Genomic DNA, 144,179 nt, shown 5'->3' on the forward strand with positions numbered 1-144,179 from the left:
CTCGGCTGCTTCACCCCCCCATGCCCCAGTCCACCATTGATGGCCAGGCTTTCATTCTTTCTGCCCCCATCCCGGAACCCCTCCACCTCTCTCTCTCTCTCCCTCCCTCACTCATTCAAGGCACTTCTCAAAACTTACCTTCTTCCGTTTTTCCTTACTCCACACCTCTGTTTACCTACCAATAAGTAGGAACCCGGTTGGTAGTTGATTGGCGGATCGCTTTCCAGGGATAATAATCCCTTGCAAAAAAATAACAATAATTTGGTCACTCAATCCACAACGGCTTGTAGGACACTGCTGTGCACTGCTGTGCACAATTGACTGCTGCCATTTTGCCCACAAAATACATAGTCAATCCACTATATCCTGTGAAGCGTATTAAGACGTTTCGATGATGTGATAAGGTGCTATATCGAATGCAAGGATTATTTTAAGAGCTGCAGCCTGTCCAATCTTTTTTGAAAGCACTTGCTTTCAAAGTCATATTTGAAACCACAATTACTGTGAAACTATTACCCTTTTGACACATCGGTTGAATATCTCTTTGGCGGAGATGGGGGAACTCTAAACATAAGCAAACAGCAAGCAAACTTTTATCATAAAAATTGAAAGCGATTTCTAAAATCCAACAACACGCTGGAACAGGCTGACATAGCGTGAGTGATTGTATGCAAAACAATGAAATTTGCCGTGTACAATTTTCGGAGCGCTCACATTTTGCTGCTCTTATTGAGCTGCGAGGTTGATTAAAGTCATAGCCCAGCAAGGCAGAACACAACACTTTATAACTGGTAATCACTTTGAAGAGCAAAAGTTAATATCTGTTGCCTTTACTTGCCTATGTTTAGGAAAGAATGATAATAATATGTGCAATTGATATAGTGCCTTATCACATTGTCAAGATGTGTCAAAGCGCTACTCAGCATTTTGACTGGGAAGTGCAGTGACTGTGTGTTTACTTTGTTGGCAAATGTGGCAGCCAATTTGCGCATGGCCTAATAGAAACAGGTTGTTCTGTGTAGCCTAATGTTTGGTGCACTTGCCTCGCAAGCAAGAGGACCCGGGTTCAATTCCCGGGCGGGGTGAAACCTTAGAAAATTTTCCTTACTCCACATTTACCGATCCGTCAAACGACTAACAACCGGGTTCCTACTTACTGCTATACACAGTCACTATCAAGTGATAAGGTGCTGTATCCAAATACATTAACTATTTTTATTATAATATGTACTTAGCCATTTTGTTCGAATGGCAAGATCTCCCTGATGTCACAGTCTCACAGTCTCATCGTTGCCCATCAGTTTACCAACTCTACAGCTGGAGATTTTTTTTATCCAAGGGATAATTCCCTGCGTCTCTTTGCTGCAAAATGTGACCCATTTAACCAGTCAATATAGAGCATTAGAAAGTTAATGGTTTGTGCAGAGCTACTTTGCTTTGCATTGATCAAAACGTCACCTCTGATATCAAAACCTGCTTGTGAGGAAAGGGGAGGCGACTGAACTGAACAGGCTCATGTGTCACTTAACATCCTGTGCACAGATAGCACAACAAGCAACCTGCTCTGCCTCACGTTGCTCTGTTGATGAAAACATTTATCGTGCTTTCCTTTGACAAGACTGGAAAAAAATATATCCGCAATTCATGTAAAATGCCACCGATAATAAGCTCAGCTATTAACTGTAACAAAGCCAGATTTCCAAGATTGCCGGTGCGAGGCCTACAACAGCCAAGTTGGCAGCCTGGCTCAGTCAGTGGCACTCTCGCCTGAGTCAGAAAGGTAGGGGGGTTCAAGCCCCTTGTTAGGATTTTGGGCTCACAGTGTACTCCAGTGGAGTGCTGCATTGTCAGAGGTGCCGTCTTTTGGATGAGAAGTTAAGATAAGGTCCTGTCTGTACCTGTTGAGGTGGACATTAAAGATCTTGGGGCTCTCATCAACCTCCACTTACCCACCACTCTCACCATTGCTGTAAGTTGGAATTGATGATTCATGGTATTATAATAATAATCCTTGCATTTGTTACAGGGCCTTATCACATCTTTGAGACATCTCAAAGCCCTTCACGGGATACACTGTAAAGTGGAGTGACTGTATTATTTGAAAGGGGTGAGCAAGTGAGTGAAATTAAGTGAGAATTAAAAAAAACACGAGAAGAAAGCTCACTTTCTGCCCTTCATTTAGTATCTTGGGTCCCACTTAATGAAAAGGACTTGAACGTTTTGTGTGTGTTCAGGTTTGGACGCAGATCCCAATAAACATCTCACACTGGCAGCCATCACTGTAATAGCCCTTTAATCTCAACCCTCCACAACACCCACCCTCCCCGCCACAGCATTAAGCTATTTTTTTTATGAATCCCAGGGTCCTGGCTTCAACCACCCTTTCCTGACACCCTGTTCCAGTTGTTGATTCCTGACATCCGAGCCAACTTTTCAATTTTGTTTGAATTAGTAGCAAATCGTCCCGAGAAGAAAACTGACGCCAAAGAGGGTGTCAGCCGCCACCGGAGGCTTGGAGCTAAGATGGAATTTCCATTTATGCTATTGATTTTCAAAGCAACTTCCAAGTAAAATTCAAGGCTTGATAATATGATTAAGCTGAACCAGGCTTCCCAAGTAAAACTAATGCCCTGGTCTAAGAATCTTTTAGTGGAGCAAGGAACAAAAAAAATCTAAATGTAAGTATTCAATTATATTCAATGTTGCATTATTGATATCATTTTTCACATCACCACCCAGTCTAATCTCTAAAGAGAACATGCTGTGTTAATTATGGTTCTGTTAGCCAATAAGCTATTCATCCCTGTGGGAATGTTCCTGCACATGTTAAATTTGGATCCAATTGTGCTTGCTAAGTTTTAGTGATAGCACACAAAGATAATAATAATAAATAATATAATAAATATTATCATAAAGAACCAAATAGATTGTATGTGTAGTATTATTAAAATAACTATCATCCCAAGTGATTATAATGTAAGAAATAAGGAACTAGAGAAGATCAGGAAATATATCAATCTACAAATTGAATGCAGATGTTTGTGGCAATATAAAACAAACATAGTTCCTATAATCATCGGTGCAACTGGGACTGTTACTAAGACTGTTCAGAAATGGCTTGACAAAATACCTAGTGAACAAAATATGAACCTGCAAAAAGTAGCTGTTTTAGGAAGCTCAAATATATTATGAAAAGTAACATCCATTCATATGTAACATGGCAGTGTTATTGGTCTGGCTGAACCATCATTGAAAAAACACTTAGAAATTGCCTTGACAGATGATTTAAACTATAATACCATAATAATAATAATATTATCTTTGCAAACATAGTCCAAAATAACCATTATTTTATGCACCAAGAATTAGGTCAAATCATAATCGACTTTATAATAGTATTCCTTGCATTTGGATTATTATAATAATCCTTGCACATGTCCCTTTCGCGTTGCGAGGTCATCTCAAAGTGCTTCACTGGATTTACTGTAAAGTGTAGTGACTATGTATTTTAGTAGTCAAACGAATGGCTAGTTTGCACCCAGCAACAGCCTACAAACAGCTGTGAAGCTAATTGCTGATTTAACTGGGAGTAACACCCTCTTTACAAATGCATTTGCATATGGTTATTATTATTATTATTATAAGAAGCAGTTTTGCATTGCCATTTCCAGGTCCTTTAAAATGATACCCTTTAATAGTAATAATAATCCTTACAATTACAATTACAACGCCTTTTTATTTCGTTGAGTTGTCTCAAAGCGCTTCACATGATTTTGTGTGCTGCATAGTGGCTGTGTATTTGTTCACGAATGCAGCACATCCTACAAATTAGACCCCAACATATATATCTTAGCAATAAAGAGCATGCTCCTCCAGTGAAGCATATCTCACTGGCATTGCTGTTCCTCTTCATGTCGGTCACTTGTAAACCTTTTTATCTGCAGAGCTGTTTAAAGATATCCCAATGGAATATCCCAGCAAACCTGGGTTAGGAGCCAGAGGGGCTGAGTTTTAAATAACACTGTCTCCTGAATTTTATTCAAGAGCCTAGCCTCCTGTGAAGGAGTTTCATTTATATGCTGATTTATCTGACCATTGGTACGTGGGTAGTTCCTGCCAACACAACAGCATACAAATCAATGTTTTTAATATCTAATGATGGCCCTAGAAAGTAGTACCCCTTTTATTCCATAGCACTATTCAAAAAGAGAAGGGAGTTTCTCTCTCCTGGTGTCCTATCCAACAATTCCCCAAATAAAATTGGCCACTCAATCCATGGCTGTTGATGGGATTCTGTTGTGCACAACTGGCTGCCATGTTCGACTCACAAAATACACGTTACAGTATATCCTGTGAAGCACTTTGAGAGCCCCTCAACGATATGAAAGGCACTATATCGAATACAAAGATTATTATTATTATTATTATAAGAAGCAGTTTTGCATTGCCATTTCCAGGTCCTTTAAAATGATACCCTTTAATAGTAATAATAATCCTTACAATTACAATTACAACGCCTTTTTATTTCGTTGAGTTGTCTCAAAGAGCTTCACATGATTTTGTGTGCCGCATAGTGGCTGTGTATTTGTTCACGAATGCAGCAGGCAGTGTAAAATGCAGAATCCATCTAAAATGCGATTGTAACAAAAGGGATTCAATAGCAATCAAATGCTTTGCATTTTAATCATCTGTCTACCTTGCAGAGAATAACTTTTAATTTCTTGTTACTTTATGAAGCCTCAGATAATTATGTCATTGCGTGTAAGAAAGGTAGTGTAGAAATGTCTATCTTTATAGAAATAGAAATTTGTGGGGGGAGGGAGAGCGGGAGTGAAATGCATCACCCTTTAATGAGAAGTGATACCAGAGGCAGGAGTTGGAGTCGGATACTTTGTATGTAGGGCAATGGGAGTTGCCCTATTTTTTTTAATAAAAACTTTTATTGCTTTTCTTCTCGACCTTTTTATTTCTATTTTCTTTTGATCATGTTTTCATTTAACTCGTTGTCTACTCACTCTCTTTGTGATACAATAAATACCAAATTACATTTGTGAAGCGCCTTTCACGTTGGTAGGACGTCCCAAGGCGCTTCGATGCATGTTAAAGATCACCGATAGTACTCTGCGCCAAGCTTTGCATTTGGACTTAGAACTGCACATCCCAGATTCAGCCGCTATTGACCCCCATTGTTTTATATAGGTAAAGGACTCGGTCACCAACACAACAAGAGGGTGCAAGTTCACGGTTGCAAAGGGGACAATTTGAGGACAGACATCAAGAAATATTTCTTTACCCAGAAGATAATTAATGACTGGAATGGGTTTACTAGGAAGGGTGGTTGAGGCCAGGATCCTGGATTCATTTAAAAATACAGGTGTGATGGGAGAGTGGGAGGGTCGGATTCTGGAAGGATGAGGTCAAATTGGCCAAAGGGTCCTTATTCATCCGAATCCACTGAGAAATCAAAAAAGAGAAGAGCCTTCACTGTTGACAATATCCATCAAATCATTGACCAAGACAAGGGATGGACTGAAACCAAGTGCACATTGCAGAGCATGCTTGCCTCACAAGCTAGAGGACCCGGGGTCGATTCCCGGGCAGGGTGAAACCTTAGGCAAGTTACCTTAATCCACATGCCTCTGTTTACCTAGCAATAAGTAGGAACCCAGTTGTTACTCAATTGGCAGATCACTTAGGGGGTGATAAACCCTAAAAAAAAATTTGGTCACTCAATCCACGATTGTTTGTGGGACACTGCTGTGTGCAATTGGCTGCCGCATTTTACCCACAAAATACACAGACAATCCACATTACAGTGAAGTGCTTTGATATTTTTCAATGACATAATAAGGCCCTATATCAAATATATGGATTATTATTATTAACCATGTAAGACAGCAATGAAACTATTGACCAGGTCACAGTGTTCCTGTCTTCTGAAAACATTAGACGTGTCCAGTGAGCACAGAACTGTGAACCTCTCACTTGGCACTGGTACTGAGCTAACAAACAAATGCAAATCTTCACATTTTACATGAAGACACTCAAGAAAACATCATCTGAATGCTGATGCAGATTAAATACTCCGAACTATTAAATGGACAGGGAAAGAGTCTAAGCTAAGGCAGAAATAACAATCTTTCACAACTGTACAAGTGTGGTAAAGAATTACAATAGCTCTTAAGACTCCCAAAGAGGTTTGAATGTCACCTGCTGTTATAATATTTGGAAAGACTGCGTGTTGTACATTTAATTCCTCTCCAAAGCCTTGAACCAGCCTTTTATAAAGACTTCAGGCAATTAAAGCCTCCACTGAAGGAGGACGGTTCCTCGAGAGTTTTCCTTTTTAAATTAAAACTACTCATTTTCAAAAAGATGAAATTATAATAATAACCTTTGCATTTGATACAGCACCTTTCATGATGGGAGGACGCCTCATAGCGCTTCGCAAGATTCTCTTGAAGAGCAGTGACTGTGCAAGCAAATTATTGCAAATAGATGGGATTTGATATATTTAATGCTATAAGTTATAAACAGTACCTTATGTTATTTTAAACCCTTCAGATTACCAAATAAATGCAAGTGCATTAATACAAACCATCTTGGGTACCCAGACAGCTGTGGGAAGCTCTTTGAAATATCCTCACAATGTAAAGCACATTAGAAAAAATTGTATGCAAACCCTTCAGTTTATTACAGCTCACTCGCCTCACAAGTGAGAGGACCCGGATTCAATTCCCGAGCGGGACGATATCTTAGGCAAGTTTCCTTACACCACACGCCTCTGTTTATCTACCAGTAAGTAGGAACCCACCTGTCATTTATATATAGCGTCCTTTACAAGGGCAGCGTATTTCCGGGGGAAATAATACTTAAAAAAAAATATTGGCCACTCAATCCACGACTATTTGTGGGAAACTGCTGTGCCCGATGTGTGTTTTGCCCACAAAATACAGTCAATTCACTTTACAGTAAATCCTGTGAAGCGCTTTGAGACGTCTCAACAACGTGATAAGCCATAATATCAAATGCAAGGATTATTATTATTAAAGATTAAAACATGAAAGATCATGCTGGAGAAAACATTACAATATGTGTAACATTTCAAATGTTTGATTTAGAAAACAGATTGTTCAGGTGAAAGTTACAGACAACACAGTTCTTTAGTATCTTACCTGTGGCTGCTTCTCAATTTCCTGCTACAGTCTGATCTCTGGAAAACGATCAGGACAGAATTTACATGATCATTAAACCATACTCTCTGGATAGCTCAACAAACAGGTTTCGTGATGAGATCCGTTGTCTGAGGATGGCAGAACACCATCAGTATTCCTTACAGACTTCAGGAGCTCATTTGTCTCTTATCTCACCTCATTTGACTTGTGGGGAGTCGGGGGTTAATTTGATCCTTTTTTTTACCCCTATACTATGTATATATTATATATAATACATATAATTACTGTGCATAATCGCCCACCCATTTTACAATATATTCCGTGAAGCGCTTTGAGACGTCTCAATGATGTGATAATTCTCTCAAAGCTTGTATCAAGCGTTCCGGGACGCTGCCCATGTAAAGGGTGCTATATGTAAATGCAAGTTGTGGTCATTGTGGATAAGGCACTATATCAAATGCAAGGATTAATATTATTTTTATTAACACACAACCAGAGGTGTCAGGGAGAAAAACATAATAATAATAATTGTTGGATTTGGTATAACGTCTTTCATGTCAGGAAGATGTCCCAAAGTGCTTCATGGGATTTACTGTGAAATAGAGTGACTGTGTATTTGTAGGTGAACGTGGCAGCCCAATTGCGAGCAGCAATGTCCCATAAACAGCCATGAAAGGCACTGTATCAAATGGGTACAAATCATTACTACTGGAAACTGGTTACCACGCTATGATTAAGTGCACTTGTAAATTTCAGTCAAGATTGAGACTCACGTTGATTTCTTAGCTGGAAATTGTTCTAGCTATTAGACTACACAACTGGTTGATGTTCATTGCTCCCCTATCAAACAGGCAGGAGAATAGCTCTCATCCATCAGTGTCAGGTTTAATAGATTTCATTCACAGTTTTTTATACATGCAGTTTGGTGGGTCTACTTTTGTGGAATTCTTAATGGCTTGGCTTATCTTTTCCAAAACGGGAAATTTCTCTCAAAGCTTGCCTCATCAAAAAGGCAGTGTGAGAGAAGGACATCAGATCATTTCAGGAACAATGTGACTGCTTTTGTTGTCATGTTCAATATATTCTTACATCTGTAACCAGAGAAGCTTCAGACAATCTTATTTTCTCAGAATAAAACAGCGAATGGTTTTGATGGGATAAGGGCAGCTTATTTTTATTGAATTTTTGTATCTGCAATATTTACAACACTATTCTCATAAATTGTCATCCTGGCAGGTCTACAAAATATTATAAACTATTCACTTGGGATAAACCAAGACTATTCATGTACCTCACAACCAGATCTGATGAAGTACTTGGACGGAGCACTGCATTGTCAGAGGTGCCGAACTTCAGATGAGACATCAAACCGAGCTCCTTGTTTTTCTGTTGAGGTGGACGTTAAAGACCGTGAGGTGCTTTTCAAAAGGAGAAATGAGTTTCCCCCCCATGCCAACAATTCCCCCCCTCCCCTCCTCCCAAAAAAAAGATTGGTCATTCACATCATGGCTGTTTGCTGGATGTCGCTGTGCACAAATTAGCTGCGAGTTTGCATCTTTCTGACTTGAAGGGCGCTACACAGCTGTAATTTGTTGTTGTTGTTTGCCTAAAAAATACACAGTCACTCCACTTCATACTATATCTTGTGGTGCGCTTTGAGCCGTCCTTGCAGTGTGAAAAGCTTTGTATCAACAGCAAAAACAACAACAAATTACATTTGTACAGCGCCTTTCACATCAGGAGGATGTCCCAAGGCACTGAACAGTGAGGGGTTTGGACCCGAGCTGGTGGTTGGGATCAGGAGGGGTGGAGGGTAGGGGTAGTAGGGTGACTGAAAGCACAGTCAAAGAGGAGGGTCTTGAGCTGTGCCTTGAAGGACACAAGGGATAAAAGGAGGTGAAGGGACTGTGGGATGGAATTCCATTGGGTGAGGGCGGAAAAGCTGAAGGCTGGACCGCCGATGGTTAATAGGTCACAGAGGTAGGGAGGAGCAAGGCAGTGGAGGGCTTTGAAGTCAAGGACGTTGGTTTCATCCATGTTGGTTTGGCCACTGATGGTGGCAGGCAGTGGGCAGGGTCGCACAGCAGGTCTGTGTTAGCTGAGCTCAGGGACAGCAGTATAATCAGTTACAATACAATATAAAATTACATTTGTACAGCACCTTTCACATCGGGAGGATGTCCCAAGGCGCTGCACAGTCAGGGATTTAGACCCGAGCTGGGGAGGGTGGAGAGCAGGGAGGATAGGAGGGTGCACAAAGGCGCAGTCGAAGAGTAGGGTTTTGAGACCCGGCTTGAAGGAGGCAAGGGAGGGAGCAAGGCAAAGGGAATGTGGGATGGAGTCCCATAGGGTAGGGGCAGAAAGGCTAAATTGGGAAGGCCAACAATCAGGGATTTGGCGTAGTCGAGCCTAGGTGTGACACAGAGTCATATATGTGATAGTTCAGAGAGATACGGAGGCGCCAGGGAATGAAGGGATTCGGATGTGATAACTGGCCTAAGCTTGTAGCAGGGTTTTAATAAAGCTTCTATAAAGAAATACGAGTTTGCAATATTTGAGTCTGATCTCACTTAATCCTTGATCTCATCCTTGGAGGATGTCTAAAATAATGTTTTGTGGATTAACGCCTGACCTGTTACAAATTGTCAGTGTATTAAAGGGTATCCGTGTGCTACACTGAGAGAATTCAATGTGTTGAACTGTCAATGCCACCCATTGAGGAACATTTTATTATTCCATTGGGATCAAACACTATATTTAACTATTACACATGGATCAGAGATTCCAAATAATCTGAAAACAGGAGTCAATATATTGCTGTTTGGAGATAGCTGTGTTAATTATCATTATCATTTTCTTGTGTCATTCAGATACAATCCAAGCCCTGAAAACCTCAAATAAAGCAAAAATCCACAGCCGCTCCCTCTGCTCAGTGAGCACCAGCCTGCTTCATGTGTTCTCTCCCCATCCCCGCCTGCCCGATCTACTCCACAATCAGTGGGCCAGCTCTCTGGAACTCCATCCCAGAATCCCCCCCGTCTCTCCCCCTCCCTCCCCACTTTAAAAGCCAGCCTCAAGACCTATCCATGCCTCAATATCTCCGCTTCGCCCCCTCTTTGCTCATCTTCAAATCACACCTGAAGACTTTGCTTTTCAATGGCGCCTTTGGTCACCTCCCCTCTCTTTCCAGCTCGTTAAGATATTAAATGCTCTGAGACGCTACCCATGTGAAGCTCACTGTATAAATACAAGTTGTTGTAACTCTTTGACTGTGCTTTCAGTTCATCTTTCACACCCACCCCCACCCTCAACAGGCTCACTTGCCCAGTCAGCTGTGTGAAGCACTTTGGGACGACCTCCCACAGTGAAACACGGCGTATAGATGTAAATTGCTGTTCAAATACTGTAGGAAGAAGAATTGAAACCAGTTGGGTGCCACATCATGTAGCTCATCCTTTGCGAAATGACAACTTGTGAGACCGCAAGGCTCCTCAGAACCCAAAAGACCTTTCAAAATACAAGTAATTGAACGTAAATGTTCATGTCACAAGTGTGGAGACAGAGAAAACAATATTTAACCAGAGCTCCTTGTGCAGAAACAATGTGTGATACCATAAGGAAATCACATTGAGATAAAGCTCGAGGACAGGATGTTGACAAGAAACATGCACTGAATAGATATATCATCCACCATTCTGAACTGTGGTGTTGCATCGTGGAGTTTTGTACGATATTGGTTAGAGCACTCGCCTCGCAAGCAAGAGGATCCAGGTTTGATTCCCGGGAAGGGGGAAATGTTAGGCAAGTTTCCTTACTCCACATGTCTCTCTTTAGCAAGCAGTAAGTAGGAACCCAGTTGTTAGTCGAATTGGCGAATCTCTTTTCCGGGGGTAATAATCCTAAACTGCTTTTTAAATGAGTCCTTATATCCTGGCCTCAACCACCCTTCCTGACAACCTGTTCCCATTGTTGATTTCCCTCTGCATAAAGCATAACTTCCTGGTGTTCGTCCTGAAATTGCTCCTTTACAATTCTAAATCTGTGTCCTCTTGTTCTAATGTCATGATAGTTTACTGGAGTTTAGGGCACACAGGACACTGGAACAGCAAATGAAGTTCATTGATACTTACAGGTTGACACGAGGAGATTTTTTCTAGTCCAAGTAATGATTGCAACAGTGAAGATCATAACCAAAATATGTATTTCCATGTGATGAGGTCAGCCACCAGCAGGCCTGCCAATGTCAGTACAAATCATTATCTTGTTATTGTAATTTAAATAATCCCTGAATAATCAATGAAATAATCCTTTGAGAAAAAACAATAATAATTTGGTCACTCAATCCACAACTGTTTGTGGGACGCTGCTGTGTGCAATAGGCTGCCGCATTTCACCCTCAAATATACAGTCAATTCACTTTACAGTATATGCTGTGAAGCGCTTTGAGACATCTAGAAGACATGAAAAGCACTATATCAAATGCAAGGATTATTATGATTAAATTCAGGCCAGTTTGGTGAGCTGAATTTCTAAGTGTACCGCACATTATTCTGCATCAGAGACTGGTTCATCTGCACTGAAAGGTTCCTGCTTTTTACAGATGATCAGAATAGATATTTCATGCAACGTATTTACAATTCTCTTAATGTCTAAAAGTACCCAACAGGTTTAGACTAGAGCTTGCATAATCTAATTATCACAAATGAATTCAATTTATCACTGAACAGACTGGTCCTTCTCTCACTCCCCTCTTTCTAGGAACAAAGGAACAGGAATAGGCCATTCAGCCCTTTGAGCCTGTTCCGCCATTCTATTAGATCATGACTGATCTGTACATCACCTAATCCTGTCAATTCCAATTTCCTGCTTTTTCCCCATATCCCTTGATACCCTGACCTATCAAAAATCTATCGACCTCACTCTCCCCTGTGCTCCTTTACACATTACATTTGCCGCCATCTCTCTTGGGAAGTTCCAACTTCCAACTAACTAAGTTCCAGCCCTCAAACCAACATGTGGGCTGGGAATCATATGAATCATAGAAATTTACAGTGCAGAAGGAAGTCAAGTCTGCCCTGGATCTCAGAGCAAGTTGTCCATTCAAGCCCATTGCTCTGCCCTATCCCCAATAGCCCCTTCAATCCTTTATCTTTCAGCTTAGCTCAGTGGTAGCAATTGTGGGTTCAAATCTCACGTCAGGGCTTGAACTCTCATAATCTAAAGTGGACACTCCAATGTAGTGCTGGGGAGAGCTGCATTGTCAGAGTGCCGTCCTTCAGATGAAATGTTAAACTGAGATCTTGCCTGCCTGATCAAGTGGACATTAAAGATCCCAGTTTCCTGGCCAACAATCCCCCAAATAAAATTGATCACCAACTCCATGGCGGTTTGTGGGACACTGCTGTGCACAACTGGCTGCCACATTTTGCCCACAAGATACACAGTCAATCCACTATACAGTATATCCTGTAAAGAGCCCTGAGACATCTCAACAATGTGATAAGGCGCTATAACAAATGTAAGGATTATTATTATTATTAGAATCTAGCCAGATAAACTTAGGTTATTAAAAAAAACCTGCTCACTTCATCTTGTATAGAAGATACGACCAGCCTCTCCAAAGATGATCCCTGGTCAGCGCATTCTCATGACCTCTAAATGCTTTTGGATCCAATCTTTGACCAATGACAAAACCTATAAATGTGGCCAGTTTCCAGGGAGCTTCTTCCCAGGCTTATCAGCCGTCAGCTCCAATTTAGGATGCAAGCCACGTATTCCAACACCAATTGCATGTGTGAATACATTGTGCAGCAGAGGAGCACAGATCAGCAGCAAATCTCTCTAGAGACTAAGCTTTTCTGCTGTGCACGGACTCCTTTCCCCTGCTTTCCTTCTCCCGCTGAGATAAAGGAGCCAAACTCAGTTTTTAATCCAGTTTTGCTTGCGTGTCAAGATGTAAATTTGGCCGGCTATTCTCAAAGCACATTCATTGCATTGCCACAGTAATGGGTTCTTTCCCTCTGAAGGTAGACAGCGCTGTGTAGTTTGCACTAGAGTAACAAGTCAGTAAATAATCCCAGTACAACAGAAGAGGTTTTTCTTCTGCTGATAGGAACTTCTTATTGCCTTCTCTGATACATTTGTTGCATTCTTTGTCTGACAAGGTTAGGGATAGAAAAAGACTTTTTTTTTGCAGGTATCTTAACGCTTACAATACCGTAAGCTAATGACTTCTCCGTAAATGGTTAGAATTAGGTTCCAGGCACCGCTGATGCATTAATCTTTGTGAGAGTCCTTATAATAATAATCCTTGCATTTGATATAAGGCCTTATCACATCTTTGAGATATCTCAAAGTGCTTCACAGAATATACTGTGAAGTAAATTGATTGTATACTTTGCGGACGAAAGGCGGCAGCCAATTACACACAGCAGTGTCTCACAAACAGTCATGGATTTAGTAAACCATACTTTTTTTCAGGGATTATTACCCCCAGAAAAAGCAATCCGCTAATTGACCAATAGCCAGGTTCTTACTTACTTCTAGGTAAACAGAGACTTGTGGAGTAAGAAAACTTGTGTAAGGTTCACCCTGTCTGGGAATTGAACTCGGGTCCTCTGGCTTCTGAGATGAGTGCTCTATGGGGTTTAATGCCATTTGGTACGTCATGGGGATTGTGTGAAATAATCAGGATAATCTTTACGCTGGCCTTTTTTTTAAATAGGCTTCAAAGCAAACTTCCAACCAGTGAAAAAAAAGACACAATTTGCAAATTGTTGGCAGTCTAAAGAGTTAATACATTTCAACTAAAAACCTACTGTACAATAATGATAGGAAATAATCCTTGCATTTGATATAGTTTCTTATCACATTGCCTGCCCTACTTTAAACACAGCAGCCAATTTGTGTATAGTAATGTCCCTCAAACAGCTATGAAGTGAGTGATCGATTTTGTCTGGGGATTGTTGGCCAGGACACCAGAAGAGAGAATGTCCATTGTCTTTTTCAGTAGTGCTGCGGGATTTTTAACATCCACCTGACGGTTGCAAGCTAACCTATTGCCCAATCAGTCTCCTTGCTCTTGTTATGCCGTCTTCATTTTGTTCCCACAAACGGCTTTTCCTCCGGCCCCTGCACTGTCTCGTGTGGTGTCCCTCAGGGCTCTGTCCTCGGTCCCCTCCTCTTCACCCTCTATATGCTCCCCCTGTGGTGACATCATTCGCAGACATGGGGTTAACGTCCACATGTATGCGGATGACACCCAACTCTACCTTTCCTCCTCTACTCTCAACTCCACGACCACCGATGTCCTGACAGCTGCCTGTCCGACATCGAGTCCTGGACGAGAGACAACTTTCTTCAGCTCAACGTGCGCAAAACTGAGGCCCTCCTGATTGGCTCACGTCAGCGCCTCCGCACCTCAGGCGCTGACAGCATCAGCATCCAAGGCTGCACTCTCCACCTCTCAAAGCCAGTCAGGAACCTCGGGGTTCTGTTCGACTCTGAGCTGTCCTTTCTCCCTCATCCGCGCCACAACTGGCACCGCCTTCCATCACCTCCGAAACATCGCCAGACTACGGCACTACCTCACCCCTCACGCTGCTGAAACTCTGGTCCACGCCTTTATCACCTCAAGGCTGGACTATGGGAACTCTCTCCTCGCCGGCCTTCCCGGCACCTCCCTCCACAAGCTGCAGGTCATTCAGAACCCTGCAGCTCGTGTACTGTCCCGCACCAGGCTTCGCGACCACATCACTCCCACCCTCGCTCGCCTCCACTGGCTCCCCATCCCCCAGAGGATCGAATTCAAGATCCTCATCCTCACCTACAAGGCCATTCACGGCCTCGCTCCCTCCTACCTCTCTGACCTACTATCCCCCTACCTACCTGCCCGTACCCTCCGTTCCTCCGGCTCTGGTCTGCTCCACATCCCCCGCCCCAACCGCCTTACCATCGGTGGCCGGGCCTTCAGCCTCTCAGCCCCGAGGCTCTGGAACTCCATCCCCCGGTGCCTTCGCCGCCTTCTCCCTTTCCTCCTTCAAGGCCGGTCTCAAGACCTTTCTCTTTGACCGTGCCTTCAGCTCCCCTCTCAACTCTCTACCCCCTCCTCGCTCCCTCCCTTCCCTCCCCTCACCCTGACCATTTCCCCCTTGTTCGGGTCCTGACCCAACTGTCCAGCCCCTTGGGACGTCCTCCCGACGTGAAAGGCGCTCTATAAATGCAATCTTGTTGTTGTTGTTGTTGTTATTCCTTCCTTCACTTAAGGATCAATATTCCTCTTTGCCCTGAAAATGGAAGCATACTATTTTTAACTCGGCCACGATATCAAAACGGCTGATAGACCTGCCCGCGAGTGCAGCATTCCTAAATGCTGGAGATTGAGAAGTACAATTTCCTTTGAGGTAACAGAAAAGTAGCTCCAATAACAATGCAACAACAAATTACATTTGCACAGCAATCCTGGTTAGGGATTTGGAACTGAGCTGGGGGTTGGGATCGGAAGGGGTGGAGGGCAAAGGTAGGAAGGTGACCAAAGTCACGGTCAACTAGGAGGGTTTTAAGATGAACCTTGAAGGAGGCAAGGTAGGGAATGAGACAAAGGGAATGTGGGATGGAATTCTAAAGAGTGGTGGCAAGGCAACAACAACTTGCGTTTATATAATGCGCTTCATGTAGGTAGCGTCCCAGAGCGCTTAAATGCACCTGTTTCATTGAACATATTCCATGTAATAAGCCATTTGATCCAAACCAGCTGGTAGAACTTCCTGGCAAAAATTCCAATTTGTAAAAAAGTCCCGGCTAATTCAATGATTCAGTGACATCAGGACAAGTATGGTATGTGAAGGCTGTCCAACAACACTTATGCATTAGTGAAGTTTCAGGTTCCTCAGAGATTTAAAGAAAAGTTGTTAAAAATGTTGGTGAGACTAACCTACAACAAATAACATTATGTAGCGTCTTTCAGCAATACTTGGCTGAAAATTATTATTAATTAATAATCATAATCCTTGCATTGATTTCATGCCTTATCACATTGTTGTGCTGTCTCAAAGTGCTTCGCAGGATGTACTATAAAGTGTAGTGACTGTGCTTTTGCAGGTGAACACAGCAGCCAATTTGCAGACAGCGACGTCCCACATTTGGGACTGAAAGGATTGCACTTAAAAGAGCCAACACAGATACGATGGGCCAAATGGCCTTGCCCTGCGCTGTAAATTTTTACGATTCTGAACAGGCATGAAGTGACTGACCAATTTGACTAAATTAGGAACTGAATCTTAATCCAAATTGTCAGAAATGAATCACATGGCAATCAACTGAACAGGCAGACAGAAGCTCACTCCAATACTTAGTGAATATTACGAGTCAAGGCTCCAATGGACAAGAGCATAATTCTGGCCAGAAAGAACAGGGGTTAGTGATCCCCACAGCTCATCTTATTTATTTCATCTTAAAACTCTGCTCAGAGACGTTCGCTCCAAATCATTCTAATTTTAAACCAGAAAAGATTAACTCAAACCATCACACCCACCAACAGTGAAAATCAGTGTGCTCATTTCAGCACCAAAGAAAACCCATACTCATTCATTAGAGCCGGCTTAGATGGTAGTACTCTCCATTTAAGCCAGTTATAAGGTTGTGGGTTTAAGTCCTATGTTATAAGGTTATAAGGTTGTGGACTTAAGTCCTATTTTTCGGACTTGGAAAGGCTGCAACATTTTCAGATTGTATAGAATGGTTTCAAATTCCTACTTTCAAGAATCTTAAAGGACCATTTAGGAGTGAAATCAGGAGGCCCTTTTTTAGACAATGGGTAGTGGAAATCTGGAACTCTCCCCCAAAAGTCTCCGGCTGCTTGATCAAATGACATTTTCAAGACTGAGGTGGATAGATTTTTGTTAGGTAAAGGGTTCAAGGGATATGCAGCAAAGGTAGGTAAATGTCCGTCACAAGGCACCAGGTCACAGCAGAAAGCTTGTTACAGTGTGCAAGTGAGAGCGCTGTTAAAGCACGCTCCCCTAACTGCACCTAAACATGCATTTCAAAGGCATTGCGAGCAGTTGTTTCAATCTGCAGCATTTTTACAACTGGATTCCCGTGGGCAGGCAGGTAACTGACGTTCAGGCGAAGAAGAAAAACAGCAACATTGCAGAGTGCTTTCCCCACATGGCAGGTTTCCCAGCAAGCCAGCCACAAAGATGATAAAGACTTCTCTGGCACAGGGAGAGACAGGGTATCAATCACCCTGAGTCTCTCTTGCACAGAATCATTAAGGCATCAGCTTGGCTCAGTCGGTAGCATTCTCAGCCCGAGTCAGAATGTTGTAAGTTCTAAGCCCCACATCCGTAGTTTGAACCCACATACTTCAGGCTGACTCCAATGCAGTGCTGGGTGGGTGTGTTGGTGGGTGTGTGCGGGGGTGCTGTATTGTTAGAGGTGCTGTCTTTCGAATGAGACATTAACCATCAGTCTGATCTGTGCTTGTTCAGGTGTACATTAAAGATCGAAAAGAAAAGGGAGTTTCTCTCTTCCGGTGTCCTGCCCAACAATTCTCCCCGGATAAAATATGGTCATTCACTTCATATAATAAGCCTTGCAGCTGATGCCAGCGTCTTTCATGCCAGGGAGGACATCTCAAAGCGCTTCCCAGGATTTACAGTAAAGTGATATCAATCGTTTCATCTTTACTCCCAAGTGAAAAGAGTTAAAGTTCCTCCATAAGAACATAAGATTTGCTAGACAAAAGAAGACCAAGGTAAATGGAGTTGAGGTACAGATCAGCCATGATCTAATATAGAATGGCAGAACAGGCTCCAGGGGCTAAATGGCCTACTCCTGTTCCTATATTCTGCTCATCCCACACAATAAGAGATGGATTTATTTTACACACAATGTCCCTGTTTCCGTGCTTCTAAGCTGCAGCGGGGTGAAACGCAAGTTTCATCCAGTTCGCTTTCCACTATCCTGGCAGTCGCATGACATGCTGTGTCCCAAATTATATAATGTATCCCGAGAAAGAATCAACACCTTCTGCTTCCGCCATCTCCCTAGGGAGCCTGTCCCATAAGTTTACCACTCGCTCACTGAAGCTGTGTTTCCGCAGATTTGTTCTGAATTTAACCCCTTCAATCGCAGGCCGTGTCCTCTGGTTCTAGTGTTCAGTCCAAGATAAAATGGCTTATCATGGTCTACATTATCTCCGGTACTTTGACATTAGTTTCGAGGAAGGAGAGTGGAGAGTCTCCTTGCTCTCAGGGTTCTGCCAATGTTGCTCTTGATCCAGTCGCTATGAGATGGACAAGAATATCCCAGGTCCCTCACCTGCTTGTCAGGAAGGAGATGTTCTTCATGTCTCTGTCTGTCAGAAGACCAGCTGGGGTCTTGCAGCTTTGAACTCTCCATTGTGTCGCATCACTGTCTCGTTCTTTCAAAAATGAAAACGATCAGTGTGGGGGTGGGAATGACAGCTTTCTGGCTGATTGAGAATAAGGAGAAAATTCACTTACACAGCATTCTCGCACAAAACACACAGTTGCTATACTTTACAATAAATCCTGTGAAGCATGTTGAGACATCTTGAAGGTGTGATAAGGCGCTTTTCTGTTAAATGCAAGGATTAGCAATATTATTAATATTATTATTTTTGGCTTCTTTCACATCAAAGCGCTTCACAGGATATACTGTACAGTGACTATGTGACTATGCAAATGCAGCAGCCTATTTGCACACAGCAATGCCCCCAAATTAGTCAAAAATGTGGATAAATTGCTTTCTTGTCTATATGATTATTGTCTTCACACGTTTATTTCTCCCCCACCCCTCCCAGAGAACTCAGAAGAGATGTCCAAAAGAAAATGATGAGATAAGGAGGCAACATCAAAGACTGAGCACAGTGTAGAATTGGATTAGAGGATGAATGCATCACGGCATCACGTTCACAATTGAATCCGTCACTGCAAGCCTATCTTCTCTTTTATCTTTTGCTGACATGAAGAACGAGTTGCTACAGACAAACTCTCTTACTGCTGTTCCTAAACACTCCAATTACACAAATTTCACAGCTTAATAATAATAAGCGCTCCGGGACGCTATCCCGCGTGAAGGGCACTATATAAATGCAAGTTATTGTTGTAATAATAATAAATAATCCTTGCATTTGATATAGCATCTGATCACATCGTCGAGACGTCTCAAAGCATTCCACAAAATATATTGTAAAGTGCATTTACTTTGTATGTTGTGGGCGAAAGCAGCAGCCATTGCGCACAGCTGTGTCCCACAAATTGTCATATATTGAGTAATCATTTTTTTTTGAGAGATTATTATCCCCAGAAAGCAATCCACCAATCCTACTTGGGTTCCTGCTTACTGCCAGGGAGGATATCAAGGCCTTGGAGAGGGTGCAGAGGAGATTTACCAGGATGGTGCCAGGGATGAGGGACTTTAGTTATGTGGCGAGACTTGTTCTCTTTAGAACAGAGAAGGTTAAGGGGAGATTTAATTGCATTGTTCAAAATTATGAGGGTTTTGATAGAGTAGATAAAGAGAAACTGTTTTCACTGGGTCAGTAACCAGGGCACATAGATTTAAAATAATTGGCAAAAGAACCAGAGGGGAGATGAGGAGACAATTTTTTTTCACAGAGAGAGTTGTTAAGGTCTGGAATACACTTGCCTGAAAGGTTGGTGGAAACAGATTCAATAGCAACTTTCAAAAGAGAAGTAGATAGGTACTTGACAAGGTAAAATTTGCAAGGCTATGGGGAGAGAGAGAGAGAGTGGGACTGATTGGGTATCTCTTCCAAAGAGCCGGCACAAGCACAATGGGCCGAATGGCTTCCTTCTGTGCTGTAATGTTCTACGATTCTATAATTCTAGGTAAACAGAGGAGTAATGAAACTTGCCTAAGGTTCTGCCACGCCTGGGAATTAAACCCAGGCCCTCTCGCTTGCGAGCCAAGTGCTCTAATCACTACGCTATGGGACATTCGGGCTTTTGTGTAAAGTTACACCCATGGAAACGAGCTGACCTGAGCAGAATGGAGAGACTTTCATTTGGAAAAACCAATTTGATGCTGTGATGGGAGCATGGGAAGGTAGGTATTCAGGAGGAATAAGATTAGCTACGATCAGCTGAATCAATCTTGTGCTCAGAGCCAGAACCAGGAAACAGGAGAGATAAATGGACAGATGAAATAGATGTAGTTTGAGGAGCAGATTCCATCACCAAACCTGAGGATCAGTGCTGCAGCATCACGATTCTAAACCAAAGTTCAACATCAAAGTAGAAAGAAGCTTTTATTTTGGAATAGAGGCTGTCTAAGATTGCCTGGATTACTCCCAGCAATTGTGCTGAGAGCGGGTTTTTAATCCTCACATTGTTTTGACAATTTGCAGTTTGATGTTTGTGCTGCATGGCTGTGTAGTTTGGGTAGTTAAACTCTCCTGGTTAAATGGAACAGGGTGTTCCCACAGGTTCCCTGTGGAGCTAATAGCTTTCTAATGGTTATTAAAGTGTACTGTAGCATTAGGACTATTCAATGTTTGTTTATATGGATCTTTAACCATTCAAATAAATCTCGTTAATAAGAGGGGTCGGGTCCAATACTCTAATCTATTTTTGATGTTGTTTTGATGGGATTATAGGAGGAACGGAGGGTGTTTTTTTAAGAAGCAAGCCCCATTTAAGTACATGTTGACAAGGATTGCATGAATGGACCAGGGCACAATGGAAAGAGAAAAGCAGTAAAGGGAGCTGTAAATTTACAGTCAATTTTATTAGGAACGATGATGGATAATGTCTAAAAACAGGATAAAACATAATCCCGCCTGACATTATCTAAGGCTGTTTATTGTTAATCCTAAAGTTTACGAGTTATGGAGAGGCACAATGGGGAGAAAATCAGGCTCCAAGTGGAATGCTCTCTGCAGGATGAAGGGTCAACAACATTCACAAGCCATTTGAGACCTCATGAGGAAGGGAAACAAGACAAAGTTATAATAATAATAATAATCAGCCTTGCATTTGATACAGTGCCTTATGTCATTGAGCGGTCTCAAAGCTTTGCAGGGACAGTGTATTTGTAATCAAACGCGGTGGCCAATTTGTACACAGCAACAGCCCGCAAACAACCGTGAAGTGAGCCACCGATTTTTCTCTGGGGGAAATGTTGAGAAACTCCTTTCTCTTTTAGAAACATGACTGGGATCTTTAGCGTGCAGCGAAACAGGCAGATGGGTGCATCTTCAGCAGTTTTTAATACCTGATTTGAAGGACGGCACCTCTGACCCTGCATGGGAGTGCCAGGGGAGTCTGTGTGAATTACATTCCCCAACCTGGGGCATGAACCTACAACCTTCCATCTCAACGATAAGAGTGCCACCAACTGAGCCAAATCGATGCTTCATGCTTCCAAACAATGATTTCAACTCACCTCTCCATAGGATGCTTCATCCATTCCGGACATGCACAGACATATACACTGCAGTGGGGGCTTACACAGGTGAGGCTAAATACCACTCAGGACTCTTTCAATTGAAGCTGATATATTAGGTTTGCGTACAGCTGCCTGATCACATATCTGCACTGTCCAATGGGATTGCAATGTGAGTCAATATACATTGCTTTCTGGTCTTTAAATCAGTGAGCTATTGCTGAAGGTGTTTACAAACCGTCTGATTAATGCTCTAAAACGTCCAAAGGGAACCACAATAATCTGTGTAAATGATAGAGTCTATATCATGCAGTGCAGATTTCAGTGTTCCAATGGGACTCATAAGAACATAAAAAATATAAGAAAAGATGGAATAGGAAAGGTTCATTCCTCCAGTACACTAGCCTTAAATACTTAAAGAAAATGTCATGTTTCTACTGGAGTTGTCTTTTATTGCTTTTGTCCCTTGGATCTTGAGGGCCCCTTATATATTGTTGTTCTAGTCTCATGCAGGAGAATGCATTAATCAAATGCACTTTATTAAAATGCATTTGTAAGTCAGGATCATTACAGTGCTGACGCACGCAACACTGAGATTTACCGATCGTAGGTGAGATAGATTAAAGCGCTCCTTGGATCCCTAGTGAGGTGAAGTGTGCTATTTTGTCAACCTATAATTATAATCTTTGCATTTGATATATTTGAGGAGTCCTGTAGCTTAGTGGTTAGAGCACTCGCCTCACAAACGAGAAGACCTGGGTTCAATCACTGGGTAGGGCAAGTTTCCTTACTCCATACACCTCTTTTACCTACCAGTATGTAGGTACCTGGTTGTTAGTCAATTGGCGGATCGGTTTTCTGGGGGTAATAACCCCTTCAAATTTTTTTCAAAAAAAACTTATAATTTGTTGACTCAATCCATGACAACCAATTGCACACAGCAGTGTCCCACAAACAGCTGTGGATTGAGTGACCCCATTTTTTTTGCGGGATCATTACCCCCAGAAAGCGATCTGACAATTGACTAACTAATGGGTTCCTATTTGCTGCTAGGTAAATAACAACAACAAGATTACATTTTATAACGCCTTTCACGTCGGGAGGACATCCCAAGGCGCTGGACAGAGTATAGCATTTCAGACCCGATCTGGGGTTGAGGGGGAGAAAGGAGGGGAGGTGGCCGATGGCATGGTCGAAGAGGAGGGTCTTGAGGGGAGACTTGAAGGAGGCTAAAGAAGGGTGAGGTGGAGTGATTGGAATTCCATGGGGGAGGGGGGAGCAGAGTGGGTGAAGGCTCTCCCGCCAATAGTGGGGTGGGTAGGTCGGGGGACATGGAGCAGGCCGGAGCCAGCTGAGCGGAGGGAATGGGCAGGTTGGTAGGGGGTTACAAAGGTAGGGTGGGGCGAGGCCATGGAGGGCTTTGTAGGTGAGGATCAGGATCTTGAACTGGATTCTCTGAAGGATATGGAGCCAATGGAGTCGGGCGAGAATGTGGAAGATGGGGTCACGGAGTTTAGTGCGGGAGAGGACACGGGCTGCAGAGTTCTGGATTATCTGCAGCCTGTGGAGGGAGGAGTTGGGAAGCAGGGCATTTGCATAGTCGAGTCTGGAGGTGATGAAGGCATGAACAAGAGTTTCAGCGGCCTGAGGGGTGAGGTAGTGGCGGAGTCGGGCGTTGTTACGGAGGTGAGGGAAGGCAGAGCAGGTCATGGCAGAGGTGTGTGGAACAAGGAAACTTGTTTAAGGTTTCGCCCTGCCCGGGAATCGAACCCGGATCCTCTCGCTCTCAAATTCATTCATAATAAGCAAAATGCCTATTCATGTTCCATCCTTTCTGTTGTTCCAAAACTGTGTCCAGCAAATTTGTTTGTCATTATGACTCAGGATTTTCTTTTGAGCATATTTAAGCATCCCACTCATGTTATTCATTTCTTTCTGTTATGGCAGGCATGAAACATATTAACAACTAACTGTGGAATTTAAACATTATTTTAAAAATACTTTGGGATTTTACTTAAAATGCTGGGGGAGATTTAACTCGTGGATCAATCTTTACTTTATTATTTTTTTCTTTTCTAATTGCCTTACTTAATTCATTGAAAATATCACCTGAACCGGGATCAGCAAATGGCCTGAGAGAAGCAGTTGAATAACATTATTGATCGTTTCTTTGCTGCAGGATAATTTGGGTGAATGTCTACGTAACTGAGGGAAGAGCACATGACATTTATCCGGAGAGAATTCTACACAAATCTCCAGTGAAAGCCATTTGCTGATCGTGAGGCCAAAGAGCAGGACTCTAATACACACGTACTGGTTATCAAATAGGCCTTTTTAAGCAATGTTGAATGTCACACTACATCTCGCTCGGTGAGGTATAAATTAATTCCTTACTCCACAGCCCTGTGTTTACCTAGCAGTAAGTAGGAACCCGGTTGTTAGTCATTTGGCATCATTTTCCGGTGGTAATAATCCCTTCAAAAATAATAATAAATAAATATTTGGTTACTCAATCCACGACTGTTGGCGGGACACTGCGCAATTGGCTTGTGTGAGTTTTATTGTACTGTCCAGAAATTGGTCCTTTGCATCTCTAAACCTGTGTCCTCTTGTTTTACTGTCTCTGTCCGACAATAAGCATAAAGGGGTTTGAAGGATTTTTCAGGTTGTCTTAGTCTTTCAGTTAAAGAAAGAGAGAAATTGTAGCGGACCTCAAAGGACAACAACAACTTGCATTTATATAGCGTCCTTAATGGGGGGTAGCGTCTCAGATGCTTGAGGACATCAGACTTGAAACTTCAACACACCGAAACTTTTTGCTGGATGCAATTTATAGCCGTCTCCCAACTGTTTTTTCACAGCAAAACTCTGAGTCAATTGAAAAATTCTCATTTCAACCTAATTTTATGCAATTTTGATGTAATCACCATAGAATTCAATATGAAGCTCATTTAATTAGCTGCAGGATCAAGGGATCGATTTATTGCCTCTAATTGCAAAATGCAGCTATTATATAAACAATCTTCTGTTTATGAGAAAACCTCTTAAAAAGTGAGAACATGGCAGCAAAACTGTAATATAACATTTGGAAGAGGGCATTTTATAGCTATCGGGGCTGTCTTAAGTTTCTCAGGTGCAAATCACGCTGATTTGAATAGACATTTATAACGCTCCACTCTATCCAATTCTTAAGTATTTGGCATGAGCAGTGGTGGTGTTGTGGAGCACTGAGACATTTCATCCTAATGCCTAGCACCAGCACACCAACAACAATAACAACAAAATTACATTTGTATAGTGCCTTTCATGTTGGGAGGACGTCCCAATAGACCAAAACTGGTTCATGTGCCTTTTCAGCTGTGCAGTGGCTCCTGTGTTCTTGCTTTCTGGCTTCCTTTAACAAGACCTTAACAAGCTCAAATGCTTTACATTATCTTTTGGCTAAACTTTTTAAGTTCAGTTTCTGACAGGTAATTGGTTTCATATTCCACATCCTGATTGTACTGTATTGGAGCATCAGCTTAGACTACACAAGTTCAAGTTCCTTTTAAAGTGGGGCTTGAACCTAAAGCCTTCTGACGGGAGTACCACCGACTGAGCCAGGCTGACATGCAATTATTATTTCAACGTCATGAGGTTTAAACACAGTATGAAGAAAGTGAAGGGTTAAATTATACAAGAAATTATCAAAAGCAAGATGGTATGTGCCATGTACTGTAGTAACTCAATACAAAAAGGAAAAAAGTCATCAGTAAGATTGATGACATCAATTTATTATTAATGACACGTGGAAATGAACCCCAGAAGGCAATCTGAAACACTTTCGATCAAAAGTGCACAATACAATTTTGGCTAATGCGTTGGTAAACTTTTGGAGTCTTCTCTGTGCAAACTGATAAACAGCTGACAGTGAATGGAAATGGATTTCTGTCCCCCGTTAATCGTGGATGATGTTCCACTGGTTAAAGTCTTTCCTGTGAATGACAGCAACGAGCAATGAGCCTGCCGTACTTGTAAACTGTAAATGAAAATAATGAACAAGTCATGAATTAGGGATTGATTAATTCATGTAAGAACTAATTTGTGCGGCAGACAGATCATGCGCTGCAATAATGTGTATTCATCGCAAATTATTATCCACAATGTGTGACCAAATAATCATTCAAGCTGGTGATTACTGAACAAACTAGAAAGCTTTATTTTCATTTAAAGATTTTTTTAACAACATAGGGCATAGTAATTATTAATTGCCTCTTAATGATCTCTCTCAGTAAATCAACATTCAGAGTAATCTTCTCCGCAATGACTTATTCTGCAGTTTTATCTGAAAGACAAATAGAAACCCATCTGAAATTATGACTACTGATCAACTGTGGTCAGACAGCATCTGATGTATGTGGAAATTCATCCTTCTTGGTGAGAGTCTACAAATCAGACTGGGAGCTTCGCATGGGCTATGCTTGGAAATCTCCCTGTGGCTGGAATGGAGTGTGTACAACAAAAACAACAACTTGCATTTATATATATCGCCCTTCCCATGGGGTAGCATTTCAGAGCACTTATCAATCCCATGGTCACCATCCCCTTGCCCGTTTCCTTCCCTTTACAGCCACTACGCCCCAAAACACTGGAACACTTTGCCTCAATCCCTCCGTCTTGCCCCCTTCTTCCCTATCTTCAGGTCATGCTTAAAGATCTTGCTCTTTGACCGTGATTACGGCTACCTCCCCCGGCTCCGTTTCGTGCTCCGCTATTATCAAGCGCTCTGGGATGCTACCCAGCATGTGGGGCGCTATATAAATGCAACTAGTTGTTGTTGCTGCTGCTCGGTGCCCGTCCCTGTGCAGCTCTCCAAGACGTATTGCATGTGAAGGGCGCTGTGTTAGTGTATAAGCGCAGGTTGTTGTTGCCTTGTGCTTTTCAAATATTGGCCGAGGGAGATGCACATCTTTATGAAGTCAGTGAGTGCAGTTACGAAATGTAAACAGAGTGCTTGAAGGATGGAGCTGGGTAGAGATCTGTGGTGAACACATTGTCAGTGGCTTCAAAATAAAAGACGTCAGAACATAATTTAAATGCCTTGCCACTGTGATTGTAATCATCAATAGTAGATTTTCATCATTCCCCAGAGGCTGTCTGGAGGCCTGTCATTAAGTGAGACAGTTAGTGACTTTACAGTGGTTTGGAAATTTTAAAAGCGTTCATTTTTGGAGCTCTTACTCGGAAAAATATTGCTTTCCGCACGTTTCAACCAGTATAAAAATAGAAACTGCATATCGCAAGCAAATTAAGGACAGTTAAAATGCCATCAATTACAGTTGCTAAGTGCTGCACAGATAGCACTATTATTGCAGGCAAGTATGATTGTGATGGCAACCATCACATTCTCTTCTTCCTGTCTTGCTTTGACTACATTTGAAAACAGAAGTTGTGAAGCCATTCCTGATTGCTCACTAGTTCACCTACAAAACACAAACTTCACAGTACGAACGTCATGCTCCACCACGGTCAAGTGCTCTGGGACACTATCCTGCATGAGGGGCTCTATATAAATGCAAGTTGTTATTGTTTGAGACATCCTCCCAGCATGAAAGGCACTGTATCAAATGCAAGGATTAATAACATTATTATTTTTATTGTATTTATTGTATTATTGTATTTATTGTATTATTGTATTTAATATTACTAATATTACTAATTACTAAATCAAAAAGGGATGCTGCAATGAAACATTAACATGACCAAATTTCACCATATCCAGACTTGCACCTTCTAAAATTATTATTATTATTAAGGCGATGAGCTAAAAAGTTGCAGAATCAGTCACCCCACCCCACACCCACCCAGAGCGACACTGTCTATTCTGTCTATCCACTTCTGCTTTTTCCCCCAATAATAATAGATCACCTAGGCTGCTTATAAGCCAAAATCTTCTGCTGGACTTACCCTCCCATGATATCAATGCCATTGATACCCTGCAGTGCACACAGCACCATTTGTACACGTGTGAAAGCACACTTGTAAGCAAGGACGGCCTGACAGTGTGTGAGGACAACAGCCATATCTCTCTATTCAGTATCTTCTGCCCACAACTGAGCAATTTTTGCCTACGCTTTTTGGCCTCAAGGTGAGAATGAGCAAGCAGCCAAGCAGTGAAAGTGCAGAGGCATATTATATGGGAAAAGAGCTGGGAAGTGGGATTGACTTAAAAATAAGTTGCCTTAGAAAAACAGGTAGCAGTGATTCAGATAGGATGCTCACCTTCTGGGTTGAAAATTTTGATGGTTGAACATAAATGAGATTAGAGTCAAGAAGCAACAAGCAATGCTGCTCACCAGTGTTCTTTTCCTAAGGTATAATGCAGAGTATTTCTTAACATCAGTGGGACGGAGCATTTGCTTTTAAGAGGGAACTAGATTGATATGTACAAAGGGATAATTAGCAGGGGATGGGGGGGGGGATTCATATCAACACGACTGAATTACAAAGAGCCAGCATAGACATATTTAGTGTCCAACCATCCTGATCGCCCCATTCCCCTCTACCCCCTTCTCATTCATGCATTGAGATTCCTCTGAAATCCTTTGATGCTTTCTGCATCAACCACACCTTCAGGCAGCGAATTCCACTATCCTCTGTGTAAAGTTCCTTCCAAACTGACCCTCTTTTAGATCTGTTTGTGTGTCTCATATTTATGACTCCCTTGTTATGGATTAGCAAACAAATGGGAAAAGTCTATTCATGTTCACCTTATTGAACCCCTTCTCAACTTGAAACACCTTGATCAGGTCCTTTCTCAATCATCTCATTCTCGGGGAAATTCCCATCATTCTAAGCTGGAATCCAATTGCGTACAGAAGTGACCTTTACCCCTTTCAAACATGTGCAAAACTATGGAGACATTTGCTAAACTTTCACTGGCAAGTCTGACCATTTCTGCAGTTACCTTTTCTGTAATTGCATTAGGCCTGGCAAATCCATTCTGTTAACATTTTTTCACAGCAGTAGACAAAGGTTACATCCGTTGGAAATCAGTAAGGTACTTGTATGAGGCACCTCAGGAGGTCTGTCTTCTCAAGACTTGGCTTAGTCAGTAAGCAGATGATCTTGCTGGCAAATACATTTGTCGAGCATCAACCAAATGGAAGTGCTGACATTGTGCCAAGCAAATTGCTGCTTTAAACTCACGCAGACAGATCACTTGGCTGAGTATATAAAAACTGATGACATTCGTAGTGGATTTGTCTTGAAAATAGTTTCAAAATGCAACCTGAGAAACCCAATGAATTTTGCCATTATATTTTTGCCATTATAAGCAGCTTGAATTGTCCTCACCATACTCTACACTGAAGAGTTGAATCATTAGTTAAAGACTGTCCTGAAAACATTTAAGTGATAAGCGCATTGACTTATTATCCTAACTATTATGAAGGGCGATATCTGAACTGTTACTGATGGCTTTCAATTGCTTCTTACTTACAATGTTTTATACTCAGAGCTGCTGATTACTGGAATTCTGGGAGCAGACATGTTATATAGATATCTAAATCTCTCAGGTTCTACTGCAGTGACAATGGATTAAAAACTCTAGGCCTTGGGACTCTCCATTAGTAAAGCCGCAGGCAGAACGTTACAGAGAGGGGAGGTGAAACGTCTTTGTACCTGTTCAGTTTGCCTTGAACCAGCTTTTCAACTTGGTGACAAAGACCATCTGTAAAGTACCAGTAAGTAAACCAAAATAATTACTTTTAATAATACTTGCATTTGATATAGCGCCTTATCATGACGTTGAAATGTCTCAAATCACTTCACAGGATATTATTGTAAAGTGGATTGACTATATATTTAGACGAAATGCGGCAGCCACTTATGCAAATCAATGTCCCACAAGCAGCCATGGAGTGAGTGACCAATTTTTTTTATTTTGGGGGATTGTTGGCCAGGAAACCAGGAGATAAACTCCCTTCTCTACTCGAATAACGCAATGTTCACAGAACGCTTCCTTACAAATATTTAAGTGTCAGAACGACTGAAATCTGCAACTTAGGCCATTGTTCTTTAATATTATAATGAAAATGTATACAAAATATCACTGCAATAAGAGGCATTATTATTATGTTTGTATAATCACAGAAGCAATGTATTGGATTGAGATTTGTGTCACCCTCACCTCCAATACTCCAGGATTTGGCAAGCAGAGTGCAATCCCTCCAGAGTGTGTGCACTCCATTCCAGATATGGGGTAATTTCCTTGTGTCGATGGCAGTGAGATGTTTCTGCATTGCCTCAGACACCCGGCTGACTAAAAAAATCAGTGAAAATACAAAAGATGCGAAATGTGAGAAAGTTCAAATATAGTCATATGTTTAATGGGGTAAATTCCTTACTTTCACACCATTCATGGTCTTCTAGATCGTATGCAAGTGGGTATAATGCCTTATAAGAGCAAAGAAACTATCAAACCTTATCAGCACTACATCAGATACACTGTCAGCTCCATTGCACAAATGTAGAATGACACATTAAAGAGCCTGTCTCATCAGCAAGACCCAGTTTGAGATTGCACTGCTTACTGAAAACTGTTATCTATATAAACAGCCTTTTGTTTTGTTCCATTCATTTCTGGTATAATTTTGTGTAATTGGTGAGTACGGATAATAGTGTCGAGAAGAAAGCTTAATTATCTATTGTAGAGATGCAGCCAACGAGACAGGGAAGCTTTAGTATCTACTGAGTGTGAGTGTATTCATTTAGCATACTCCACGAAGTTAGGCTAAGAGTAACATTTCTGTTTGATAATCCCAATGATTTCCTTAAAGTTTGGTTTATTAAAAAAATCAAAAAGGTTGAATTGATATGTATAGAACAAAGGAACGTTAAAAGCAATTATTTTGGAAATGTTTGTTTCAAAGAGATCTTGAAGCTAAGTGCTGGCATTTCACAGGAATTCTAATAATGCAACAGCCAATTGCTATTGCCATTCCTGTTGAAAAGTAGAGACTCAACTGATACAAGACATATATACAAATTACATTTGGATAGCGCCTTCCACATCAATAGTTCATCCCAAGGTGCTGGACAGTCAGGGATCCACACCCAAGCTGATGGTTGGGATCAGGAGGCGTGGAGGGCAGGGGTAGGAGGGTGACCGAAGGCACAGTCAAAGAGGGTCTTGAAGGAGGCAAAGGAAGGGGCGAGGCGGAGGGACTGTGTGGTGGAGTTCCAGAGTGGTGGCTGTAGGCCTGCCTGTCAGCAGAGGGAGTGGACAGGTTGGTAGGGGGTTAGGACCTACACCTTTGTTACTTTTTTCGTCAGGCCAGAGTGTGAATGAACACTTGTTTATTTATGTGCAAGTACAGCAGCCAATTTATGCACAACGTCCCACAAGCAGCCGCAAAGTGAATAAATAAGTTTTTTTTTTAAATCACACTAAAGAGTTTGAAAATGAGGATGATGTTTTTTCACCTACAATATAGTCAATCCACTTCACAACATATACTGTGAACCATTTTGAGACATCTCAACGACATAAGCACTGTATCAAATGGCAGGTTTATTTATTATTATAAATACACCGACTCCCAGAAAGCCACAGACACAGAAGCAATTTGAGGTGTTTTAATCGGCAGATAGATAGGTACCTTGAATATAAGTGTATTAAGGGAGAAGTGCCACAAATTGATAATATAGAACTAACCCAGTGGACTAAATGGCCAACTGTGGTTCCTACACTTCCACCAATTTGCTGCCTTTATGTACTTATACAAATTCTTATGGGGGTAAAAACAGTTGAATAAATGTTTGTCTTCAGTGGGATTCATATGCATAATGTATTGAAATGAATTTTCGAACACTGATTAATTTCCTCTCGTCAGTTCCCAGACCTGTCTCAATTAATGTGTCGAAGAGAATATTTTAATATTTTTCTCACTCGGTCTAAATTTCAGTCTCCATGATAATACATTTCATAATCAGCACTTTAAAAAGCAACCGAGATGGGAAGAGATACCAGTGGGTAGCAGTAATGCCACCTGTTAGCGAAAAAAAAGTCAGGGAGCTTGACATTTAAATCTGCATGAAACGTTATTGAAATGCCTGGTTGGTGAGTTTCTCTTCAATGTGAGCTAATCAGATTTTCAAAATGGAAACGAACACCATCTGAGCAGAGATGAACATAAATATTCCTTGCAATTGTTATAGCACCTTATCATATCAGCAAACGTCTCTAAGAGCTTCACAGGATTTACTGCAGAGTGTGGTGACTGTAGGCGCGTAAAAAGGTTGCTTGCGTTTCAGACCTTCAATAAGAAAATCTCACTAGAAAGGGCATGTAAATGGAACTGTAGGGTTGCTCTCGAGAGATCTAGCAGACACAAATGTGTATGGTGGTACTGCAAGTGTGCCACCAGGTTTGATTCCATCTCCAGCTTCCCCAAACCAGTTAAAAATGTGTAGTTTCCATCCTCCTTTTGTGATGAGAAAAACATGGTGAACATTCAGGGAAATCACAAGGATCAAATCATATGCTGCCAGTTGCTGGAAGATTCTCGCTCATGCACTCTCTCTCTCGCTCTCCCCTGAGCTTTGTATCAACTTGAGACCAGCTACAAATCATGCAGAAGCATGTCATGTCAAGAGAAACGTTTTCTTGTGCAAAGTCCTTTAACATAGCTCTCCACTCTCGGTGCTGGTGTCCGTCGTTTTACAGGACTACAAGATTCTGTTGCCAATGGCTAGAAATATTGGGAGTGCAATTGGTCATGATGCCCTGATGTCTAACTTGTTGATAGACAAGGTGACTTTTCAAGACAATATGGCATGGGGTGATACTTACCCTCCAGATAAGCTCCCCAGACATTGGAGGAGCCAGCAAATTCATTTCCAGCTATTGCCCAGTTTTATCCAGCATTGAAAAAAACACCAGATCATGTCCTGACATGAGACTGAATGCTTACATTATCACCAAGCTGCAGAGGTCTTGTAAACAGCTTTGTAACCTTCAAAAGGTAGTCATCAGTGCTAAATCTTGTCAGAAGACTTAACCTGAGGACTCGGTTATCTGAATCTTTTGAGATGAATTTGATGCCTTCCAACTGTTCGAGTCAGAGCATTGGGAATTCAACAAATCTATAGCACAGCAAAACACCCAGAACCAGAAAATTTCCCTCACCGAGGAATCTTAAATTTAATAACCTCTAAACCCAGATTATTAGGTTCTCGTACCATTCCCCTGCATCTTGCTCTACCTCTAAATACAAGGGGAGGGAGGATTTCACGACTGAGGGTTTGAAAGGTGCAATCCAGTTAACCATTAACTTCAAAAACTTGATTTATATAGCGCCCTTCACGCTGGACAGCGACTTGGAGTTTAAACTTCAATAGAACTGTTCTACAATTTGCAGTCCTAATTACTCTATCTAATGGTTGTCTAAACCTTCCCCAAAGTACATTGAGCTTTGGATCTTGCTAAAGAATAAGTAAAAGACAAGATACTGCGAGCTAAACTTCAAATAAATACAGAATTAATAGGTTCACCTTGTAAAAACATCACTAAGAGTGTAAAATGGGTATGGCAGCACCACACTACAGTCTATTCTGTGAAGCACTTTGAGACGTCTAGAAGACGTGAAAAGCGCTATATCAAATGCAAGGATTATTATTATTACCTACTGTGATAATGCTCCCTCAATCTAGTAACAAGTGGAACAAATCGCACGTGTGCATCATATTCAAGATGCAGCATTTTATGATGGTCTAGCTCCTCTGTTGTAGGGCTTTGACTTACTTCATTGATTGGGCCCAGCGAACAAAAGGTGAAGTGATCTTCCCATTTCTGTAAATGTAGAATTTAAAAAAGTCAAGTCTCGTCCCCTCATCCTGAACTGATGAATTTAGTCAATTTGTATTGAAATAAAATGGCAGAGAAGACGTTTCACAAAAAGTAGCACGTCTGATATCACCTTTTATGCCGTCATGAATCATTCATTATAAGGCCCATTAATAATAGGGATATAGCAAGTTCACAATGTTTTAATCAATAATGTACATTTCAATATAATCACACACTATGGATATCTCTACCCCTATAAATGCAGCAAAATCTAGATCCTCAGCATAACACACTGCTCAAAGTTTGCCTTGCGCTCAAAAGAGGTACAACTTCCATTTTGTGTTGCAGTATTCTGAATCGAAAAATTGATGCACTTCACTTATGACTGGAGTATAAAGCTGCCTGAAGCGAGTCTGTGAAAACAGCAACTTTATTCAAGAGTTATAGCCAGTACAGAGATAAATTTATGCTTCAACAAGTATTTGAATCAGGATAATGATCTTAAAAAAACAGAGCCCTCAGTGCGATACAGGAGCTCTCTACAGAGACTAGTTTAGGATTGTCTTTCAATGATTATCATACCTATGGCATTTTACTTTTACGCATAGCATGATTGCATAGTACAAGAAGAGTTTGAATATTTCTTTAAGCTGCAACCAGGAAGCATGTTAACTGCAAGAAATGTGTAAACAGATGAGATTTTTTGGTTTAGAGAGAGCAAGAACAGAAAGGGAAAAAAGGTTTCTGGATTGGGAAAATTGAAAAATAGATTCAAACCAAAATAAGTATTTTCTTAAGATAATCAAACTACAAGACCAATGCCTCTTCACAAAGTCAGTGACAAACAGTTCAAAGCCTTTCACTATCAAACAATGCGTAATTTCATTGAAAAAATTATTTAAATTTAGTTTATTGCACAGTTTCTTCAATTGCGGAATAGTTGGCAGTTTCATTTTATTTTAAGTTGAAAGAACTTCAGGATCTAGAGGTGAACACTTGGAGGGATCTGCACATTCCTCCACAATACTACTGCAATTCTTGCTTGTTACATTATAGATCTAATACTACCAGCCTATCATCACAATGCTGAACATTTTTAATTCAAACTAATCTGTGTTGCATTCCATCTTCCCACCACTGACTAGGAATGGAGATTAAAGTTACTTAATCTTTCGTGAAAGACAAATCTGCAAGTCCCCATTACCGCCATTTATAGAGCAAATAAAAGCAAAAATTTCATTAAAAATATTGAGCAAGATATAGAAAAAAGTTCTTGAATAAGCCACTCGGATATATTTTACCAGTAGTATTAAGATGTATAAATGCCGTTCGTTTTAAATGCTATCCATAGCCTTGAACTCGCTGAGAGCCTGTACTGGTGAGACATGCTTTTTCTGAGATGCTCTTTTGACTTTGTGAGTCTCGTCATTCTTTTCTCTCTTTACTAAGGGTTTCTTTTCTGGTGCCCTCATCTTCCATGACACAGCAGGCATGTTCAGTGCTGCCATGCCTTGAGACCTTTGATATTTAGTGGACGCCACGTAAGAAGCCTTTACGGTTTGCACCACAGCATTCATCAAGTTCTTTGCGGCTTGGATCAGGGACATTGCACTGTCCACCTGGAAATCAAGAAAACAGAAACAGGATTGAGTCAGGGCTGCAGCAGAGCTTTGCGTGGAATTAAACAGTTCAACTATTTTAGCCTGTTCAACTCAATATCACAAAATCCTGTATCATTCAGTGATCCTGGTGGCACAAAGTGTTGACACAAACTCCATGAGCGATTGAAACAGCAATGGCAAAATAGAGTTCTGGGTGAGGGGCCCCAGGAGCTATAAAACGTAATATATGGAGAGAGAAAGTTGTATTTTAAAATTTACTGCAAGATGATATGGAGTAATGCCATCTTATGACCTTCCTACCTGTCCCTACAGTCCCAGGTGCTTCCCCAGAGGAAAAATTGAGGCACATTTACCTGCAGGTCCAAGAGCCTACTTTTAAAGCAGTTTTGGAACAGTCTGCACAGGCAGCAAAGTAAAAAGGGAGTACATTTTGTTCTCAAAAGTAATTAAATATTTGCAAATGAAATACATATTGTGGGTAAAATTAAGCCTTTAGTCAAAAGATGGAACATTTTCATTTGACAGTTGGAATACTTTAACATATCAGCAACTGACACTGTGAACCAGCAATGGAAACACCAAAATCAAGATAGTTTACCTTCTTGGAACCCTACCCTGTTTTAAAAAACTGTGCCCTCCTTAACCATAATAGACTATCAACTTCAGTTATAGGTTAATTACAGTAATAAAGATTTTCCAGTTTCAACAGTTTTAATAAGGTAATATTAATATTGCTTTCAGTATCATTCTGGCCAAGCTGAAATTGGCCAGGAAGTCGGAGGTGGGGTGAGGAGAAATGATAACTCTAAGGGTTAAAGCAGTAGACTTGCCCAGAGCAAGAGAGAAGAATAGGCTTGTCAGTTTCAAGGCAGGTCATCAGTAGGATAAAGGCAAACTGGCTGAGAGATACAGTGAGGAATGGCATTGGCAATATCTGTAGAGATGCCTGTGGGCTGAAATGACATCTCCTCATCTAAAGACATCATGAATGTAATGGAGAATGAAAAGCTCAAGTCCGAGGAATATTAAGGGCTAATTATCAGTATAAATTATTTATTCTCATGCAAACAAGCTACTGGAGAACCTAGTCCAGCACCTACCCCCACCTCCCACTATTTTAATACCTAATTTTTAAGCTATGCGGTCCTATGGACCTGCAATAGCCCATGGTTTCCATCACTGACGAGCCAGCTTCTGCTTAAATATAGCAGACAATAAGGTCGTTAGGTCAATGCTGACAACACTTTCTGTGCATTATATGTATGTACGATTTGTGCAGAAAACACAGCTAATTTTAGTTTACACATTGCCCATACAATGCTGAATTCCCTTCCCAGAAGGGCTTCAGTGATCCTTCTTGTGTACAACGGGCAAGAAGCGACATCAGCAGCAGCCCAATGACCCAGAAGTCAACATTTTAAAATCAGTTTGCTTATAATTTGGCTATTGAGTCCAGAGGATCACAACAGGTTGAGGTTCCTCAGTACGAGCAAATTTATACAAAAGACAGGTTAGGGTTTAAATTCAGATTTGAGACTGAGTATCCATTAAGATGCTCCAAGAGTCAGAGACAACCTTCAGGCTATGTAAACTATACAGTCAAAAGCAGAATTGCCTGCAACAGCAATCATCTTAAGCTTTTCAAATCTTTAGCGGACACCAATTTTTTTAAAACTTTTTTTTAAGTCACTCTGTAACATGGAGAAGCCACATTGACATGAAATTTCAAATATGTCTCAGTATATCACCACCTGGATAAAATCTAACACAATACACCCTGGGGCAGGGAGTGAGGTGTAGTAACAATAATAATCATCCTTGCATTTGATATAGCCCTTTTCACGTCTTCTAGACGTCTCAAAGTGCTTCATAGAATATACTGTAAAGTGAAGTTACTGTATATTTGTGGGTGAAACGCGGCAGCCAATTGTGCACAGCAGTGTCCCACAAAACAGTTGTGGATTGAAGTGACCAATTTTATGATTTTTTTTTCTTGAAGGATTATTATTAGGCATGTGGAGTAAGGAAACTTGCCCAAGGTTTCACCCTGCCAGGAATTGAACCCAGGTCTCTCTCTTGCGAGGCAAGTGCTCTAACCACTGAATACAGGACTCCTGTAGTTAGTTGAGTCTAAGCCATTCTCACTTCCCCTCAATGAAACTAGAAACAAATAGTTAGGGATTCTTTCTATTCCTAACATTTATGATGCTCTGTAGTTAGCTGAACAAGAGATATATCCATGGAGCAATCTAAAGTCTCTGCCTTGTTTCCCCCTTCCATCCAAGATCTCAGGATGGATGGGTGACTAAATCCAGAAGTGCAATTACACTTCCTGCCCCAGAGTTCACAAAGAGTAATCTTAACTATTACATAAGATATTTGAAATTCTAAGCAAGTTGATCGTTAATGAGATTATGTAATTTACTCAACATGGCTCTAGGTGATGCGCATTAAATATCCAAACAAGTTAGAAGGCTGAACTGATGATTAACCAGGAGCATTGCAGTTTCATTTGGCCGGGTCAATAGAATACTGGATTCTTTAACTATAAAAAACATATATAAAAACTAATATGTAATTAGTTTAAACAAAACGTGCTAGGAAATTACATGGCGCTATTTGAATTCGCCAAAACAAAATACAACAAAACTTGCGAGTTTCTTTTTCATGAACTTCAAAAACCCATAATCACAATAAATATTTCTAGATAACTGAAGCCTTCTAGCAAACTATTATCCTACATGTGAAACAATTGTAATTTTATAAAGAACCTCAGTGCATCAAAACAACAGTTACAAATTGATTTTCACTGAAACTGGGTTGAAACTTATGCAATGAGAAAGATCTGTGACAAGATACCATTTCCATATGGCATACATATCCAGTCTCTGTTACCAAATAGATGAGAGTATGAAATGCTATTCATTAACTAGTAATGGTTTACTTACCCCAGAGACAATGAGCTCTCCACCCAAGTTCTGGACTTCAGCTTTGACTTTACTGCAGATGTTCAGCTGATGACAGTACAAAGCAATACGCTGCAGATAGGCCAGCAAGTCTTGCTTACAGCTGGAGTCTGGGCACTGCACAAACAAATTCAACATTGCAGTTTTAAACAAAGTGAAAGTTAGGTCACGACCAAGATATTACGAAAATATGATGCATATTGGTTATACTTTTCTACAGTATTAATCACAGTATATCAGGCTCAGCAGAAATTTGTGTAAACATAAGGAAGCATAAAATCAGAACTTGTACAGTGCACAACTGCAGAGCATGAGGTGTTTCATTGCAAATATAATTTAATGTTAAAGCAATGAACCTGCTGAGAAGGGGAACAGAGCTGCCACATCCGAATTCAACATGAATGATCCAGCAAGCGATCTCAGTGACACAGTTTTACATGGCATTTATGAGCAAGGCTGAATGTAATGAGATGCCAGTGGATTTTTTTTTGGTCAGCCAGCTGTCTGACACATACAGAATCCCATCATCATGCTTAAGATTATCCGAACCAAACTGAAAATTCCATGCATCCCACCCACACATGGAAATCCCAGATAGATTATTGGAATGCGCACTCTCTTCCTGGAGAGACGCACCCTGCTTACCTAAATCCGAAAAATATTAGGTGCAGGTTGGCAAGAGCTTCTTAGAGACCCAAGAGTGTGCGTAGGGGATACTACTTGAGTCTAACGTGCCAAAACCAGATAGCTTGCCATTGATACCGCTGTCTGGCAAGTTTTCCTACTGCTGTCCCAACAGGTAGGGCGTTAGGGTCAGAGTTTTGCAGTATATAAATAATGATCCAACCTAGAGTGTTCAAATTCTGGTTATGCAATATTAATAATCAGTCAAAAAGTTTAAAGGAATTTTTAAACTGACTCATCTGCAGACATTACATTGGAGATGTGCAACGAGTTTCAGTAAGTATGCAGCACATTGCTAGAGCATTCCCACAATGTTGAATGAAACAAGCAGGGAGCAAGTTCAGGCCTCCATCTGTTTGCTCTCGTGTGATTTACCAAATCACGGTTCGATTTTGAATTTTGAATAGTACAATTTACAGCAATTATGCAGGGGAAGAACTACTGCAGTTGGTTGCCAAGGTTCATAGGTTACTGAGACACAATTCTAGGTTTAGAACTGTCATGGCTTTCAAAATTATTAAGCTTCCTACCAAAGCACATTTAATCACAAGATGTGGCATCCAAGTGGTTACCAAGTAACCGGACCTTATTTAAAATAAAACTTCTAGCCAGCTCCGTGCAAGTTTCAATAGAAATAGTGGTTTCAAGTGGCACTTCTACACCTGTAAATGTTTCTACTTATCCCAATTTCATATTGAATTTGATGTAGGATAGCTCAAAGTAACATTATGACAAATAGCAATTCCAAGGCAGAGTTATGTGGGAAATATTCATGTCACAGCAGGCTGAGTACTGCACTACTCAAGATGGAATATTTCTGAAACTAGTAATTTCACTACAGAATTCAGCTATCAAGAAACATGCAAACTCACATGCTGAATGACCAAAATCATTACAATGTCCTCAACATGTCGAATATGATTAATCTTTGCGTATAAGAAGCATTTCTCAAAGACTAAACTTAAAAAAAATCAGATGCTATTCTTGGTTACTCAAGCTTCACATACTCGCTATAATTTTGAATCATTGTTTAACGAGTGCCATTTTCCATCATTGGCCAATCGCTGAGACTGGTATCCCAGATAAATTTCCCTTGTGGGATAAAGGTAATATTGTATTTATAATGTAGGTTGAAGAAAAAATAATAATAATCCTTGCATTTGATATAGTGCCTCATCATGTCATTGAGACATCTCAAAGAGCTTCACAGAATACACTGTAAATTGAATTGACTGTATATTTTGTGGGTGAAACACGAAGACTAATTGCTTCCAGCAGTATCCCACAAACAGTCATTGATTGAGTGATCAAATTATTAAGTATCATAGTACAGTTGTCAAGGCAGTTATTTGTGGAATTCAGTGATACATAATGCCCCATTATTGGTTATTAAAAAAGTTTGTTCAAGGTTAGGTATCAGGGCTTCAATTCAACTTCTGGCACTTCCTATTACAACAATGTGATTCTTCTCTCCACCTCCCCCACTCCATCCATCCCTATGGGCTCAGCAACATACCACAGATTACGTACAATATTGTGTTACTGCTCATATTCACCAGGGAATGGGTTGTTCTTACCCAAATTCATTTCACTTGGGATCCTTAGTGCTCAGAGATATAAAGCCAACTTAATCCACTAGGGAACCCAATCCCTTATCTAAGTAAATTAAATATGATTTAATACTACATATAATGGGAACCAGATTAGTTTCAACAATATCAATTTTGCACCACACAATGCTATTCATTGGAATCCATTCTCGAGATAGATATTTCAGTTCAACTATTTAGACCAGAATTTTAGCTCATCATTGCTGATTAATTCCCAGTCAACATCCTTTGTCATACCGACCCCAATGACCCACATTTCTGATCATGTTTATGTATTAGGAGAATGAAGACCAAATACTTCCCACAAAGAGATTAAAGCAGAGGCCATGTCAACTTGAACTTTACATCTCTTAGTGAATAATGGAATACAGACACATTTCCAGACACGTAGGCACAGTCCTTCTTCCTGTCCCTTCATTTTCACTCAATCATGTTGATTGTTTTAACTTTAATTAGAAGCTGTACAACTCTGGCATGCTATTTCTAGGTTATGCAGACCTTCTAACTGCATTTAATGTATAGATCAAACGCCTGCAGGTTGGATTTTACATTAAATGTTGTATGATATATGCATTAAATGCTGGACATCTATGTGGTAGAAAATTCATAGTTTGCTGCTCTATTTGCAGAATTTAGGATGGAACAAAAACAGCAGCAAATTAGATTTGTAAAGCGCCTTTCACGACAGGAGGATGTCCCAAGGCGCTGAACATTCAGGGATTTGGACCCGAGCAGTGGGAGTGAAGGGCAAGGAGAAGGAGGGTGGCCAACTGCACGCTCAAAGAGGAGGGTTCTGAGACACGCTTTGAAGGAGGAACGGGAGGGAGCAAGACCAAGGGATTGTGGGATGGAGTTCCAAAGGGTAGGGGCAGAGAAGCTGAAGGCCCAACTGTCAATGTTGGGGCAGGCCGGTTGGGGGATGTGGAGCAGGTCATAACCTGCTGAGGTGGAGGGAGCAGACAGGTTGATATGGGTTAGCAGGTCACAGATGTAGCAGGGAGCAAGGCTGTGGAGGGCCTTGAAGGCAAGGATTTTGAATTCTATCCACTGGGGGATGTGAAGCCAGTGGAGCCAGGCGAGGGTGGGGGTGATAGGGTCACAAAGCCTGGCGAGGAAGAGGACACGAGCTGCAGAGATGATCTGCAGCTTGTGGAGGGAAGAGTTGGGAAGGCTGACAAGCAGGGAGTTAGCATAGTTGAGCCTCGATGTACATCCATTTCAAACAATTTTCTTTGTCAAAACGGAACTGATCTTACAAACTATTCAATGCATGGCACACAGCTGGTGCCATCTGTTTCCCACTGCAATTTGTTTTAAGGCTAACATTTATTAAGGTGCCCTCATTTGAATATTCTCTGGAGTTGCTTTGTACCATGACAGCCATCACAAACCTCACATCCACGCCTTTAAATGAAATATCGATAGCAATTGTAACAAGACAGCTTGCTAACCTAGAATTTTTCCAGCTACTTCGCATAAAATTAATATTAAGCCATTCCAGAAATAGACTTTCCTGGAACCCAAAAGGCAAAGGTTTCCTTTTAACTAGCCATGGAAGGATAAGGTGCATTAGCTGTCCTAGTCATTGGTGTCAGTTGTATTTAAAATCACACGCTGCTGGTATGTCGGGTCTCACTGCACTGACAGAATTAAAGCAATTAATCAAACATTTGTGGAACAAATGCAGAACAGCAACACAATTACCTTTAAACTTTGCACCAAGTTATCTTTCCTCTGTGAATGGGTGACAATATGCATTACACATTAAAAGTAAAAATAAACTGGACAAAAGCAAAACTGGCCTCAGCCAAACAAAGTGACCTGAGCAGCTCCAATTCCTCTTCCCAAGCAGGAGGTGATGGAGACTTTGTGATAAAGCATACACTGAACAATGGAACCGAAACCAGTTGAATTTGATAATAACGACAACAAGATTTCATTTTCATTCGTCTTGAGACCGGCCTTGAAGGAGGAAAGGGTGGAAGCAAGGCGAAGGCACTGGGGGATGGAGTTCCAGAGCCTTGGGGCTGAGAGCCCGGCCACCGATGGTAGGCCGGTTGGGGCGGGGGATATGAAGTAGTCCGAAGCCAGAGGAACAGAGGGTACGGGCAGGTAAGTAGGGGGATAGTAGGTCGGAGAGAGCAAGGCCGTGAATGGCTTCGTAGGTGAGGATGAGGATCTTGAATTCGATCCTCTGGGGGATGGGGAGCCAGTGGAGGCGAGCGAGGGTGGGAGTGATGTGGTCGCGAAGCCTGGTGCGGGACAGTACACGAGCTGCAGAGTTCTGAATGACCTGCAGTGTGGAGGGAGGGCCGGGAAGGCCGACGAGGAGAGAGTTCCCATAGTCCAGCCTTGAGGTGATAAAGGCGTGGACCAGAGTTTCAGCAGCGTGAGGAAGTGCCGTAGTCTGGCGATGTTTCGGAGGTGATGGAAGGCGGTGCCAGTTGTGGCGCAGATATGAGAAAGAAAGGACAGCTCAGGGTCGAACAGAACCCCAAGGTTCCTGACTGGCTTTGAGAGGTGGAGAGTGCAGCCTTGGATGCTGATGCTGTCAGCGCCTGAGGTGCGGAGGCGCTGACGTGAGCCAATCAGGAGGGCCTCAGTTTTACGCACGTTGAGCTGAAGAAAGTTGTCTCTCGTCCAGGACTCGATGTCGGACAGGCAGCTGTCAGGACATCGGTGGTCGTGGAGTTGAGGGTACAGGAGGAAAGGTAGAGTTGGGTGTCATCCGCATACATGTGGAAGTTAACCCCATGTCTGCGGATGATGTCACCAAGGTGGAGCACGAGGCAGTGCTGGGGCTGGAGGAAAAGCCGTTTGTGGAAACAAAATGAAGACGGTGGGAGAGATACGACCTAAACCACTCAAGGACAGGGCCTTTAAGGCTGAGGTGGGAGGACAAGCGGTGGAGGAGGATCGAGTGGTCGACCGTATCGAATGCTGCCGATAGGTCGAGGAGGCGGAGGTTGCCCTGGTCGCAGATGGTCAAGATGTCATTGGTGACCTTGACCAGGGCGGTTTCTGTGCTATCGGCAGCACGGAAACCTGACTGAAGGGGTTTGAATAATGAATGGGTGGAGAGGAAAGAACGCAGCTGGGAGGCGGCGACTCTTTCAAGGACCTTGGATAGGAAGGGGAGGTTGGAGATGGGCCGGTAGCTTGATAGCTGCGATGCAAAAAGGGAGGGTTTTTTCAAAGTGAGAGTGATGGTGGCAGTTTTTAGGGGAATGGGAACAGAGCCAGAGGAGAGGGACAGGTTGATGATGTCTGTGAGAAGTGGGGCAAGGAGGTGGAGCTGGGGGATAAGGAGTGGAGTGGGGATGGGGTCAAGGGAGCAGGTGGTGGGTTTCAAGGACAGGATGAGGTTGGTGACAGAGGGTGGGGAAACGGGTTCGAAGGTGTGTAGGGGAGGATGGGTAGGAGTCGGAGTGTGGGAGAGAAGGGGTGGAGGGTGGGTAGAAGTTGGAGGGGCAGTGACCACGGAGCGGATTCCCTTGATCTTGGATTCAAGGAAATCCAGCATCTCCTCGCAGTGATGGTTGGAGGAGATGACCTGCACGGGGTGGCGGGGGGGATGGAAGAGTTGGGATGTGGTAGAGAACAGAAGCCTGGGGTTATTCTTCACCTCCAGGATTATCCCGGAGTAGAAGGACGACTTGGCCGAGACTAGAGTGGAGCGGTAGCTTTTGAATAACTTGAAGAGAAGGGGCTTTCTTGCCAATTGTTACTGCTTATTTTGAATGAGTCCAGTAGGCAAGAGAGAGACATATACAAGATTATTCCTAATATTTTCAAAAGGGCATTTATTAAAAATCTGGTTTATTATATATCTAGAAATGCAAATCTTCCATTTTTAACACCTCATTGAGCATCTAACGGCGTTAAAAAAAATAGAATTTACCAAGCCTCCCATTCTGTCAGACTAGATGAAATATCAGTTCTATGTATCAAGCTTCACTGCCTTTAATATCCCAAACGGCCACAAAATAACTTTTATGGGAGGATGGTTTTCCTGTAAAAGTAGAATACATCTAAAATGTATTAGATTAAGTCCAAAATTAATTCTATTAAGACATCTGTAACTGCCAACCCCAAAAGAATAATGTGCATCAACTTATATTAGAATACCCAAGCATCCAGTTTCACAAACATGCTTTTTGATACTACTGGCTCTACATAATGTGAATAGTTTTTTTTAAATGCAGTTTCACTCTAAATAAATGAAAAATGTAAAGGCCATACTCACTTTTCATATTATTATTAGCAATCACAACAGTCTTGTAAACACTCACAACAGGCCTCAACTCATAAAATGTGTCAGCTTATTGCAGATGTTAAGTGTCTCACTGAAGTGTTTAGACAGCCGTTTATTTCAATGAAAAGAAGTGTACAATTTGCAGCTTTTCCATAAATTAGCTATATTTTAACCTCTTTGGAAACAAACATTTTTTATCCATTAATTATTGTAAAGCTATTTAGAGACAGAATAAATACCCATTGAAAATGGACTATTGTTTAGACTCTAAAAAATAAATGTTAATATTTTAGTACATCCTTAGATGTCCAGCAACACTGAGATCATAGTGGCATCTTTTTAAAAAAATGCCATTGCGTTTATGTAAACTAGAATTAGTCCTTTTTGCAGTTTAACATTCACAGGTACGAGCCAACAAGTACTTAGTTGTAACACTGATCAGAGTTCAAGTTTGTCTTTTGTGTTTAACTGTCGCCTAGTTATGTGAATATGATCTTCAAAATTTATAGTAAAAAAAACCTTAAAATGTTACATCAGAAAATATTTTCCCCAAAAATCCCTCCCAGAATGACTATAGCAATTGTATTGGCAAATTTCAGCAGATAAGAATCTCAAACAATTATTTTCTACTTCAAATGATACACCATAGGTGCAGAATCTGTCCTTTCAAAGTTCTATATATTACACAGCAATAAATAAATGTCAGATGCCAACACAACATATTGTGATTTTAGAACAGTGATCAGAACAGTATTTTCATTATGATCTGCAGCAAAAACTCACGTGATCAGCAATTGTACGTCCAAGTTTATCCATCCTTGAACCCGCTTCAGCAATCTTCTTGGCTGCACTGATTACGTCAGATGTATTCTTGAGTGGGCCTTTTCCTCTGCAATAAGAACCACCAAGGTTAGCATTTACTCCTAATGTATAAATCAACAAACAGAGACAATCCTTCCACTCGAGCACAATTCAAGCTTCCACAATAAACATTACTTGCATTTTCGACCCCAGCTATGAACAAAGCCTAACGTACCGAGACTAAAAACAAGCATAGGTAACTAGCTGCCTGTTCAAATTTGTTAAGTTGATTAAATAAAAGCTGGAAATAAAGCCTCCAGTGATTTAGTCCTTTCTCGATTGTCAAAACACTATTTATGGTCACTTTATTTAGCAATCTAAACATTTAAACAGTAATTTAATATCTTGCAGTACAGTAAAGTGCAAATTCTTAGTCTTGACTAACATTGAGCCTGGTGATGAGATCCTATGACAGTCCACACTACTTTTTTGCTGCACAATTAACCTGAATTGCTTGGGAGTCTTTGCTTGGAATGGAAATTTTCAAAATGCCCGCTGTTCCTCGTCAGAATGCTCCAAATGAATTTTTCTGGATTTAAAAACATGAAATCCTATAATGATACCAAAATATTGGGACAAATGCCTACCATCTTTCAGCCAATACATTCATGGTACTCTTGTGCTGTAATACTATGGTTAGGCTACTAAATTACACTGGTTCAGTGCACACAATCTCCCAGCAAGTCAAGAGCAAAATTCCAAAATTTCATTTTCATCTGATAGGAATGTATTGAGCCGCAGCCATAGCCAGATACTTAACTTTCGACATCTGGATAAGACACATCTTTTGGATTTACATAAAAGCACACAGGTGATTTAGATAAATACTGAAGTGCCAACCTGGTGAAATCTGTCATTTCCATCATGATCATACACATCTGCTTGGCCAGGACAATGATATCATTTCCACTGTCATCCCATTTAGACACTTCAGCATCCAGTTTGATCTTCTCCTCTTCAAAGCTTGCTACCTGCTCAGCAATCTTTGCCTTCTGTTCCTGGGGAAGCTGAGCCATAATGGCCTAAAAAGAGACATTTCAGCTGAATCAGGCTTACAGAAAAATGCACAGAAACATAAGGAACCTAGCTGCAACAAGATCTGAATGAAGATACATTTAAGCAAAGAAACAGCAATGAAGACTGATTCCTTCGCTCATTCAAGTAGAGTGATAAGGCACAGAAACAGACCATTTGGTCCAATTAGTCCATGCAGGACTAGTTTGGATTACCAGACAATCAAACAGCTTCAGTAATTCCATGTTCACATTGATCCACAATTTACTGGTTAGCACAATGGTTTTGTCCAATGTTCTATTATCGTATGCATCTCAGCCAATTCCTATTACTTTTGTTTTCCCCCAAGGATCCTTACGCTTTACTTGGAACCAGCAGAGTATTTAATAAAGAAATAATCCAAATAATAATAATCCTTGCATTTGATATTGCACTTTTCTATTCTTGACGAGGTCTCAAAGCACTTCAGAGAATATACTGTAAAGTGAATTGACTATATATTTGTGGGCAAAACACGGCAGCCAATTGCGTGCAGCAGTGTCCCACAAACAGTCACGGATTGAGTGACCAAATTACTATTATTATTGTTTTCTTTTTTTTGTTTCTTGAGGGATTATTAATATGTGGATAAGGAAACTTGCCCAGGGTTTCACCCTGCCAGGAATCGAATCCAGGTTTCTCGCTTGCGAGGTGAGTGCTCTAACCACTGAGCTACAGGACTCCACAATTAATTAAAACAATGAAATGTTTTAATTTTGTTTAAAACTATTTATCCCTAGATGTCCATAAAATTATTCACAATGCAATGGTTTTCCCATAATAGTTGCTGGGTTCTCAATGCGCATTCATGAGTTTTAAAAAACATTATGTGGAGATAGACAAGTTCATAAATACATTTCTTCACCGGGTAGATTTGCATAATCTATTTAGCTGCAACGACTAGCTGCTTCATATTTCACACATATTCCATTTGAGGTAGGGAATGAGAGCTAAATGAACTCATTTGTTAGCTCACATTTGTTTACAGATGCATCGATTTTGCACAATCCCATTTCAGAATGCTTAAAGTGCCAGCTGTTACCAGCCCGAATGAACAAAGCCCACATGCACCACCAGCAGCATGGTGGTTTTGCTTGCATCGTCTATGTACTGTGCTTCAACAAAGGGAGTAATTAATTGAATTGTAGCATTTTTCAGCACACAACAGCCCAGTTGGAGCAAAGGTCAATCGAAAAACTTCACACATGCAAACTTTTTTTTGTTGCTCTATACCTCCCACATAATTGAAGGATTATATCAGCAAGTTCCATCAAACTGGAGTATTAATGAAAGATGTTTGAGATGGAGGAAGATGCATAGTGCAGTTTTAACAGGATGGTAGTTTTTAAAACTCAACATTTTCAAAAGTGTACAGCAATGGGCATCCAACAGTGTAAATAACTAATGCTGCACTATATTACTCCCCACATATTTTTTCTGTATCCATTATATAAAGTGAGCTGGATTCAGACTTAGTGTAAGGCAGTTATCACTGGTATCGACAAGCTAGGGAGACATTTAGACGTTTGATTCTACAAATAAAAGCTTGACATGGTATACATCTTGCTGATCACTACAAAGCAAAGTTTAATACAGAACGCTATTCAGTATTGCACATAGAAAGTAAACTACGACTCAATGTACTCCATGGATGGTATACGACTAACGAGGAGCAATTTGAAAGATCCAGGGATGTTAGTTAACTTTTTTTTAATGTTCACACAAGTATAAAGCAGCAGATAAGCAAAAAGGATGCTGTGCTACATTGCCAAATCAAGTTCAGATCCTCAGCAGGCATGCTCAAGCTGCACACGCTCTTGTCAGGCAGAACCTGAAATATTGCTTACAGTTTTTGCCAACGTGATATACGAGAGATGACCGAGATTAAGAGGCAATGCAGAGAAGACCAACAAGGCTGATTCCCAGTGTTAAGAGGAATGAGCTATAAGAACAACCAGAAGATTGGTCTCTTCATCTTTGAAAAAGATGTCTTGGATGGAACCTTTGTGTGTGTCTTCACCCTTAAAAATGTCTTGGGAGAGAACCTAGTGTGTGTATGTATATATATATATATGTTAAGAGATGTATGAGATGCTTGATGAGGAAGTAAACTGAACTACAATTTGAGATGTGCAGGATATTTAGGGCAGACACCAAATAGCACCATAGCAGTACCTAAATACAGAAGGTATTCAACACTGCAATGATTACCAGGAAAACTGATTAAGATCAGGACTCATTTACAAGACTATTCAATGGTGTAATGGGAAGTGTTGGTATTCTGGAAGAATGAGAACAAATAGACTACCTTCAATCAAACCTTATTTGACAAAATACCTTGCAGAATCTCAGAATAGTCCTTTTTAACCAGTGAAACAGATTCACGTTTCATATATTGTGCCAAATGAAAGGCAGCTGGGTCCTGCATACTGATCCACTGGGTACTGTGCTGAAGCTGCCTGAACTCATTTCTAGGCCCTTAACAGCTGTCAGAGAAAGGAGAGCATCATCCCATCTGTCTTGTCTGAATTCAAACCCACATCCCAGTGGGCAATGCCCAGTGTTCAACCTCCATCTCAGCCATTTCAAAAATGTTGGAAATTAGATATGTACATCAGAAAAAGCATAGAAAAGTAGTCATTATTTAAAACACGTTACTCAACATTTTTAATGATGTTGTTCGAACATGGTATTCACTAAAGAGCAATCTGTCAGCAAAATTTAGCATTGGCTAAACTAGTATATATTTTTCTTTCATTAAATGAGCAAAAATACATATTTAATAACAGCTTGATCAGTACACCGGTACTGTACATTTTAGGATGGAAGGCTACCCTCTTTAAGATAGTACAATTTTGGTTTGGTCAGCCGGGTGTCTGACATTACCCATTACCGTACTTAAGAGCATCCAAACCAAATTGAGAATTCTATGCATTTCAACTATACATGGAAATCTCAAGAGATCTATTGTTGGAATGGGAAGCATCTCCTTACCATCCTCCTTACCAAATTCCAAATTACCAAATTCCAGAAAGTATCAGGGGCAGGTTGGGAAGTGCCCAGGCCTGGATAACCAAACTACGTACAAAAGTAGCATACTTTAATTAGCTAAATGCCTTACCCGTGCACTCTGCCCATTGATAAGCTGATCCTCCTGTGTCTGGACACTAGTTCTACTTTGCACGTCAAAGTCTTCGGTCTCAAAGTCTGAGTCATCCAATTCTTCAGGAGTCTACAGAGAAAGTACGGTTAATATGCTGATTGAGGAAAACAGAAATCCTAACTGTTTTGAACATGGAACAGATATTAATACACTACAACAAAACTAGATGGTAGATATTACAAACTAATTTGAAGCAAACAGTAAAAAAAGTATAAAAAATTCAAATGTATTTTTAGACAATACTAGACATGTTTAGTACCAGCAGGAATATTTACTAAGGTACATTTTGAAATTGTGAAACCCTAAAATCATAAATCACTCATGCACATTAAAACAAATTATTCACACAAAAGAAACTTTCCAACTTTCTAATTCTATTGAAAAAAACATAATTTCTAGGATTTACAGGGCAGTTTATAAACCAATGGCAGTTATCTCTTAATGAAGTCATACGTCGCCGATTAAGTGGTGATGTTCAACCAGTCAAAAAATGTAGGAGCCATAAAGCATCTCCCAAATCAAATAGCAAATATAGTTCAAGAAAGATCTACTTAAATTTAGGCTAGGTGGTGAGAGCAAAGCAACTTCCTTTCAATCTTCCCCTTCCTCCAAGAAGAAGCTTTTTCCTGCCACCTCACCAACATGGTGTAAATGAAACTTATGCTTTACTCAATAATTCTTCCTCAGTGAGCAAAAAGACAGGAAGAAAGAGCCTATTGTGAAGCATGATTAGAAACTGTCTCTTCCTAATGTACTTCGATGCACTCAAGCTGTCATCCCACAAGTACAGTTTGCAGAGCCAAAAACACGACAATGGAGTTGAGAGTTCAAGAAAGGAGCCGGGGACTAGGCTAAATGCTGTGAGCAGAGAGGAGTCTGTTACAATTATGTCCAATAAAAACAATGAGCTATGGAGAATTGTATTTTCTGCTGGGACATGTGTTAAGGCCACTGCCTTAAACAGTAACTAGTTGAACCTTTCTGTACAATCTGCATAATTTTGTCCAATCATAATCAAAATTATAACTGCCTGCCCTGCCTGGTGACCATAAAATTCTAGATGACTGCAAAAAATCACATGGTACAGATTTCAGACAACAGTTGGTGAAATTGGTGAAATTAAAGAAGGATCTCAAACAAAACTGGTCACTTGTGTAAAAAATATTTTCCAAATAACTGGCAAAAGGTACAACAAGAAGTAAATACAGATCCTAAAAGATAATCAAATTCAATCTTTTGATGTTCAGGAGCGCTCATTTTTGGAAGTAGAATCTTAATTGCAATGTGTGACTGGAAAATAAACAGCTGCCTACAATTAAAGGCTGATGTGCACCCATGTAAACGCATAGAATAACACTGTGTGCCTTTGAGACTAATTGGCTCAAAATTAAGTGGCTTGTTAATGCAGGGGAACCCCACTATAGCATCTCCAGGATCATTTTAAATTCATTTTATCCCATGTTCAATATTTTTCAGATTCAGTCAATTAGAACCCCTTTCGACTTTAATAAGGAGAAGACTTGTATGATAACAGTACATCGAAAATAAAAGCTGCATATGAATACAGAAGAGACCCTCACTCTGATCATCAACACGGCTTTTCTAATATCACGGATGCCATCATAGACAAGGCGGGATGCATCAATGAACTCATTTTCGTCAACTTGCTGAGCAGGATTGGCACTGAGTGCTTCCACAGCAGCTTCCACTTGTTCAGAAAATCGTGGCATAACTAAATGAAACGGGAGGGGAACAAAGGAAGAAGTAATTAAATGAATACATGATTTAAAAGTAATCATTTTTGCAGGTTCTGTAGTTTTGAACTTTTTAATACACATTCCTGCAGTTACTGAATATCCTTTGAAAAATGTTATGGATTACAAAAGACATCACCATTTATTTGCAAATGGAGTGCAAGTTCCTTTTTCAGATGTATTACTAATGCTTGCCAATTTACCAGTAAATAACCTTCAACTCAAAACGCAGGTTCATTTGGGCTTTTTTTTTTTAAACAAAACTAATTTAGTGTGTCCATGAAAGCAATAAATCAAATTCTCTTAGAATTAAAAGCTCCCATACTTTTGTACAAAACAATCCTTTACTGGAGTTTGTGATCACGAACAGTGGTGCATCAATTATCAAAAGACAAAAGCGAACAGTGAATAAAAGATGCTCTAGATTGTAGAATCTTATTTAAAACTTGCTATGAATCAATAGGGACACAATACACATAATCATACTGGAGTATAAGTGCAAACATAAAAGCTAATACAATAACCACAAGAATCAAAGAATTATGCTCTAAGCCAATGAGTCATCATCCAAAACGCTTGCAGTCTGATCAGTTTATAGTCAATAGTCAGTTTACATTTCTTCCAATTATTCCAGTAAGAACTCTGGCAACCCGTTTCAAATATTGCTGTGCCAAAATACGTTTAAGTTCAAAGCAGTTAATAATAATCCTTGCATTTGATATAGTACATTATCACGTGGTTGAGATGTCTAAGCACTTCACAGGATATATTGTAAAGTGGATTTACGGTGTATTTTGAAGGCGAAACAAGGCAGCCAATAGCGCACAGCAGTTTATTTTAGTTTGTAAACTAACTAAAGGTAAGCATTCTGAGCCCAAACGTAACTGGGCTAAATATGCTTAAATATCAAATGCAAATAAAATCCTTTCCCTCTTCAGTTTTAAAATAAATTTTTTTAAAGATCAATTTTGCAAAGCTTCACCTGTTTCAGACAACAACTTGGTTGCTTCTAGAACCTTTTCAGTGTAAACTCCAGGTTCATAATTATCCATTTCTGAAGTGACAACATGAACAACTCGTGCTGCACGCCCTCGAATTGCACCAGCCGTACGGTCCAATCCATCAACGTCTTTTTCCTGGAGCGCAATGACGCATTTATTTACGTCTTCTAGGATGTGATTCTCTGTGAACAGTCAGGGAAATTAAAGTTTAATCCAAGGTTATTCAAGTTAAATGGAGCCTTCCTCAATCAAACCAAACTTACTAGGAAGCCTGTCAAAAGCACCATGGATTTATGAAACTGGATAAACTGGTAGATTTGGTGGAAATTGTCTCAAATGCAAGTACCTGAAACACACAGGAAGTCATCAATGGATGTAATGTCATCTACAGCATCAGTCAGCACACGCACTTGTTTCTCCCACAGTTCTTTAAAGAGATCCATATTGTCCTGTGCCACTTTACTCTGAGGTTTAGCAGCCAAGGCCAAGGCAGCATTTATAACCTGAAAATGGTATGTTTGAATAAATTGGGAGTTAGTCACAAAGTGGTTGCATTACCACTTAAAGAATCAATTCCATGTACAAATGATGCAGTTAACCAATTATTTTCAAGTCCGACCACAATAAAAGGATCAACAGGAAAAATAAAGTTAAACTACCCATATCACTGATGGAAGCAGGATGAACGATTGTACCTTTGGCAAACAGTGCCATATCAATTATCAAAAAGAAAGCTAACAGCTAATAATCATGATGTAGAAGTTGGTGAAAGTCATATCGTATTTAAAATTTGCTACGAATCACTATGTTTTTACTGCCGAAAATTCAATAGGGACACAACTCAATGATATATGCAATCATCCTGGAGTATAAATACACTCTGCCATTAGTATTTTCATACAACTTGTGGCTGTTAAAATAAACAGAATGTGCTTCAAACCTGTGGGCAAAGGCTTTCAAGTTGACTGGCTGCCATGCGAACCAGTTTCACACCTTCTTCATTATTAGAAATTGAGCAAGCGAGATTGGCCACCTGAAAGAAAGTGAAAGTATGTGTTGAATGGGTGTGGTCATTTGACTTTGAGTTGTGCTACGGATAGCATTTCAAGACCATACTAGACATTTGTTGAGATCATTTAATGCAAGTACAGTGAAATATTTCAAGAATTTATCAGAAATAGTTGTCTGGCTAATGCCAATAATCTTAATTTGTGCCCTCTCCTCAATGAAAAATAATCCATTACTTTTCAACCTTTATGATCTTCAAGTTCTCTTATTAAGTAACCCTTCAACCCTCTCAGTTCTAGTGTTTTAAAAAAAATAACTTCACAATCTCTCTTCATAACAAATGTCTCAAACTCGGCAATGGCTAGGTTAAAATCATTATTTAGATTAACAAAACTGAATGAAAATTTTCACAAGATCATTCCTGTAAACAAACCAGAGGAAACAAATGGAACCAAAAAAGGTTTGCCTTCATGGGATGGGATAGAATAATGCTGCAAAACAAATGACAGCAAGAAAAAATGATTACAACTGGGAGTATTTGAAGGTTGAAGCAACAGCAATTTCCATTAGATCAAATCTATTCACATACAGTAGGTATGATCATTGATACAAGAGCTCAATCAACTAATTATATACTAATTATAAACAAAGCACTAAAATGCGAAGTGTTCAATTGGAACGTATCAGTTAAACATGATAACTTTTATTTCCCAACAATTACTTATAAGAAGTTAAGTCAGTCCAACATGCTGTTTCACATTAAGAACAAATAAAATCCTACAACAAACTGGTAAGTTACCCAGTGTGAAATAGCCAAAGGGAATTGCATAAATGTCAAAATTCTATTTTGTAGATGATGAAAGCCTACTAAAAGCTTTCTGCAATCAACTATTTCTGCACCCGAAAGCAACAAATGCACTAATTCTCCATGTATTAGTGTTAAAATGTCTATGCATTAGCTATAGTAATAAGCTTCTCACTTGGTTACAATGTATGATAATGAGTTCAAGATTGATATATCAATGCTTTGAAAAACTAGATCAGAGTAAAGATATGGTTGCTGAACTGAGCATACCAATTAATATCTGGACTCACCTCAACCAATTTGCTTGCATGATCACGGAATACCTGGGCATATTCCTTCACTTCCTTTTCATTACCATTTTTTGCTGCTTCGATCAAAACTAGAAGAGGAACATTGGTCTCCAAGAAAGAGTCTGAAACATGGTCCATCACAGCTTTCCTCAACTGTTGAAAAATAAATCCAATCAACATTTCATCTTGAAACAAACAAATTTCATACAAAATCCCTCTATGCAAAGATTATTATGGCTTACACTTTTCATCTATTTCTATAGATGGAATATTTGGTGTGAAAGAGCATCTTGAAACATTTTGCCCTAAACCTACATTTTGCCCTAACCCCAAGGAAACCTACTTACAAACGATCTGTCTGCCAATTTGCAAGGAATTTGCTGATACTTTAATATCAATTCTTTTCACTGCTCTCCAGCAGGAACAGCACTGATGCAATGGTGACTATTAGAATCACCAAAGAGTGAAGCTATGCCTTTGAAACTGTTTGAGTTCAAATAAGAGCTCAAACCTGAATTATGTAAAATCCCTGACATTTTAAAATTCTCCAAATAACACGTTATTCATACAATATTGATCAGAATGTGTTTATTGCAAATCTAACAAATTAAGACTAAAGTGGCTTGTTACAAATCTGCTTACAGTGATTAAATTCAAAGTTGCTTTTCAGCAAAATACAATTAAGGCTGCAAAATATTTCCTCTAACATTTTACTACTATATGTTACTGTACCTGTCTGCGTAGGTCCCTTGTCTTTTTAGTCATTTTATCAATTGCTGCATTGAGTGCATCACCTCTTTCTTTTCGACCAGCCTAAAATCATAAAAACATTTACAGTTAATTTACTTTACAGTATATTCTATGAACCACTTTGAGACATCTCAAGACATGATAAAGCGCTATACCAATGTGATTATTTTAATCTTGATGGAACTCTTCATCAACAATACTTAAATTCACACTTACCAATGAAAAATTTAATTTGCTTAAGCTATAGTCAATGAAAAACATCTAGTGCAGTTCTCAGTGACCGACTTCCTTGCAATATTCAAATTTTACAGCTGAAAATTTGTCTTTTGATTCAAATTATTCCAGCAATTTCAGAAAATGGCTATCCCTTTTCTAAATATTAAATCATTAAGGTTGTACAATGGTATTTCTCTTCACATCACCTACTCTATTTATTTCAACTATTATTGAATAATAAAATGTTTCTTTAATATAGTATATTGGTAACTGGTCAATATCGCACTACCAAAAATACTCGTGCTTTTAATAATAAAACAAATAGGTCTACAGAAAGGCATATTTTAAGAAACAAAATAGTTCAAGCAATACAAATTCTCATTCCATCTTACTGCACTGTAATATGGTCAATACATTTGTGTTAGTTCCCCAAACACAGAAGAGGGTTCAACTACCAACTGTACTTAACAAGAAACTAAACAATGAACTGTAATAATTTCAATTAATCAGTTTAAATTCAATTTAATCAGAGTAATTAAATCAAGCGTAGATCTAACCAAACTAATCGAAATAAGCCATTTTTCTGTTGAGCAGCAATTACAAAGTCCAAGTTCAACGTTCACAATACAGTATTTGAAATCAACACTGAATTGATGCGACAACTGCAATAGATATGGCAAATCAATCTGCTTACAAAAAAAATTTCATTGAGATGATATGCTTCAGTGCCTTGGGACATCCTGCCAACGTGAAAGGCGTTATACAAATGTAATTTTGTTATCGTTTATGTACACATCATCCTATCACAGAATTAAAGTACGATCTTTAGTTCATATCTTAACCATAATCCCACCTTTCTCGTAAGAAATTGTATAATTAAGGTTTTTTGTGAAATAAAAAGAATTTGAACAAGATATAAAGAGGAAAGCCTCAAGTGTCATTCTGCTATTCCCGAGGATAGGAAAATACACTTCAGTGCACTTATACTGCCTCCGCTGGTGTTCAATCATCTGCACATCAGTATAGTGAACCACACATTTAGGGATTATATTCCTTCCGATATGTTATGTTTATAATCTTAATTCTCAGAATTCCCTTTAACCTTTTTCAGCACTCCAAGCAAATTGTGGTTAACAGAAATCATCCTTAAGGCAACCGCTGACTTCCTAAAAGCGAGCCCAGAAGTCTTCTAAAACAATCTTCAAGTAGTTTTCAAAACAGTAAAACTGTTTGCTCTATACACATCTGCAACACTCCAAAATGCCTCATTGAAATCAATTGGAAAACGTAATTGCTAATCTGTGACCTCTCGGTGGTGTACTGCTCCTTAACGTTACACTGTTAATTACATCTTTAGAATTCACCATAAATTACAATTAAACTTTTCCACATTAAATATTATGCAGTACTAACTGGGCTAAAGACTGTTAAAATCAAACTAAATGAATTCGGCAGTAATGTTTTGAAGCATACTGGCAATTCACAGATTGAACACGTGCTCCACTCACAATTCCACACACAGCAAGATTCTAATTACAACTCTGCTGCTGTAGTAACTACTTATGCCCACAGGTAATGAGGGAAATACCTTGCATACCATTTTTGCGCTCCTATAGTGACGATGATCCATCTACCCTTTTAGTTAGGCACAGTATGGTAAGGGGAAAGTGGAGAGAAATGCTCATGAAGGAAAACTAAGCCAATCTGTAGCAATCATTAGCTCTTCAATCAAGTTCACAACATTAAAATGCATGAAACCAACAAACGGGAAGAAGCTTAAAAACACAACTCTTCTCTCCTCACATTCCATGTTTAAAGTAGAAATATATCTTAAGTATTGTCCAACTGTAGCGTTATCTGATGCTGGGAACACAAGGTCTTACTGTATAGCCCTAAGTACGCTGTGAATCACCATAACAAAATGCTTACAATGAAAGGAATGAGATTACATGCAGAAACCTGGGGTCCTGTAACAAAGCACTTTCAGTCAGTCACAAGTCCAGGGCAGTCTTAATGGACAAAGTTCAGCAATTCTTGGCCAGACTACTAAATCAAACTGTGTTGCTACACAGTTCTTGGAACAAAAAAAAGCTAGTATCATAAAAGAGCTTTCTATGTTAATGCCAGACTGGCGCTATAGTTTGAATCATCTTACCCTTCAACTTGGTAAAAATAGGCAAAGCAAAGTAGCAAATTTAAAGGAGTAAAGTACATACAGTATTTATCTCCAGATATTACCATACTGAAAAAACAACCATCTACTTCTAATATAAAATGGGTTTCTTTATTTCATTATATAATGAAGCTACACAATTAAATTCACCTGTCTTTGCTATTATTAGCATTTTTCAGAGGTTATTCAATTTCTCAGTTGTTGCATAGCAACATAACTTCAGTTGCAAGGTTTTAAAACCANTTTTTTCCCTGTAACTGATATAAATTGCTGGTTATTTACTAAATGTAAAGCACTTTCTTTCATAGAACAAAGAAATCCTTTCTTCAAGTACACAAGAGTTTATAAAATCAATCGTTTTCCCTTTCAGAAGCTGGTTATACAACATTTTGCTTTTTTGAGTGAAAGTACTGGCAAAGAAAGCACTCAGAGAAAACTTAAGGCTATTCTAGTACATCAATTGGTCAATAATTCTACAGAAAAATGTTCATCGACTCCTCCCACCCTACCCCCAAAATAAATCAGGAAACGCAAAAAATACTCCATCATAGGGGCTGTTGAAATTTAAATATAGTTGCACTAGTTTGCTTCTAGGAGTAACTATTTCCATAGCTCACCCAGTTACTGCAGCATTACAGTACAACAAGGATTAAGCAGATATTTATAAAACCCATAAGACCAGAAACTATGGAACAAAAGCCATTTGGCAAATGAATGATGCTTTCCTCAGTCCATGTAAAACCAACCACATGATTGACTTCTTTCTTCCTTTCCCAGCATCTAGACTCTTGCAAAAATATTCCTCGAATCCTAAAGCCATTCACACCATGAAGAAATTCCACACCATTCCTCTATTCCATGTTTTCTATTGAAACATCTCCTTTAGAAAATATTTTCTCTTCCCACTCCACAATAAAAAATAGAAATTACAGTAAACAAACTTTTTTAAATCTCATATTACCATGATATTGTAATGACACTTAAAGTGAAAAGATTGATGATTATCCCGCCAGATAAATAACTCATGGAATATTTCTACCTGTAGTCCAGGCACCAATTATTTGTAGTACATATTACTAAGTCAGGCTAGTGAATAGAATGGTTATGAATTAGAATGATGCAACCCTCCTCTTTACAATCAGCAAAATTAGCACAAGTTCTTCAGAAATAGTGAAGAAAATATTCTATAAAACTAAAATGTATTTAAAAATGCAAATAGTGATGTTGCTTATGCTTGTGATGTTCACAAGATTCAATACCCCCAACCTTGTATGTACTGAAAATATAATTGTAAAAAATATTTCCTGCCTCATTTATCCTGGTAATTAGCTATTGCTTCCATCAACAGGGTGACTTGGAACAGGAAACTGGATTTATATATTCTGCTTGGTCTTGCTGAGGAGAGCTCTGCACATGTGCAAGGAGTACTTACGCAGACCATGAAACTCAGAGGGCTGATTTTGTAACATTAAAAATACTGCTAAAGATTGTCATGATAAGCAGCCCAAGTCCACTTAGATTCCTGAAACCACCTCCCAAGGTGGAATAGCTGAAGCAGCACAGCTATGAATCAATCTGTTTTAAACCAGATGATTGCTGAAGGTTTCAAGTCAATTCAACTCAAAGCAATGCTTACTGTCCAATATAAATAGGATTAAAAAATGAAGTCATTTGAAGATTATGGATCATTCCAAGCTAAATGTAGAACTAGATCTACGCACAATCAAATAATTGTGCAGCCATTAAATTTTATGGGAAAAAAAACATATTTATTGTTAAGGCCTCTCTTCTCTCCTCTCCATTTTAAAAATGCATTTATCTTTGTGAACACAATTTTAGCATGTGGATGTATTGTTAGCACTATTAAAAATACCAGTGCAAATATTTAGTTCTTCAATTACTGAACAGCAGAATTTTTTTTAAATAGAACAGGAATAGGCTAAAACGTAATGCAACTTTAAGATTTACAGCTGAGTCCTGTCCTGGAACAGCAACTCAGACCCTCCCACTCCCAACGACAGAAGAAAACCACTTAAAACTTTCACTTTCATCCGTAACCCTCAAAACTCCTTTCTGCCACATTTATTTGAAAGACAAGTTATTACTAATAATGCTTGCATTTGATATAGCGCTTTGTCACGTCTTCGAGACGTCTCAAAGCACTTCACAGAATATAAAGTGAATTGACTGTATATTTTGTGGGAGAAAAGTGGCAGCCAATTGCGCACAGCAGGGTCCCACAAACATGGTTAACAATTGAAGTAACCAATTAATTATTAAGTAACTAAAACCTTTGCTGTTGAGGGGTGCATATGGATCAACTACAACTTGTTATCTTGCAGGAACCATAGGTTTAAAGGGAAAGCTCACCACAACCACCTTTTAAGAAATAACCAGTTTAAAATGCAGAAACAGCTGTTCCCCGAACAGACAAGACTGCAGGAAACATTTGCAGAATTGAACCCCAGTCATGCACTAGGAGGGCTGCCATATTGAAGTCAACCTAGCACTCACCATACTAAAGTTAAACTAGATGAAATGGTCTGCATATGGATGCATGACACTCACTTCAAATGCAGTTTAAATCCAATCTGAAATTCTGACTTCAGGGCTACGTTCCATACACACAACAAAAAGACAGCCAGATATCCAACTTGTAATTCTGACCTATCACATTATAAAGCCTACTGAGGTAGAAATGTAGCACTGACATTTATGAATGACAACTGTACAAAACAGAGCTTTACTTATCTGAAAGAATTAAATCAATTCAAATATGCTGCAAGATTCTATAATAAAGAGAAGTGCCCCGTAGCCCCACAACTGTCACTTCGGCAGCTATTACAAATACATTTTTACAATAGCTTGAGCATTTGGGACTTTGGATGGAAGTGCTGATGCATTAAAAAAACGTGTAGTATAAAATCAAGTTAGCGGATGAAAAAGTTTTTTTCGAATATTTAAACTGAGCCAATCAATCTACAAGATTGGTTGGCCTATTTCTTTAAAAAAAGCTGCCGAATACACCACATTTGGTGGTATAGCTAATCAACCCAATCACGGCAATTAAAGCATGGCGTATTCTAGAGTTTTTTGCTTAAGAAATATGCAATACGTATTTCAATGGGTCAAATCTACTTGAAACGTAATTTAAATAAACATGGGACCAAGGTTTAAGTTCAGTATTAATTGTCACAACAGATTTGTGCTTTATGAATAGGAGGTCAAACCAATCAAGAACAACAAGTTACACTTGTATAGCGCCCTTCACATCGGAAAAATGTCTCAGGGCGCTGGACAATCAGGGGTTTTGGAAAGCTGTATTTTGGGTACTATATTATAATAATACTTGCATTTGATATAGTGCTTTTCACATCTCCTGGATGTCTCAAAGCGCTTCACAGTATATTGAATTGACTATTTGTGGGCAAAACGCGGCAGTGTCACACAAACAGTTGTGGACTGAGTGGCCAAATCATTTTTTTTGGAAAGAATATGATCCCTGGAAAAGCGATCTGCCAAGTGACTAACAACCAGGTTCCTACTTACTGCTAGGTAAACAGAGGCTAGGTAAATAATAAACTATTATTGTTTACTACATACACTGACTTGCCTCAGTGCACTTGCGTTCCGCATACACTGCTTCCCCACAGGCAGGCATTAAAGATCCCATGAAGCTAATTGAAAAACGATGTTGTGAGCAACAGTCCTCCAGATTCATCATTCACCTAATCAGTGTTGGTAATTTTACTGATGCAAATAACTGCTGCATTCCTCTGAAAAGTCACTGTACTCCACAGCAATTTTTCTGAAGTGCTTGGAGATTGATGAAAGGAGTCAACAAAAATAAAAGTTCTTTACATTCTTGCTGAAACCCTTACCCAAACGACTCTTGCAGGACTTTTCTCACCAAATCCCCTCAGCCAGAAAACCAGCCTGACTAAGACATCATTATCCTATCAAGCCCACAAGTGGAGTCCAATTCCCAAAATCAGTTCTAGGAAATGCTCTGGATTTCTGTTAGTAAATATGATGGTACAGTATAATCATTACAGCTGATAAGATTACCTTTGATGAATTGTTTAAAAAAAGCAAACTCTCAAGAATAGACTACTGGTGGTTATCAAAGCGATATTTAAAATAGATTCACAGTTTAAGGAGAGGAAATCAGAGCATTGTGAGCAATCACAATATGCTTACAATATTTAAACCTCACAATGTGCATATTGAAACATCCGACTATTATCTGATGAAGTAAACTTCCTTGAGCTGTGCTATTAAGCAGAAAATTCAGATTATTGAGATGGCTAATGACTGCTTCCAGATATATGCGTTTCAAATACCCTATGCACTGGTTGGTTGAGAGGAAAAAGAAAATCATGCTCTCAGTCATTAATCTCAAATTACAGTCAGACTGCAGGTATGGGTAGACGTAGTGGAGGGGAGAGAAAAGGGACTCTTATAAATACATCCCTCATGAGTGAAAGGCAGGATTTTCTCTTCACCTTAGAATCGGCGGTAAATATAATCAGAGTGAATGGATTACCTGGACTTGTGCCAATTCTCTGGTCATGGGACATCAATTTTGACCCACCCTGAAACTATTAAGGTTACAGTTAACTGCTGAAAAAAAATCAGCAAAATAACCACAAAAGATTTATTCTAGCCGAGCCTGCACCAACTCTCCAGCAGAACATGGAGAAGATTTTTTTGGCTTGTGCAGGATAAACCTCAAAGCAGAAAGTTCCGTGAAAAAACATTATGATCTATTTCTGAAACCAGAACATGAAGGTTAGAGGCATTCTTCATGTATTTTTTTCACAATCTTCTCAACAATTCTTGAATTGTCCTATATCCCGGACCAATGCAGTTTGTGCTGGGCAGTCAGTTGAGGCTGAAAAGAAACCCGAGACTAAAAAAACCAAGCCTCCATATTAAGACACACCATCCTATTCAGACACCGGCCCCCCTATTAAGACCAACCTAACCCGGAAATACTACAGCCATAGTCAAACATTTTGAATATTTGATTGCTCGTGCACTACCACAGCTGGAAGTCATCCAAACCACATCTCAAGCTGATGTTCAAATTATGATAATAAATGTATTGAAAATCTTTTTGTGGTAATTTCAACTATATTTGGGAAGAAGCAAAAATGGGCTAGGGAGAATTTGTGTTATTCTGTATCCGAATAAAACTAATTCAATTAATTCGACTATTTCATTTAATTCAGAGTTCTATGGAGTGAGTGGATTAGTCTGAAATACAGAAGACTGAAAATAATTTAGGATTCCACAGATGTATGTTAACCATATATTATTCAATTGTTCAAATGTACAAAAGCAATGGAATTTGGAATAAGTGCTACAACAAATATTCACAAGATTGGAAACAAATTCTGATCAGTGGCTGAACCAAAGGCACATCTGGGAAAGAGGACGAAATCCAGCCCAGAAATATGAAACATTTACTGCTACATAAAAATCAGACATGTACAATTTTGAAATAACGGAGTCCTGAAGCTCCGTAATTAGAGCACTGGCCTCACAAGCGAGAAACCTGGGTTCAATTCCCGGCAGCGCAAAACCTTGGGCAAGTTTCCTTACTTCACACGCCTGATAATAATCCCTCAAGAGAAAAAAAAACAATAATACAATTGGTCTTCAATCCACGACTGTTTGTGTGACACTGCTGTTTGCAATTGGCTGCCGCGTTTCGCCTACAAACAGTCAATTCACTTTACAGTATATTCTATGAAGCGCTTCGAAACATCTAGGAAACGTGAAAAAAGTGCTATATCAAATGGAAAGATTATTATTATAATAAACCTAAAAGCATGCCAAATAAAATGGAACAGTACTGCTCCAAGTATGAATATACAATAATCCACTGCTTAAAAAAAAATCAAAAGTCTAGTGTGATTTTAACTGTATTGCTTTTATCCTAATTGTTTTCAACGGGTTTAAAACACAATGTCAAACATTACGTAGAAGGAAAGTAATGTCCACTAAAAAAAAATCCTAGGGCAATGGAATGAGTTAAAAATAATTTCCCACATTTTACACAGCATTAATTTAGTTGCTGCCCAGCATTAACACTGAGTTCATTTTTTAAATTAAAAAAGACGAGAGCAATAAAAATAACTCAATTTATTTCCATTGTGAGGAAAAGGATTTATATCTGAAAAGCAGCATTTTAGTAATAGCTCATTTGTTTTCCCAGGGAGAGAAGCTATTTGCTTCCAGGAAAGAATTTTTAATGGAAAATTAAGTCAAGACTAGAGATCTACCTCAAGTCTATTTACAAACTCTGTGTACAGTACTCCTTTTTACTTCAGTCATTTTCCATGCCTTAGTGTCTGTTTCATTCAATTTGCAGACTGCATGCAGCTCATCATCATGCTACTGAAAAGCCTGAAAACATTGCACGTCACAAGCTTACGCCAGCCTGCCACCAATCTGCAAGTCTGCGCTCTTGCAGCACCAGCACAGCAATCCTTTCCCGAAAAGCTTTCCGTCAATGTGTTCGCGCTGCGAGCTAGTCTCTGCACAAGTATTCGTTGCCATCAACAAGTTAAGGACATGACCACCAGCTGTGCAGCAAAGGTTTGGGCTTCAATTAAGAAATTGAACTGACAGAAGGAAATATTCGTTTTCATTCAGTCTCGGGGGAAAAAAATACTAGAGACCCGAGCCGGGGAAAATCAAAGCAGAGCAAGGGCAAAGCTTTGAGAGAAAACGGTACAGCTGGGATAGGTGAAGAATTGCTATGGCATTTTTGTTTTTGCCTCCAATTGGAAAACTCGCCATTGTCTTATTTCTAAAGAAAAAGAAATCCTTTTATGTGTTTTCAAAAGCTGCCTCTTCCACTGGAACTTCTTTCCAGCTTACTGCTTGAATAGTCCGAACAGAAGGACAGTTGAATGCAGTCTCCAATGTGCAGAAAAGAATGGGTAAGTGATTTCTTTTCAAATGGGATTTTAAAGCCCAGACGGGAGAGGGAAAATGTGTAAAGAAGAAAATGGTAAAGAGAAATAAAAAATATTCAATTTGATCCAAATAAAATCCTATTTTAAATTCAATCAGCTACCTTAAGCAGTTTTTGAGGGGGTGAGGGTGGGGGCAGGAGAGGAAAAAACGCAGCAGCGAAATCAACCACATATAATGATGAACTGTTTAGGCTAAAACCATAAATGAATTTCATTTCATTGCCACCTACAGGTTTGCATTCGAAGTGGCCATTGGGGGGGCCAACAGCAGTGGCACTGTGTGTGATGAGCATGTTGTTGAAAATGCCGCCTGGCTCCGGCACGGCATGTCCACCAAAATGCAGATGTGAGGAGATGCTCTTTTACTGTGATTCCCAAGGTTTGCAAAGAGTACCCAATAACATTGCCCGTGGGTCTATAGGATTGTCGCTCAGGCACAACAGTTTTGTTGAATTGCAAAATGATCAGTTTGCAAGCTTTGGCCAACTTGTGTGGCTTTATTTAGATCACAACCAGATTTCTGTTGTTCAAGAGGATTCCTTTCAAGGACTATTCAAGCTGAAGGAATTAATCCTCAGTTACAACAAAATTGTGCGTCTGCCTAATACCACCTTCAGCCAGCTGATTAACTTGCAGAATCTGGATGTGTCATTTAATCAAATCACTTCTCTACAACCAGAACAATTCCACAGCTTACGGAAACTTCAAACAATGCATTTACGCTCCAATTCACTAAGGACCATACCCATCAGGGTTTTCTGGGACTGTCGAAGCCTTGAGTTTTTGGATATAAGTAACAATCGTTTACGAAGTCTGGCCCGCAATGGTTTTGCAGGATTAATCAAACTGAAAGAGCTTCACCTGGAGCACAACCAGCTGACAAAGATTAATTTTGCTCATTTCCCTCGGCTAATCAGTCTCCAAACTCTATTCTTGCAATGGAACAAAATTAGTGTCCTGTTATGTGGAATGGAATGGACCTGGGACACGCTGGAAAAACTGGATGTAACTGGAAATGAGATTAGGACAATTGAACCCATGGTTTTCTTTACGACACCCAATTTAAAGATTCTTCTGTTGGATTCAAACAAGCTCACAACAGTGGATGCTCAAATAGTTAACGCGTGGAAATCCCTAACTCATATTGGTCTTTCTGCCAATATGTGGGCATGTAACAAAAGTATATGCGCTCTGGCCTCTTGGCTAAGCAATTTCCAAGGTCGGTGGGAGAACTCAATTGTCTGTGCTAGCCCAGAGCACACACAAGGCGAGGACATCTTAGATGCTGTTCATGGATTTCAAATCTGCAGGAATCTTTCAGCAGCCACCACACAAATAACCACAGGCTATACAGATGCTACACAGCAGCTGGAAGCTACTGAATATGTAACAAAATTAACCTCCATAGGCTCCAGTACAGAGGATACTGAAAACCCAACCACAGAAACAACAACTGCAGCAGCAGCCACAGCCGAAGACATCCCCGAGTTTGATAATACCCTCTTTACTCACAGGATAATAACTGGAACAATGGCTCTATTGTTCTCCTTTTTTCTCATTATTCTAGTGGTGTACATTTCACGGAAATGCTGTCCCCCTACCCTGAGACGTATAAGGCATTGCTCCATGATGCAACACCGCAGGCAAATGCGCCAAGCCAGACAGCCCATGGCAGATTTGTCTACACAAGTTCCCTACAATGAATATGAGCCCACCCACGATGAAGGTGCTTTGGTGATCATCAATGGTTACGGACAGTGCAAGTGTCAGCAACTGCCTTATAAAGAATGTGAAGTATAAATTACTGAGTTCATGTAACCAACATACAATTTAGGAAATGGGAAATCTGTGAGTAAAATACCTTCAACTTTGAACTATAAGATTGAATTTTTTATTTGCAGAATAAAATTACCAAATTTTGGCACTTGCTTTCTTACTGTAAATTTTACCTAATGTCATGAACTAAATTCAGCCTATATTTCTTTAGTCTGTGATTTGCTTTGGCCACTTAAGTTAAATTTTTTGTACGCTGTGCATTACTTATTACCAGAAGCAAATCCTGTGGACACAATTATTTCAAATATCGTCATGTAATGCTTTTTTTAAAAAAAAATGGATTATAACCTGCAGTTTTAAGTAAGCAGGGGATGTCAGTCACTTAAGATCAAATGTTGTGACTATGGTATCAGTTTTCTTCTCATCGTCCAAAAAGGAAAATGTATCCCAGCTGACCAGAACCTTACGATTAGTCAGCTATTGCGTTTGTGGTTATTCAGCGTTGGGCTCACTTTGAAATAGCAGCTTCCAACTGTTTTGATATAGCAGAAAACCAGAAGGATTTGAAAGATAAGTTTATGCTTAAAAAGTAAACTGGAAATGAAACAAGATAGGATTTCTGGACATTCCATCAACAGGGTAAGTGATGTTTTATTGGATTAACTGGTCAAAGCCTTATTGGACATATTAAGCAAAGCACCTTTGAAATGGATATTTGATTTCTATGCATTCATCAGAATTGTTAAGATTATTTCACCTGTACAATAAACTTCCTTTCAAGCTTATAAGAAAAAAGAACAAATTTGATGGTGAAAACTAAGATCAAAAATAGCAGCAAATTAATCAGGGCTGCTTACTGGGGGTGAAAATGCATTACAGAGGGAACCCCACTATATCATTGGGATCCAGAAATCCGAAGCCAAGTTATGAGCAAGCAACTCATTGATTAGTGCTTCTGGGTTCGTGACTTCACCAGCGCTGTGCATACGTGCAGAAATCCAACTAGCAGCCCTCACTGATGTACTGCACTGTTCTTGTGATGTGCAACCTAACCCATTCGTTGTGTTGCCATTTGTGACTTCCTGAGACAATTTTCATCCAGTTGTGCTTCTGCAAAATGGCAGAGTATCCATATGAAATCCTTCATTAAACAAATTTATAAGGAATAATGCATCAGAAGGATTCAAGGTGCTACCAAGTCAAACTAGAAATGGTAGTTCAAATGGACATTTATGGTAAATAGAATGGGTGATCAAAGCTGCTGTAGCACAGCTGGAGGAGAAGCAAGGCAACAGCACAGATGAGAGTTGGAAGGATGGCAGAGAATCAGCTGAATGTACAATGAACAAGATGGGGCAACATAAAGAGAGGGGAAGACAAAAATCAATGCCCCACAGAGAGGCTGCAGAAAGGAGGCAAAAGTCAGGGATGAGTAAAATGAACATGTAAAAAATAAACAGCCCCAAATCAAGTTCAGTGATAATGGATAAACAGCAGTAGGCTGAATTGCGGGAGAGCAAATGGAAGGGCTACAGGTCCACAAAAATCAAGAATGAAAGGGACCAGAAAGCAATATACAGTGAAATTAGGATAGAGCACAAGGGTTGGATATAAATGCACAAAATGCATGGCGTGTCTGTACACAGCTTATATAAGTTAGTCAATAACAGAGTGGCGCAAGTCATTTATGTATATTTTAAAATTTTACATAATTATGTACTGTATTTTAGATACAATAAAGCCCAAACCAATGTTTTGAGTTAGCATAAATTTTTCCTTGATCTCACCAACGGTTGCAACTTTTGACAGTTTGCTGGCAAGATTCAGAAGTAAGGCAAGCAAACGTGTTTAAATCAGGTTTACGTGTTAGCAACACTAACAGACCGAAGTCTGCAGCGGTCTGCCTGAATTGATAGGTTAACTCAGATAGGCCAGAAAGGTAATGGTGTGGAACACCGACAATGTCACAGGCACATTAGAGACGTGTGCTTACATTGGGATTAAGGTCTGTGTTTAGAGAACATGTGGAGCTTGATCTTGCTTCGCCTAGATTTGATCTTGGAGTGAATTATGCTAAGGCTGGGTGCAAAAAAAGAAAAAATTCAACTAGATTGGGCTCATATTAATGATTCTTCACTACCAGTTCTTTGAATAGTAGTTATTTTTTGAATTCTAAATTTACATTGAATGCATTAATTTTCTAGATTTGCATTTAATGNTTTTTCCTGGGCGTCATATTGGTTGTGTAAAACAAAAGCAACTTCTGACAACTACCTCCAGAAAGAACAAGGAACACATATGTTTTATCTACAGATGCACACTTACAACTGACAAATGATCTATTCAACGGTTGTAGTTTCCCCCCCACCCCATGGAAGAAAAATGGCCAGCTTTAATTGACATTTCTGTAAATGTATAAAGAACTTCTGTAAGTGCCTAAAGAAGGCTAATGGCATGTTGGCATTTATTGCAAAAGGGTTAGAATGCAAGAGTAGGGAAGTCTTGCTGTAACTGTATAGGGCCTTGCTGAGACTGCACCTAGAATGTTGTATGCAATTTTGGTCTCCTTATTTAAGAAAGGACATACTCGCCTTAGAGGGATGCAGCATAGATTCACTAGGTTAGTTCCTGGGATGAGGGGATTGACCTATGATAGGTTGAGTAAACTAGGCCTATATTTTCTAGAATATAGAAGAATTAGGGGTGATCTTGTAGAAACATAAGATTCTTATGGGGCTTGACAGAGTAGACAGTGTGAGACTGTTTCCCCTGGTAGGAAATCCATAACTAGAGGTCAGTCTTAAGATTAAGGGTCAGCCTTTTTGAACCAAGTTGAGGAAACACTTCTTCGCTGAGAGGGTAGTAAATTTATGGAATTCTCTATCCCAGAAGGTGGTGCTCATTCCTTGAACATATTCAAGACTGAGATTGATAGAATTCTAAAGGTTAGAGGGATTAAGGGATGTGGGGATAAGGCGGGCAGATGGAGTTAGGTTAGAAAATCAGCCATGATCTTATTGAATGCAGGGCAGGCTCGAGGGGCCGAATGGCCTACTCCTGCTCCTAATTCCTATGTTCCTATGTCTATATAACTTAAGACCACCTTTTCCAATCATCTATAGCACTGAAGATGAAGATCATTGTTTTTCATGGGCTAAAATAAAGTGATCTTGATGAGCATCAATCTTGGACATAATGTTCACAATAGCTTGCAGATCAATTTTAATGCTCATCAGAAAATCAAAAAAGAACTTTCAAAATGGGATTTCCAAAGCTCAGATACTACTCACTAGTAAATGGATACTACTCACTAGTTGCTTCCCATATAGCTTAGTTGTCAAAAATCACTGAGGAGTCACCCAAGCCAAATGTTCTTTGGTTCTCTCACCAATTTTGACTTCAGCTGTGGCAGCAGTAAAACTCCTACTTAATGTCCATTGGCTGGAGCACAGAGAATGAGCCAAGGATCGCACTGCTGGATCACTATCCAATGAATTTCTTTATAAAATCTTTATAAAATCTGCATGTATAGTTGGTGGATGAGGGAATTGAAGGATCGGGTGCTGATGTAATGACCCCACTAATGTTCCATACTGTCACCTATTAATAGCAACTTTTGTTCCACTGGTGTCAATCCTAACACAGGATGAACACCTTCAGGCGAACAATTTCAGAAGGGAACACTGAATTTAGAATAGTGAAGAAGATTCAATTCAGAATGGTTTGTAATTAAATAACTACTTTTATTAGGCAAAACAGGAACCATTTATTTGGGCTTTTAACAACATTATTACATCTTGAATATTCCAATTTTAGTGCCTGTACTTTAACAGGATTCATTTGTATTATTATTTTTAAGCAGTCCTGATAAGATTATTAATCAGTGTAGGGAACATATGAAATTAAACCAGGATACCTGCAGCAATCAATCAGCATGTCCCCTGCACGTCTTCCATCAAAGGCTCAAACGTTTTGATCTGATTCAATTGTAGATTTAAATTTCCAAACAATCTGTTTATTTTTGTTTTGCAACTTCCCATTTATAATCAAGTAAGAGGGCATAGAATTTTCTACATTTGCTAAACGTTAGCATCCATTAATAGAATTGTTTCATTTACAAGTACATTCATATTGCATCTTTCACATCAGGAAGATGCCTCAAAGTGCTTAACAATGCTATATCAGCACCCAAGCGAGAGGTGGGAACTGATAGGGGTGAGGAGGACTTTATATAATTACTAAATTGTTATAATGCTTCAAATTGCTGTATTTGTATTGCTTGGCAGGTTCTAAAGCAGCAAATTAACTTTAAAATGGCTACTTTACTATTTTGCTGGGGACAGGGTAGTGTTCAGAAGCTCAGTTTACCAACAACATAACAGTTGCCTTTGGCTCTAAAATTGCCCATTTGTTGATGCATGCAGCCTTAAGTGCCACCTTGTTTAAACTGACAGTTTCTTAACTTTCATTTGATAAACAAGTGATTTGAGAGAGTTATTCATCCAAAACCCAAAAGATCAGAAATGAGAGAAACTTATCATTTACTTTCTGGTAAAATTGAAGGTAAGCCTCTGTATTTTGTTAGTGGAAAGGTAAAAATTAGGAAAAATTCAATGTAAGGAGTTTAAGAAACCCATTTCAGAAATGATAGTCTGTAGACAAAAGCAAGTTTTGTAATATAAAATGCTAATTAATTCTACAATTGATCAAAATTCATATTTTTGTGGATATTCTGTCAAATTATAGTGTGTTGAACAATGCAAAGTTAATTGATCAATAAAGTTCCATGAGTAATAGCAAGTTTTATAAAAAACAAAAATCCTTGTTGAAACTACAAGAGATGAATGCGTACCTTAATGCCCTTTAAGTGTTGTATGAAAATCACATTACCGTCAATTTAGTTTAATTGAATGACCATCAATTTAGTTATTTAATTGAAATTTATAATAGATATGTAGAATATCTTTCTTTAAAAGCAACAGACATAAGACATTCCAACACCAGCAAAGAGTAACCAGGATTTGAATGACTGACAAATTATATTCGAACATTATCCACCTTTAAAATCATCTTCTATACACAGTATTTAGTAAACGTTTCTCATCTATATCTTGTACTTAAAGCATATTGTTGATGGAGACCACAAGGTACTTTGTTATCTCTTAATACAGCAGTCTTTCAAACCATTCATTGAAATCAGTACTTGAAAATGTAATGGTTTTCTTGCTACTGTATTTGTCAATCACTTGTCATTGAAAAGAGGAGCTTAAAACCCAATAACCAGACAGACTGCACATACCAAGGATAACGAGACTTATAACTACTGTACTTCTTCCGACAGCTTGGTTGATATAAATTAAATTCAGAAAGCAGAGAAACATTTTCCAAAATAAGGACATGCATTAAGGACAAGGACAAAATAAGGACACGATCTTACCAGTGATCCAAATATTTAATATTTCAATGTAGTTGTCACAACTACATACATCAGAATGCTGAACCGATATCACCGGCACCTTTCAAAATGGAACAACACTGCCCCCAGCAGGTCATAAGCAGATTTTATGCAACAAAATTACTGCTACATCAGAGCAAATTCAAGACATTCATTTCACCTCATGGGTCAAGCCCAAATGAGATACTATAGGTTATTGTTGTCTGCAGAACCATACACCACTCTTTGCTTAAATGATCATGCTATACCGACTTGTAGTTATCCACCTAGCCATACATGCCAAATATCTGATGTTTGATTCATAATCCGTGCCAATTTAGTGACCTCATCCATAGTAGCAGTGATACAATTGGCCAGGGAAATGCACAGAAACATTCATTGTAGATGCATTTGTTTCAGAGCTCCAGTGTTTACTTTCTCCCTAGCCCCGCAAACAGGTTGGACATGCAATAAAGTTTTAAAGATAGAAGAGAGTCAATTGGCTATCTGATGGGGTAATTTAATGTCATGCTTCAGCTGTTATTGCATTCCAAAGACTCATGCAAATCCAGACTGCACTTCCAAGTTAGCAATTATCTTTTAATTTCAGAAACAAAACATTTGGAGCTAACTGCTTGTTGAGTTTATACACAACTCATGAAGATATGTAAAAAGAGTGTGGGGTTAATAATACACCGATGATTCTCTCACAAAAACACCCCAATGCCTCCTGATTTTTTTTTGACTTACTTCCTAAATAGCATTGGTGTCGGGCCAGAATTTCTGGTAGGAAAGGAAATCTAGTAGTGATATTGGCTTAACGCATTTCTGTCTTCCTATGTGAATTTGATGGCAAAGTATTAAAATGGAGCAAAATGACTTTTGATATGATGGCACTGATGCAATTTCAAGAAAGTTGAGCTTTCCTCAATGACGATTTTCAAAAAAAATTGCTCTATTTTGGATGAAAAGATACACATCTGGCTGAGCTAATGGTTAGTCAACATTGGTCAAATCAGTCAGCTTGGGTTGCTGGCATGAGTCAGACAGGCATATCAGTCACAAGAGGCAGGGATTCTTTTCTACTTAACTCCTGTTAACTTGCAAACCAAAGCCCTGATGAATAGAGTGGTCCTTAGCTCAACAAGCAGTACTTGCCATACTGCGTGCAAATAGCAAGCTATCCAATTTAGCTGGTTAAACTGGGATTCCTAAGCTTTGCTTTTGCCAACCTGCACCAAATACTCTCTGGAATTATGTAAGCATCCCTCCAGCCACAGAATGCATACTCCATTCCAGTCACAGGGAAGTTTCCAATAGTAGGTGGCATGCATATTTGGAATCGGTCTAGTTTGGAGACTTAAGCAGGTGATGGATTTTCACACAAGTCAAGACATCCAGTTGATCAAAAATGAATCAGATAGTGACATTAGGATTGGTGCAAAGCATTGCCATGTTAAACCACTTCCAGCATATTCATTGCAATTATCTTGAGCAAATGTTCCAAGAGCTACCAATACTCTTCCAGAATCGGAATATAAAATCTTCAGTGAATTCAACTAACACTGCGTCATTTGTGATTGAACATAAATTATAGTGCACTGAACAAAGCCCCAGGGTTCAAGGATTGAGGTGGCAGCATTGCACAATTATTCATTACTTTTCACTAATAAATCTGGAAAATGCTTACTGGCAAGGACTTATCGATCTAATTTCTCATCAACAAAAAAGTATAATATGTTTATTGCCAGCACATATTTATTAATTCATCAAAACAGTTGCCGAGGCAGAGCCTGCACGCATGCAGTTAAACTCAATTAACCTTCTTAGCATGACACTGCAGCAATGGAAGGGTTTTAAGTATGTGCTATTCTTTAAAGTGGAACTTGACCAACATTATCTGTAGGTGGTTGTGCAGTGTACTGATTGATCTGGCACTGTTTTGTAGAAACCTGAAAGCTTTCATTTGCCAACCATCCATCCTCAAAAAGCAATCTGTAGTGTATTTGGAAGCAGCAACTGAAGCCAGTACAGCAGTGAATAATGATTGAAATACATCAGTCTTACCACCCTGCACAATGCAAAATGACTAATAGAATTTCACCTGTGTCAATTCAAGTGCAAGGAACAAGACATGAATTTTAATTAGGAAAGTTCACAATGTTATTTTCCCTTCTATTCCATAGACTACTGTCTTGACTGCATGTGCATGGTTCAGGTGTTGAAAACTGACAATTCTGACAAGATCAAAATTATCGTTATAAACAGAATAAAAACTAATTTGTTAAAATTTTAAAATTCATGAAGTGCAATTATAGCAGTACTACTTTATAGTATAATATAAATGTACAGTACTATTTGTAAGCACGTTTCAGTGCATCAATGTGCAGATACTCTCCATCAAAAGAAACAAAAGCATTAAATAATTCCTATGAAAATAGTCACTTTTATAATCTAAAATTGACATTGAAATACATTGTTTGTAAAAGTCACCAATGTTCTGACCATTTTCTTAATATAATAATAATCCTTGCATTTGATATAGCACCTTATCACATCTTCAAGAAATCTCAAAGTACTTCACAATATACTATAAAGTGAATTGACTGTACATTTTGTAGGTGGAACGCAGTGGCCAATTGCGCACAGCAGTGTCCCCCAACAGTTGTGGATTGAGTGACCAAATTATTTGTATTTATTTTGAAGAAATTATGTCCATTTTTGGAAAGAATGCAGATGTGGGCACAGACCAAAGAGCAATGCAAGTCATTAATCTAACAAAGGTAAAAACTTAGATCCTTTTCTTTTGTCAGTATAGGTCTCCATTCAGACTACTGTGAAAGTGCAGCGTGATAAATCAATGCACATCGATTCCTAGGGGGTGCCAAATTAAAAATATTGCAGTGACCATCAATGGTTATGTCAAAACATTTTTCATAGGTGAAGTTGATTATTCCAATCTTATGTAGATTTTTATTAAGGTACTAATTAAGGTGCATTTGCTTCTTAAAATGGCAGAAATCTTGTTTCCCAGTGATATTCTGCATATTTCAGCGAAACATAAATGTGAATATTTATCTAAATGTGTTGATTTATTTGAACAAATAGATTACAACAGAAGCTGGAGCCTTATTACATTAACATGATGCAGGATTTATATTTCCTATTAAGAAATAACATTGCTGTGTGACATTGTCTACTTCCAGAGTAACTAATAATTAGTTGTTTATTCACAAGAATACAATAGACCGAAAACAAGATTCTGTGATAGTGCTCTATTTTTAAAACAAACTTAAAACTCGTTTGCAACAGACTGAGGTTGGTAAATGTGTTTGTTATAAAAACAATATCTGTTAAATGTTTAATTCTCAACTCCAGCCAAACAGTTTCAAACTTCCTTGAACACTTTTCATGGAAGACTGCATGTTTTAAAGTCAAGATTTTATTTAAATGTAATTAATCTGAAGAGAATGTTGGGAATATTTGTTTTGAAAAATTAGGTAAAGGTTTTTCCTAACACATTTATTATTTTATTGTTGAAGCAGAACTTGTGTCAAATAGCAGTACAGATCAAAGTGATGTTCTTTGTCAGTATGAGTAACACAGAGATTTAATGGTGTTTATTAAATTCATAGCTTCATAATATGGAGATCAGATAGAAAAACTTCATACAGCTACAGCAACCAACAAAATATTAAAAATTATTGCATTAAGAAATGGGAAATTGGATAATCGGAAAACTACTTTTAGCACTTATGCAGTTTTAACAAACATACTTGCAATTCACAGTAGAAACCTACAAATATTTTTGATGAATGCACTAACATTTTAATAATAATAATTCTTGCATTTGATATCGCACCTTATCACATTGTTGAGACATCTTAAAGCGCATCACAGAATATATTGTAAAGTGGATTGACCGTATTTTGTGGGCAAATCAAGGCTGCCAATTGCGAACAGCAATGATCCACAAACAGTCAAGTGACCATTTTGTTTTTCTTTTTAGAGGGATTATTACCCCCTATTATTATTTAAACCCACAGATTAGAACAAAATATTTAAAGATTGGCACAAAAGATTTACATTTGATTTCAGATAGCAATAGTCTGAGAGGATTTGTGTTATCAGTACAAAGTCAGGAATTAAATTTTACAAAAAATAACTTTGTATGGAAGAGATTCCCGAATGGGATTAGTGAGTCACCTATGCACCTAGAAAAAAATCATAAACATACCCTTGAGATTGTAACACTGACATACCATAGCATCTGACGTTTCTATGAAATTACAACTGATAGTCAGTCCTAGAAACCACAATATCTTACCGATGCATTTCATTACTTAGCGCTGTCAGCAAACAAATTGCTTTCCTCTGTAGAAGGTCAGGGACACAGCAGTCAAAGAGTAATCACGCATCTGCTGCCCTATCTGCAAAGGCATACAGTATCTGTCTATCTAAAGGCTGGCCAGCAAGAACACAACACGAGTAGACAGCTGTATTTATGGATTTTGTTTTCTGAAAAATGCACTCATATACATTCTCAAACTGCACTCCTTTTAATAACAAAATCATAAACCCAGAAGAAAAGTGATTTCTGTAATAAAACACACAAGACTTGGAAGCATTACAGGAATGGTCAGGATCAAACATTTGGGTGGTTAAGATTTCTCTGGCAGCCTGCCTAAAGGTAAAAGCTTCCACAATTAGATTTTTGCTGAGAAGCTTCAGCAGAAAAATTCCTAGCAGAAAGTGTATTTAAGGAGATTGACATCATAATAGAGCTTCCAGCCAATACACCAAGAGATCAAGCATCAACCAACATGGCTGGTTTAAATCATGAGCACCTGCACACCAACTGCAACTCCAGGGTCAGAAGATCGATAAGACATATCTCTAACCAAACCGTTTATTCTTCCAAAGGAGTTTTGGTAGTAAAGATTTTCCACTCAAGGTACTGCAGCAACTCTGTCCATCTATTGAGGATCTTGACCACAAAACGCCAGGTAAGAGCCCATCACTTTATTTCAAGTATACAATTCAAAGTGAAGCACCACAGGCTGCAATTTACAGTTGAAACAACTGTAAGTCATAACAGATCTTAAAAGGTTTCTACTTGGAGAGCCAAAGGTATTTTAACTATCAGGAGGAAAAAGACCTCATAGACTAGGCTTTACACTGCTTGGAACTGAAAGATCATGTTGGTTTTGCATTGATACAGGTAGCAAAGGTGCACACTATTCCAGTGAATTCTCCCCTCTTCCATACCGCCTCTTTTCCCCAGCCCCAGATTGGAAGCTCGCCCACTTTTGCATAATTCTTATTAATTCACCTCCTAGGCAAGTGGCATCAAGGATGCAGCTATTCAATTTGTATATTTTACACATGTAGGTGTAATACTAAAATGATTCGACAAACTGGCTGAAAAGTTGCATTTAAATGAATGCAACAAAGAACACAAATCACCATCTAAATTTTACAAATAAAACATCAGGCTAGGTCTTAAGTAAGCATTGAAACATTAACACTTCCAAATCTCATATATATTCTATAGGCACCAGAAATTATGTAAACTTCAATCATTTGTCATTACCTCCATTTCAACTGACATTTTCCACAAAATTATCCTTTTAACATACACTTGAGCATCATTTTGAAACACACTTTCAATGGCATAATCTACCATTTTATCTTCAAGCTGTTTAGAACAATTCTCTAATATAGTGCAATTAAGACAAATCAATTCAAACCTTCTGTGCATTGCTAGCAATATGAAATTATAAAATGGGATAACATTGGGGACTTGCTTCTTCCAAATGCAGAACCATTCTGCGTGCACAGACGCACAAGACCCTCAAAGCCACTTATATTGAAAATACAAGAACTCTGAATTACCAGCATTATAATCCTGCCAGCATGAGGGAGGAAACAGTGTTCAACATACTTTGTGCCAACATTCTTAATATTAGAGCAATAAGCAGGCAAGCACAGCATGGCACCTTCTCCTATAATACACATACAAAGTGAACTCAACTAATCTGTTGAGCAAAATAAACCCTGTTGCGAATGGTAGGCTCAACTATGCCAACTCCCTGCTTGTTGGCCCTCCCAATTCTTCCCTCCACAAGCTGCAGATCATCCAGAAGTCTGTAGCTCATGTTCTCTCCTGCACTAGGCTCCGTGACCCAATCACACCCACCCTCACCCGGTTCCACTGGCTCCCCATCCCTCACAGGATCAAACTCAAAATCCTCATCCTCACCTTCAAGACCATCTATGGCCTTGCCCCCTCTTACCCCCTTATCAACCTGTCCATTCCATCTGCTCAGCAGCTCCCGGCCTGCTCCATGTTCCCTGCCAGGTCCACCACAACAACAACAACAACAAGATTCCATTTATAAAGCGCCTTTCACGTCAGGAGGACGTCCCAAGGCGCTGCACAGTTGGGTCATGACCCGAGCAGGGGGGAAATGGTCAGGGTGAGGGGAGGGAAGGGAGGGAGCGAGGAGGGGGGAAATGGTCAGGGTGAGGGGAGGGAAGGGAGGGAGCGAGGAGGGGGGAAATGGTCAGGGTGAGGGGAGGGAAGGGAGGGAGCGAGGAGGGGGGAAATGGTCAGGGTAAAGGGAGGGAAGGGAGGGAGCGAGGAGGGGGAAGAGAGTCGAGAGGGGAGCTGAAGGCTCGGTCAAAGAGAAAGGTTTTGAGACCGGCCTTGAAGGAGGAAAGGGAGGAAGCAAGGCGAAGGCACTGGGGGATGGAGTTCCAGAGCCTGGGGGCTGAGAGGCTGAAGGCCCGACCACCGATGGTAGGGCGGTTGGGGCGGGGGACGTGGAGGAGACCGGAGCCAGAGGAACGGAGGGTACGGGCAGGTAGGTAGGGGGATAGTAGGTTGGAGAGGTAGGAGGGAGCAAGGCCGTGAATGGCCTTGTAGGTGAGGATGAGGATCTTGAAATCAATCCTCTGGGGGATGGGGAGCCACCATCGGCAATTGGGCCTTCAGTTTCTCTGTCGCCACCCTCTGGAAATCCATCCCACATTCCCTTCGACTCATTCCCTCCCTCGCTTCCTTCAAGGCACACCTCAAGACCCTCCTCTTCAGCCACCCTCCAATCCTCCACCCTCCCCCCTACTCGAGCCCTAATCCCTGACTGTTCAGCTCCTTGGGATGTCTTCCCAACATGAAAGGCACTTTACAAATGTAATTTGTATTATATTGTAGTGAAGGATTTAGAGAAATGCATTACCTTTGTAGTTAAGTTGCTAACAGCCTTTCAATGTTTTAAAGCAGAAAGAAAGAGTTTTATTCATTGTACTCCAAAATTACAACTTGAATAAATAGGCAAAAAAGTATAGAGATATCCCTGGTGAAGCCTGAAGATTTTCCAAACATTTTATGAATTTGGCAATAGTCGTCAAAGTGTAAAAAATGAAGGGGGAAGAAGGAAAGCGATCACAATAATGGCGATAGACTCAATTAAAATTCTGTACAGATTTGCATCAGGCCATGAAGTCAAGGCATTTGCCAATTATCAACTATTCATGCAACAAATAGTAAACAGATGTAAATTTAGAGGCCTCAGAATAGGTTGCATCTCATCTTTGAAACAGAATTCAACAGTTCATTTTGAAGGAAAGGAAGCTATAATTCAGAGACTTGAAAATGAATTGCCCAGTTGGCGACTGGAACACGTACATAGCTGTCTCCTACTCAACTATGTCATTAACTCAACAGCATCCATCAGCTGTAACAGCAAGATTTATTCATCCATTGAAGGCAAATCCAGGTATTCTATTCTCCCTCCTCTTCTTCCTGAGAATGTCAAATCAGACTCAGCTTTTCCTATTATACTAAACCCCTGACTGCCAAGACACTCAATACACAAGTGTAATATTTGTTGTTGTTTTATTCAAACCTGGAACTCCAGAATGAGGCACTAAATCTAACTGTTGCACTATTGTTCTTTAAAAAAACACAAGTCATGAATACCCTTCATTTTAAAAATGAAGTTTCAGAGAGCCAAAGACAGTATTAAAGAGTCTTAAAATCTCCAATGTGATATATGTGGTGAATTTACTTAAAAATCTTATGCAATTTTCTCAGACGAGTATAGGCAGACAATCATTCACAAATTACACTCAAGCCCTCATATTTACTTCAGCTAATGACACTAACATTTTATTTCAATTCCTTTTGGACTGTAAAACATACAATTGCAGTCAAGTGGAAAGTTGATCACCATTACAGTCACTTAACCACTCACAGGGTCTGCCAACATTAGGAAAAGTTACAATAATTTAAGTGTCATATTGTCAAAGCTGAAACTCTTGTTGCAAGTTATTAAAATATAGGATTGTTGAAGCTGTATCAGTATAACTTCCCATTTTATTCTAGTCATGGAATTTAAGATACTGTACCAGGCAAAATCTTCTGAAAAACTCCAAATACTTGCTATAAATAATTCACAGCTCGTAGTGCTATTTATTTGCAATATTTCAGATTAAAAGAGTTGATTCTGAAATACAAATTCTGACAATTTGTGCCACATCCATTAAGCACCACACTGAATCAAGAATTTAGCCACCCAGACCTAAACAACTCGCCTCAACCCACTTTGCTTGCAAATCATTTAACCACTCTTCCCTCCCACCAACTTGTGAGATTTTTTTTGTCAAACCAGGCAGGATTATCAAAAAATGTTCCATTTTCTATGAAAGATTTTTGACAGCTTCAACAGCTTCTTGCATACCAAATCCGAGCACTAAAAAATACATATAATATTGCACCAGAATGTGCCATTACGCATAAACTCATGAGGGAAATAGAACAAAAGATAGCCTAGGATTCAAATGACCAATTCTAATGTTCATTGTACAGCAGGGTCTTTAGAAATCATGGGCTAGTGAAAACATTAAGTGATGCACATTATAACCAGGAAGCTTTTTAATCCAATAACGAAATTATGAACAAAACGTGACATTCAAGAAGTGTACAGTTTCTTCCGATTTAAAGTGCTGTCCTGCACTTTCCATCATCTCCGTTTTTTCTCATTTAAATTGTACCATTCAACATGAAAGGTGGATGAGGTGGTCATGACACTTTGAAGTTAAACAGCTAAATGGTTAGCCATTACTTGGCAGTCAGTGGAATGAAGAACATCTTCATTACTTACTTGTGCCACTAAAAGTTGATACGCTTCCCATTTTAACTAGCTGCGTTTGATATTTTCCCTCCCTGATGGATATTATAGTTCCCCCCCCACCCCCATGGAATTTCTCCTGTAAAACAATGTAACTAAACAATCATATTTTACTTCTGTCTTTTTGGTAAAATTGAAGGGCTGGCATAAAGATTAAAAAGTTGACAGAAACTATCCAACTTACATTGCCCATGTATTCAGAAAGCAAGTCCTGCAATGCCTGTCTCACTGCATTACACTCAGCCACGATGCGTTCACGTCTGTCGTCACGTGTGCAAGAGGAGTCTGCCATTAGTGCTGCCCCACTAATGATGCTCTCAAGTCGCTCTTCCAGAGATGGTCTGAAGCGTTCCTCACTGAAGCTCAGGGGATCCACAATTATTTGTTTCTAAGTGGGAAAAGCAAAAAAAGTTTAACAGAACCATTCTGCCTTAGCAGCCTTACCTTTACTCCCAAGATCTTCATTTTTAATTGATGCATTCTCTGGTGATTCAGTTATTATGGGATTACCTGCCCATGGATCAGTTCACACTGCATGGTTTTAAATTGCAAGAGAATATTGAGTGCTGTCCTGCATTTACATTTACGAATGCTCACATTTCTGAACTACACCAATAGTAGCAAAGTCACCATCATCCTTCAAACATAGCCTAAGGCTTAAAAGCACTATCTCCATTCTCCCCAGTACAAGAATTCATCCTTGGCTTCTGCAGGCACATTAATTCATTCTAGGATTTATTCTTAATTATATACTTAAGCAGATTTTGAGTACTTCCTCACCCTTAAAATTAAGGTAGACTATTTTATCCAGAACATTTAAAACTTTGAAAATCCACAAACAAGGCATACATTTTATGGTAACGTGGTCTTTAAGTAGCTGGGTCAAACTCAATTAGGCACTTTACTTAGTGTGACAAAAGCAATTTGAAAGGATTGATCATAAAAACGCTACAATTTTTTAAAAACAGATTACACATTTTTATGGCAGTTCCATGATATCCCCCTTCTTGCACACAAGTGATAAGGCTACCTATATCTACCCATTCCTGCATGCAGAACGTTGACAGCGTTGACCTGATTATGTACACATACCCTGCAAACTGATACATTTCCTAATAAACCCACATAATGTTTGAATAATCTCTCCTGCAGATATTTAGTCCTTGCTGTGACACTATTGTGAACTATTGCTATCGGAATAAGGCATTAAACCAAAGGTGTTATCTGCCTCTCCTCAAGTAGATATTGAAGATCCCATGGCCCTAGTCAATAAGAAGACTCCACTGGTTCCCCATCCCCCAGAGGATCGAGTTCAAGATCATCGGTGGCCGGGCTTTCAGCCTCTCTGCCCCCACACTCTGGAACACCATCCCACAGTCCCTTCGCCTCGCTTCTTCCCTTGCCTCCTTCAAGGCCGGTCTCAAGACCCTTCTCTTTAACCGTGCCTTTGGTCTCCCTCCCACCTCTCTGCCTTCCCTCACCCCTACACCACACCCCCTGCCCCATGCTCTGGCCGTGACACCTGACTGTTCAGCGTTTTGAGATGTCCTCCCGACATGAAAGGCGCTCTATAAATGTAATTTTGTTGTTGTGTTGTTGTTCTCGTGGACAGTAATCCTCCAGACATTGGTCATTCAACATGGCTCTTTGCAAGACCTTGATGTCTGCGAAATGCTTTGCTGAGTTGTTTACAAAAACACTTGACATTTACTGTGTCTTGTACTTTGAGATGCAGCATAAGACACGATAAAGTCAGCAGAGTACAAAGAGAGAAACACCATTGGAAGGAACATTTACTTAAGGAGAAATAAAATATTTAAAAGGTACTGCAACAGATCGAGCCAAGAAATTCCAGTTCCAAAATCAGAACAAAAATCCACTGAATACTCTTAATAGAGAAAAGGAAAAAGAAACTTCAATAAGTTCTTCAGAGAAGAGCTAATAGTTATACTACTAGCTGACAGGTCAATGCTGCAATGATTTGCTTAGCTCAGCAACATCCACATATTGCATGTGAACTTCAATTTCACTTTTGCAAGAGAAGTTTTAAAAAGGTTCCATTAAATGTTTTACATCAGCACTTCTAGAACAGAGTACTGTGAATTGGCCACAACTGTCTGAATTTCTCAAGTAGCTGAAAAATACCTTGTATCCAATGTAATCACATATTAATAAACTCACCCCCAAAAGTACTTTTTAGCATCTCCAGATAGGTTCAGTTTAGCACAAATCCTCACATCCCTTCACAATAATAATTTTAGATGCACAAGATAACACTCATCACTTAATATTCAAAAAGTGAGCAATTTTAAAAATCTTTTGTTCAAGCATAAGATTGCCATAGCTTATAATCCCCCCCACCACCACCAAAATTCAACACTCTTGCCAAAACCATCAAATCATTCCTGCAATAGAGCAAATATATAATGCTAGGGTATCTATTGAAGTTCAATTTAGAGAATCGTGCTCACATCCAATTTAAGAGGCCAGTGCAGCTTTCTCTAAATACAACTTTTGAGCAATTAGTTAAGATTTAAGCATATCTGGATATTTGTTGGGACTGAAGAGTTATTTAGGTGTAATCAACCAATGCTGAAGATTTCAATTCTATGACCATTTAACCAAACATGTTGCCATAGCAGATCCTCCTGGTAGAACATGTTTAATATTAAGAAAATGAAAGGCCTTTTTAAAAGCAAAATTTAAAATTCAGAATATTTTCTGCTCATTAAACCTTGAAGTGTAGTTTACACTCATTAAAAAAATACACTAAGACAGACAGACAACATACAAATCCATTCCCTTTTCCCACCTCCACTCCCGTAGTCCTCTTGGAACTTCTTGCAGCTCTATCCGAAAATACAGCCAGGGCTCTATCCGACAATACAGCCAGGGCTCTATCCAATATACTATCCCCCCAATTTTGATGATGGATTTAAGTTAGAAAGAAAAGCCCTCAATTGCAGATATCAAGAGGAATCTTGTCAGTCAGTTGCACAGTAATAAGTAGGCAATATAAAAGCATCACTATCATCTTTTCCCATTTAATTCCCATTAAGCATTCCAGAACTTGCTTGCACTGTGCTGGTTATTTCAGCAAAGGCAACCAAGACTGCATTACCATAATACTATCTGCATTACCTGGCACAATGAATAGAAAGTTAACTGCACTAATTTGTATGGTATCCGAACAGCTGCCTCTGTCCTCTGAAGCTTATTGGCTGCTTGAAGAAGTTTTAAATTGAAATATACTCACATCAAATCTGTTCAAAGCATCAGCGAGTTCACCAGCACTACTTTGCTGTCCCAGGTGGGCATCTTCGGATGCAGTGGCTTGAGCTGCATTTGAAATTCCTGTAACTGCCTGCGTCAGCTGCTTGTAGATCAGATCCCGATTAGCTTTATAAGCAGCCACATCTGGGTGTTGGAGGCAAGCCTGCGAAGCAGTGTAGAGCATAGGGATATTCTTCTGCAAGACCCCTCGTGCTGCAGCCATCTGATCCCTGTGATGGATGTCCTTCAATTCCTTAAAAAAGTGAAAATGTTCACTTACATCATGAACTCACACTGGATATTACATTAGCATCAATACTATATTATCATTTACTTCAAATTCAGTTGCTTTATTTCCCCAAAGGAGGCGCTTTGAATTTTTCAACCTTGAGTGGCATGATCTGCAATGCATGGAGTAGTCTGGACTTCACACATTAATATGTTAACTTTCTGAGTAAAATTCAGTTTTTCTTCTCAACAGAAAATTGTACATTGATCAATTCCTGCCAGCTAGGCAGGCTTACATCAATAGAATCCTACCCAATACCCAGAGGCAGACCATTTTTCAGTGCAAGAGGCCAGTTCGTCAGTGGCGGAAGCCAGGTGCACAACAGTTAGCAAGAGTCCACACAGCGCCAGCGGTTTAAGTGAAGCCACATGATACTTGGGTTTTAATGGGGGTTGCCCTGCATTTGGATTTGTGTCTTGCTTGCTGTAACTAGCCTTTCCAAAGAACTGGAGCTTGGGCAGAGAATTGAGAGAAGATTGGGAAGAGTCTCTGCCTCTGCTGAAAGGATCCCCCATGTTACTAGCTAGCAAAGTACCAGGATATAAAAGGTGAGTTGATTACATCATATTCACAACTGCATGAAAAGAAAATCTCACTCTGGTCACAGATATTTATCTCAAGTGTGTTTTTTTATACCTCGAATTGATAATTTCCAATTCTCTCCTTGCTTACTATTTATACCTGCTGTCTTTTGGCTGCCATAAGATTCAGCTTGTCCACTTCTGGTTTGAGTGCTTTGTAGTGTATTCCAAGCTCTTGCTCATTGTTGGCATTTCTCACTTTAACAAGGGTTTCCTCCACCTATATTTACAAAATAAATTATACCAAAGTAATTGCATACACATTTCCTTAACCCTCTATTTATATAAATATCAAAAGGCATACTACACAAAAACTCTAAACAGTTTAGATAAAAGGAATGTTTCCTTTAGGAAAAAAGGACTCCACACATCAATGATAACTTTCAGGCAGGATACAAACATTCAATTTTTCTTCTCAACCAGTAAATTGTACTAATGTTAATTTCTGCCAGCTGGGCAGGCTCACGTCAATAGGATCCTACCCAATATCTAGAGGTTGAAACTTCAGCCAAAAGGAATTTTTTTCCATGTTGTTAAAATACCCCAGAAACTTCCTGCTGCATTTTCAAGAAGACCGAATAAAAATCTTTCTTCTTTGTACAAGTTTAATATATGTAGAGCCCCAAAAAAATCATTTAATTAAAACATTAAATACAAAAGATTAGAACAGCTAGCTAACTGGTGTACATTAAAACTTAAATGCAAACAATTGTCAAAATAACTTACTACTTTCAGCTGTACAAGGAGCTTGTAAACATCCGCCATATCAGCCAAGATAAGGAGACGAGTGACAGCCGACAGCAAAGCTCGGGCAGCCCGCACCATGTTCCCACGCTTCATAGAAGAACAAGGATCATCTGCAAACTCTGATGAAGCACTTCTCATTGATTCACCTGTAGTACAACGATTATACCGAGAATAATTACCTACAATAACATTTTAATTCAAGTTGCAGTATTAGATCCATTTATGAAAGTTAAGAGTGTATTTGAACCAGGGCAAGGCACCCTTCCACCTCAAAGTACATTAAGTTCATTTTTGCTTTAGGAGTGAACACTTGAATGATGTCAATCCCATTATGGTTCTGCTGGTGCTTCTTAAATTCTGGTATCTTTCTCTCTTTGCCTGGTACTTCTGCTTGTTTGGGCGGGTTTGGCGATCAGATCTCCATTTATCTTTTTTAACAGAATGCTACACATTGCATTCACATCCCGAGAGCATTAACAGCAGCACCTATAAATTAATGGTCGCGTCACTCTGAACACATGATTGTGGGAGACCTAGGGGTGTTACTTGCCTAGCTGCTTACCATGTCAAAACATTATGAGGCAACAATAAACAAGGTAAACAAAAGGGGATGCTATACTGTCAAGTCAGTTGGGCTCAAACTGAATCAGCATCTGGAGTATTAGATACCGTTTTTGTTGCCAGGTCAGACAACACCTGACAGATACTTCTGAAGTATCTATCTATAAATCACTCTTTAACATCCTAATTTATTCTTCACCTGCACTCCCCTATGATCCTGTTCTCTTGCCTCCCCCTCCCCACCAAATCCTTGCATATGACATAGGCTTGTGATTTTCTACTTCAGTGAAGCATATCCCAATTACTGCACATGCTATAATGGAAGTAAAAGATGGGCAATAAATCAAGTATGATTGCTACAGCAGACAAGATTGATACATACACCCAAACAGCAAGGCAATTAAAGACGAGGCTGCCAGAATGATATTCATTACAACAAAATGACTTGGCTCTAAATTCCACACAGCCGCAGTTTCCTTTTTGTGGAAAGCAAGACTCTCCAACCCACTTCCCTCCATGAGTTAATTTCAGTGGAAATACAATGTCCTATAGACTCACTCAACTGTGGTCAGCACTAAAAGTCCCTTCCACTTCTGCCTTTGTTTTGCTGAACTACAAAACGTTAAAAATCACAATTGCCGCCTATTGTATTCGTCAGAGAGTCACAAAGTTAATATTCTTTTTATCCGGTGTACACTAATCTACGTCAAAACTGGCTGAACTCCAACTTTGGAAAGTTAATGAAACAGTTAAGTTAGTAATGCTGAATGCCACTATACTGTCAGTGACTGAAAAAAACATTAAATGCAAGCATCCATTACTCACTTTTAAACAAAAAATACTTAAGCAACAAATGCAGATGACTTTTAAAAAATCAACATTTTATTTTTTCAATTTATATTTTGTCTGAACACTAGATGTTGAAAATAATAGGATATTGGATTACTCAGGTCTGATCATCATTAGTATAGAGGTATCAATCAGGCTCAGAAATCCATGCTGATTAGTACAGTAACTCCCTCAGACACCATCAACAGCACTCATTCAGAAATGTAAGCCTGTTGTTGACTTCAATCTATTTACCCATGTATGAAACATTTCCTAAGGATGAGGTCAATGGAGTATCCAATAGCTGGAGGGGGGTGGTGAAAACTGGGTGTGGTAGACCAGAAATAAAGAACAAAAGGGTTTTCATTTTAACTGTTGTTATTTGACTGTGCACAAGAAAACACAAACAGAAAAAAAATCACTACAACTTGCAGTATTCAACAAGTTGGTGAATAGGTGTGAATAAGCTGAAACGAGGGATCTTAACTAAAAAAAACTGCAAGGAATGCTCCCTTACCAACACACAGCTTTCAGAGTAGTAGGGCATGAACAAATGGTGGTAATCAGAAACTTCCCAAGCTGGAACAAAGAACACTGCTTCACCACAGGGAATGGGGAATTAAGGGCATCGGCCAGATAACTACTGGGAACCCCTTGCAGACAGTTTTAAGTTTCCATCAGGAAAGCCTAGAAACATCATTCTTTTGAAGCTACCATTTATGATCTGTAATACAAAGGTTAAAGTCTTAGTAGTGCCTGAATTAAGATGAATCTTTCCCCTAAATTTCACAATAAACTCCATACAAAAAACATCTGTGCATGAATAAAAAGAACACCGATACCAAGCTATACAAGATAGTTTAATGAGATTTCACTGCAAATCAAAATTTGATCGATCCATATTTGAACTGGCCAGTTCCAACAGCTCACAACTGTCTGGGAAAATACTGCACTACAAAGCTCACTTGTTTACTTAACAGACCAGACAGACAACAGATTATATCTTTTTTTAATATGAAACTCAATTGGATGATCTGGCATCTATATTACTTCAGTGTCTATGAAGTGTTCTTTCCTCAAATATTTAAGTTTCTAAAAATCAATGTTTCAGTCTACAGATGTGCTAACTGGCAGATAATCCTGTCCATAAAACCTATTGGGCCTTTATTTAAAATCCTCACATGATTGGACTGATACAAGTACTCTGAATCACAAATTATCCTCATTGACACTAGGCTTCAGCAATTCTATTGTTTGAAACTGTATTCCTCTGAATTTAGAGTACAAGGAATCATTCTGCCATTTTAGATTTGATCTTGATATGCTTCAGTCAGTTGCAAAAAGAATATAAAAACTTGAAATGCCTACTTTTCTACAACAGCTGTTCATTACCAAATGTAGAGGCTACAAAAGCATACAGACACTGAGCAGCAGCTGGTGAGAGTCAGTAATAGACTATGCAACGTAAGGAATTAATCTATCTCACTACTCTTTCCATTCGCTGTCTAGCTAAAATGGGGCTTTGGTTGCAAAGCATATCACGTTCAAATCTGAAATTAGAGACACACAAGAAATTGAAGCTCACTTGTTAGAACAGGATTGCAGACTGAACCAACATAAATTTAAAAGCATTTCTCTTGAAATGCCTATCCTACAATTGGGTATAAAAAAGCCATTATTTAAAAACATGGCAAAACTTTACCCACACTGAAGCATTCAGGATCTTAGTTAAATATCCTTAAATTCCCATGTAATAAAAACTGTCTTTTTGCAAATGGAGAGTAAACAACTTTAAATAAAAGTCTAATCCAAGTGTATACTCCTTACTTAATCTTCACGGACCTGCCCTTGCCTGGTTCGATTCCTAGCTCTTTCACCGTCTTCACTTTGTTGCTTCTAGCGGTTTCTCCCTGCACTGTCACGTCTGGCGTCCCCCAGGGCTCTGTCCTTGGCCCTCTCCTCTTTAATATCTACATGCTCCCTCTTGGTGACATCATCCGCAGACATGGGGTCAACTTCCATATGTATCCGGATGACACCCAACTAACTTTCTGCTTCCACCCTCAACTCCAGGACCACTGCTGTCCTGACAGACTGCCTGTCGGACATCAAGTCCTGGATGAGGGCAAACTTCCTACAGTTGAATGTGAACAAGACTGAGGCCCTCCTGATTGGCTCACGCCAGCATCAACCTCCATGGCTGCACACGTCAACTCACCAAGCCAGTTAGGAATCCAGGTGTCTTGTTTGACCCTCAACTGTCTTCTTCCCCACACCCAAGCCATGACCCGCTTTGCCTTCCCTCACCTCCGTAACATCACCCAACTCTGCCACTACCTCACCCCTCAGGCCGTTGAAACTCTTGTTCATTCCTTCATCACCTCCAGGCTCGACTATGCAAACAATCCTGCTTGTCGCCCTTCCCAACTCCTCCCTCCACACGCTGCAAATAATCCAGAATTCTGCAGCCCGTGTGCTCTCCCGCACCAAACTCCGTGACCCCATCTCACCCATTCTCGCCCGACTCCATTGGCTCCCTATCCTTCAGAGGATCCAGTTCAAAATCCTGGACCTCACCTACAAAGCTCTCAATGGTCTTGCCCCACCCTATCTCTGAGACCTCCTAACCCCCTACCAACTCACCTGCTTCCTCCGCTAAGCCAGCTCCGGCCTGATCCATGTCCCCCGACCCACCATTAGCGGGAGAGCCTTCAGCCACTCTGCCCCCAACCTCTGGAATTCCATCCCCCAATCACTCCGCCTTACCCCCTCCTTAGCCTCCTTCAAGTCCTGCCTCAAAATCCTCCTCTTCGACCATGCCATCGGCCACCCCACTTCCCCCCCCCAACCCTAAAATGCTGTACTCTCCAGTGCCTTGGGACATCCTCCCGACGTGAAAGGCGCTATACAAATATAATCTTGTTGTTGTTGATGTATAGCATTCCAAGATGCTATATCGCATGAAGGGCATTGTATAAACGCAAACTTTGGTTTTATATACTATTTGTAATGGACTATAAATACTGGATAAAGTGGCTTGTAACTTCAGTGGAAAATATTGTACGTGAAAATATATTGCATCACCAAAAGGGGGTCTTCTTGCAGTGAACACAGGTCAACAATATTGGTCAGTACCTATTCATTGTCAATTATGCAGAATATAAAAGTATAATAATATGCTGAACAATTATACCACATATTTGGTGGTGTCATGTGGCATACTGTACATGGACAGACATAAAGTTCAATACCAGAGGCAACTTGTTTTCACCGAAGAAAATATCTAACCTTATACCAGTGTATGCATTCAGTTTAATTCAAATTACAATTACTCGCTGCTTTCCTAAGACAAATCATTCATGAATCAATATAGCCAACTGAATGTTAAAAAACTCAATACATCTTTCTACATACGTTTTATACGAGTAAATATGTTAGCTAATTTTGTACTCAACCAATTTTTGTACTTTCTGATCATATTATGGTTATCTTCCAACAGGATCGAATACAATATTTTCCAAATACGTTTAATCATGTTCATATAAAAGTCTTAAAGAATACTTTCAGGAGGAGGATTGATTTCAAGATCCTCATCCTCACCTACAAGGCCATTCACGGCCTTGCTCCCTCCTACCTCTCCGACCTACTATCCCCCTACCTACCTGCCCGTACCCTCCGTTCCTCTGGCTCCGGTCTCCTCCACGTCCCCCGCCCCAACCGCCCTACCATCGGTGGTCAGGCCTTCAGCCTCTCAGCCCCCAGGCTCTGGAACTCCATCCCCCAGTGCCTTCGCCTTGCTTCCTCCCTTTCCTCCTTCAAGGCCGGTCTCAAAACCTTTCTCTTTGACCGAGCCTTCAGCTCCCCTCTCGACTCTCTTCCCCCTCCTCGCTCCCTCCCTTCCCTCCCCTCACCCAGACCATTTCCCCCCTGCTCGGGTCATGACCCAACTGTGCAGCGCCTTGGGACGTCCTCCTGACGTGAAAGGCGCTTTATAAATGGAATCTTGTTGTTGTTGTTGTTGAGGGGAGAAAAATAATTCTGACCAGTAGGGAATCTTTGGTTCAACAAAAAATCTGGATCTCCAGAAACTATTGAATTATGGGCCCTTCTCAGCAAATCTTATCTTTTTAATAGAAAAGCATTCTTGCTCACTGCATCCTCCACTTATCTCAACAACAACAACTTGCATTTATATATCATCCCTCACGCAAGGTAACATCCCAAAGCACTTGGAAATCCTCAAGCACTCCATCCGGCGTGAAGGGTGCTATATAAATGCAAGTTGTTGTTGTGAAAATTGTAATGTCTCCTTAAAATATTTGGCTGTGCTTTCATTTTAATGCAAGCAACCGAGTGAAATACATTCACAGCAGGGAAACATTTTATCAAATTATCTAATAACAAGGTATCATTTCCTAAGGCTCAAGTGCAGTCTTTTGTCTGTCACGTCACATCAGAGAATCCACATGAGTCAATAACAGTTTAAATAATTGATTGTACCTTTGTCTACAATAAAAGCAGCAGAGCACTTCAGAAAAAAACAGCTTTATCCTACATTAAAAAATAAATCTACCCATGTGTTTATTGGTGGACTAATGAAAATGAGAGCTGGACTTCACAATGTCACTACTTAAACCAAGTCCTAGATATAAATTCACACGACAAAACAGTGTTAACTACAATAGCTATCAGGGAAAGGGTTCACTTTTAGCTCATTTGTACAGTAACTACACCATTTAATGTAAATCAGATGAGTTGGCAATGACTTTGATTATTCACAGGAAAAGGGTTAAATATGCATTCACTCAATGAGTACACTAGAATGCTAGATGATTGCAGTACAACAGATAACTGCCCAGACATGTATTACAGAATGCAAAAGATAACTGCCCAAACACGTTTATTTCATCAGAATATAAAAGCACTCCTGTTCATATGTATAACCATATTTGGAACAATACCAGGAAGCTCTCACACTGGAGGAAAACCACCTACATATCTGACAAAAACATCGCCATTTCTGACCTCAGTTATACAGTACTCACCTTGCTTACGCACATCTTCCACAGCTGCTATCAATTCCTCTTTCAGGTACTGACTCTCTTGAGCAATCTTCTCACCCTTTTCCAGGAAATTCTGTGTTGCCTGTTCTACAGATGCAGCCAAAACATGGGCTTTCTTAGAGCGCCCTTTCTTCTTGTTAGACGGTCCTCTGTTGCTGGTGTTAACCAAAGTTGTCACCTGGAAGAACAATTTTACTTTTATAGACTAAACAGATATCTATTTTACACCATCAATCTAATATATTCATGAAACAAAAACAGAAGTCGCTGGGAATATTCAGCGGGTCAGGCAGCATCTATGGAGAAAGGAAAGTCCATAGATGCTGCCTGACCCGCTGAGTGTTCCCGGCGACTTCGGCCTTTGTTTTCAGATTTCCAACATTCGCAGTATTTTGTGTTTTTTTTAATATATTGATAACACCATTACACACTTTTATTCAATTCTTCCTTCATCCTCAGGAAGTACTAACATGTTTGCTGGCTACCTTTCAGTGCATCAAGTCATCTATCTTTACATATGTACCTAATCTGTGTTTGAGCAAGACTACTCAGCTATGAGCATCATCAAAGGCTGATCCTGTCCTCACTGGATGTCCATGAACATAGACTTTCCAAGAACAGAGACCTAGATAAAATTTATCCCCAATAGTGTTGAAGCCAACTGTAATGCAACCATTAACAACCTGGCTGAGAGAAGATAAATGATAACAGAACCATGATCAAATCTGGGAATTTCTGATGTGATTCAGTTCCACAATGAGTCATGCTATTGCCAAATAGTGTAAGGTATCAGCCTGACTCAGTTGGTAGCAGTCTTGGCTCAGAGTCAGAGATTGTTGGTTCCATCTTCATGTCAGGACTTTGAGCTCAGAGTCCAGGTTAACATTCCAACACGGTGCTCAGACTCTGCTGCATTGTCCCATCTGTCTGTTCAGATGGACATCAACAATCCCGTGGCATTATTTGAAAATAGAAGTGAGTTTCTCCTGACATCTTGGCTAATAATCCCACCGATAACTGTTATAATCATATTCTAGCATTATATAAATTACCACTTACCTATAAGATTTGAAAAATATCTTCTACATTAAATCAATTCCCTTCCCCATGATTGCCAAAGATTACCTCACCAAATCACATACTGACTTCTTAGCAAGGGACAAAAAAAAATCTAGGTTTACATTGACTGCTCAATGACAAGGGAGATCTCTGATCTAAAACAAATCATTTTATATTATGGGGACTACATGTAGGAACATTAACAATAATGCTGCCCGAAGCAAGGGGCTAAATTAAAATATTTTTACCTGTGTAACCAGTGGTTCTAACAGACGCTCCACTGCCAAAGTCCTTATCTCCAGATTTTTGGGGTCCCATTTGAAGTTAATATTTTGAGTGTTGATAGTCGTCATATTTGCTTGCCTAGTTAAAAAAACGAAACTGGTTATATACAACACATATACATTTTTTCATTGTTATACATTATAACATTAGAAGGATACATTCACTCAATGCCACATCGCTGAAATTCAAACCGCAATAGCACCAAGTTTTAAACCCTCCCCCCACCATACTAATTATCTAAACTCATACATTATTATATAAAAATTGTCATTTTTTGAAGGTCCCAGTGAGTACCATGAAACCATGACTTCAAAAGATAAGGCAAGATTTAATGACTTCAAAAGATACAGGAAGAAACTGAACAAAAAAAATGAGGACCAAACTGGGAAGGAACTTGGTATGAAAATAAATATTTGGAGGACTGGATTCTCAATTTTAATTAGTGACTAATGCAGCAAAATGCATTTAATATTAATAGATACTGGTTAGGTTTCATATTGTGTGGACTGAGTCACCACTTGTGTATAGAATTGAACATTATGCACACATCACAGAGCATCAGACCATTGCACATTCCTTTGTCAATAACCAGGCAACTGATAAGTACTGATCCCTCTGACCCTTTCACTCCCGAATCACACACAATGAACCACTCCCAAGGACAAAACAAAGCAAATCTATACACTAATTATTTCTGGGATTCCAATCTACATGTGCTTGGAACAACAACTAATCTGATATTATCCTTAAAAAACGTTAAATCTGCTATCTTAATCAAGAATTCACCCACAGCTCCTCTTCTCCCCTTAATCTATTCAAAATTGAGATATTCATGACTAATCCAAAGCACATGAGAGAACCACCAGGGAAAAGAGCAAATGGAGGTCAGCCTTATTCACAGAAAAAGATAGGCAGTCATCCTTGGATCTTGTGCACCTATTAACATCAACACATATAAATGACTATCCTTCTTGGGCGGCGGTGGTGGTAGTGGGGGGTGGAGAAGAGTTCAGCAGAGGTCTCCATGGAACTGAACTGGCTCCAAGGTGACATGCCCAGCAACAGTATGTTGGAATAGAGTCAGCCCTCTGTGAAAGTCTCAGTAGTCCGGTTACTGAGCCAGACAGGTCCACAGTATTTCAGGGCACTGCTGATGACAGCTCAACCAGCCTGGCTCATCGGCAAGACCTGGAAGGGCAGTCACTGAGGGCCGGGAGTCATCCCACTCAACTCCTGTTAACCCTGCAAGACAAAGCCCTAACAGGTAAGGTGGCCTAGTTGGAAAAGCAATAGGAAAGCTTGCCAGACAGCAATATCCAATGGCAAGCTTTGCAGTTTTAATAAAAATAATCTTCTATGATTTTATGATTCTATGATTACAGTCTGTTCATTAGACAATTGATCCTCGTTCTGAAATTACACAAGATTGAAAATATAATCTAGAATGTAAATGACCACTACAAAATGTTCCACTAAGTAATTTGATTCAATGTCAGATATTTATAATAATAATAATCCTTGCATTTGATATAGCGCTTTTCACATCTTCGAGATGTCTCAAAGCGCTTCACGGAATATACTATAAAGTGAATTGACTGTATATTTGTGGGTGATACACAGCAGCCAATTGCGCACAACGGTGTCCCACAAACAGTCGTGGATTGAAGCGAACAATTTTTATTAATTTTTTTTGAGGGATCATTATCAGGGGTGTGGAGTAAGGAAACTTGCCCAAGGTTTCTCCCTGCCGGGAATCGAACCCAGGTCTCTCACTTGCAAGGAAAGTGCACTAACCACTGAGCTACAGGACTCCATGGACAACCAGCTAATCAACATTTTACCTGGTTAAACGCACTCCGAGATGCTGCCCTACATGGAGGGAGCTATATAAGTGCAAGTGGTTGTTGTTAGATTCCAGCAGTATCCTAACGCAAACTCTGGGGTCCCCAAGCCTTGGCTCTTGCTAACCTGTGCCTAATACTTTCTGGAATTAGGTAAGCAGGAAATGTCCCTCCGGGGAAAGAGTGTACATTCCATTCCAACAATCTATCTTTGCGATTTCCATATGTAGATGGAATGCATGGATATCTCAGTTTGGTTTTGGATACTTTTAAGCAAGATGATGGGTTTCCACATGTATCAACATATAAATGTTGATACATGAGCAGAATAGGTCAAAAATTCAACTGCCTTGCTGGCCAGAAAGCTACAAAGGAAAATATAAATAAGGCAAAAGAATAACATGAACTTTTAACCAGCTTCGTTATACACAATCACAAGTTACAAAACCATTCACCAATCCAACCCATTTTCTCTTAAAATGTTGTTCTAAAGGGTGCTATCTTATTCTGATTGCTTAGTTCACGAAGTGACGATTTCCAGGCTAACTTGTACCAGGTATTCAACAGTAAACAACTGAGAAATTTAGTGATTGTAAGGTTCCAACCTCACTGAAAGATCACCTTTTAATCATTCATAGAAGATTGTAATGAATAAAAATTAGGTATTTTGCAGCAACATTTAATGCATTTAACATTTAATAGTTAAAAAACATCTTCAGTGCAAAATAAATGCAAGGAATAAAGTTCAGATGAATACAAATCGATCAATGCCTCAGAACCTAACTTTGATCCATCCATTCAGATTATTTATGCATTAAAAGCTCTGTCCTTTCATATGGATATTCAAACTGGTAATGGAGAGCATCACATTTGTAAGATTTTCTATAGTTAATTTACTGAGATAGTACAGTAGTCAGTTTTAGTAGATTCAACCTGTGTTTTAAATAATCACAATAATACTATTTACTTTATATACCAACTTGTTAGCTCTTTCCCAATCTCACAATGTGAAGTTACATTTGACACTACTCAGCCCAACTCTCTAACCTAATTACATCCCTCTAGATGTGGTCAGTTTATTCTGTTAACTCAGTTTGGTACAATCAGCAAACTAAGAAGTTGGTGTTTTACTCCCAAATCACTCACATATTACTTCGCGAGAGATATTTATGGATACTGTTCTTATACACGGCTGGCTTAGTGAACATTCCTCAAATAGACTGACTGAAGTTACAACTGCACAGTTATAGGGTTGAATCTTAAATTCAAGGACACTAAACAGCACTTAGAAGAACACACACAAATCTTAGTCATAATAATACTGGATCTCTTATGCAAGAATTCCAATAAATAGACTATATAAAAGAATTATGACTGAAGGAAAACTCGGGTTTATAGTTTTAATCTAGGACTTTTCAGGTTACATTGTCAGCATAATGTCATAAAGCTACCAGCTTAATAGCAATGTCATTTTTGTAGAATCAATCAAGGAACTGCAAAATGAAACATCTACAACCCCACTGGAGAATAGATTGTACAACTCTCAAAATAAAAACTGCCAACTTGTGACAAGTTCTCAATACAAATGCAATTTAACACCTTAATGTGCAATGTGATAATACACATACAAGGTTATTAGTTAACACTACACTGTTACACACAAAATGGAACATGAGCAAAGGACTGAAACCTTTATGGCTCATTCTACACATGATTGCATTCCACTCTTAGAAAACAAATACATTTCAAATTCCACTATCCAGATGGCTGTTGGCAGTTTTTTTTAAAAATGTTCAATAAAATAGCAGCATGAAGTCATTTGCTAAAAGTGAAAATATGCAGATAGAGCCCTGTAAAGTGATTAATTTTAAGTAATTACTACATGAACTTCAACAGGTATACAATAACTACCAGTCTGATCTACAAAGTTGAGTATTTATGCCATCAACTCAACACAAGCAAGATCAATCAACTACAGTATTTATATGGTGTCAGTATCAATAATGCCATACAGAAAATTATTTAGATTAATTCTTGTATCACTATGAACTAACTATGCTTCAAAGACGCATGTACATTGATTTCATTTCAGTTATTGAGTTCAGCAATGCAGAAAGAATACAATCCCAACTGATCTAAAAATTTTAAAAAAATCCCCTCACAACAAAAAGAGCTAAGACATCTTTCTATCAGAACAGTGGTAAACAGTGTTTTCACAATGGAGTAGTAGGTTCTTTATCTGCACTTTGTCGAAATTCTGAGCTGCAAAGTGGGATCAGTAACATAAGTGCACACAAATGGTAACTCCCTGAAATTGACTTATTTGTGAAGTGGAAACTACTGTATCCCACAGGGTTACGAATTGGGGAGGGGTGAAGATCTTAATCGGTAACCTCCCCTAACCCTTATCAACATATTCCGAGGGAGAAACATTATTATTGGGCTACAATTGAACACATTTCGCCCATCCCCAGATTTGTTGTGTTGATTTAAAAAAGCGTGCAAACCTTCGAGAAAAAAAAGCTGAAAGCGAAACCAAAGGAGTTTCAAAAGATTTGCTGCATATTCCAAAAAGTGATCTGCAATCTGTCCTTTTTTTAAAAAAAAGATAGGGGGAGTGTAGCAAACGTACAAACGCCCACTTCAAAAATCAGTTAGGTTTAAAATGTTCAAACTGCGATAGGAATCTCCTTTGTACAGTAGATCCACAGCAAAATGGGAGAAAACACGATGGAAACTCTCAGGACGTTTGTGTAGGGGATGGGGCGAGGAAACCGGGACTTCAACGGGGAGAGGAGTTTGGTTTTCGAGCCGAGATTTAGGGCTCTGATCTCGACTCTGATCACTGACCCCTTAGCTACCACTCTCCCCAACCCTCCCCCACCCCCACCTCTGCCCCCACCCCTCCCCCGGCCCCGACCGCCCCCGGCCCCCACCCCTCCCCCGGCCCCGGCCCCCACCCCTCTGCCCCCACCCCCCCCTCGGCCCCGGGAACAATGCAGAAAGGAACTGAAACCGCAGGACGCGGCCTAACGTCGGCCCGAAAAGTCCGCTCCTGAACGGAAGGAAAACACAAACAAGAAATCACTTCATAACCACTCGGGGAACGTTGCAATAAACACTCAAACACTAACAATTGTGAGGCATAAATTCACTTGACCCCCCGCCCCCCCACACACACCACAGAAAACACTACACACTTTTCAATTAATGCAATTTAAAACCGCGACCGCGGAAACCTGGAGGTTCTCAAACCAAACTCTTCGGAAACTCCTCAGCGGCCACCAGGCGGAACCGACACTCCGCGAGAGACACAGAGGGGCAATGGGGGAAAAGACAGGAATGGGTAAAGGGGGAGGAGAGAAACAGGGGGGCGAGGGAGGAGACACAGGAGCAGAAGGGAGGTGAGGAGAGGGGAGGAGGGGAGGAGGGGGGAGGGGGGAGGGGGGGGAGGGGGGGAGGGGGGGGAGGGGGCGAGGGGGGGGGGGGGAGGGGCGGGGACCGGGATGGGGCGGGGACCGGGATGGGGCGGGGGACCGGGATGGGGCGGGGGACCGGGATGGGGCGGGGACCGGGATGGGGCGGGGGACCGGGATGGGCGGGGGACCGGGATGGGGCGGGGACCGGGATGGGCGGGGGACCGGGATGGGGCGGGGGACCGGGATGGGGCGGGGGACCGGGATGGGGCGGGGGACCGGGATGGGGCGGGGGACCGGGATGGGGCGGGGACCGGGATGGGGCGGGGGGGGGGGCGCGAGAGGAGGGGAGGGACCGGGATGGGGCGGCGGGGCGGGCGAGGAAGGAGGGGAGGGACCGGGATGGGGCGGGCGAGGAGGAGGAGGACCGGGATGGGGCGGGCGAGAGGAGGGGAGGGACCGGGATGGGGCGGGCGAGAGGAGGGGAGGGACCGGGATGGGGCGGGCGAGAGGAGGGGAGGGACCGGGATGGGCGGGCGAGAGGAGGGGAGGGACCGGGATGGGGCGGGCGAGAGGAGGGGAGGGACCGGGATGGGGCGGGCGAGAGGAGGGGAGGGACCGGGATGGGGCGGGCGAGAGGAGGGGAGGGACCGGGATGGGGCGGGCGAGAGGAGGGGAGGGACCGGGATGGGGCGGGCGAGAGGAGGGGAGGGACCGGGATGGGGCGGGCGAGAGGAGGGGAGGGACCGGGATGGGGCGGGGGAGAGGAGGGGAGGGACCGGGATGGGGCGGGGGAGAGGAGGGGAGGGACCGGGATGGGGCGGGGGAGAGGAGGGGAGGGACCGGGATGGGGCGGGGGAGAGGAGGGGAGGGACCGGGATGGGGCGGGGGAGAGGAGGGGAGGGACCGGGATGGGGCGGGGGAGAGGAGGGGAGGGACCGGGATGGGGCGGGGGAGAGGAGGGGAGGGACCGGGATGGGGCGGGGGAGAGACCGGGAGGGACCGGGATGGGGCGGGGGAGAGACCGGGATGGGGCGCGGGAGAGACGGGGATGGGGCGCGGGAGAGACGGGGATGGGGCGGGGGAGAGAAGAGGGACCAGGATGGGTTGGGAGAGAGAAGAGGAGGGACCGGGGTGGAGCGAGGGAGAGAAGAGGGACCGGGATGGGGCGGGGGAGAGAAGAGGAGGGAACGGGATGGGGTGGGGGGGAAGAGGAGGGACCGGGATGGGGGGAGAGAGAGGAGAGACCAACCGACCCGGATGGGGGGAGGGGAGAGAGAGAGAGGAGAGACCGGGGTGTTGGGGGGGCAAAGAGAGAGACCAGGGTGTTGGGGGGGCGAAAAGACCGACCGGGATATGGGGAGGGGGGGGAGAGAGAGTCCGGGATGTGGGGGGAGAGAGAGTCCGGGATGTGGGGGGAGAGAGAGTCCGGGATATGGGGGAGGGAGAGTCCGGGATGTGGGGGGGAGAGAGAGTCCGGGATGTGGGGGGAGAGAGAGTCCGGGATGTGGGGGGGAGAGAGAGTCCGGGATATGGGGGGGAGGGAGAGTCCGGGATGTGGGGGGAGAGAGAGTCCGGGATGTGGGGGGGAGAGAGAGTCCGGGATATGGGGGGGAGGGAGAGTCCGGGATATGGGGGGGAGGGAGAGTCCGGGATATGGGGGGGAGGGAGAGTCCGGGATATGGGGGGGAGGGAGAGTCCGGGATATGGGGGGGAGGGAGAGTCCGGGATATGGGGGGGAGGGGCGGAGAGCGACCGGGATCGGGGGGGGGGGGCGGAGAGCGACCGGGATCGGGGGGGGAGGGGCGGAGAGCGACCGGGATCGGGGGGGAGGGCGGAGAGCGACCGGGATCGGGGGGGAGGGGCGGAGAGCGACCGGGATCGGGGGGGAGGGGCGGAGAGCGACCGGGATCGGGGGGGGAGGGGCGGAGAGCGACCGGGATCGGGGGGGGGGGGCGGAGAGCGACCGGGATCGGGGGGGAGGGGGGAGGGCGACCGGGATGGGGGGGAGGAGCGGAGGGAGACCGGGATGGGGGGGAGGGGCGGAGGGAGACCGGGATCGGGGGGGGGGGCGGAGGGGGATCGGGGGGGGGGGGCGGAGAGCGACCGGGATCGGGGGGGGGCGGAGAGCGACCGGGATCGGGGGGGGAGGGAGACCGGGATGGGGGGGGAGGGGCGGAGGGAGACCGGGATGGGGGGGGAGGGGCGGAGGGAGACCGGGATGGGGGGGGGAGAGAGATGATCGAGTACTCGCCCCCACCCCCACCATTCAAACTCGCCCAGAGTTCGAAACCGTCGTCCACCAACGGTCACTCCGCCGTCGTCAGCACTTTTCGTGAGTTTTTATATCTAAAAATCACTTTTCCCCTCTCTTTCTTCTCGGTGTTTCCCCGCCCTCTCCCTTCTCCGCTCCTCGACATTTCCTGTCAGGAGGTGAGCGGCTGAAAACAAACTTTCTCGCCTCACCTGTTTTTTTTTAAAAAAGTCGTCCCTCTTTTTTTTAAAAAAACTGTTGTTTCTCCGCTTCTCCCCCTCGGCGCTCGGTTGACAAATAATCGGTGTGGAGAGAAGGGGGTTCTCGGTGCCTCTGGTTTCTACTCCTCCTCTCCTGCTGCTGCTCTCGGGTCGGTTTGTTTCTCGGACTCTTTAAACCCACGGTTCTGAGTCACCAGAAGAGGGAGAGGAGGAGATGGGGGGGAGAGAGAGAGAGAGAGAGAGGCGGGCGAGCGCTTCTGGGAAGTGGCCGCACCCCAGCGCTCCTCGCGCCGCCGACAACAACAAACAGCTCTAAAGTGATCGCTCTGCCGCCGCCGCCGCTGCAACAGGCGACTTCAGGCCAAGCAGCCAACCGAGCTAACACCTTACTCGTGAGCAAGGAGCAAGGAACCGGCCTCTTTTACCTCAACTCCGGTCGGTCGGTCGGTGGGAAGTGGCGCCGCCGCTGGGATTGGGAAGAGCGCGGTTGACCTCAGCGCCACACCCAGAGAGAGAGAGAGAGAGATTGCGTGTGTCATGGTGTCAGGTGCGGTGGGGGCGCTGAATTGGACAGGACTGGGGGGAGGGAGGAACGTGCCACCACACCACTCACACCCACCAAAGCCTTTTTTATATATAAAAGGAGAAAGCTCAAATCCCTTTAAAGTACAGTTCTTTTTCGAGCCTCAACTTTTTCTTCAGTTTCAGACTTTGCGCCCGGACCCAGTGTTTATGTTTCTGAGTTGCATCATTGTAAGGGCGGGTGGGGTGGGGTGGGGGGAGGGGGAGTTATATATAAAAATAAAAATCACTTTCCGATGGCTCCAGGCTTCTGTTTTCATGTTTACTTATGATTTCCTTTTTAAAACGTGGTGGTTTAATTGCAGTGTTTAAAGCAGTGGCTTTGACTCTTCAAGCACAGTCATATTGTAACTCAGAAGATAGATGTCTCAGTGACTTTTCTACCTTCACTAATTCTTATTCATAAGACATCAGGTTAGTGGATTGCCTGGTTAGCAAGGAATTCAAATGTAACTTTGTTAGAATCACTGAATATCAAACACAAATATTTTATTGCTTTGAAATGCATCCGGTGAATTAAAACACAAATATCAAATAATAATAATAATCTTTTGCATTTAACATAGCGCTTTTCATGTCTTCTAGACGTCTCAAAGTGCTTCACAGAATATGCTTTAAAGTGAGTTGACTGTACATTTATGTGAGCCCAAAAAAATGCAGGAAGTCCTTTTTAATCGAAGTTCCATATCAGCCTACTTATATTTATATTTTAAAGACCTGCAGGTACTTATATACCTTGTTTGTGTGTTTGTCACCTCCCGCTTGGATTACTCCAACCCGCTCCTCGCAAGTTGTTGTTATTGTAGTATTGAGCTCAAATAGGAAACAATAAGAATCACTGATAAAAATAGTGCAGATTTGACATTGAACCTAATCCACTTTTGTACAACCACAACATCACATTTATATAGTGCCTTCCACATCAGAAGGATGTCCCAAGGCACATGCATATGTGGACCTTGTGTCAGACATCTGGCTAACCAACTGACCACCATCAAAAAATTGTGTACATTACATTACTATAAACTTACAAACCTATAGAATTATGGAGAAATTATGATTTAGAAGAATTTTAAAAATTGTGGACAGGCATATGTGGAGAAAGACAAGTGATAATCATTGTAACATATTGAGGAGCGCAAAAGAGCCTTGTAATATAATTGTTGCCATTAGAAAATTAATTAAAAATAATAATTTACTCTTCAGTCCTTTTGACTATTGAGGCTCCAATTTGCACCTATTGATTGTTTGAAACAACCTGTTTTTGTTCCACAGTAACACACACCTATATCTATAATTTGTTTTTAGTATTTGTCAGATATTTGTATTTGTCAAAAATGTGTTTCATTGCCTTCTTCTGGGATTTCAGAGCTTATCTGGCTATCCCTCTATTTAACATTAAAGCAGTATATTTTAATAACTATAGTGTCAGAAAATAATATAAATGAATACTGCAGAGTCGACTTGTATCTTGTTAAGACATTTAGTTAGTTTGTGCTTAGGGTAATTTTGTGTCTTACTTCGATTGCAATATAAAAAAACAAGTAAAAGCTATTTGTAATCACCTTTTACCCCAGGAAGCCCCTTTGAAGTTCATAACAGGATTTCTCATTCAAACAATTCATGTTGTGAAGAAATTGTGTCTAATAATCAGAGATGCTGATAAGTTTTCAGATTCAATTCTGTTACCACTGTTGTCCAATGACCTGAAACATAATAGGATGTATGTGATTTTTCTTTTAAATACACACAAAAATTTGGTTGGTAAAGGAACTCTTGAACTTCTATAGGACAAAACAGTTGATGACTTTGAACAAAAATACAGTAAATTCCTGATGGCTGATTTTGGTATGTCACTATTTGGTATGTCACAATAACCACTTGGATGAGACATCAGAGAGTGGCTGGCACTCCTGATTTCATGCAGGAAGGAGGAGTTGGGAAAATAACCTTTTTAGGACCTTCCAGTTTTAACATGCTTCACTGTGGTTCAGTAGGTTGCTGGTATCACAAATAAATTGTTGAGAATTTTTTAAAAATCAAAAGGTAGAAAATGTTAATGATTGATTTTCCCCTTCCTATTTTTAAGTGCCAGTGATCTGCTAACTTCTCCAGGCAGTCATTTATCTTGTGCTAGCATAGACAGTAGAGGTAAGGTATTCCAATGCACACTAAAAATAGCATTTGAATTTGAATGTGTTAATCAAGGCGGAATGTAAATAATATTTGTTCAGTGTCTAACCCATATTAAAACCCATTACCATGTTTAAAAGCATATAAACCAATCTACTGAGAGCTCACATATGTATCAGCATTTCCTTTGTCTCGTATGGAGTGCACACATTTCCCAAGGGGACGCATCCCTTCCTAGCGGGATGTGCCCTGCTTATCTAATCCCTGAGAATATAGCAACTGCTAAGGCTTGGGGAGCCCAGAAACTACATTGGGGTTCTGCTGGAGTTTAACCAACTAAAACTGTCATTATCATAGTGAACACTGGAATGTTTCCTGCTGCTTGTCAGCTTGAATCATCCTTCATTAAAAAAAATACTTACAGATGGATATTCTGGGACATGCATCAATCCATTTTTAAATATATCACTGAAACGTTCCAGGAACAAATTTGGATATTGTTGAGCAATGATATATTGAATAATTACTGCCTATGTTCAAAAAGGTCGTATGTGCTCCTTTTAGTGTCTAAATTTTCTACCAACCACTCTACATTGTGCCCACAATATACACAGTCAATTCACTTTACAGTAAATTCTTGAGATGTCTCAAAGACATGATAAGGCACTATATCAAATGCAAGTATTATTAAAGATTTCTCAAAGTTATAAACAGGAATTTCTGTACATAAATGGAACTCTCAGTAGTTTAGATCAGATACTCTTAAGCTTGACCATGCATGTCAGACAAAATAAAGATTGTAACCACATAGCAAGTAGCAGCCATTAAAATATCACTTGTTTTATGGTTAAATGCACATACGTTTTGGTGCTACTGATGTTTTAATAGCTGGATATATTCTGTTGGAGAAGGAGCTGGAGCAATTTGCTCCCAAAGAACAGAGACTTCATGGAATGTTCACATAGGCAGGTAGATATTACTCTGAAAGATGATGTACTGACCTTTTTGCAGAGGAATAGTTGTGCGTGAAGACAACATTCATCATGCCATTGTGAAGCAAGTTAAGATTTCTGTAGCTACACCAGGAGACCAGCAATCACCACGGTAGCATGTAAGATTGATCTATCAAGTGTTGATGGACAGTTTTCCAATGATATTTTGTAATTGCTGCATCTAGGAACAATGATCTGTCAGTATCATACATAAGAAAAATTAGCACATTTTGAGCCACATAATAAACCATAGAATACTGTGAAACTCATGCAAGGATTATTATCATTAAGCTACCACTGTGATCGAATAATCATTTGTGTTTTGAGCCAATAGAATGGACTGTTAGGAAGACAGACCAACTCTCCATATTTTTATTGATTTTTTTCACAATAAAATTTATTTTTCCTGTGATTTTGTGGGTTTGCAATATTTGTAAAAGATCGTTTCAGCCACAAAATATACAGTCAATTCACTTTACAGTATATTCTGTGAAGCACTTTGAGACATCTTGAAGATGTGATAAGGCACGATATCAAATGCAAGGTTCATCATTATTAAGGTTTTCACCTTACTGACGGATTTGCATATGCCGGATAGTCCTCCCATCGATTGTTGGGTGTTGCTGAATGACTCAGGTATTTGGCCTGCTGATTGATGCAATACAGAAGCTTCCTGTACAATTTGTTCCAATGTTAATGCTATCTGTCTCTGTTATCATCTGTCTTGCGCTGATGACTTGAACCCTAATGGAATAACTGAAACTGGCTGATTGTTTTGAAGATCAGTTGCATTACGATCTGAGGGATCTGCAGTAATTGCATAATAATAATCATAATCCTTGCATTTGATATAGCGCTTTTCACGTCAGGAGGACGTCCCAAAGCGCTTCACAGAACACAATGTAAAGTGAATGACTATATTTGTGGGCGAACGCGGCAGCCAATTATATAATAATAATAATAATAATCCTTGCATTTGATATAGCGCTTTTCACGTCGGGAGGACGTCCCAAAGCGCTTCACAGAACACACTGTAAAGTGAATTGACTGTATATCTGTGGGCGAACGCGGCAGCCAATTGCGCACAGCAATGTCCCACAAACAGTCGTAGATTGAAAATGAACAATTTATTATTGTTTTTGGTTTTGGAGGGACTATTATTAGGCTCTGTGTGGAGTAAGGAAACTTGCCCAAGGTTTCGCCCTCTGCCTGGAATTGAACTCAGGTCTCTCGCTTGCAAAGCGAGTGCTCTAACCACTGAGCTACAGGACTCCACAAGAAAGCATAGAGGCTTTATGGATTTCAGCTATATTTTTGCGGCACTTACAGATAAGGAACATTGTAGTCAGATCTTAAGCACAAAATAAAAAAACAGAATTTTTAATTTTTTTCTGGGGGCTATTTTTTCTGTCTAAAATACAAGAGAAAATTGGGGAAAAGGATATCTGACACAAAAAAACAGGCAAATTTGGTGAAAATTGGGATCACTGCCTTGCCCATTCTGGGAATGCACGCATGCATATCAGTGGCCTGTGGAACGTGATGCACACACATTTTTCAGAACCTGCTCATCTGCATAGCAGTTGCTATATCTTCATGTGCTTCCTTTAAAATGCTACAGCGATTTGGCAAATGTGGTACATTGTTCTGTCAGTTCAGTTTGATGATACAGAAAGTGAATTCCTACACATATTCCAGGCCATATCTCATACTTCAATTCTTCCACTGACTGCTGTATAATTGGCCCCATATTCAACGAGCATGCATCCTGAGTCATATAGTTTTATTATGCAGGTCCCTGGTTCCCTTGGATGTTCCTCTGTATCTTCTCTCCAGAACTAACAGATATATTGTTATTTGAAATTAAATAGGATATTTCAACATGTGAAACCTAGTGAAACTCTGGTATATTACCTCCTAAGTATTTAATTTGTTGCCCGAATTATACAAGCGCTCCGAGACGCCATCTGGCATGAAGGAACCTATATAAATGCAAGTTGTTGTTGCTAATCACTGTTTTACATGAACGTTTCTGTTAATACAAGGCATATATCATTAGTACATGGAAGAGATACATTTTCAACACTGAAAAATAGGCATTCATTTGCCCTTGAGGTTATTTTAATTTTTTTCTTACTGTGAGGGACCACAGAAAACATGAAATAATAATAATCCTTGCATTTGATATAGCGCCTTTTCCCATTGTTGAGATAATACTGACTCTGTAGGTCAGGTCTTTCCACTCTCCATTTTTGCACAACCCGTTCACTATTATCAAACAAATACTCTCAAGTATGCATTCTACAAACATTAGTTGAGCTATTGCCTTTTTTGTTTAAATACCTTCTTTCCTTGAATTTACTTTCTCAAGCTAGTTCTTGTGCATTATCAGCTCCCTTAGCTTGTCCACTTCTGCTACTTTGGTATTCATTTCTATTATTGATTAGTTCCCTCTGTACCTACTGTTAATGTACCCAAGCAGAGCATTGCAGACTTTAATGTGGTACGCAGTTGGTGCTAAAAAATTAATCCATCCAAAGCCACACATCTAGCCACAGCTTCGCATGGGAGTTTTGGATTCCAAATACCAAAATTGGGAAAATTCTGTAACATTTGTAATTGTTAGTAAAATAATCATTAGTCATATATTGTAGAGGCTTCACACATACAGTTACATAGAATAAATTCTTTGAATTTAGCGATGCATTAAACCCTTCATCTTCACAAACCTATTGATATTTGAATGAAAACACTTTTCAATAACTCAGCATTTTTTCCACTGGAAATGACAATATCCAAGCCATTGTTAGTCAATTATAGCAGAGGGTTCTGTGCAATTCTTTGAGTCTGATGTAACCATGTTATTTTTGTACTGGGTTAACACCTTATTTGCCATGCATGTACTGATAGTTTTGGATTGGTTTTGCAAAGCAGAGAAATTAAAAGTAGGTTAATTCCTATACTTTGTAAATTGGGTGTTGCACCTAGTTAGTAATTTGGAGTAAATACAGAGGTGGGATAGGAGCATGGCTAACAAGATTATCTTCTCAGTGTAATTGTCTTACTGCTTTTTTACTCTGTGTCTTGTATGTGGGAATTCTCCCCACCCTCATCCAGCGACTCCTCCACTAAAACCACTAGTGTATAGCTTCACTTGTGGCAGTGTCTCTCAGTAACCCATTCAATACTATCTGACTATCTTTAACGTGTGTGTTCAGATAGATGTTTCAACTGTAATGGTGTGCCTGTAGTAGCTCAGTGAGTCCTGTAGCTCAGTGGTTAGAGCAATCGCCTCGCAAGCTGGGTATGATTCCCGGAAGGGCGAAACCTTGGGCAAGTTTCCTTACTCCACACACCTGATAATAATCCCTCAAAAAAAAAAAAATTTGGTCACTCAAAACTCGACTGTTTGTGGGACACTGTTGTGCGCAATTGACGGCTTTGCCCACAAATATAGTCAATTCACTTTGCAGTATATTCTGTGAAGCGCTTTGAGACGTCTCGAAGACGTGAAAAGCGCTATACCAAATGCAAGGATTATTTATTATTTATAGTTGGGCTCGATTTTATTGAACCCAAATGTCTGTACAAGTTTACTTTCCAGAAGGGTTCACTAGACCATTGTTAGTGTTTAATGGATCCTTTTGTATAATAGTTTTACCTACCTGTATTTTTAAATCTTAGTACTTGGAAGAAATGCTTTATCATATGTTCTACATCATCTGTTGTACACCATCTGATCAAGAGTACTGCACATCTTCCTGAAATATCCTACGAAAATCTAGTTGATACACAATGCCAAGATGATGAGTCTCATTGCCAAACTCCCAGTACTGTGTCACAACTTCTACATTGTAGCAAACTTTCAGCTAACTGAGATATTTAACAACCGTGAGATCATTGTGGTTAGCTTCTGAGTAAATATGCTGCGCCAGTAATGCAACCAACTTAAATTCCAATGTGCTTTCCCCACTTTCAGCCACACAAGTCTTCTGCAGTCGAAGGGACAGCATAACATATACAGTACCGGTTAGAGTGTATTGGTTAAAGCACTCGTATCGCAAGCGAGAGGACCTGGGTTCGATTCCCAGGCAGGGTGAAACATGAGGCAAGTTTCCTTACTCCACACACTTCTGTTTACCTAGCAGTAAGTAGGACCTGGTTGTTAATCAATTGGAGGACCACCTTTCAAGTGGTAATAATCCCTTCAAAATATTTTAAAACAAATAATAATTTGGCCACTCAATCCACGACTGTTTGTAGGACACTGCTGTATGCAATTGGCTTCCACGTTTCACCCCAAAATACACAATCAGTTCACTTTATAGTATATTCTATGAAGCTCTTTGAGACGTCTTGAAGACATAATAAGGCATGATATCAAATGCAAGGATTATTATTAGCAGCAGTAGTAGTATTTGGCTTACCTGTTAACCTCTCACACAATCAAAAATAAAATTGGAACAAAATGTTATATTTTTTAAAGGGTGATGTCGTTGTCCCGATATCTCTGATGGTTTGTTTGGTTTGCTGTTGCTCGCAGTACTGCAATCGCATTGTTGTTGCAGGTCATCCTCTGGGTCACCACTTGGGGGCACACTTTCTCTACATTTCTTATTTATCACTGGACGGGCTGCCTTAGTTAAGCAGGTCAATAAATGTAATAGAATGTGTTGATAATTCAAGACTTTTGCTGGAGAAGGGACAATGACTATAAAAATGAGTAGAATAATGATGGTCATGAATGATAACTGAAGCAATGAGACAATAACGTAGAGAATTATGTATCTGAACAATGAAAGTATAAGGATGGTTTTGATCACAGCGCTACATGTATTTCTATTTTGGTAATAAATTATCCAAAATGGAAGTCAGATTTCTGTCAATTATTTCATTCTTTATTTGGTAACAGTGTTACCACTAACTCACACGAAGATTTCGAATGAAGGGTCCATAATTTTGCAAATAGACCTGTCTGTTCAGATCCCACACCAGTATATTAGATTGTACGGAATCACGAACATTATTCCAAGCAATTGCTACTCAACATTTCTGAGAAATGTTCACAGACTGTACATAAAGTATTAAATCCCACTAATAGCCTCTTGTGTGTAGTACATAATTTACTGAACAAAACTCCATCCTAATTTCTCATTCATTTTGATTTAAAGTGAATTCTGTTAAAAAAAATCCCACTTGTTTTTATCATAACACCTTTACTTGGCATCAAAATGTATCAAAGATTCCACAATTTTACAAAAATAATTGATAATTTCATGGAAAAGAAGCCACAAAGGTTACAATTGTGGACAGAGGTGAGTGGGGAGGGTTAATTGTGTTCATCCAAATTTTGCCACAACAGCCAATTTTGAGGCCAAGTCAACTTCAAAAAAATGACTGCAAAATGTTAACAAGGATAAAAGAACATTATTTTATTTCCTCAAATATAATTGTTTCAAAATCAAATTTCAGCATTTGTTAATTCGAATATAACATTTCTAAATCAAGAAATTGTTTTAAAAACAACTTATAAAAATGTAATTTGTGGTTGTCAGTTACCACTGTAAGCTTTACAGTATACTCTGGCCTGAATAAGTGTTGGACTATTTATCTTGTATTAGATAACATCCTGTAATTACAAATGAAAGTTCTGACAGTGTAAAACTCCCAACAAATGCACAGCTTATCTCAGCTGTAGAAATTTCCATTTTTTCTGAGAAATACAATTAATATGGGCAAACTGAACCAACTCAGAGCGATCTATTTAACGGATAAGATCATGACAGGCTTATTTTTCAATGGCTATCATTGCTCTGGCTCCACTATTAAGATGAATTTAGATAGATAGGTTTTTGCTGTCCGAAAAAGCTCCAAATATCCTGCTCCTCACTTTTCAATAAGACTGTGCGTAGCTTACTCGAACACATGATTTGTCTCAGAAAATACTGTAAAAATACACTATTTTTGATCTAATAAAATAATACATCCAAGAGAATTGTTATCCCACTACCTTATTGCTTCTGCTTAATCCAAATACAATTTCACCGCCGAATTATATTATTTAATGGTATACTTTGTCTTTTCAGCTATTTAGATACTTCAAATACAAAATAAAAGTATGGCCCATTTCACAGACAGAACTATCAATTATGTATAACTAGTCATAAAAATCTTATTTAATGATATATGTGTTCTTTGATTTCTGGTATTTAGATGAACTAAAAGAACCTAATACCTGATATAGTTCAGTTATTCAGCCATTTGGGATTCTCACAGAGGGAGTTGCAATCTCAGCCATGCTATTATCCAGAGGCACAGAGCACCAGCGCCTTTCCCTCAGGGAAGGAATTAGAAATTGGAATGCCAGCACAGAATGTTTTCACACCCCCCCCCAGGGCAATTATAAAGGAGTCTGCTGTAATACATGCTAGGCATGTAGTCTTTTTTCCTCCAATTTTCTCTCCTCTCCTGAAAGTGCTGACGCTTGCTTGACGTACCACAAATGCCAGGTTGCTTATCAATTAGAAGCATCACAACCAAGTTCAGGCTTGTTCTCATCCATTGTCCATATGCATGCAGTGGATATCAATTTCAATTGGGAAACTTGGTTGACAACTCTCTCCTTAAACCAGGGTGGTGAGTTTAATTGCGGTATCCTATTATTTTTGAATCTATTGAATTTCAGTTACCTAATCTAAAGTATCAGCATTTTCATTAAAAAAATTCTAAGCAATCTGAATTGTTCAGTCTAATCTTACTCTCATCCAAAATCTACTTGCATACTTTTTCCATGGAAGCCATTAGATAGATAGCTGAAACAAAAAAACAAAGTCGCTGAGAACACTCAGCAGGTCAGGCAGCATCCATGGAGAAAGGAAAGTGAGTCAACATTTTGGGTCCACGACCCTTCCTCAGATATATAGCTGTCCTGACTAAGATTGTGCTGTGCTCACTGGAATTAATAATAATCTTTAAATTTGGTACAGTGCCCTTCACATCAAGAGGTCATCCCAAAGTGCTGCACATGATATACTGTAAAGTGGAGTGACTATTTTGCAGGCAAAGTTTCTGCTAATTGAAACCATCACCTCATGAAAGTGCTAGTCTTACCAGTAAAGTGAAGAATGTAGTTACTCCAGTGGATTAATGCTCAAAATGTTAGCGCTGTATTCAGAGTCAGTCTAGTAAGGAATGCAATAGTAAAGCTTGAGTAAAACGTATTTGTCTGGCTCACATTTATCCACTTTATCTCTGCTTCAATCTTTCTTTCTGTAGCACTAGTGCAGTATTGCAGTATTATTTTCTTCTTTGTGTGACCACAATCATGTCCTCTCCTCACTGTCCTACCGAATAAAAAAAAACTATCTATTTTATGGTATACTTAATCAGACCGCCAACACAGCATTAACTCAATCACTGCTGTTCCCATGACGAAGAGATCAATAGCTAGAGCTGTCTCCATTTTTACGACACAATGATTTCACAAGGAATATAAAGTTCATTTATTATTTTAAATATTTATGCCAACAAACTCAAATGATTGTACAATAACACAATATATTTACAGTTCATTATTTTACTTTACCTTTGCAGGAGTTCTTTAAATTTGTGACCCTGCGGTGAAGTGTGAACTGACACAAATTTCCTTTTAAGTAGTAAAATTGAATAAAAGATTAGCAAGCTTATGCATATCAAAGTCATATGTTTCATCAAATTATTGCTTATGATGGGTTAGTAATTAATGTTTATGACAGTTTAGTAAAGTTCACTGCAATGGTTCGATCAGATCAATATAGTGGTTTTGATGTAGGAATCGACTTGTTAACGTGCATCGGCCCATGTTGGTTGTAGTATAAAATAATATAATAATCAAATGCAAGGATTACTATTATTATTATATCCCTCTTTCATTGAGTTGATTGGGGTTAGCGGCTCTGCTAAAACTCAGCTCGATCTCCTTTTGTTGAGACTTATCCTGACATTTATACCTTGTAAAAGCATACACATTCAGCTTGTAAAGCCATCTGGAATTCAGCGCCAATAAAAACATCTTTTGAGTCAGACAGTGTCTTCCCATTACCGATATCCATAGTTGTCAACATCCCATTGCATTTATCAAAATTCGAAAAGTTTATTTCAAGCAAATCTGAGTACCACAGATTTAATGTCCATGTGTAGCTAACAATAAGCAATCTGCCCACGGAGAGACCCTTACCAGCGATGATGCTGAAACTTTGTCTGTAAACATGCTTCCACTCGTTTTCCATTGTGCTTGTCCTTCATGCATTTGAGTCATATAGTCAGCTTTTATGAAGTAAACAGGTTCATTGCAGTCTTTGCAATTTTCTTTGGTCAACTTAGGACCACTCAGAATTCTGGGATTGCTTACACCTACACTTAGAAATGTTTTCAATCGATGCACTTCAAGTGCAAACTAACCTCACCCTAATTGGCAGGTATTGATAAAACTAAGTCTTTTATCTTAAAAGGGTTAAATAGGTAGATAATGTGTGAGAAGAGAGACAATCCAAATCTGAGGTTTAATTGATGTTTCGTGAAACTATCAATGAACCATTTATTTTTATTGAGTAAATAACAGCACTTCCAATGCCATTGGTATCACATCTTATCATCTAAAAGTTACTATGACATTCAAATGGTTAGGGAGTCCTGGTTCCTCAGAATATATTTGCAGGAGAGCTAACCTCATTAAATGCACATATCGTTTTGATTCCTCATGAAACTGGATTCCATGAAAAACACATTAACTTAACAAACATTTATAGATTATGATTAATGTCATCCCAGCTATGTGAAGAGAAACATTTGACATTAGAATTTATAAATTCTTTATGGACAGAAATAAATATCAAAATTACATTAAGGCAATTGCTATCCTGGAGAGCTTGGCAGCATAAACAAAGGCATGGTTAGATTTTTCATGTGTGTTTTTTTTTGTGCACTAAATCACTCAAACAATATCCATTTTATAGCAACCTGCCCATTAATAAATACCATGCTATTATAGATATTCCAGTCAGCCCAGCAATGATCCTCACATATTCTATTCTAGGTTAAAAATAGGATCATTTCCACACTTGCTTCTGTGCCGTACATTTCAATGTAAGTGTTTATAGTGGTGCTCATTCAAAAGCATGAAGAATTTCTCACATATCGTTGATAGTTTTGGTGCTAGAACACTAGGAGGCAACACTAATATCCCTGAGAATGCATAATAGGAAAGCTAACAGCTTGGAATAGAAGGGATAGTGTTGTAATGAATTGATGTATTGATGTTCTATACCGTTGAATTATTAGGATATGGATACGTAGTTTAACATATAATGAACGCCCATGTTCCCAGATCAATAGAGATTCCCAATGTTGATTCAAATCTCCTTTACAGTGATTTGTTTCCTCTATTAAGAGCTTTCAGGCTTCCAAATTAATTGTGTGATCATGTCTAAATCAGCCATGATCTTATAGAATGTTGGAACAGGCTCAAGGGGTTGAATGGCTTACTCCTGTTCCTATATTCCTATGTTTCCTGTGTATGATTTCTAAACAATTACCATGGTTAAAGTTGTGTAACATTTTCCGTACAAGTGCCTATTTAGGGTCTGTTGTGTGGTTAGCATTCAGGGAAGAGAAATTGAATATACACAATGCGTAAAATTGACAGTGATGAGAAAAGTTAATATAATATGGAGTTCAAATAATATCAAGAAGCAGGAGGTCATAGTGAAAGAAAAGCATCAACCAGTAAATGTAAATGTAAAAAAAAAGTTTAAAATTTTTTTTAAAAAAGGAAAAGGCAGGAAACAATGCCAAGAAAGTTGAAATGTGGAACCTTGTGGAATAATTCCCCCTCAACCAGGCCCTTCTTGAAATTACCTAACGTCAAAGAACATCATCAAGAGAGCAACACTTCTGCCAACTCGGAGTGATTCCATCACCCAAAGGATAATAGTCATTCCACCATTCCTCGTCTTGGGGCAGCCTAGTAACAGGGGACCTCTAGTGGAATACTTAGGCTATTACAACAGGATGTCAGAGGGCAGTTATGATTGGTAACAGTGGTTAACAAGTAAACAAATACAGAGATGAGAGATGATCTTTCTAAGGGATTCCATTTTAAAACAAACCCTAGCGCTGAGTTAACTGTAAACTACACCTTTACTATTATCATTTATTGTTGAATCAGAGTACAGTATAAAAGATTCTCTAGTTCCAACTGCAGAAATTATGTCATACTATAGACCTGAAATTATATGTTTCCAATGTTTGTTTTTTCAGCATTTTAAAATAATAATAATAATCCTTGCATTTGATATAGCGCTTTTCACGTCGGGAGGACGTCCCAAAGCGCTTCCCAGAACACACTGTAAAGTGAATTGACTGTATATTTGTGGGCGAACGCGGCAGCCAATTGCGCACAGCAATGTCCCACAAACAGTCATAGATTGAAAATGACCAATTTATTATTGTTTTTTTGTTTTGGAGGGATTATTATTAGGCTCTGTGTGGAGTAAGGAAACTTGCCCAAGGTTTCGCCCTCTGCCTGGAATTGAACTCAGGTCTCTCACTTGCAAAGCGAGTGCTCTAACCACTGAGCTACAGGACTCCACAATAAGCAATGTATATGCAAATAAATGGAATCCAGAATATAGTTGGGCAAAATAGTCCCAAATCAATAGAGATTCCCTATGTTGATGCAAATCTCGTTTACAGTGATTTGTTTCCTCTATTAAGATTTAATTGGCTGACACATTTGCCTACAAAATGCAGAGGAATGACACTTTATAGTAAATTCTGTGAAGCACTTTGAGATGTACTCCAGATGTAAAAAGGGCTATATCAAGTGCAAGGGTTATTATGATGTGCACGAAAAGGAACATTCAGTCTTTGTTAATGCACATTGTTATACATTGCTTCATGTTTAATGGCACAATAATTTCTCACCAGCTGTTTGAAATATAAATATATTAAGTCTGCAATACAGCTAACTTCCTGCTGATGGCATTGCTGAGAATAATCATTTCAAGAACCACTGCACAAATGCAAACCCATTCCAGATTTACAATACTGAACTTTCGTCGGTAATTCTGAAGTATTTAAAAACAATTGCAGGGAGTTTCCTTTTTCTCCTTTTACTTTTTTAGTGGAGTCCTGAAGTTTAGTAGTCAGAGCACTCACCTCACAAGCGAAAGGAATCAGGTTTGATTCCCGGATGGGGCTAAATCTTAAGCAGGTTTCCTTACTCCACACACCTCTGTTTACCTAGCAGTAAGTAAGAATCCGGTTGTTAGTCGATTGGCAGATTGCTTTCTGGGATAATAACCCCTCCAGAAAAAAAAATTAAATGGTCATTCAATCCACGACTGTTTGTGGGACACTGCTGTGCGCAATTGGCTGCCGCATTTCACCCACATATCAGTCAATTCACTTTACTATACATTCCGTGAAGCGCTTTGAGAGTCTCAATGACATGATAAGGAGCTACATCAAATGCAATGATTATTATTATTCTAAGTTTTCTATGATTTGTTCCCTTTTTTGAAATTCTGAAAAACTTGTATCATTTCTGTACGATAACTATTTCTTCTAAAGTATCCATACTTTTGCAGTTGAGGTTGGAGACTATGTGTTCACACTGTCCTCTATCAAGGAGGCTCTTTTGCAGCAGTGGCAGATATAGCACAATCTCTGATTTCTCCTCCTATCTCATCCTTGCCTCCCATAATCACATTAATGGTCAGAGACAGAAGCATCTCTTCTAGAAAGCTCAAATACTGAATTCCAGTTAAACATGCTTGTGGTACTGATGTATGGTCAAAGGACATTCAACTTTAATGAGTTTGTATTGTAGGATCGTTCATTGGAAATTCTTTTCAAACAATTAATAATTTATTGAAGACTTTTCATTGGATTGATTTTATGAAATTTTCCTTGATAAATATCTATAAATTTGCCCAAAGTATTTGAATTTATTGAACTTAAGTTAGAAGGTTGTTTTCATTTATCCTTCTCGCTTTTGTTCAGTTTCCTTTAATGGATACAATTCTGTTTTCTATTTGATTGTTCACACACTCACTTTCTCTTATTTCTGAAATTTCAAACAAGTCTCTTAGTTTTAAAAAGAACAAAACCAGGAGGGAGAAGGAAGCACTACAGTAGTTAATCCCTGTCCCCCCCCCCCCCCCGCCACCCCCCAACACCCATGCTCAAACAAGCAAAATAATATATCACACAAGTACAAATTAAATCAGTTTATCAAGCCAGTAGGGACAAGCAGCAATGCAACACTCTGTCTCATCTAATCAAGGTAAATAACACAATTGCCCAAATACAAATTAAATCAGTCTATCTCTGTAAACACAGACAAAAATTAAATCAGTCTATCTCTGTAAATGTCTAATACGCTTCATGTTTCCTTTCTTCTCCGAGCTGACAATAGGGAAGAAAAAAAAGTTCCAGGAATCAAAAAAAAGGACCAAAGATTTCCACAGATAAGACATCAAAGTTATCGCAGCACTACTTACTGTATGTATCTTTGCATTTTTGACGACTTCTAAATGACTAATATCTTCTGTTCCACCATCAGACCATAAGATCTTTCATCAAAGATAAATGTTCCTGGTTCTATACAATGACAACTTGGGAGGATATGCAACTTTCTGGCAACTGCCAGTTTCCTCACAGATCACTCCACTAATACCTGGGTTTAGTCTTATTACTCTACTCTTTATTACCTCTATACCCCTTTTGTGGAGTTTATATTACTTTCAACCTTTAGCAACAACAACAACTTGCATTTATACTGGGTAGCTTCCCAGAGCCCTTGAGGTTGGCGGAGTTTGACAACAACCAGGAGGAGAGGAAGGGGCAATACCATAGAGGGCCACGCTCGGGCCCCGACACCTGAATGTTCAGCACTTTGGGACGTCCTCCCAACGTGAAAGGCGCTCTAAAAATGTAATTTTGTTGCTGCTGTTGTTGAAGCAGGAAGTGTTGATTCCTTCAAACAGATTAGATTAGTTTTCTTTTTGGATTTAACATTATGGGCTATAGTACATAGATAGTTCGGAACAAATGTGCATGCGACTGCCAGAAAGGTGGAAAGCAAACTAGATGGACCTTGGTCTTCTTTTTGTCTAATATTTGTTATGCACTTATGACAGACCAGAGATATCTAGGCCATGGGTGATGATGAGGTCAAGGAGGTGGACAAGGTTGTGGGTCAGGGAATTAATATGGAGGGTGAAGTTTAGGGTGGAGAAGAGGGCAGTGAAGTCAGAGGAGATGTGGCAGGAGGAGATGAGGTGAAGGTTGACGTCGCTCATGATGAATAGGCATTCAGTGCAGAGGGACAGAGATAAGAGGAGGCAGGAATATACAATACAAAATTACATTTTTATAGCGCCTTTCACGTCGGGAGGACGTCCGAAGGCACTGGACAGTCAGGGATTGGGACCTGAGCTGGAGCTCAGGATCGGGGGAGGCTGGATGGCAGGGAGGATACGAGGGTGGCCGAAGGCTCGGTCGAAGAGGAGGGTTTTGAGACACGCCTTGAAGGAGGCAAGGGAGGGAGAAAAGCGAAGGGAATGTAGGATGGAGTTCCATAGGGTTGGGATAGAAAGGCTGAAGGGTCAATCGCCAATGGTGGGGTGGGCCAGGCGGGGGATGTGGAGCAGGTCAGAGACTGCTGAGTGGAGGGAGCAGACAGGTTGATATGGGGTCAGCAGGTAGCAGAGGTAGAGAGGGGCAACACCATAGAGGGCCTTGAAGGTGAGGATGAGGATTTTGAACTCTATCCTCTGGGGAAGGAAAGAGCTAGGAGGCTTGGGGGGGGTCGCTAGACGAGGAGAATTTTAAGGGAGAGAGAGAATGTAGGGTGATGCAGGTTTCTGTGAGCCCTAGGATGTCCATATGCAGGATAAGGCGTGGATGGTGAGGGCTTTGTTTGAGAGGGAGCGGACGTTTTGGAAGCCATTGCGGGTAGGGGCGCTGATGGGAGAGGGTGGAGGGGCTGAGGGAGGCAGGGGCATTGTGGAGGTTGCAGATTGTGGGGGGGAAACTGTGAGATTGGAGGGAGAATGGTGCGGATGTGGATTGAGGGAAGGGGGGGTTGCCTTCTGGAGGCAGGGGAGGGTCTTGTGGAGGGAGTGGGAGATTGGGCAGTCAGGATGGCTGCTATGGGACAACCATTGATGCTTGCCGTGATGAGCACGGCAGAGGATGCCCAGGCTGGAGCAGAGGAAGGCAGTGGAAGAGTCCAGGAGAGAGAAGGCGAGGAGGGCAGTGGGAGAGAAGGAGTGGAGGGTGGGAAGTAGAAAGGGGAGCATTTTGAGAGAGGTTGGCTCAGATCAGGGGCAGCAGCCAAAATGCACACTCCGAGAGATGTCGAGCAAGCAATCAGCGGGGCATGGAGGGGGCTAGAGGAGTCAGCACCGGGGGATGAGAGAGGGGATAGAACTCATAGTCTTATTTATTAGGTTAGACAGAGCCCTGCCTACTAAATAAGGGCTTGAGAGAGAGAGAGAAGATGAGAGAGGTGAGTGAGGAATGGGAGAGGATGGAGATTTCAGAAAGAAGATGTGAAGCGTTTTGGGATGTAATCCTGGCATGAAAGGCTTCTATACTCCACTCCTTCCCCTTCTGCACCGAATTCCCACTCTTACTAAATTCCTGTTGTAGAGGCCTCACTGTTCCCAGCTCACTCTGTTCCCAACTTGCCCTGGAAGACGCTAAGCTCGAAAGTAGCACAGCAACCTGTCTTCCCATTCCATTATATCAGCTTTATTCAAATACTGATGTTTATAAATTATATAAAAGGTAGAATTTTATATATTATATTTTGTAAATGTGTGCTAATTAGCTACTGACTTCATAAGTTTCTCATTTCTCCCCTCATTTTATGTTTTGTTGTATTGCTCAATCAAGTTAAAATAGTTTTACTGTGGTTCTTGCCAATGTTCTGTAGCCATGATATTGCCACGATGATCTTGATACTGACAGCAATGAAGTTAGATAAGTGCATATTTATACTTGTAGAACAACAGGATTTAATATAGCCACTTGTTATCATGTGGGCAGTTTTCAAACATGTACAATAGATGTCAAGAGTTAATAGCTCAGTAATATAGAGATATAATCGCGTTATAATACTTCATTCAATCAACGATCAGTTCCTGACTGACTATGTATAACAATGGCCTTTTATTATTTCTGAATATCTACCTGTCAAGTGATTTTACAGTCATTTTTCCATCAATGATATGGACCCAAATGCAAAAAAAATCAATTTAGACCAATCCTTTACTCTATGAGCCACTGGTCTGTGAAAGCTGAATGGATAACAGAAGTGGTTGAATAGACATTGCAGTTCACACAGCTGTTATCTATCATTCCAGGCTTCACTGTTCATTTCACCCATTTTACTAAGTCATTTTCTTAATTCAGATTTTAATTACTATTGCATTTCAAATATAGATTGACTGAGCTACAGTTTAAGATTTGCTGACACTGGTTATTTCTAATTAGTATTTTTGAACTTCCCTGGTCTTTGGTTACTTAATGTGGTGGAAAGAAAAAGCTGATAAACAGCAATATTTATTAAATATGGGTTGGTGAATATCAAAGAAATTCCTCCCGATTCTAGATTTATTCTATCTTTATAGCCTTTCTGAGGGTTCAGAATTTGACAAAATGTTGAATACAGTCTAAGAACTTACAAAAAATCAGCTTCACAATTAAGTCTGCCTTTAAGATTGCCTCAGCTAAACTCACCTCCAGTGTGTGGATGTTTTCTGAAAATAATAGATGTCAATGAAAAATGATCGCAAATCTACTTGGAAGAAAGACCTGTGAAGTAATCTCCCTTCTATCTCATGTACATACAAATCTGTATGCATAAATCTGTGCATTTTATGACTGAGTGATTTAATGCTCCAGAACAGAATTAGTTCTTGGCACCATTGCAGTAGTGCGATGGACACATTTTATGGTATAAGGGAAATTTCTGATTGACATTTGCCCCCAGAATGGTCTATCATTGAAATGCTTTGTTCTTCTTCAATGGCTTCAATCTGGCTCAGATAAGAATTGCCCAAGCCATCGTGTCCCTATGGCTACAGTTAAATGAATGTTGTTAACAGCTGTAAATAATAATAATAATAATCCTTGTATTTGATATACAGCCTTATCACATCTTCGAGATGTGATAAAGCGCTTCACAGAATATACTGTAAAGTGAATTGACTGTAAATTTTGTGGGCAAATGCAGTAGCCAATTACGCACAACAGTGTCCCACAAACAGTCACGGATTCAAGCAACCAATTTTTTTTGAAGGAATTATTACCCCCGGAAAAGCGATCCGCCAATCAACTAACAACCGGGTTTCTACTTACTGCTCGGTAAACAGAGGCGTGTGGAGTAAGGAAATTTAAGGTGTGGAGTAAGGTGTGGAGTCCTGTAGCTCAGTGGTTAGAGCACTCGCTTTGCAAGTGAGAGACCTGAGTTCAATTCCAGGCAGAGGGCGAAACCTTGGGCAAGTTTCCTTACTCCACACAGAGCCTAATAATAATCCCTCCAAAAAAACAAAATAATAATAAGTTGGTCATTTTCAATCCACGACTGTTTGTGGGACATTGCTGTGCGCAATTGGCTGCCGCGTTCGCCCTCAAATATGCAGTCAATTCACTTTACAGTATATTCTGTGAAGCGCTTTGGGACGTCCTCCCGACGTGAAAAGCGCTATATCAAATGCAAGGATTATTATTATTATTTGGCCAATGTTTTGTCCTGCCGGGAATTGAACCGAGGTGAGTACTTTAAGCACTAAGCTACAGGACTCTACTGNAAAAAATTAGAAATATTTCTGAAATGAATGACGGGAAAGTATGTCAGAGCTAGTTAATAAAATCTTTTGTTCTATGTGGGAATCCAGTAACATTTAGAGTCCTTTTTAGTTTACATTGACCGAATTCTGTTTTTTGTGTGTGCTGGTACATATGCAGAATATGTCACATATTCATCATGGAAAATGACTGTAAATGATAGCATTATTCACGTCGCTGGCAACTATATTTTGTTCTGGCTCACCACCCTCCTTATCTGCTCTATTATCCATTTGTTATTGATTGTTGGCTTGAAGTAACATAACGACATGGTACCATATTTTGCAATCAGCAATAGGCAATGAAATATTTGCAGACCTTCTTGGGGCTGCCTTTTGTGATTTTTCCTGTAGGAAATTTAAACATCTGAATCTTATTTTTAATGTCAGATATATGATTTACGTCATTGCTTAAAGATATGTGGGCTCCTTTATATCAATGTTGTGCTTCGTTTAGTTTTGTTTGGCGAATGCTAGGCGGCTGTAGTTATTTTAGATGTACTCTGAAAAGAAGTAATTTGTTACAAAAGGTCACGATGATATCTCTGAAAAATAATCTAAAAAGCAAGGCAGTTGGAAAATGTGAGATTTTTTCTTAACATAGCCAACTTGATACTCACAGTATCTGTTCAATATTATAGTTTAGCAAGACAACTCATAAATGCCAGTCATTGATCCTCTGCTGTGTAATTTTATACACTTCAAAGCAACATAAATAGCACAGAAAATTTGTTCTTTCCACCTCTGCTTTTATCAACTAGAATAGCCACTTAAGGGCTTAATTATGCCATGAAGAGATTCATTAACAATTTGCCAAAATGCATCAGTATATAAAAACATTCTTGCAGGTAATTTAGAGCATGAAAGTGCACAACAAAAATGAATCATTGCGCAATGAATAATATTTTACCCAATGTCTGAGCAGACACTGTACACAGAGGAAAACTCAGAGATGTTCTTCACTGATAAACCGGATGGACTGAGTAGAAGGATCCATTTCCAAAGTCTCAGTTATTGGGTTTGTTTGTTTGGCTGTTTCTTAACCTCTCCAAAAAACAATGTAGTTTACACTACAATGCAGCATCTAAAAATGATATTGACTAATATTTTGTTTTAGATAAACTCTTCTGCCACAAATTCTCAGTCATACATTGCTAATTTTGGGAAGACATTAATTTTTTCTGTACTTTATACCTGACTCATTATTTACCATTTATATTTTAAAGTAATTTGAAAGAAATGTACTGGATTCCAATTCAAAAATTGTATATCAAAAGCAAATAAACTCACAACTAGTTTTGCAATATATTTCTTAAGATACAACTTAAATATATCTTCCAGAAATATTTAATTCAGCTTTTGTCATTCTATTTAACAATCTCTTTTGATAGGGTGAATAATTGTTTTTTAATTTCCCCGCAAAAACAGGCCTGTTAAATTGATGAAACTGGAGTGTTGCATGTCACATACTTCAGTTGTGTGTCCCTTTCTATACCGCTGGCATGACTTTAACTTTGATTCTGGCAACAGGGATTTGGAGCAGGAATCCTGATTTACATTTCCTACTCTGAATGTCTTAGCAAGGTCTAAGAAGTAATTTTGCTGTGCACAAAATGACTGCTGCGTTTGCCAACAAAAAACAGTCACATAGTAATGACAGTCAAACAGTTTGAAATATCTCAACAGGTTAGGCATTATCTTTTCTCTCTCTCTCTTTCTCGACGCAATTATACAAAGTAACTGTCTCTTGAATAAAAGTAAAAATTTTAAAGGAATATCCAACAGATCTGCCAGTACATTTTAAACTTATTTGTTTTTAAGTTTAAATGGAATTGGTTGCCATAAAACCCAATTTTACCCTGAAGCCAATGGCAAATGATTCCATTCTGAACCACCTTCTGGAGGTGATATGAGGAGCTCAGAATTAAATCAATGCCCCTAATACCTGATTTATACTGTGCTTTTACTTAGCTACGACAAGAAAATTGCACTGAATCGACGGTGCAAGTGTGGTATAAAATAGAGAATTAGACTCTTATTTACGGTTCCAGTGTTTGTTAATTGCAAATGTACACCCTCAACTCCAGGATTATTGGCATCCTGACCCACTGTCTGTCCGACGAGGGACAACTTTCTCCAACGGAACGTCAGCAAGACTGAGGCCCTCCTGATTGACTCGCGCCAGCGTCTCCGCACCTCGGGCGCTGGCAGCATCTGCCTCCACACCTCACAATCAACCTCACCAAACAGTCAGGAACCTGGGTGTCTTGTTTGACCCTGAACTGTCCTTTCTCCCCCACATTCACGCCATGACTGCCTACCACCACCTCCACAATATTGCCAGACTCCACCACTGCCTCACCCCTCAGGCTGCCGAAAGCCTTACCCACGCATTCATCACATCAAGGCTCGATTACAAAACTCCCTCCTCATCGGCCTTCCCAACTCTTCCCTTCACAAGCTGCAAATCATCCAAAACTCTGCAGCTCGTGTACTCTCGCCCACCAGGCTCCGTGACCCCATCACTCCCACCCTCGCCCGACTCCACTGGCTCCCCATCCCTCAGAGGATCGAATTCAAGATCCTCGTCCTCACTTTCAAGGCCATCCATGGCCTTGCTGCATCCTAGCTCTTTGACCTGTTGACTCCCTACTAACCTGCCCACTCCCTCCGTTCAGCAGGCTCCGGTCTGCTCCATGTCTCCCACCCGACCCGCCCTACCGTCAGTGACCGAGCTTTCAGCCTCTCTGCCCCCACACTCTGGAACTCCATCCCACAGTCCCTTTGCCTTGCTTCCTCCCTTGCCTCCTTCAAGGCCGGTTTCAAGACCCTCCTCTTCAATCGTGCCTTCAGTCGCCCTCCCACCTCTCTGCCTTCCCTCACCTCTACACACCCCATCAAAGGGTTAAAATATGACCAATTTTACATATCCTTGTGCCTTTCCCTTTCTGAGAATTTGCCCATTTTCAACCCTCCATTGGTTATTGTTTCCAATCTGTTTAACTCATGACCCCAGTTAGCAAAGGCAGCATGTTAATATGTTATTAACAGCAAAATGAAACAATTGACTGTGGAAATGAGAAAAATAAAAAAAGTCCCACTACCGAAATACATTATTATGAAATTTTTGCTTCAGTTTATTTTTTAATAATATCCTTGCAGTGCAATAAAGCTGTTTCAACATAAGCAGTACATTTGGCACAACTGATATTCTTGGTTAATATACAGTGATCAATCAATTGACTGACTGCTACCATATACTAGTAAATATTGTTTTAGGTATAGGGAGGGTTTTCAATATTTATTCACTGAAAATGCCAAATAAATGCAACCATTTCTGCAAACTTGTCACCTGGAACAAGTCATGAAAACACGTTATTTCAAATATAATCAAATTTGTTGACAGCTGTGGAGCAACTAGCTCTAGATTTTCATTAATAAAATTGGAGGCCTGCTGAATATTGGTATAATTTAGCATATCATTCACTCGCTTTGTTTTTTTTCTATCACTCAGTTAATCCTGATCAAACTTGGTAATAAGAAACCTTCCCATATTGTGACTTCAGCAGAAAATTCTTGTTTGCAGGATTTGTGGTGATACTGCATCGTAAGAGTTTGAGCAACCTAAACCTGCTTTAAACATTACACATTTAATAATACTATTTCTTTCCTCTACATTTTATTCCCTTTTCACCAGCTTTGTTTTGCAACCCATTCTTCACGTAGAATTCTAGAAAGTAAGAATTGGCAAGCTACTCCTATCATAGGCAGAAGCAGAGCTGAGACCCATTACTTATGCACACTTTCTTGCAGAAGTCACTCATTGGAGATCAGGAGCAGGAACAATGGTTAAGGTTGCTCCTTTCTAGCTCTAGGGCACTAAGACTATTTATGGTTCTTCCATCGTTTTCTTAGCTGAGATCAGCTCACGGAGCACAGACCAGGGATCAAGGTTAGGACTTTTCTGATTCATTTGGCTCAGTAAGAATAATAATAATACAACAAAATTACATTTATAGAGCGCCTTTCATATCGGGAGGACGTCCCAAAGCGCTGAATGGTCAGGTTTCAGGGTCCGAGCATGGGGGAGGGGTGGTGTAGGGGTGAGGGAAGGCAAAGAGGTGGGAGGGATACCAAAGGCACAGTCCAATAGAAGGGTCTTGAGACCGGCCTTGAAGGAGGCAAGGGAGGAAGCGAGGCGAAGGGACCATGGGATGGAGTTCCAGAGTGTGGGGGCAGAGAGGCTGAAAGCCCGGCGACCGGTGGTAGGGCGAGTCGGGCGGGAGACATGGAGCAGATCGGAGCCCGCTGAATGGAGGGAGCGGGCAGGTTGGTAGGGAGTCAGGTCAGAGAGGTAGGAGGGGGTAAGGCCATGGATGGCCTTAAAGGTGAGGACAAGGATCTTGAACTCGATCCTCTGGGGGATGGGGAGCCAGTGGAGTCGGGCGAGGGTGGGAGTGATAGGGTCACAAAGCCTGGTGGGCGAGAGTATACGAGCTGCAGATTTTATAATCCTTGCATTTGATTTAGCGCCTTATCACATCTTAGAGACATCTCAAAAAGCTTCACAGAATATATTGTAAAGTGAATTGACTGAATATTTTGTGGGCGAAACCAGGCAGCCAATTGCGCACAGCAGTGTCCCACAAACAGTTGTGGATTGAGTGACCCAATTTTTTTTTAAGGGGTTATTACCCCCGGAAAGAGATCCATCAATCGACTAACAACTGGGTTCCTACTTACTGCTAGGTAAACAGAGGCATGTGGAGTAAGGAAACTTGTCCAACATTTCGCCCTGCCCGGGAATCAAACCCAGGTCAGGTTCCCAGTACATACCATATAGAAAATTAACCTACTGACCAATTTAGCGAACCCGTTTAAAACTACAGGATATCTTAAAACACACAGAGTACTTGACTGCAGGCCAAGGACACTCAAATTGCACAAAATGATTTAGATGAAAGTTCCTGGGATCCATTACTGTAAAGCGCTCTGAGACGCCGTCTGGCATGGAGGGCGCTATATAAATCCAAGTTGTTGCTGTTGTTGTTGTTGTTGAAAGTTAATTATTGGGTTGGATTTGATAGTTTAGAAAGAGAAAATAAATTAACAAAAGGGATTTTTTCCCCATAGTAATCAATTTGCTTTTGATTCTACAACATATATTGGCAACTGAACTCATTTAAAACGTAGCTTGATGCAGTGATGGAGGGATGTTAGGGTAAGTGTTCTGGTAGAGGGATAAGATCAGATAAACTGAAGGGCAGTCTTCATCCAGACTAATCTCGTGAAATGGTGATAAAATGGTAGTTTAGAAACAGAAATGTGAGTACCACAGTTCCCAGAAGTTTATATTTACAGATTGCTAATTCCAATCGGAGGAGCCATTTTAAAATCTCCAGCACTGTCTGGGTGACAAAGATATCATTTCCTGCACGTCAGCAGTATCCCAACATTAAATAATTGCATAAAAATGAGAGTTAACTTAAATTGATTCAATATGTGAAAACTACTTGTCTTTATCCTCAACATATGATTGCTTAATCATTTTCAATCTTGCATTTGACACAAAGACAGTGAGGAAATGACAACTCTATAAATATAAACACATTCAAATACTAAGCATACTTGTGTAAATCAACCCAATGAAATATTGAAGTTCGATGAGAGAATCAGCAAGATAGTAATCCCCATGGAATGAATTGGCTTCTTCGTTTTTCTGGCTGGATAAACCACATATTGAAACAAAAGTATATGTGGTTCACCCAATCAGTTCTTCAATGAAAAGGGAGATTTGACAGGTCTGCCACTGAGACGTCTGCAAAATAGGTTTCAGATCAATGCTTGACAGACAGTGAATCACATAAAAGAGCAAGTTACAGAACGACCTTGTGACTCATACAATCACAATGGCTTTAGGTAAAACAGGCACAATTGAATTTTCTGTCTGATGTGTTGACACCATTAAAGAACTAAATGATAAATAAAATAATCCTGGCATTTGATATGAATAAATTACATGCATTGGCTCTTGTTTCTCTATTGGATGCTACATTTCATAGTTCCCTTTGCCTCCAGGAACTGATTTTAGACCAGACATTAAATGTTATTTTTTAACTTCCTATCCTATCCAGATCATTCAAAGAAAATATCGAAACTTTTAACTTCTGAACTTATCGCATTAAACATTATAAAGCACTGCCAGGGTTATGAGAAAGGACGCAGGGATCAGAGCTGTCCTATGTTACAAGCAACGTGGCATTTTCACTCCTTTTTGCTTTGGAAATAGCGGGTTTGTTTTCATGCATTGGATCAAATGTGTTTCCTTTTCAGATGTGAACTTTATCTTCTTCACCCCGGCCTCCACTGCACATACATTCTAGTTTCACAAGAATGACGAAAACACACAAGTATTTTTTTTCTTAAACGTTTACTTAATCTTTAACCCAAACTAATAAAAATGCTTGTTTTGACAAAGTGAGGAAATAAAGAAAAGTAGTTGTATACTATCAGTAAATGACTGTTCGAGGCATGCAGCTTAGTTGTGTACTTGATCAGTCCAAGAACCAAGACATTGATCTGACCTTGACTACATGTGGATTCAGTTCAATGTTCAGAGCACTGTTTGAGTACATGGGGGTGTGAGAACAGGAGGGAGCAGAGGCAGCTAACTGTAATAGAAAGCTGTAATACTACACATGTCAACATGGTTATGGGAAAGTACAGAATATCCTCTCAGGGATGGACTTCAGTGTGAGGGCCATTCACCCTGAAACACTATTAATAGCTGAACCAAAAATTATGCATTTCCTGGATTTAGGATGAACACGTTTTTGGAAGAACGCAGTGTTTCCCAACTGAAAAGATCAGCCAGTGCTTTGCTGTGCTGTCAGAAGGCATAAAACAGCAGCCTGATCGACTCATCCCCCCTTCATCTACTGTGTCTCCTTTTGAGGACATTTATTACGTGCTTTTAACAAGACATCTCTATGGCACAGCTAAAGTCACCACATGTGGAACCCTTATAGCAAACTAAAAGCCCAAACTAAAATTAAAATGCACTTCCCTTTCCCACAAGTAATATTCATGGCAATCATGGCATTTGCCTACAAAATACACAGTATTTACACTTTACAGTAAATTCCATGAAGCGCTTTGAGATGTCGTCCTCACATGGGAAAGTACAGAACATCCTCTCGAAAGACGATGCATTAAATTCGAGGATTATGCTTTTTAATTTTCAAGTAGACATTTGGAATCATAGAACATAACACAAAAGTAGCAAATTAAAGTATGTTGCAGTATGTTCTGCTTATGAGCTGCTACAGATAATGATATGAGACAATGTAAAAATCTGAACTTGATGGTTTGAATAATCCCATGATTGTTTGGTTAATTATGTGCTTTTTATGCTGTATTATTTTTTCCCATTATACTTCTGGGACAACTCATCAAATTACAACAGAACTAAATAACAATTTCTATTCCTGAAACCAAAGGAAAGTTTTCCATTTCCTTTGAACGGATCATGTGAATTGTAGAAAATTCAGCTCATTCATCCCTATATGGCCTACGGCCCCACAGGAAATGTGTGGAGCCTTATTCAGTCATTCATTCCTGCAGCTATTAACCCACGGGAAACAATAAGAAGTCATTCAAAGAAAGGAAAACAAAAGTACTCCCAATGACTCCTAGGTCCCCATAGGATTGTGCTGCTAAAACCATTGCTTGATACCTCTTTGTGGTTCAACCAAGTCTCAGTCGAACTTTAATTTTCTAAGAGTATAATCTTGCTTTATCATTTATGACATCCAATTGAAGTATAGTTTATATAGGCTGTGATATCCTAAGGACCTCTCCATAAAATTATAATAATCTTTAATATAGCGTCTTGTCAAGTCATTGAGAATTCTCAAAGCACTTCACAGGATATACGCCTTCACAGAATATACGTCCTCCCGACATGAAAGGCGCTATACAAATGTAATCGTGTTGTTGTTGTATACTGAAAAGTGGATTAACTGTATTTTGTGGGCAAAATGCGGCAGCCGATTGCACACAACAATGTCCCTTAAACAGTTGTGGATTGAGTGAACGAATATTTTTTTTTGAGGGATTATTTCCTCCAGAAAGCGATTTGCCAATCAACTAACAACCGGGTTCCTACTTACTGCTATAAATTTATTTTTATTTATACAAAGTTCCGCCCGAAATATAATGCTTGATATTATTAACCTAGCAGTAAGTAGAAACTCGATTGTTAGTCGTTTGATGGATCACTTTTCCAGGGATAATAATCCCTAAAAAAACAATAATAATTTGGTCACTCAATCGACGACTGTTTGTGGGACAAAGCTGTGTGCAATTGTCTGCCGTGTTTCGCCCACAAATATACAATCAATTCACTTTACAGTATATTCTGTGAAGCGCTTTGAGGTGTCTAGAAGATGTGAAAAGCGCTATATCAAATGCAAGGATTATTATTATAAATATCTGACATTAAATCAAATTACTCAGTGGAACATTTTGTAGTGGTCATTTACATTCTAGATTACATTTTCAATCTTGTGTAATTTCAGAACGAGGATCAATTGTCTAATGAACAGACTGTAATCATAGAATCATAAAATCATAGAATCATACAGCACAGAATGCCATTCAGCCCATTGTGCCTGTGCCGGCTCTTTGAAAGAGCTGTCCAAATTAATCCACTCCCACATAGTACTGCTACAGGGTGAGAGAGAGAGAGGCTTCGTAATTGGGATGAGAGAGGCTTCATTCAAAACGAGATTATCAGTTATCAGTTTCCTTATCCTCTATAACATCGCTTAATGTCAACAACAACAACAACAAGATTCCATTTATAAAGCGCCTTTCACGTCAGGAGGACGTCCCAAGGCGCTGGCCTCCGTTTGTCCTACAGCTAAGCCAAGTTTCATAGCATTGTTGGCAGAGTGGCAGAGATGTTGGCAGTAACAATTCACCATTCACTGAAAAAAGTCTGTTACTGAGATAATAATAATAATAATAATAATAATCCTATACATGATACATCTCCTTATGTGTATTTGTAGGTGAACGGAACTGCCAATTTGTGCACTTCGGTTTAACGTCTCATCTGAAGTGTTGACAAGCTTTATAATAATAATAATAATCCTTGTATTTGATATAGCGCATTTCACGTCGGGAGGACGTCCCAAAGCGCTTCACAGAACACACTGTAAAGTGAATTGACTGTATATTTGTGGGCGAACGCGGCAGCCAATTGCGCACAGCAATGTCCCACAAACAGTCGTAGATTGAAAATGACCAATTTATTATTGTTTTGATGGCAGTTTTGACAATGCAGCGCTCCCCCAGCTGTGATCTGGAGTGTCAGCCTAAATTATCAACTTAAAGACCCAACGTGGGGCTTGAACGCATAGCCTTCTGACTTAGAGGTGAGTTAATAATGATATTATTATAATAATAACAATCCTTGCATTTGATATAGCGCATTATCACGTCGTTGAGACGTCTCAAAGCGCTTCACGGAATATACTGTAAAGTGAACACGAGTAATATATTATAGAATTAACATGGGGAATAGCAATTATTTAGTTTTTTTAAAATCTTAACATGGTGCTGAGTAGGTCACTACGCTGTTAAAGATGCAATGATAACTGAAACACAATATGCTGTTTAAATGACTGGTTAGGCCAGGGGAGCTCAAGGGGATTGCCATTCGGCTTCATTTTAAGCCTGTTCTGGTGCCAGGTATCACTCTATTCCAGTAAAAATTGGAACAAAAAGTACCAGAACATCTCAAGCATGTTAACTAAACAAAACAACTGAACATAGTTGGGAGACAAATTAGGAACATGGCGGAAATTCACTCGAATTTGCCCTAAGCACACCCGCTGTTTTTAACCAGGGTGAACATAAGTTCACTCAGTCTTCAAATCTAGTCCTCTGACTGCAGGATCCAGCATGAAGTGTTTCCTGTTTTTACTGTCATCTGCCATTTGTCATATTTACATGTTTCTAATTTTGGACTTTTATGCTACAAATAATTCAGGGCTTTTGTGCAAAGAAACACACAGAGGACTCTCGTGGTACATTGGAACAACAAGTGCCATAAAACAGAGTTACAGTGCACGGGCTAGTGATTACTATTCCCCACGTGATCTTAATCAAGTCTCTGTTGCCAAAGGGAATGTTAATGCTATTGTTATGCAGCCACCTCTAGATACTCAAACAAATCTCATAACTGACTATGGAACTCAGTTGTGGAGGCCTTGGGAGCAGGTATCTAACCTCTCCTTTTGGCTAGCGATTGTACTTGATCTGGAATACTCAAAAGGATAATTGGGAAGAAATAAGAGGCTTTAATTTACAGAAGAAGGCACTGTTTTAGCTGAGGAGAGACAAATGGGCAAAGAAAACAATAGAACAAAATTCAAGCTATCGATTGTTAATGGAGTATGGTAACATTGGGGTAAAAGATATGTTTCCTATATTTCACGCAGAATCTGTTACAAAACATGGCACTTTTCTATCATTGTCACAAAGGAGTTTTGAATAAAAATTGAGTTAAAAAGAGAACTGGCATTAACAAGATTGAATATGTTTTGATGTAATCGATTTCATCAGCGTGCTTCTGTGGTGAGGCTTTCTTCCATTTTGGCAAGTGGATGTCTTTCCTGTCGAGTCATTAGAGGACTGTCATTGGAGACTGCATTCCACTCAGCCACCTTCATAAGCATGGTAAAAAGATCCTGAATGGAAGAGTAATTAAATAATAAAATAGGCACAAACTTCACAAAAAAGTAGGATATAACAGAGCTTATATCCCATCATTTTAAGAACAACAGAATACAAATTTGCATTTAAATAACACCTTTTAGATCGGGTGGACATCCCAAGGAGCTTAAACAATAATTGCTTGAAAGTTAGCAGTAAAATGTTATCCTATTGTACCTCAGGGATGCAATAGGCAAAATTAAAACGTTTTAACAAAAACCCGTGCTTTTGTACTTCACGAGCAAAGATACCTGCAAGCATTCCCTTCAACTGGTTCAGGTTGTTCAATTCACTGGTGCTCGGCTGGTAATGAAACTGTCTGGAGATTTCAAGCACCAGCTGGTTCACATTTTGAAAAGTGGCTGGAGTCTGGCATTCTCTTCCACAGTCCGCCCTCTGTGGGGGATGATGGATGTTAATTTTTCACATTGTGTCCCATTTTGATTAGAAAAAGCTTTGCAATTATAAGCTAAAAATAAGTTTGCAATCCAAACATCAGGGTAAGATTATCATTTGTTGGAAGAGAGAAAAAAGTATGTAATTTTAACTAAAGAGAATTCTTGTCTCTTTACATCTCAGCTTTCTCTTCAGTTTTCAGTGCTCCGAGATCCTACCCAACCACGTGAAAGATGCTAAATAAATGCAAATTGTTGTTGCTCACTCCATGTCAGTACATTTTATTTGCCTGATTTTGATATGGTGCAGATTGCTCTACGCTGCTAATTGTATTTGCTTTTTCCTCTCATTTAAAACAAAATAAGATGACTATAGAGTAGTTTTGAGAGAAATTCCACCTCGCTGTAGATTGACTCTGTTTTTTACATTTTAGAGCTTGCAGAATTTGGCAACTTACTGAACTTAACCTTAGTTTTGATATCTGTCGTTTCTTAAAAACATCAGCCTGTTCAGGTGGATGTTAAAGATCCCATGGCACAATTTGAACAGAGAAGGGGGTTTCTCTCCCCCGTTGTCTTGGTCAACAATCTCCCAAATAAAATTGGTCACTCACTCCATGGCTGCTTGTAGGACACTGCTGTGCACAATTGGCTGCCCCTTTATTGTATATTTTGTGAAGCAGAAAATCAGCATCAAGATTAAAGCTTTAAGAATTTGTCAAAACACACTCCACACTCCAAAATGCTACAGAGATGGAGTATATCTCGACCCAGCTGGAATTTGACAATAATAATAATCCTTGTATTTGATTTAGCGCCTTATCACGTCATGGAATTTCTCCGCACTTGCCTCTTAAATTATTTTTTTTAAGTTTTAATCAAACTCAATTTGCAAGATTTAAAAAATATCAGATTTTGTATAAATTGATATTGTTTGTACACTTGCACAAATATTTTAGATTGTTTTCTTTTCATGTGTTGGCTGAAATTTGAAACACATTTCAGTAAAATATCCTCCCTTGCATTCTCATTACAAACGTTTACTCTATTTGTTAAAACTTCTGCTTGCAATTATTGTTTTGCAAACCAGCTGGTATTTTGGGATATTGAACGCGGTAAGTGTTATATATATTCAATCCAGAGAAAAGACATCTGCTCTTCATTTAGAAGTCCATAAAAGTGTACTTTCGACAATTTGGTCTAACGTTTGTGACAATCACGTGCAACGTTTTTGAGAAATCTCAATCGTTTAAAAATAAGTCAACAATTTTGACTTATACTTTCAAGCGGTTTATCAGAAACAGTTTGTGAATAGATGCTCGGGTTGTGTCCGGCAAGCTTCATGTTACTTGTCCTGCTCGGACCAATTCCCCATGAGTGCTTGGCTTTCACGTTAAACAGGAGTCGAGTGGGAAGAGTTTGAAAAGATAAAACGTTGTAGTCAATTTTAAAATTGGTCGTTCGTTTCATACTAAGGGTCATTGCTGTGAGCAAGTTAGTTCCCATGTTCCCTAAAAAATACATATGTATTACCCTTGACAGCACTTAGCTGTGAAACCCTTTGAGGTGCTATAAACAAATAAAAGAGGATTTATTATAACAACAGCAGCGACTTGCATTTATATAGTGGCCTTCACGCGGGGTAGGGTCCCAGAGCGCTTTAGAGTGGCGGACTCTCACAATGAGCCAGGGGGAGAGGGAGGGGGAGGTGACCGTGAGCAAAATCAAAAAGTAAAGTCTTATTTTTATTTAAATGTAACTGTTCAAGAAAATGCAAGCTGAAATTTAAGAACATGATATGAGCCCAGAGATTGGTGACTTGCAGTAGATCTAGAAGATGATGGGGGGAAGAAAATCCACAATGAAAATCACGCTTCAGAGAAGCTGCAATCAAAGACCTTGTAAAAGAGCTTTCACAACTCTGCATGGAGTCGTAGTTCAGTGCAGTGCTACACAGTGAGGCCATCTAAGGGGTGCTACCCATGGATTTTGGAAGAAAGCGGTAGTGGTCCAATTTGCTGCTCTCTTTTCTTCTAACTCTTCGCAACGAAGGCTGATAAAAAGGAGCTAAGGTGAGAAAACAAGTATTAGGAGAATAATTTACAAAGGAAAGGACACTGATTATTTCTTTTAACTGCCAGAGTTATAGAGTGAACTAAAAGTCATTCACAAGGAACTCGGAGCCCATTTAGTGGAGTGGAGTCCTGTAGCTCAGTGGTTAGAGCACTCGCTTTGCAAGTGAGAGACCTGAGTTCAATTCCAGGCAGGGCGAAACCTTGGGCAAGTTTCCTTACTCCACACGCCTAATAATAATCCCTCCAAAAAACCAAAAACAATAATTAAATTGGTCATTTTCAATCTACGACTGTTTGTGGGACACTGCTGTGCGCAATTGGCTGCCGCGTTCGCCACAAATATACAGTCAATTCACTTTACAGTGTGTTCTGTGAAGCGCTTTGGGACGTCCTCCTGACGTGAAAAGCGCTATATCAAATGCAAGGATTATTATTATTATTATTATTATTATTTAATTGAGAAAGCTTTTCCTGGCAAGGTCATTGGGAATCTTTCTCTTTTTATGAATAAAGTTTTGTTTTGAAATTTTCTAAACTTATTTCTGCCTGGTCAACTGACTGACTGATTGACTGACTGACTGATTATTTGCCAGGAAACCCTTTGGCTAGACTGAATTAAAGCAAAATCTTCCATGATCCAAGTGCCGAAAGATTCTTCCAGCGAGGGAATGAACATGAGAGTGTTTCTGAAAAGAGACAGCTTCATAAAGATATCATAATCATTTTGCATTACAGTATTATGTAGTGCATGCAATTGCAGTTTGGATAAAGATCTATCTAAAGTAGTCATGGCATAAATTGTCATTCCTGTGGTCTTTTTTTGGATTGAAAAAGAGAAGATCACACACTAACACGAATAAAAGACTGCCAGAGAAATATGACATTGGTCAAAAAAAACATGCACGAGATTTGTTTTGATTGATTTGACATGCATACAATCCAGAAAAAGTATAATGTCTCCTAGTTTCAAGTATACACAGATGGCAGATTTTTTTTTAAAGTTTATTGTACACATCTGACCAAACTTAGATCTTATTTGTTACAACCCATCATAGCAATTTGAAAATATACAGAATATTACACAAAGACCCATTCTGTGTTCACGTTTGCATGGATTATTTGCACATTGAAAGGCTGTTACTGTTTTGATCATTTCTTTGAAGCTGGTTTCACAGTGACAAAATAGTCTGTGCAGCCAGATTTTGTTTTGAAGAGTGCAATACATCTGCATTGATGTTGTGTTCGTATAATGGATTGCGGTTCCTGACTGCTAGGAGAGTGGAACTTCCGAACTCATGCGTGCTGCATTGTTGGAGGTGCCGTCCTTCGCATGAGACTTTAAACCAAGGTCCTGTCTGTCTGTTCAGGTGGTTGTTAAAGATCCTGCAGCCCTATTCAAAAAGAGTAGTTTCTCCCAATGTCCTGCCCGATAATTCCCCCAGATAAAATTTGTTATTCATTTCATGGCTGTTTGTGGAACACTACTGTGCTCAAATTGGTTGCCGCATTCATCCACAAAATACAATCACTCCACTTTACGATATATCCTTTGAAGCGCTTTGAAGCTGCTTTCACACCTATCACCAAGTGAATTTTCTCACCATCTTCTAAATCCTGTGGCTGGGATCCAAATGAAAAACCATTGGCAAGTAAAAGCCTCAACTACTGTTTATTTCAATAACTTGTCAGGGAACTTGTTTATATTTCTAGCTGAGTATTGATTAGTGGTTTAAACATTAACAGATATGAATGAGGGCAATGTTTTGCTACTGAGTGATGGCAATGAGATATGATTGAGTTCGTTTCCTTATTTACGGATTTCAAAATAGTTTGATAATTTTCTAGAGTTAACATGAGATGACCTAGAGTTGTGCAATTGAAGTTTGTCCCTGTGGCAAATTATTTAAAAAATGCTGTGGTTCCACTGGAATAGTCCTGGCAGTTCAGTGCTATATGGGCAGCGGTAGCAGCAGAATACATGGTGAAACCCTGGGCTGTTGAATAATAATAATAATAATAATCCTTGCATTTGATATAGCGCTTTTCACGTCGGGAGGACGTCCCAAAGCGCTTCACAGAACACACTGTAAAGTGAATTGACTGTATATTTGTGGGCGAACGCGGCAGCCAATTGCGCACTGCAATGTCCCACAAACAGTCGTAGATTGAAAATGACCAATTAATTATTGTTTTGGGTTTTGGAGGGATTATTATTAGGGTGTGGAGTAAGGAAACTTGCTTAACCAATTACAGCTAAACATACTCACAGAAGACCTTCTCTGCTAACCAACAGCAAAACAAGGCAATTTGGGAAAGGACAATAATCTTCCAGACCCAGCAAGAAATATACCAGCCTTCAAGAACTAGGCTACTCGTACATGGCTTTATCAGGGTTTATGTACTCTACCACTGTATTAAAAGTGATGCAGAAAAGATAGGCTCATTCATATGGCTCCCAAATAAAAAAGTGGCCACACTTCTACAAGTCTTAAATTGTGAGTTTCAGTATGCAATTCAGCATTATATTCTCCGGAGAGCAAGTGCCCAGCCCATTCGACAAAGGAAAAATTTCATGTACAGGCAGCATGTACACATAGAACTTAGTAAGGTGTCCCCCCAAAAAAGAAAAAAAATACTTTGGGGACAGAGCAAGTTATTTTCTGAGCTTGTTGAAAATATTTGAGCAGGACTCAAGATTTCACTGCACTTTGGAGGTGCACTGTAACTGCATAGGGAAATATTTTCTTTAGTAGAGACAATTATTTGAAGACAGGGCTTCATCACTAACTAACATGTATTCAACTTGACAGAAGTGGTACCAACAGCAAAAGGAGAAGTTTGCCTGGAGGCTCCCCTGATTCCCCCCCGTCAGCGCCTCCACACCTCAGGCATCACCATCCATGAATGCACACTCTACCTTGCTAAGCCAGTCCAGAACCTTGGTGTGTAGCTTGACCCTCAACTATCCTTTCTACCCCCATCCATGCCATGATCCGCTCAGCCTTCCCCCACCTCCGGAACATCGCCCGTCTCACACAGCAGGCCGCCAAAACCCTCATACACGCATTCATTACATCAAGGTTTGACTGTGCAAACTCCTTGTTTGTCAGCCTCCCCAACTCCTCCCTTCATAGGCTGCAGATAAATCAGAACTCTGCAGCCCATGTCCTCTCCCGCATCAGGCTCCATAACCCTATCACCCCCATCCTCACTCGACTCTATTGGCTTCCCATCACACAGTGGATACAGTTCAAGATCCTGGTCCTCACTTTCAAAGCCCTTCATAGTCTTGTTCCCCCCTACTTCTGCAACCTTCTAACCCCCTACCATCCTGCCCGCTCCCTCCGCGCAGTGGGCTCCAGCCTACTTCATGTCCCCCACCTCACCCACCCCATCATTGGTGGGCGGGCCTTCTGCCACTCTGCCCCCACCCTCTGGAACTCCATCCCACAGTCCCTCCATCTCACCCCCTCCCTTGCCTCCTTCAAGACCCATCTCAAGACCCTCCTCTTCGACCGTGCTTTTGATCACGCTGCTTCCCCCCCCCACGCTCCAGCCTCCCAATCCCAATCCGCAGCTCAGGTCTGAAACTCTGATTGTCCAGCGTCTTGGGACGTCCTCCCGACGTGAAAGGAGCTTTACAAATGTAATTTTATTGTTGTTGTTGTTGTTGGAGTTCCTAGGGTGATGGTAAATGTAACACTCAATATTTCAGTGAATTTACCTCCAGTTCCCTGCCAAAATTAACAGCAGCGATAATTCACATTTATATAGGGAGGGTATCTCAAGGCTCTTCACACAATTGACTGAAGAAAAGGATACTTGTATTCAGTTCACTGGCTTCACAGAATGTGCCAAGTATGCATTTGCTTCAGTGTGTGTTTGAAGCATGACTGTAACAACACTTGATATAATATATTTCAATATAAATTTGATTGTGGCTGCCCCCATTTCCTGTTTTCTTTTCCACCCAGCTATAATTTCATTAGGGCTCTATTGCCTTCTTTTGCTTTTCACATTGTCTCCCGCGGTTTCCATTTCATTCATCCAGAGCAGACGTCTTGTTTTTTGCATCCCTTTCCGCTCGCAGCACAGATTTTTATGGTAAGTTCTTAGGCAGCCTTACACTGTATGCTTACACTTTAAGCCCTCTGGTTACTACCCTGTGTGATGGGCGCTATGTGAATGCAAGTTGTTGTTGGAGCATGCTTTCTTACGTGACTGAACATGACACTCTCTACAGCAATACAGAGCACATTGGGAACGGAAGCAGTTCATGAACTCAAATGGCTGACTGTCTGGTTTACGTTTCTTACTGAACACACCAGATGTAACTCCGCACGTAACCCCATCAGTGTAGGATTATCTTGCCAAAAACCTAAATAGATCTTCATGGTTATGGACACTTGGCCTTTGTTAGGGCATCTTTTAAAAATTCTTTTAAAAATTCTCTTCGTACTTATTCACTTGTCTAAGAAATCATCGTCTTTCACCAGGAAAATGGCCAAATAGGAAGTCCCGTGTCGCTACTTTTTATATAAACACCTTCTTGAATTTCAGCTGCTATCCAAAGAGATTTCACTAATACGCTGTAAATTTCGGGTTGCAAGCACAAAATCTACTTCCAGACATACAAGCTTGCCAAGTCTTTACGAACATCAGAAAAAAAACAGTTCTTTGAATATTAATCTATCTTGTCATGCACGTGAATATTTTTTTTAAATGTTGCTCCCAATACATCTGCATTTCCCCGTGCCTTTCATATATCTGTCTGGTTTGTGTGTTCTGGATGACTACAAAGTGGGGACAAACTGATTTTATTTCCTCAGATCCCAATGAAGGTCACAACTTTTTGACACAAATCTCCAAACCCACTGATGAGAAAAATCCACAAGGCTCATGATTTCTTTTCGTAGCAATTCTTTTGAGACTTGAGCTTGGAGTTATTGTATGGCAAAGCAGTGCAGCAGGTTTTTAACACATGTAATTGTCGTGAAAAGCAGTATTTTTTTCCCTCCCATTTTATGTACAAAGAAAGAAATTCGATTCACTATTTTCCCCTCAATGTGGTCTCTATGCCTAAGTATTCACCAATATGCTCTATGTAGGGACTCATGAAATGCTTAATATGCAGTAAGGTCAATGAACCCATCTAGTTTCAAGCTATAAATCAATTAAATTGATTTGAAACTGATTGAATGCCACCGAATCCCCACCTGATTCCTGTATTGATCTCAATTGCTGTGTACTATTTAACTTTCTACTGGTAACTTTAACACAGCATTAAAACGTCTCCACATTGTGAGCACTGAATCAGACATGGTTTTCTTGCGTGCTTGACTGCAGGATGCAGGGCAGGAATGCTTGTCTCATGCTTAGATGAGTGTGATTTTACAACTCAACACAACGTGTGGTCATTCACAACACAACACTTGGCCATTAAGCTTCATGGCTGTTGGGGGGACATTGTTGTGCGCAAATTGGCTGCCAAGTTTACCTACAAAATATGCAGTCGCTGCACTTTACAGTATATCCTGTGAATGCTTGGTGATATCCTCCTGAAATGAAAGGCACTATATCAGATATTTTGTCTTATGGTCAACTTCATCCTGATTGTGAAAAATTCTTAAATTCTGTCAAAATTTGGAAGCTGTTTTTCTTCACCTCCAAGAACTGGCTTCCAATGAAGACTGAATATGAGAAATAATTTCTGGTGTCTGTCCTGAAATTGCTCTGAACCTGTGCCCTATTATTTGGAACGAAAGATCATTAACAGGACTTTCACAGAGCAACAAAATCTTCTATAACCTATAACATGGTGCCTTTCCAAAGTCAGGACATTAGTAGGTCCTGAAATTCTACATCTCCTCATACACAGTAAGGAGGAGAAGCCAGGAATGCTCCTGCCTCTCTCTCCCTCTCTCTCTCTCTATATATAAATATACTGTGAGAAGCGACAACACAGCAGATCCCAAAGAGGAAGAAAGAGTGAGCAGATGTCTTGCAAACTGTACAACCTAGAAAGTTATATTGGATCACTTCCACCTCACAATGGTCCACGCTGGCTTGAAACCCAGACTAGTAGCTCCTGGGTTCCTCCAGAGGTTGTAAGAATTGGTAAATTAGCCTGTTACACTATTTATATTACATTTATAGTTTAAGCATGTCTGTATACACAGATCACTTTCTTCCAAATGTAATTCAAGTTTAAGTTTTATTGAGTAACTCCATGGTTGAGTTCCCATTTTACTGCAGTGAATTGGGATCTAGCACAGTGAATATCACACAAAACCAGGATTGTACTACAGCACAGAGTGGATTCCACTACATTAATGATCCTTGCATTTGATATAGCGCTTTTCATGTCTTCTAGACTTCCCAAAGCGCTTCACAGAATATACTGTAAAGTGAATTGACTGTATATTTGTGGGCGAACGTGGCAGCCAATTGCGCACAGCAGTGTTCCACAAACAGTCATGGATTGAAAATGACCAATTTATTACTGTGTTGTTTTGGAGGGATTATTATTAGGCGTATATTTACAGTGTATTCTCTGAAGCGCTTTATAATAATAATAAGAATCTTTGCATTTGATATAGCACCTTATCACATCGTTGAGACGTCTCAAAGCACTTCACAGAATATACTGTAAAGTGGATTGACTGTGTATTTTGTGGGCAAAACGCGGCAGCCAATTGCGCACAGCAGTGTCCCACAACAGTCGTGGATTGAGTGACTAATTATTTTTTGAAGAGATTATTATCCTCAGAAAGCGATCTGCCAATCGACTAACAACCGGGTTCCAATTTACAGCTAGGTAAACAGAGGCGCATGGAATAAGGAAATTTTTCTAAGATTTCGCCCTGACCGGGAATCGAACCTAGGTCCTCTCGCTCGTGAGGCAACCAATACTCACATTTGGACATTTAGAGGATTATGCACAAGGATTTTTGAGGGGTTTTCATTCAGAAAAGTATTCAATTGTTAGAATTATGCATTAGATGGCCACAATTGCACAATTCTGTCAGTATTGTCGCAATCTTTTCCCAAGCCTCATTTCATTCTGAATACTTTTTTATATCAAAAAGCAGATAAATTATACTTTCAGGAGGTAAAATTTTAAAGTTTTACTTTAATTGTAAAGTTCCCTTTAAATAAACTTGAAAAAACCCCACAAGATTACAGAACTGGGAATATTCAAGACTTTTCTTTATAAAATTCATTACAATGAAAAAAATCCTTTCAGTGCCCCTCTAGACCCATTCCTAACTTTGAGACGTCTTGAAGATGTGGTAAGGCGCTATATCAAATCCAAGGATTATTATTATTATCCATAACACAGTTCAAACATTCAAAAACTTTAGGATTTTCATTTAAAACCATCGGGAGAAAATTTGAACCCAAAGCTCGAACTAATGAAATTATTATGCTTTACAATAATCTTATCTTTTGCATCCTTTTATGTTTTTGGCATGTATACAAATACATTTATTTAATAATGATAATCCCAGCATTTGATATAGCGCCTTATCCCATCTTTGAGATGACTCAAAACGCTTCACAAAATGCAATGGAAAGTGAATTAACTTTATATTTTGTGGCAAAATGCGGCAGCCAATTGCGCATAGCATTGTCTCACAAACAGTCGTGGATTGAGTGACCAAATTATTTTTATTTATTTTGAAGGAATTATTACCCACGGAAAAGCGATCTGCCAATCGACTAACAACCGGGTTCCTACTTACTGGTTGGTAAACAGAGGCGTGTGGTGTAAGGAAACTTGCCCAACATTTCACCCTATGAAAAGCATAAGAATTCTGTGCTCTTGTCCAGGGTCAAGGAGAGCTCTGCAGGGGCTGTTTGGGTTTGCAGAGTTCTGATAACTGGTGTTCGTTTCTATTGTATTGTTGCAATGTCTGTCAGCTCTCTAATAATAAAAACAATCCCTATCGAGTTGATACAACCTGCAATTAGGTTGTGGAGGCCCAAATTGATGTCCTGTCAAAACCAACTGCTCAAAGGGATTCACAGTTGTCGGCTTTCGGTGTAATTGACTTCACAATTGTGTGACTCAAACAGATTTCATACCGTGCTTCTCACAGCAGTGAATCCAATCCCATTTACATCTATATAGTCGGGAGGACTCTCAAAGCACTTCATAATGCTGCGGTGGGAGTACAGTGGATTGGGGAGGGCAAGGATAACCAAAAGTGCAGTCAAAGAGGTATGTTTTGAGATGTGCCTTGAACGAGTGGAGGGAGTGAGTGATTCGCAGGTTGGGAGGAATCCACCATGAGAAACGATGGACGAAACATTCACAGCTCTTATAAGGAAGTCGTGGCTCTTGGACAACAAATCATGCATTCATTTGGCAGACGGTTTGCTTGTCACCAAAATATGGCATATTGGCAACCCCACCAGGAAGACGATGAAATTCTGGGATTGTTTTCATTCTTGAAGGAAGAAATGGAAAAATAACCCCCAAATTGATAAACAGCAGAGATTAGCGAGTCCCTGGCACCGAGTTTATTAATGGAATCCGTAATAAGTAAAAATCCAACATTGATTGGAGAAGAAATAAATGAAACAATCCTTTTCCCATAATTACAGCCTAGGAATAAAAAACACAATTTCCCACGAACCTTAGATGAAGTAGCCTATAATCATTGTGCCGTGAACTCCGAATTGCTAAGCCCTCTATGTATAAATCCCTCAGTTATTACTGGAGAGGATAAAAACAGCCCAATTTCAATGAGTAAAAATGTAAAAAGTACTGTCACGTTCAGCGTTTTCCCATGTTTCAAATACGTGATGGAATTAGGATCCAACACAGCATGGCATACTAACAGCCGCTATATAACA

The 144,179-nt window shown here is 40.1% G+C and overlaps 2 protein-coding genes across 5 annotated transcripts; one reads left to right on the forward strand and one right to left on the reverse strand.

Annotated features, from left to right (window-relative positions):
• Positions 1-33,852: 33,852 nt before the first annotated feature.
• Positions 33,853-101,909, reverse strand: ctnna1 (catenin (cadherin-associated protein), alpha 1). Of its 4 annotated transcripts, none has more exons than XM_007905551.2 (18): positions 101,886-101,909; positions 93,692-93,806; positions 92,367-92,562; positions 85,912-86,078; positions 85,286-85,405; positions 84,299-84,568; positions 81,227-81,430; positions 55,243-55,323; positions 54,511-54,663; positions 53,348-53,440; positions 52,754-52,910; positions 52,389-52,589; positions 51,233-51,384; positions 49,611-49,721; positions 46,277-46,458; positions 45,359-45,464; positions 38,009-38,143; positions 33,853-35,057 (listed from the first exon to the last, which is right to left on the reverse strand). In XM_007905551.2, the coding sequence occupies exons 2-18, from the start codon at positions 93,794-93,796 to the stop codon at positions 34,773-34,775; spliced, it is 2,718 nt and encodes a 905-aa protein (XP_007903742.1). In that variant the 5' UTR covers positions 93,797-93,806; positions 101,886-101,909; the 3' UTR covers positions 33,853-34,772. The 4 variants fall into 4 exon arrangements, with proteins under 4 accessions (XP_007903742.1, XP_007903738.1, XP_007903739.1 ...); XM_007905547.2 differs by lacking the exon at positions 101,886-101,909 and adding an exon at positions 101,452-101,702; XM_007905548.2 differs by lacking the exon at positions 101,886-101,909 and adding an exon at positions 98,770-98,881.
• Positions 64,558-66,475, forward strand: lrrtm2 (leucine rich repeat transmembrane neuronal 2). The gene is made up of 2 exons (XM_007905546.1): positions 64,558-64,602; positions 64,871-66,475. The coding sequence occupies exons 1-2, from the start codon at positions 64,599-64,601 to the stop codon at positions 66,436-66,438; spliced, it is 1,572 nt and encodes a 523-aa protein (XP_007903737.1). The 5' UTR covers positions 64,558-64,598; the 3' UTR covers positions 66,439-66,475.
• Positions 101,910-144,179: the final 42,270 nt, after the last annotated feature.

Source organism: Callorhinchus milii, unplaced genomic scaffold (genome assembly GCF_018977255.1).
Source record: "Callorhinchus milii isolate IMCB2004 unplaced genomic scaffold, IMCB_Cmil_1.0 Scaffold13, whole genome shotgun sequence".
Lineage (NCBI taxonomy): Eukaryota > Metazoa > Chordata > Chondrichthyes > Chimaeriformes > Callorhinchidae > Callorhinchus > Callorhinchus milii.

Excerpts from the sequence above, each read along its gene's own strand:
- ctnna1 (XM_007905551.2), bottom strand. The coding sequence starts at position 93,796 with ATGACGACTATCAACACTCAAAATATTAACTTCAAATGGGACCCCAAA. Across the intron at positions 84,569-85,285 it reads TGGCAGCCAAAAGACAGCAG|GAATTGAAGGACATCCATCA; the intron begins GTATAAATAGTA and ends CACTTTTTTAAG. Across the intron at positions 46,459-49,610 it reads TCAATGGGCAGAGTGCACGG|GCCATTATGGCTCAGCTTCC; the intron begins GTAAGGCATTTA and ends GTCTCTTTTTAG.